At 40.3% G+C, this 144179-nt stretch overlaps 5 protein-coding genes and 1 long non-coding RNA gene across 19 annotated transcripts in view; 4 read left to right on the forward strand and 2 right to left on the reverse strand.

Annotated features, from left to right (window-relative positions):
* The first annotated feature begins 7768 nt into the window (after window positions 1-7768).
* On the forward strand, window positions 7769-10958 carry LOC135091226 (uncharacterized). Its single transcript, XM_063988671.1, has 3 exons — window positions 7769-8938; window positions 10263-10496; window positions 10692-10958. Exons 1-3 carry the CDS (start codon window positions 8471-8473, stop codon window positions 10956-10958), a joined length of 969 nt encoding a protein of 322 aa, XP_063844741.1. The 5' UTR covers window positions 7769-8470.
* Window positions 10959-11893: 935 nt separating this feature from the next.
* On the forward strand, window positions 11894-18235 carry LOC135091494 (uncharacterized). Of its 2 annotated transcripts, XR_010262528.1 has the most exons (6): window positions 11904-11918; window positions 13275-13310; window positions 13417-13445; window positions 15172-15295; window positions 15856-16258; window positions 18221-18235. It is a non-coding gene; the product is annotated as an uncharacterized LOC135091494 (long non-coding RNA). The 2 variants fall into 2 exon arrangements; XR_010262529.1 differs by lacking the exon at window positions 13275-13310 and having other exon boundaries at window positions 11894-11918.
* A 10759-nt stretch (window positions 18236-28994) lies between these two features.
* On the reverse strand, window positions 28995-40093 carry LOC135091495 (uncharacterized). Of its 4 annotated transcripts, none has more exons than XR_010262531.1 (6): window positions 38870-40093; window positions 38542-38689; window positions 36721-36833; window positions 34886-34972; window positions 30065-31207; window positions 28995-29755 (listed from the first exon to the last, which is right to left on the reverse strand). XR_010262531.1 is itself a non-coding variant. In XM_063989179.1 (5 exons), exons 1-2 carry the CDS (start codon window positions 38813-38815, stop codon window positions 36781-36783), a joined length of 327 nt encoding a protein of 108 aa, XP_063845249.1. In that variant the 5' UTR covers window positions 38816-38858; the 3' UTR covers window positions 28995-30231; window positions 30933-31207; window positions 34886-34972; window positions 36721-36780. The 4 variants fall into 4 exon arrangements, 2 of the variants coding, with proteins under 2 accessions (XP_063845249.1, XP_063845248.1); XR_010262530.1 differs by having other exon boundaries at window positions 28995-30236; window positions 30933-31207; window positions 38870-40025; XM_063989179.1 differs by lacking the exon at window positions 38870-40093 and having other exon boundaries at window positions 28995-30231; window positions 30933-31207; window positions 38542-38858.
* A 3577-nt stretch (window positions 40094-43670) lies between these two features.
* Window positions 43671-83271, forward strand: LOC135091496 (enhancer of mRNA-decapping protein 3-like). Of its 7 annotated transcripts, none has more exons than XM_063989182.1 (7): window positions 43671-43793; window positions 49545-49757; window positions 51778-52149; window positions 52417-52627; window positions 71324-71483; window positions 81198-81351; window positions 81680-83271. In XM_063989182.1, the coding sequence occupies exons 2-7, from the start codon at window positions 49594-49596 to the stop codon at window positions 82263-82265; spliced, it is 1647 nt and encodes a 548-aa protein (XP_063845252.1). In that variant the 5' UTR covers window positions 43671-43793; window positions 49545-49593; the 3' UTR covers window positions 82266-83271. The 7 variants fall into 7 exon arrangements, with proteins under 7 accessions (XP_063845252.1, XP_063845251.1, XP_063845257.1 ...); XM_063989181.1 differs by having other exon boundaries at window positions 43675-43829; XM_063989187.1 differs by having other exon boundaries at window positions 43685-43786; window positions 49548-49757.
* Window positions 83272-108340: 25069 nt separating this feature from the next.
* On the reverse strand, window positions 108341-138145 carry LOC135091499 (renin receptor-like). The gene is made up of 7 exons (XM_063989192.1): window positions 137857-138145; window positions 130140-130264; window positions 129326-129549; window positions 127048-127162; window positions 115459-115563; window positions 115012-115167; window positions 108341-109837 (listed from the first exon to the last, which is right to left on the reverse strand). Exons 1-7 carry the CDS (start codon window positions 137906-137908, stop codon window positions 109649-109651), a joined length of 966 nt encoding a protein of 321 aa, XP_063845262.1. The 5' UTR covers window positions 137909-138145; the 3' UTR covers window positions 108341-109648.
* A 513-nt stretch (window positions 138146-138658) lies between these two features.
* LOC135091497 (huntingtin-like) overlaps window positions 138659-144179 on the forward strand; it is a 164708-nt gene continuing 159187 nt past the window's right edge. For 3 of the 4 annotated variants that reach the window (XM_063989188.1, XM_063989190.1, XM_063989191.1), the window contains exons 1-3: window positions 138659-138826; window positions 143367-143583; window positions 143841-144036. In XM_063989188.1, coding sequence (XP_063845258.1) covers window positions 143387-143583; window positions 143841-144036 — 393 coding nt within the window. In that variant the 5' untranslated portion in view covers window positions 138659-138826; window positions 143367-143386. Of the gene's footprint in view, window positions 138827-138847; window positions 138980-143366; window positions 143584-143840; window positions 144037-144179 lie in introns of those variants that run through there. The other variant, XM_063989189.1, reaches the window with a different exon arrangement.

Genomic DNA, 144179 nt, shown 5'->3' on the forward strand with positions numbered 1-144179 from the left:
TTGCCTTTGTGCATCTTCCCTGGTTGTCGAGATTACAGTCTGACACCAGGACGTTAACCTTTCTTACTAGGCCATCATGATCAGGAGATACTTTATCCATTTAGGTGTGACATAATCTGGCACCTCATTATCCCATTCAACTGCATTCTTACATAATTCTTGTAAAATTTGCTTTCCAGTCAGTATGAGAGGTGACACTAGACCTAATGGATCATATATAGAGCTCACTGTTGACAGAATGCCTCTCCTGGTGAGTGGCTTGTCTTTCAGCTTTATTCTAAATTGAAATGTGTCAGATTCTATGCACCACTCAACTCCCAAAGTTCTTTCTATAGGCAGTGTGTCTTCATTCTTACTAAAATCCAAACTTTTAATTCCATCTGCTCTCTCATGAGGAGAAATTGCAGCTAAATACAGCTTTGTTGTTTGACAAGAACTTATGAAGGTTAAAACCTCCCTTGTAACATAATTCTTTGCTCTGCTGAATAAGAGTGACAGCTTCATCCATTGTAGCTACTGACATCAAACCATCATCAACATAAAAGTTGTTTCTTACAAACTTGGCTGCATCAGATCCACACCCGTAGTCATCTGCAGCTTTCTTAAGAGCAAAGTTGGCTACACTTGGAGATGAAGTAGCTCCAAACAGGTGAGCTGTCATCCTGTATTCAGCTATCTCATTATTAAGGTCACCATTTTCCCACCAAAGGAATCTTAACATGTCTCTGTGTTCTGGGTTGACCTTCACTTGATGGTACATTGCTTCTATATCACACACAAGTGCAATCCTTTCTTGCCTAAACCTACACAACACTCCAATAAGTTTGTTGGTAAGGTCTGGGCCTTGTAACAGGTGACTGTTTAGTGATTGGTTCCTGTAGTTTGCACTACAGTCAAATACAACTCTTAACTTCTTTGGCTTTCTCGGATGATAGACTCCATGATGTGGAATGTACCAGACCTTACCATCATTCCTAACTAAATCCTTTGTCGGTACAACCTCTGCATAACCCTTTGTAATCATATCATCCATGAACACTTTGTAATCACCTTTGTGTTGATTATCCTTCTCAAGTTTAGCTCTTAACTTCTTGAGTCTCTGCTCTGCTAATAGTTTGTTGTTTGGAAGCTTGACGTTATCATCTTTAAGAGGAAGGGGCAACTCATAATGGCCATCCTTCAGCTGATGTACTCCTTCTTTCATCTTACTCATAAACCTTTTATCTTCATATGATAATGGAGTGTCAGCTGACTTTCTATCACTGAAGTCAAGTTCAAACATATCTCTCACTTGAGAAGGATTAATCATCTCTTTGGTTTTAGTAGGAACCACTAAGAAATTAACCCTCTTTTCTTCATTGATTTCTACTTCTTGTGTCACTGTTCTGTAGACTACCACTGTATCCTCCAATGGACTTGAATGGGGTGAGATTTTACCAATGATCCCCCAACCTAGCTCTGTCCTACGAGCATAGGGATGCTTCTTGCTATCACCTGCTATTTGCTCTTCTGCCATAATGGCTTCTGCACAATCAAGACCAATGAGAAGTCCTATGTCAATGTTTGGGTCATATTTCATTAGTTTGTCAGAGATTGCCTTTAAGTGGGGCCAGTCACAAGCAGTCTCGGGCCTTGGTATCTGACTCCGTCCAGCTGAAATGTTTTCTGTTGAATATGCTGAAGGGATTGATATTTCCACTTCTTCAGTATAACCTCTTACTTTAAGTCCATGAATTTTGATAGAATCAGTGATTTGTTTTCCACTTATTGTGTGGATATTGAGTGACACTGATGGTCCACTAACTCCCAATTTATTCAGAGTGCTGTCCTTGATGAATGAAGCATCAGACTGCTCATCCAGCAGGGCATACACTAAAACTTTATTCTCTTCATTACTAACATGATGTAACCATATAGGAACTATCATGGTGTGCATGTCATGTGTCACTGATTCTGTAACTTTGACCTTATTTGCTACTACTGTGGGTTTATCATCTTTAGGCTGAGTTGCTTGTGCTGGCACCTTTTGGCTCTCAGTTCTTGTCATATCATCATTGTGAAGAGCTGTGGGATGGTATCTCTGACATACTTTACAAACTTTCCTTCTTCTACAATCCTTTCCTTTGTGACCCATTTTTAGACACCCTGTACATAACCATTTTTCTTTAGCAAATTTGTACCTAGTATTACCATCAAGTTTGGCAAATTCCTTGCAATCATCTAAATCATGATCCTTTGTACAGTAGTGACAGAATCGTCCTTTCCTTTCCTGGTCCTTGGGATACTGTTTGTTGGCTTGTACATTTACTTTACTTTGGAATGACCACATTGGTTTTTCCTCAATTGCTTTAGCCATGAAAGTTCTACTCCCTCTATTCTTTGTCATGATGTTTGATTCCCTTGGTTTCCAATTGGTTGCCCTTGTGTGAGTTTTGATCCAGTCATTTACTTCCCTACTTACTGAATTCTAGGAAAGAAATGGATTGCTTGCTCCTTTTGCTTCTTTCTGGACAAATTCACATAACATTTCAAAGGGTGGGTGGTGCTCTTCATTGCTACTAGAAGTGTTGTTATTACTGTTAGTATCAAGATATATCATCGCTTGCTTTCTCCAGTCATGAACAATATGTTCAGGGAGTTTTGCTAGCACCTTTCTCTGCTCTCTAGGGTCATTCAGAAATGACAAATAAGAAGTGTGTTTCATTGCAGCTAAACAGCACTTCAAAAAATCTGAGAATGCTGCTAATGCTGGACCATTATGCGGAGAGATTGGTAGCCAATTCATTAACTTTTTTGTGTAAGCATCAGCTATGATGCTTTTGTTTCCAAATCTATCACTAAGAATTTTCTTTGCTTGCACATAGTCAGCATCAGAGTTAAAGTGCATTAACATTTTAATGGCATCCTTTGCCTCACCAGTTGTATACCTGTCTAAGTAGGCAAGTCTCTCTTTACCAATAGAAATTTTAGACTCTACATAAGTTTCAAAGTTTTTCAACCAACTTGGAAATTCCATGGGTTCTCCATCAAAAGTGTTAGGCTCTATTGGAGGGAGGCTCCACTTGGGATCAGGTATGTTGATTGCAAAGGTTCCCCCAGGATGGGAAAAGGATTGATGATTCTGTCTCACATTATTCACATTATTAGGCATGTTGACATTATGAGTGTGTCTACGAGAGCTTGGTACAAGACTTTGAGCTGTAGGGTTGAGATTTATTACCTGAGGTTCACTAAATATTTGTCCATGTACTTCATTTGTCATCAATTCATTATCTCTATTGCAAGAAGAAGGTTTCTGTGGGTCATGGAATGTAACATATTTGTGAGGCATGGCATTGTCACTTTGTTGATTTGCAACTGCTTGTGCTTTCATTTCATTTTGTGAAATCATTACCTGGAAGCATTTTTACTTCTTCTTCAACTAAGCCAAGAGCATTAAGTTCTGCACTAGCAACTGCTAAATCTCTCTCTTTCTTTTTCTTTGCAAACATTGCCTGGTCTCTTGCTAACATAACTTCTGCATCTGCTTTTGTCTTAGCTAACATAACTTCTGCCTCTGCTTTTGTCTTAGCTAACCTAACTTCTGCCTCTTCTAAATTATCATGATATTCCATTTCCTTTCTAAGTCTGGCTACCTTTGCTGCTGCTTCTTGCTTTCTTTGTGCTGATGAATGTGATGAAGTAGATGAGACTCTAGAATGTCTAGACCGTTTGCTAGAACAAATTGATCCTCTGTCATTCTTTAACTCCTTTCTTTTACATTCTATACTTTCTAATATTTCATGATGAACTTGTTGATTGTGTTCCAGCTATTCATTTAGCTCCTCTGACTTTTCTGGCTCTAGTTCCACCAGTTTTGTGTATTCCACATAATACTGATGAAATGCCTCTATTACTTCATTTGACATGGGCTCTAATTCAAAGGGGCTAATTACAATTTTTAATCCTTTCTTAATTTTGCTGGTAACACTGCTCCATTTACGCTTACAGGACTCTGCTCTTCCTTTGGTTACACTGACTTGATATTCTCTTCCTTTGTCGGTCAGCACTCGCTCCCTGACACTAACTTCTTCAATACAAGTTTGATCCCTGTCCACTTGCTCACCCTCACCTTCCCTAAGGCCATCTACGGCATTAATTTTCCCAGTATCAGACATACTCGTATCTAACAACTTAATTGTGTCAATACTGAGACACTGAAAGAGCAATTAAAATTACCACTCTTAATACTAGCTAATTGTGGGTAATTTTCACTTAGGCTACTCAATTCAGTGCACATACATACTATTATACTTTCTTGCCTGTGACCATGGATTCTACAAAATGGTGGCGAGGCACAGTGGGTAGAAGGGAGTGGTTGTCGTCAAGGGTAGAGCTGACCCCGGGGCCTCAGAGGTCAACCTATAGGCTTACGTCAGCGTCCCCTCGTCCTGTGACTCACTCTTGCTACGGTTTCACATGGAGCCAATTTCTTGCTTGTAGGTCGAGTTCTTACTGTAGCCGCACCGGGTGGGCATCAATTGGCTCTCAGGTGATCTGTTTTACTGATCACACCCATCACCGTAGGGTCGAGGAAAGGCAGTTCTCCCTGACACGTTTATTGATGAGGTAGTCATGACCGTAAGAACTGCGAACAAGTTCTCGGTCTCAATTTCTTACAAAATAACATTATACACGGATATTAAACACTTTCAACATATTACAATATTCATTAACAATACATGCAATTGACTTGGCACTATGACAATCAGTTTTTACTACAAAATTAAAGTATTTACCTCGGTCACCATCCTGCCCGTCTTTGAGCGCGACTTGGCCGTGAGTGATGCCCGCAGGCGACTAGCAGGTTAACCCCACACTACCAACAAGTGAGCATCGGCTTCGGTGCTTAATATAGCATTGAATACTGATACTTACACATATTACACGTTTTCATGCAAATAGAAAACTATTGAACATTTCACTTATAAATGCCGAGGAATAATGACATGAGGTACATACGCTTTACATACAGTAACAATAATAGAGGGGATAAAGAGCTGAAAGAAAGTAGGTTAGAAGATGACGAGCAGACCGCCATTGCTGCGTGCTCTGACGCCGAAATCTCGCGCCCAGGGTTATATAGAACATAAGAAATAAGGGAAGCTGCAAGAAGCGACCAGGCTTACATGTGGCAGTCCCTGTATGAAATATACCTACCTATTTTCATCTATTATCCCCATCCATAAACTTGTCTAATCTTCTCTTAAAGCTCTCTAGTGTCCTAGCACTAACAACATGATTACTGAGTCCGTTCTACTCATCAACCACTCTATTTGATAACCAATTTTTTTTCAGTTATGGCATATTTCCTCTTAATTTACAATATTTTGTGATTGGGATTTTTCATGTGACTGGCCCAGCCGAAACCGGGAATATGGTTATTCTACAGTTGCCTCGTAAACCATAGGATATTACTCCGCGCCCTTAGGCAAGCCAGCTCCCTCACGCCCCCAAGGCAGAAGCCCTGAACCACCTCCTACCTCTGAAACATAAACATGGCATCGTCGTCTACACAGACGGTTCCGTCAACCCCGACACTGGAGCTGCGGGCGCTGCCCTAGTATGCAGGGACACCACTATACAGTGGAGACTGACAGACTGACACACTGCGCCCTAATCGTTACCGACTCCAACAGTGTGGCAAGTAAGGGTTCATCAAAGGAATCAAAGTCCATCCCAAAGACAACATAAACTTAATCACCATTATACATCACCATCCAAAAAAAAAACTCTAAGACCAAAGAACAAACAACACGCTAAAGTGGACTCCTGGGCACACTGCCATAAAAGGTAACGATCAAGCAGACACAGCAGCAAAAGCAGCCGGCTCACGTCCAATCGTAGACCTCGAAGTCAATCCAAGCCTGAAGGAGGTTAAAAAGCGTATAACCACACAAATCAGACTACTCGGGAGGCAAGACATCACTGATGCAGTAAATGAAGGCTCGCCCTCGGCCACCTGGTACCTAAAAGGCACAGGATTCAGGCCGTTAGACCTCCCTCCGAAAACCCACCCACAACTAAGAACCCATCTGCATCGACTAACGCTGCCTAACAGAAATAAAAAGCAGCCAAGACCCTGTATTCTGCAACAACTGCAAGACATCAACTCCGTTCCCGCTCCTGCACTGCATCCTTGAGTGTCCCGCGACAGAGTCAATAAGGGATAGGAGGAGCAAATACCCCCAAGTAATGAGAACTCTGCTCAGAAAACTGCAGCAGAAACAATACCTGGAGTATCCCTCCAGACACTACTCCACCTCGTAGCAACTACACCACCCCCAAGATAACTCTCTGTGATCAAAAGTAATCTCTGAGGGCTCTAAATAACCCAGCTAGCTAGACTAACAAAAATCAAACAACAATAATCCACGCCCTTCTTTATCTCCATTTCAACATTTAATTCAACAACTTGTAGCTTACAATTTCATTTAATTTCCTTGTTCTAAAGTTTTACTGATTGCAAAGGTATATACAAAATTTTATTTCCATAACCAAGAAAAAGTAAATTTTTATATTCATGATCGTTCCTTTAAGCCATAAAAAATTATTTCACAGGATTATTATTATTTTGGATGGTGATATCTTATTTTTTTTCTTTCCTGTTTGTAATTTTGTCCCATGACATGTGCAGTCATCTCATTCATCTCCCTCTCGCACTATGTCCGTTACTCTTGAGTAGAAGCTTATCAAATTTGTTATGCAAGATCTTCCTTCCCTGAAGCCAGATTGTCTCTCTGTTATCACATTGTTGTCTTCCAGGTATTTCACCCATCTGTTCTTGATGATTTTTTCACAAATCTTTGCTACCACACTTGTCAGCGATACTGGTCTATAGTTTAATGGGTCTTCTTTTCTTCCAGCCTTGTGAATTGAGGTAATATCCCTCAGTTTCTAATTTTTAGGTACTCTTCCTTCCAACAAGGTGGTGTTGATTATATCGTGTATCACTGGCTAGAGCCGTCTTCTTCAGCTCCCACAAGGGCTTAGAATGTTAGCTACTCGGAACTCTGCCCACTTGGCCACTGAAGAACAGACCAGTGGAGTTGTTTGGCGTGCTGCCCAAGGAAAAAGTGTGGTACAGTTCATTGACAATGTGTCCCTTACAGAGACCGCAGCAGCCTTAGCTACTCTCTCCTTGAAGTTTATGTTATTTAGAAGTGAATTGCTGGTCTTCCAGGCCCTGTGATATTGTCAGTTGAATAAAAGTAATCGTAAAGGGCCGATTATTTTTTTTTTTTTTCTGATCAAAGGAAAGAGACAGGGAGACATATTGGTTATTCTTGTTTAATGGTTGTTAAATTTAAAGAGGCATATAGTAATATGCCGTAGCCTGGTTAAGACATTCCAGGTCAAAATGATTCCTGATGTTAGTCAATATGACTAGTAAAACTCGCTGCATGATATTGTACATACGGCAGTTATGAAATGAAATATCAAAGCGACTCTTTGCTGGTATTTTCACACTATTTCCGCATTTTGGGGTGCGTTCATCCCTTAGATATCCCTATTTATTATCCTAGTCTGTCTAGACAGACTTCAAATATTATAATATAGCGAAATATGATCTATTATTAGCGATTATGGAGCAAGCGGATACTGTGATGTAGGTAGCACGTCTAGCAGCTGTTCAGGTCACAAGTCATTCACAGGGGCGAGAGCAAGGTCCCTTGCCCCGCTGTTCAGATTAAGCCATGCTCAGGGAACGTTCTATCCCGTGTATCGCTTCTTCAGACTTGTCCTACTTCATCACCTGTGCAGATACAAACCACTCTGTAGCGTGAATTGATTGTATCAGTCATGACCTCACACTGCATTATGGCATTATACCAGAACACAATGATGTGTTGGAAATCGTGGCCCAAGACAGGAAGGCCATTCAGACACCTTTACCTGACCTGTCAGAATACCGCACACCGCTGGAATGCTTGCCTGTTCCACGCTCATTGTAAGCAAATGTTTATATTCACTTAATTTGAAACAATTTACGCTACACAGTTTTAATAATGGTTTTCACTCATGACTGACTTGTTTGCAGATAATTCTGTATGTTCGAGATTTTATTGAAAACAATACATGCACATCGGCATGTTTTCACCTAACGTGTTTGCATCGCTGCCCGCGAGTGGCTGTCTTTTCGCTACAGCCCGCTGTCCACCCACAAATACTGCAAGCCCTTAAGGCAGGTCCACACGCTACGTTTTGCACAACCTTTTGTCTGCACAGTTCAAGACGTTGCAGATAAAACATTGTGTGTAGACGGAAAAACTGCGCATTTTTGACTCCAGCGCAAGACTGTACAGTTGCAGCGATAACTGAGCTAGGAGAGCATAGATATCCGTGAACTGTGCGGACAAGTCGGAACGTATAGACGGTAGCGCCGTCTTTCGTTTCATTTTGTGCCTCAGTTTTAATTCAACAGGCGACAATGGCTGACCTTAGGCAATGTTCTCGGGAGTTCCTCACAGAATTTATTGCATTATACGAAAGTTTCTCATACATTTGGCGTGTCAAATCAAAGGATTATAGTGACCGGGATAAAAAGGGGAAGGCTTATGAAAGCTTAGTGGAAAAATTCAAAGAAATTGATAAAAATGCCAACAGAGAAAAGGTGGTAAAAAAAATAAATTCTTTGAGAAGTGTTTACCGCAAAGAAGTGGCTAAAGTTAATGATTCGATTCGATCTGGCGCTGGAGAAGAGGAAATCTACAAGCCATCTCTTTGGTATTTCGACTTGTTACATTTCCTAAATGATCAGGAAACCCTAAGGCACTCTAGAAATACCATGGATGAAATTGAAAAGTCTGAAGTGGACGAACCACCAGAACAGGTAAGAAAAAAATATTTCATTTATATGATCAATTTATTAGGTAATTCATGTAAATACACCATTAACCATTGAAATTTATAAATGTATCTTGCCAAGTAACAGCCCCCTCATTGTTAAAGTAATCTTTGAATTGGTCTCTCACAACGATAGCATTGCTCAAAATCTGTCCTCTTAATCCACACTGTAGGTCGTGTACTAATTCTGGGTCACATCTTTCTCCTAATTCGACAGTACCTTCAGAAATATTTTCCCGATCCATACTTTCATGAGGGGTGTAGATTTGGGGGCTTCTTCTGCGCAAAAAGTTGTGTAAGGCGCAGCACGTCAGAACTACAGTATCCACATTGTCCATCTTCAAATTAATACTTGTGTGGAAAATACGAAATCGCGAAGCCAATATTCCGAACGTGTTTTCAATGACACGCCTCGCCCTAGATAGGCGGTAATTAAAAATTCCTCGTTCCCTTGTTAATGTATCTCGTCAATATGGTTCAAGAAGTTCTCGACGCATAGCAAAGGCTTCATCACCTACAAAAACATATCGTAAAACTGTGTTTGAATTTTCAATGGACCGGGGCTTAGGAATTCTTAACTCGTTCTCAGTTAGTTTTTCATAAAATTTAGTGTTATTTATTACTCCTCCATCAGAGATCCTGCCATTTGTGCCTGTATCACAATACAAAAATTCGCAATTGGCATTTGTTATTGCCATAAGTACAACACTGTGGGTTTTCTTATAATTAAAAAAGTATGATCCACTTCCTTTAGGTGGCACAATCCTAATATGTTTCCCATCAATGCTTCCCAAGCAATGAGGGAACTGCCACATTCTTTCAAACTGAGCTGCAACTTCCAGCCACTCCTCTTCAGTCTTGGGAAACTGAAAAGAAATGAAATTATTTAAAAGCAAAGAAAATATTGTTTTTATTGCAGCTATGTATCTTAAATTTTACACTTGTATGGACAACATAATTGTAAAAGACTACTGTACATGAAATTTATTTTATTTGATACATAGAAAAAGTTATTCGTAAAAATTAGAAATGTCGAGCTCATAATTAAAGAGATTATAACTATTTCGATTTTGGCATTAGAGTAATACGGTTATCGACATAGGAATCAACAGACATTGCTATACAATTGGTAAATTACATTTTTGAATTTCGATATAGTTGTTGAGTTATTCAGCGATTTTTGTGTAAAAATCTAAAACTTCGACCAAGTTAAAAAATCAGTTAAAACTCAAAAACTAAATCGAAATTGATAAACGTAATCTCTATCTTTTGTAGACCAATGTTTTTTTATTTATTTTTCTCAACTTTATTTGCAAAAAAACATTTACTAATTTCACGTCTATTATTGTAATAATGAAATTATTTATTATTTCCAGGTGGAAGAGGATGTTCATGAAGATGCTACTGACAGTGGACGGAGTGAAGCAACTGCTACTCCTATATCCGAAGAGTCAACTGTCCATAGTAGTAAGATATTGTCACGTAATTCTTCAAGATCTAACTCTTCAGCTCGTAAGAGAAAGGGAGTTCCAAATGAGGATGACACAACTGAAGTTATGAGGTTGGTAGGAAGGAAACTGGAGTCGCTACAGGCAGATGATGCTTTTACGGTATTTGGAAAGCATGTGGCAAATAAACTCCAAGGCGTCACTAGTTCCCAAAACGCAGCCGCTCAAAAACTAATTTCCGACGTGTTATTCGAAGCAGAGTTGGGCGCACTTACGAGAAACTTTAAAATTGTTGATATCACAAGCCAGCGACAAGATAATTTTGGATTCGTGAATGAAAGGAACTGGTGTCAACAGAATATGCCCCAACAATTTAGAATGCCACATACTCTTCCATCAACAGTTGCACAGTACCACTCCATCTCGCAGCAGCCGCAGCCTGTAGCACATAACTACGTCCCTGAACAACATTTGCACACTCAAGGGTATGCAACAACTGGGCAAATTACGCCAGTTTCAAGCATCAGCCCACAGGAAGGTGGACAAGATCGACAAACAGACACCCATCAAGACATGACCCACTCTTCCCTTGCAAACTACGTGTCAACATTTAAACCAATCTGAACTACTTGCAAGTAATTGTAATTCTATTTGGCCTATCTTTTGTGCAACTCTTATATTTACTTTTCAGGTTCATGTAAATTTTTTTTTTTTTTTTTTTCTAGACAATAGCATTATAACTTACCTTCAAATATTCATTCCTCAGCACCTTGAAGATAGCTTCACATGTTTCGGGAATTATTTTACTTAATGCTTGTTTGGAGATGATTGTTGTGAATTCAAGGTCTTTGTAACTTCTGCCAGTTGCCAAAAATCTTAACGTTGGTGTTAGCCTTTCATGTGGTGAGATTGCTGTTCTCATACACGTATTTTCTTTAATGATATGGGGTGTCACTAGTTCCAATAAATAAGTATATGTTTCTATGTCCATTCGCAAGTAATTGCGCCAATCATTAGGCTCATCACGTAGTTCACGCAGTAATTTAATATGGGAGAAATTGTGCCTTTTCAAAAGCCACTTTCGCGACCACTTTGAACGCCGGGTACTTCTGAGACGTTCCAATCTTTTTTTTTTTTTTTCACAACACAACACGTCAAAATTGACAAAAGGAGTACCTCCTCCATGACGATGTTAAAACTGAGCGAAACTGGTGCAAACATCATGGTACCATGTAGACGCAATAAAACTGTAAGGTTTTCATTCCGTCTTAAGACTGCGCAGACAAAAGGTTGTGCAAAACGTAGCGTGTGGACCTGCCTTTAGATAAAGCGTTTTCAGTAGTGGTCCAGCATTGCATACAGTGTTTGATGTTCTACTGAACACGATTCACAACCCCGCTGCCAGACGACAGGCACCACCACCCTTGGGAAAAACTGTCGTGTACATCACTCAGTTGACTTAGGTAGTAATTCCGTAAGATGCAGGAAGAAGTATCAATAGACTCTTCCATCACTTAAGGTTCTCGGTCTGTTTTCTTGGCAAGAGGAGCTTTTCAGGAGAGCAGCAGACAGAGCAGAGGAGAGGTATGTGAGGTGTGAGGCGGCAGCATGTGCTCGTGTTCGCATGTATAAGTTTTTAGCCAACAATAATTTTCTCCCTGCTTTAGCTTCATGTCAACTATGATATTGAAAAATATATTTATTTGTTCACCTGCACATGATTATGTTAAGAGATGATGCAAGAAACGCACTAACACACACAAAAAAATAAATAAATAAATAAATAAATAAATAAATAGAAAATAGCATTGCTCCAGGATTAAAGTCGCAACCACGAAATAGAGTCGGACAAAACGCCTAAACACTGTATGCTGTACCGACGGACCACTACTGAAAATGCTTATCCGAAGCTCCCAGGAGACCTGCCTGCGCGAAAGGAATGCGTCAAAAAATGCGTTTCCGAGGCGCTTGCGAATAACTGAAGAAGACGTCTAGGTTGTGGGCTGCACTCCTTTAGAATCCAGTTCGACATACCATCAGGTCCCATTGCTTTCCTTACACCCAGCTCTTCCAACATATTTTTTATTTCTTCTCTTGATGTTTCTACCTCTTTCAGACCAGTCCCATTTTCTATCGCTATCCTTTCTTCCCTAAAATAATTTTCCTTGGTAAACACTGAGTGGAAGTGTGTGTGTGGGGGGGTACACAATCTGTAAAATTACTAAAATTCTTAAATAATTCATAAAAAAAAAAAATATATATATATATATATATATATATATATATATATATATATATATATATATATATATATATATATATATATATATATATATATATATATAGATAGATAGATAGATAGATAGATAGATAGATAGATAGATAGATAGATTGATAGATAGATAGATAGATAGATAGATAGATAGATAGATAGATATTAAATGTTTAAGCTCCCCTTAAAATTACCAAGTTGTCTTTGATCAGACTTACGGTTTGAGAAACAAGCGATGTGAGCCGTTGCCTTTAACATTAATTATTATTTTACTTATGGTTGTGTTCACATAGTTTACCTTAGTACCTTAAAATTTTATTATATATATATATATATATATATATATATATATATATATATATATATATATATATATATATATATATATATATATATATATATATATATATATATATATATATATATATATATATATATATATATATATATATAATTTTTCTCAATAGATAAAGCATTTACTTAGTGGATTAAAATAAATTCGGCTACAGGCTAAATATTTTTGGCATAACAATTATATGTATAATTACTAATATAACAAAAAAAAAATTAATTAAGCAATAAAAATAACGGATATTAGTATTTTGTACTATAAAGTTTATGTTTCTCCCCAAAAATTATTTATATATAGTTATAGTATTTGCCGCCAGAGCACCCGACCATCCTTCCTCGCGTCTGCTCTTGAGGTAAGCGGAGGTTCGGTGCATCTCCTGCTTATATTCGACTTTATCTGCCACATCCTGATGTGAACCCTCTTCTTAGACCACTAATTCAATTCCTTGATTGTTACAGATTACATCTCCGGCAGGATGCGTGCTAAGGTAAGAAGCATTAATGTGTAAGGAGTAGAAATAAGGAGCATTGTCTTTGCCATGGCATATCGGCAAGGGTGAAGTAGTAAGGGCGTGTTATGCTGGGCTCTTGTGGTTCTGTGGTAGAAATGCAGGCCAGGGAGCAGGAGTGATTGGAAATTATTTTGTGACTAAATATAGGTGTTAGATGTGTTCCACGAGGTGTGTGTGTGTGTTTGTGTGAAGGTTAATCGTAGGAAGTTAGTGGTATTGTCTAAATGTATGCAGTTACCACAAGGCGAAGTATTCCTTTATTGACTTCTTGGTACTCTAATGAGATGTTGGGTGACTGCAAATGATGTAATTGGTCAGGTGGTGGCGAGTTAGTAGGGTAGATCTTAAGTATTCTTACTGATTTATAGAAAGTGGTTATAGGTGAGTGTAGGTACAGTTGCATTATACGGAAACTCCCACGTGTAGGCCTGGCTTGGTGTGGCTTGCCTTATTACGATGCACGTGGTCAAGGTGGTGCAGTGTTGGTGGCTCTCTCTCTCTCTCTCTCTCTCTCTCTCTCTCTCTCTCTCTCTCTCTCTCTCTCTCTCTCTCTCTCTCTCTCTCTCTCTCTCTCTCTCTATATATATATATATATATATATATATATATATATATATATATATATATATATATATATATATATATATATATTAGAATTATTACATATTCTTGCAGCTTCCCTTATTTTCTTGTTCTCTCTGGTTATCCTCCAACCTATGTGCTTTCCATTAACTTGTCAAACTTCTGTACATTGCTTACTGATATTGCTATTCAATAAGCAGCAGCAGTGTATCACCCAATGGCCACGTGTGTAGTAAGCATGAATTGGTAAGGATTAGTGTTAAATGATGAGGGTCAAGAGGCCTACATGTGGCATTCCTGTAAAGTGCACATGTTTGGATCCCTATTGCATGTCTGTGGTTCATGTAGATTTATGTTGTAATGGAACTGTGTATCTTGTTTCCACAAAGCAGAACACGATGGGGATGTTGCCAAAATGATTATGGGCAAACTAACGTATCTTCTCGTCCCTCACAACATAATTACTTGTTTGCATTGCTCACTGAGATTCGTGTGGTGCTTGGCAAACTATTAACATGGTTTTTTTTTTAAGTCTGGATTTGAAATACTCCAAATAGTAATATTCAACACCAGTGGCATGTTGGTTAGAACCATTAAAATCCAGGCATCCATACAAATGCACTTGATCACCTCTTACCTGACTGTTCACATGTGCTCAGTGAACTTGAACTCCCTTGGAAATACTGTTAGGTGAAGGGATTCATGTCATTCTGAGGATCATGTGTCCTCTGGTATTTTCTGGTTTGGTTGCTTTTCAGTACTTTGTCATGTGTTTTCTTTGGATCAATTTTTTATGTAATGCCTTAACAGGATGTGGAAACAGCCAAAGCTGGGTTGGCTGTGAGATGCCTTATGGTCTAGTTGGTTAAGGTTTGTCCTCCAGGGATCAATCCCTGGTCACATCTTCCTCTTGTGTATAAAGAGAATAATTCTTCATTGTCTCTTCACTACAAACTACTTCTTTAACTTAGAGGAATAATCCAGCTATGAAGTGCTAAGGGAATACTTAATGTACACCTGGATGTGTCTTTCAGCCTTAATTTTCTTTCTTGTAATATGCAGATGTTAAGTGCTTTGTTTTGTATGGTGTTTTAAAGTTAACATTTGTCTTTCCTTGCAGTGGAGGAAGAAGCGCATGCGAAGGCTCAAGCGAAAGCGCAGGAAGATGAGGGCAAGGTCGAAGTAGGCTGTGTGCCCCCCATCCTCCCATCATCCCCCTTCAGGCAACATGTGATAAGTGACAGGTGTGTGTCAACCCTGCCTCTTGTGTAGCTCTGGGCTTGATAATTGCTCTCACTCACAGTATATACAGTAAACCCCCAGTTTATCACTACAGTTTTCACCAGTTTCTCTCTCTCTCTCTCTCTCTCTCTCTCTCTCTCTCTCTCTCTCTCTCTCTCTCTCTCTCTCTCTCTCTCTCTCTCTCTCTCTCTCTCTCTCTCTCTCTCTCTCTCTCTCTCTCTCTCTCTCTCTCACACACACACACACACACACACACACACACACACACACACACACACACACACACAGTCAATATATTGCAGATTTTAGTACTTCGTGGTACCTATGGGACATAACCCCGCGATGAACTGGGGGTTTTACTACGTGTACATATATATATATATATATATATATATATATATATATATATATATATATATATATTATACACACTATATCTTATTTCTTTTGTATTAAAGCAAATTGATAAAAATTACATGCGTTGCATTGATTTTCTTGGTTTTGAAGGTTAATGGTAGTAAATAGTCTTTGATTACTAATAATTGTCCTTTTCTTCCAACAGGTGCCTGCCTTCCAGTGTCTGTCACCACTCCATGCTGCCATTATAATTTTCATCAATAAATCTTAAGAAGGGGTTCAAGTATTTTATTTCAACACTGAGAGGTTGTAGAAGTATATACTGAATGAAAGACTGGGCACAGGAGAGCCATCTTCAATATGTGGATATATGTATATGGAGAGGGAACCAGAAGCTGGGGGTGTATAGAGATGAGAACACATCAAATGGTAAAAGATATGATTACAAGATTGCAAATATGGTAAGAAAAATGGAGAAACTTGCACCAAGCAGGAAATGAGTAGATGAAATAATGTACTATAGTAGAATGGAGAAAAATCCTTTGGTTTGCCCTTTTAAGTCAACAACATGAGCTACACCACCAGATGTCAGGAAGGCTGCTACACAGGTAAGTATGAATTTGAAGATTTATTTCATAATGAGAGCCGAGTGAAGCACAAGTGAGGCTACAACTATATATATATATATATATATATATAAGACTAGGCTGTATATTTACCTAGTTTTATTGTACAAGGTCCAAGCTAAATCTCATTTGTCCTGTCTCCATATCTTTAGGTATCCAATTTCTCTCTAAATTTGCTTACACTATAAACAGCTGTAGCACTAAGCTATTCCAGAGGTTAGTGCTTCACTGCAGGAAACTATTTCTTAGTGTCTTTTAATCCTACATTTTCCAGCTTCCACAGTTGGCTCATGTGTGGAATCTTGCCTTTTTTTTCCTTTTTTTTTTCCAGATGTACAGCATCCACCTCTTTCTTGCACCACATCTATCACTTATAAAAGAACAAATTTCTTAACACATGATCTTGTCTAAATCCAAATTATTTATCTGTAGTTACCTCATTTTCTTCCAAATACTGTACCTATTTGTATTTTATAATTCACAGTTTACCCAACTGTGGAAGCTGGAAAATGTAGGATTAAAAGACACTAAGAAATAGTTTCCTGCAGTGAAGCACTAACCTCTGGATGTTGGCTGTTCCTGTTCCACACAGGTGTCACTTTCACAGTCAACAGGCATATGAACACTCTCTCTCTCTCTCTCTCTCTCTCTCTCTCTCTCTCTCTCTCTCTTGTATTACGACTATGTGTTTATTAATGACTTGATTTGATGATGGAACAAGAACACTATATCTTCTGGTACACTTGGCAACACATATAGGCAGTGTGACGCTGCCACCCCAAGTGTCCTTAACATGTGAATACTCCAGGCCACACCCTGCTGGCCATTAGGTCAGATCACTCCAGGGCTGAGGTAGCAACAGCACAAAGAAGTACAGCCAACATCCCATATACCAAGTTAGTCTGGTTCCACTATAGTTAATGATACTGGCCTGTAGTTTAGTGGCTCCATTTTGTCACCTTTATAGATAGGCATTATATTGGCTTTTTTATATTCTTTAGGCATCCTTCTTTCTTTCAATGAACTATTTACCACGTTCCAAATTGGCTTCACCTGTTGGTCTCTACATTTTTTCTGGTCTCATTGCTCTTCTAACATCTAAGTCACTCAACAGCTTGTAGATTTCATACTTTTCCACCTTAATTTCATGTAACTCATTATTTGACACTCCACCTGTAGGTGCTACAAAATCTGCTTCCTTACATATATCAACTTAAAACTCTCATTCATTATTTCACTCATATCATCTTCATATGTCCTTCTGCCTCTTTTTAACTTAACAGTACTATTTCAATGGTTCATTTATGTTTATGTATCTATAGAAAAGCTTAGTTTCCTCTTTACATTTGTTCACTATCCTTTTCAAATTTTACTTCGGCAAAATCACCTATCTGCTGGGCGGACATTTAAATTTTACTTCCTTCTTCCCTTCTTATCCTAAGATATTAATTTCTTGCTTTTTTATATTCTCTATTATCTTCATTCCACTGCTTCTTCACCTTCTTTCATGCCTTGTCCTTGCCCTTTTTGGCCTTTGCACATCTGGCATTATACAAACTATGCCTGCTCATTTTCTTTTTGTACAATTGGTACAAATTTAAACACCCCTTCATTGTACATCTAATAATGCTTCATATTTTGCCTGTACATCCTTGTCTTTCAACAGTTTATCCCACTTTATATTCCATATATTTTTTTTTTTTTTTTAATTCTTTAAAATTTGCCTTTGCATAGTTTAGTCTGCCATTTCTGTATTCTTTTCAATTTGGTTAGGAAGGGTATCAGCTTAGGATAATGATTGGCAAAATTACAAAACCACAGTTCTCCATTAGGAGGCACTGTCCCAGCCCTGATGCATCATGCTAATTAAAATGCAAAAGAGTGGAGGATGGAAATGCAAGAGAATAATTTCTAATCTTTAAAAGTTATTTTTCCTTTCCATAGGTCCAAGAGGAAGCTGCATGACAGAGTAGCACAGGCACTGCTGTCAGCCATGGGAAGAGCAATCCTGGCAATGCCTCTGTGAGTCAACCAAACATGATGCCACCTCCCATATCTCCTTAGCAACAAGTGCATCCACAGATGCCCCCTAATGCCCTCTCACCAATGGGTACTATGGGACCTCAGGTTTCACAAATGAGCCCTATGGGAAAGCCCAATACTGTGATGCAATAGCAACAGCAACGGAACAGAATTTTATCAGGCATGGAGCAATTATGGAACAGGTATTCTCTTTTATGTAATCATGGTAATAAAAGAGAAACAGTTATAGATTATTCTGATGGGGGAAGAGTGAGCATAAAGATTGTAAGAAAATTGATAACATGATACTGAGAGTTCTAAAGGAAAATAATTCTGGAAGATCACCAGAGTTAGATGAGACTACATCAAAATGGTTTTGAAAATGAGGGAATTTTGTTACAAAGTGTTTGATAAGGTTAGGTTATTTACTCAATTTACTTGGTAGAATTTAGAGGATCTTCCTCATAGCTGTGGTGGTCCACTGCTACTTCCAGCCCTAAAGTCTTCTTTCCGGAGATCAATCTGGTCTGGTACGGAGTTAGAGGCTGCCCTGCAGTGTGCTGTGTACCCAGGTAAAAGAGGCTCCTCTCATAGTCTCTTTAAAAATTTATCTAGATATGTCTTGAACTTAATGTCTCTAACACTTTTGTATGAAAAACTGGAGGCTAAAAGAGTCTTGATTCTTTCTGGGGCAGATGTAGGTAGTGATTTTCTCTTATACCTGCGACCATTTCTGCTGTTTTGTCTCTTGCAGTGAGGAAGTAGTTGGGCCAGGTACATTTTTCTCTAGTATCTTCCATATATATATATAGCCCAATATCTCTTTCATCTCCTCTGCTGTGAGTATAAACCTAGTTTTTCCAAGCACTTCCAGTAATTGAGGCTTTGCATACCTGTGATTTGCCTGGTGAAGTACCTTTGCACAGACTTCAGTTCCTGTATGTCTTCCTTTTTGAGTGATGAACAGAGTTGACTACAGTAGTCAAGTATTGGCTATATGAGGGCTTCCACATTGTTAACATTAGTACTTGTTCTCTGGACCTGAAGGTTCTAAGGACCCAGCTAGTCATTTACTTGGCTTTATTTGTGGTTGTATAGATGTGGTGTTTGTAGGTGGCATCTTTATTGAGATGGATTCCCTGACCACAGGACTTGATGGTATAGTTTTGTCTCCCCGTGTGTGGAGTTTTCAGGTTGGAGTCGGAGCCACATTGCAGTATCTCAGATTAATCCTCATTGAACTGTATGTTGTTGACTTCAGCCCACTGAGATTTTGTTGAGGTTGGTCTGCAGTTCTTGGATGTCAGCTTCATTGTTATTCATCAGGACCAGGAAAAGCAGTGGACCCAGTACTGAGACCTGTGGAACACCACTGATAGCTACTGACTTCTCTGATTTGTGGCCGTCAACAACTACCATCTGTGTTCTTGCTATAAGAAAGCTGTGAAGCCATATTCCAAGCTTCCCCATGATTTCCAAGGCTTTGAGCTTGTGTGTAAGGTATGCTAAGATGAACTCAATCAAAAGCCTTAGCAAAATCCTAGTACACAATACCAACATTTCCACACCTGGCAAGCCCTAGGAGCAACCAATCATAGTGGTTTAGTAAGTTGAACAGACATGATCTCCCTTTATGAAATTCATGCTGAGAATTGCTTATGAGTTGATGTTTTTTTTAGATATGCAATGATGTTATTCCTCAGTATCTTTTATAAAAATCTTGATGATATAGGAAGTCAGAGCTACCAGTCTGTAGTTTTTTAGCCTGCTACCCAGGTCTTATACCCAGGGATCATCTCAAAATTTTCCAGAGAGGAAATGCCAGAGCCTCTTTGCATTTTGTAAGAAGGAGGGCAGGCACACCATCTGGGCTAGTGGCTGAGTTTACTCTGAGTTCGCCTATTGCTTTCAGTATGTCAGCTGTGGTGAATTGCACATCATTGTCATTTTGGTCCTTGTGGTTGTGTACTGCAGAGTTCTTGGGAATTATGCACAATTCTTGCATTACTTGGTTGTGAAAAAACTTTTGTATATTGCTGTGATAAGATATTGCAGGTTTCCTGGGAACTTGTTGACATTTCCCCATTTTCTGCTTGAAGTAGTCCAACTTTGGTTTTTGCTTTTAAAAATTTCTTATAAAAACTGAAAAATACTTGGGATTAATTTTAATGTTTCTCATTGCTTGAATCTCATCTTTGTTTCTCTGTTTTCATGAGATTTTTTTTTTATTTATCTCCATAGCAGCAACTTTATCATAAAGTGCATGCTTGCGGTGTTCATTTGCTGCTTTTCTTTAGGGCTTTTCTTTGAGGGGAGCTCGTCATCTCATCAGTATTCTCCTGTCTTTTGGCATGTTGTTTTTTCGGGATGCTGGTAATTTTCTTTCTGGTATGTTATTTTTGCATACCCTTTGGATAACTGTGAGGAAACTATCAAACATATTGTTCAGGTCGCTGTCTTGAAGAAGTGTTTCCCAGTATATGTTGCTCAAGCTTGAGTTTACATCACCCAGTTTATGTTGCAACTGAAGAAATCATACCTGGAGAATGGGTTTCTCCAGGTATTATGACCATTTTGGTTAGGGACCCTGGTTTTCTGTAATTAGTGGTGATCACTATGAGATTGTTATCAGAGAAGACTTTTCTCATTTATAAAGCTAGTCATAGCATCTTTGTTATTTACAAAGAACATGTCTAGGATATTGTTTCCCCTTGCTGTTAAATGCAAGAGTTGCTCTGCTTGTAATTTATCAGTATGCAGAGCCCCTGCTAGAATGCCTTTTGGCCATTTGATGAATGAAAAATTGAAGTCACTACAGAAGACTACAGTATATCTGGAGTGGGGGCTAGCAGGATCTCATGCAATTGATTGAGTGCCTCCATTGCACTTCCAAAGTTTTCTGGGGAGCAATCTGGTGACCAGTGGCAGTTTATTACCACAATGTTTATTTTTTGTACATACTCGTATAGTGCCTGAAGTTTCACTTACCCATTTGAGTAGTGACTGTGTTTGGGGTAATGTTATCTATTAGTGATACGATAGCCCCATCATGACTTCTGTTTATCCTGTCTGTTGTGTATAGTGTGTAATTTTCTAGTTTTATTTCTTCATTTCTTACATTTTTTGGATAAATGGGTCTCTGTGAAGGCAATAACCATGAGATCTTTGACCTTGGCTAATTCTCCAAGAAATGGATCTTTGCTTTGGTTTGTTTTGGGGTAGAGTCCCTGGATGTTGCCCACCAAGAGTTCTACCACTGATTTCCCCTGACCATGGGCCGGGCCCAAATTGGGTTCATGGATGCTGGTGCTGTAGCTGGCCATGCTGTGAGCCACTGTTGGTTCACTGGCTTGGTTAGGTTTTGTGGAGTGATTCCCTGAGCCTCTACTACTTTGGTCAAATTGGACATAACTGATTTCATTTTGAGGAACATCTCTAAAAAATTGCTGGTTTCCCCATGTGATGCACTATGGTCTGACCATTTTATCCTGAGCATTTGGGCACTGTCCTTTCCAGGGATTTCCCAGCCTCCAGCTCTGCCAAACTTATACCAACAAACACCTCATGTCAGGTACTTACTATTGCAAAATTAAATGGAATTGTAGTATTACACTGTAACCCTCTAAAAAGCTAAGTCAATGTAGTATATGTATATATTTTCAGTGATAACAACATTGTTTTCAAATACCACAATATTTGACAGCATTTCCTCCTGGCGTTGTCATGTCTCTTTGAGCAACTCACTCAGGTCACACTGTCAGAGTGACCATGTCAATCTATCAGTCACTTCCTCTTCTACCACATGCAAAGACTAAGGGAGAGAAAGAGAGAGAGAGAGAGAGACTCAGATTTTTTTCTCTAATTCTAGTAACTTATAAACAAGTATAGATCTATTTGAAGGAAATGAATTTTTGTAAATTCTATATGCAGAGAAAGAGAGAGAGAGGGGAGGTGTGTAGGGAGCAAGGTTATCACTGACGCTTAAGCTCTAATCCGATAATTTGCTTAACACAAAGTTTGGCAGTGCTGCAGGCCAAGAAATCCACAGAAAAGACAATGCCTAAACACTCAGGATAAAATGGTCAGACCATAGTTTGGTTGTGAGAGACTGTTGCAGTGGTGTGGGTCTTAGATGTGTTTCAGTCAATTTGTGCATCATTTGTTTCAGCTTGGTGATGCTTTGTCCCTCTGATATGAGTGAATTTACAATATTTATTGAGACATTCATGCTTTTGCAGTGAATTGAGACAATCTGGAGTGGTAATTTGGGTAGCCCTTTCGCTTTTTGGAGCCACGATCATATCTTGAACCATGATTGACAAACTTTTGTCATGGCTTAGGGTGATTGTACTTACAGCCTTTGCCACTGATCAAATGTTTGCATATCTTTTTCTTGTAGAATCAGCAGACCTGGATGTAGTCTGTGCTTGCTCTTGCAGAGATTAGGCTAGCATTGGCTTGTTCACTGGGTGCACACCTGGACTCAAACTGATCAGCAACTTGACTTGATGGGGAGTTCTTAGGGGGCATCATCTTCAGTGTTGTTTCTTGATGTTGGTGTTTCTACTGAATTTATGTCTAGTACAGCTGTAACATCTTCATGGTTGTGCTGGGATGCCTGATGTTTATCTGTCTGCTTTGATTCTGATGAACTCCATCTAGAGATTGTCTGTTCTTCAATTGCCTTTTGTGCTTCCTTTGCTACATTTTCCCAGTCTTCATTTAGGTACTTGGATACATAGCACTTCTCACAGGTATATTTTCTGGTGGTTTTCAGAAGACACATTTGGTTGTACAAAGGCAATTTTGAATAGTAATTGTGGATCCATTCTCAACACTCACTGCACTGAATGGAGTGTCATCATCCATGCTACATGCAGCACATGTGTTTGCCTGCAGTGTGTGAATCATTGTTTACATTGGAAGACATCTTGTTGGTTGTCTCCCTTCTTCATGATGATGATCAGCTTGTTCCTTTAGAACTAAGTATTGCACCAAATTGTGAGCTCTATAATATCAAAAAGATTTTGGAGTGAGATTTAGTAGTTAGAAAAGCAAAGTAATGATAGTAAATAGATTAGAGGATGAGAGAAATTCAGTATGGAGGCCGGAAGAGGATGAGTTGCAACAGACAGATGAATACAAGTATATCTCTTTTAGAGATTTTGGTGAAAGTTTTGCTGTTGCCTTGGACATATCAAAAGCTTTTGATAGAGTCTGGCATAAAGCTTTGATTTCCAAACTACCCTCCTACAGCTTCTATCCTTCTCTCTGTAACTTCATCTCAAGTTTCCTTTCTTACCGTTCTATTGCTGTCACTGTTCTTCTCCTAAATCTATTAACAGTGGTGTTCCTCAGGGTTCTGTCACCCACTCTCTTCTTATTATTCATTAATGATCTTCTAAACCAAACTTCTTGTCCTGTCCACTCCTACATTGATGATACCACCCTGCACTTTTCCATGTCTTTTCATAGACATCCAACCCTTCAGGAGGTAAACATTTCACGCAGGTAAGCCACAGAACGCCTGACTTCTGATCTTTCTAAAATTTCTGATTGAGGCAGAGCAAACTTGGTATTGTTCAATGCCTCAAAAACTCAATTCCTCCATCTATCAACTCAACACAACCTTCCAGACAACTATCCCCTCTCCTTCAATGACACTCAACTATCCCCCTCTTCTATACTGAACATCCTCAGTCTGTCCTTTACTTATAATCTGAACTGGAAACTTCACATCTCATCTCTAGCTAAAACAGCTTCTATGAAGTTAGGCATTCCGAGACGTCTCCGCCAGTTTTTCTCACCCCCCCAGCTGCTAACTCTGTACAAGGGCCTTATATGTCCATGTATGGAGTATGCTTCACATGTCTGGGGATGTTCCACTCATACTGCTCTTCTAGACAGGGTGGAATCAAAAGCTTTTCATCTCATCAACTCCTCTCCTCTAACTGACTGTCTTCAGCCTCTCTCTCACCGCCGCGATGTTGCATCTCTAGCTGTCTTCTACCGCTATTTTCATGCTAACTGCTCTTCTGATCTTGCTAGCTGCATGCCTCCCCTCCTCTCGCAGCCTCACTGCACAAGACCTTCTTTCTGTCACCCCTATTCTGTCCACCTCTCCCTTTTTCTGGTAAACTCTGGAACTCCCTGCTTGCTTCTGTATTTCCACCTTCCTATGACTTGAATTCCTTCAAGAGGTAGGTTTCAAGACACTTATCCATCAATTTTTGACTACTGCTTTGACCCTTTTATGGGACTGGCATTTCAGTGGACTATTTTTTTTTATTGGATTTTTGTTGCCCTTAGCCAGTGTCCCTCCTACATAAAAAAAAAAAAAAGCAAATATGACGTGCTGCAGGAAGTTTAGAAGAGCGTAGCTTTCCAGAGCATTATGTATGGTATGGATGTGATTGTGTGGAATGAGAATGAATTAGAGAAATTAGAAGTAGGACATAGTAGAGTAGCAAGAATGGCACTGAATGCACCAAGGTAAGAAGCAATAGAGGCTTTGAGAGGAAATATGGGATGGAGTACTTTTAGAGCGTGATATGTAAAGGCAACCCTGAGATACAGTTAGATTACACTGATTGGATGATGGAAGGGTAGTGAGAAAGGTGTTTCTCTAGAATGTTAGAAATAGCAGGTGAGGAGGAAGTGTGTTGGAAATTAGTTGGGTTTTCCAGTGGTTTGAGGGGAGGCATGCTGAGAGTGACTAGAATGTAATTGTTAGAAATGGGGAAGGTTTAGAATGGAATGTAAGAAAGTGGAAGAATGAGATAGACATAGTAGTGAAATGTGTTGGACAAGTGAATGGAAGAATAAGATGGAACAAAAGAGTACTTTGGAGTAGAATAGAGAGAAAGAGGTGCCAATGAATGAAAAGTGGTATGAGGGAAGCCTGGCTGGTGATCTCTTTTGAACAAGGGCACAGTGTTTGGATGTAAATACAAGGAGTTACAGATGGTCTGAACCCCACAGCAAAGTGTACCTGATGTGCGACATGGGAGAGGATGAGACAGTGGAGCATGTGATGCTGGAGTGTGTAAAGTATGCCAGAGACAGGGATGAGATAATGCAAGTAGTGCTGAGGGAACTGAGGGATGTCAGAGTGAAGACAGGAAGGGAATGGATGGAACTATTTCAGGCAGGAGATGAACTTCAATTTCAACATGGCTGCTATCTTGACCAGTGGATTAAGTGCTAATACTGTTATTGAAAATTTTACTGCAAAATTACATCCGAGACAATTCAGCAGTAGAGTTTGTATCCTTACAACTTCTTACTGCAATCTTTGCTGTCTTGAGTGCCACTGGCCTTCTAAGTATGTATCTGAAGTAAAACTTACCAATAACAGCTCCTGTATTCTATTGCAACTAATCTTACCAATAGCAGCTCCTCCTGTATTCTATTCCTGCACCTCTCCAGGAATAGCAAGATTTGGGGCCTGGTGGGAAAGCACTGTTTTTGGGTGGGGAACACTAATATAGTAAAAATTTTGGAAACCCTAAAAATTTAAGGAAAATAAAACAATTTTAAAAAATATATAATAAAAATAATAATTATTATTATTATTATTATTATTATTATTATTATTATTATTATTATAATAATAATTATGTGATTATTAGTCTTTTTTTTTCAGCTCCTACCCCATACAGTATTACAGACCTGGTGAGAAAGCAGGGTTTTTGGGTGGAGAAAGTTAAAATAGAGCCAAATACCGCCTCTTACTACCAAAAAATAAATAGGGAGCTGCACTATTTCATATTAACCTAGGTTAATATTTACAATAACTCCTTACTTTGCCGTTGAACACTGCCATGATGTTCTAATATATTTACTGTAGTGTATATCTGTAAAAGTTATAGACAGCGGCCTCCTATCAGAGTTGAAAACAGGTGCCTCCCAGATGCTAAGTCCACAAATTGTGTGCACATGTCTCCTTTCACACACTGACTCCTGGAACACTTTATATGCACCTCAGATAGTTTAGGAGTTATTATAAATTTTTACCAGCCCTGCTTTTCCCAGCAGGCCCCCAACATTGTAGGGCTAGGAGCCAAAAGAATAAGAAATAAAACCATCTTAATATTTACCAGAACTAAAAAAGTCAACAAACGGAATATCCACCTCCCCACATTAACCTAACATAACAATACCTAACCTAATCTAGCCAGGGGGGCTTCAACCCCTGAACCCCCTTTCAAGACTCTAACCTAACCTAATCTATCATAAACTAGCCAGGGGGGACATTGCCCCCACAGGACACCCACCTCAAGAACTCTAACCTAAACTTAACTAGCTGGAGGTGAGGTGTTTGTCCCCACTGAAACCCCCTCAAGGACACTAACCTAACCTAATCATACATCTTAATAGGAAGTGAAAGGTCCAAGGTGTGATTGGCTGACCTCCTCTTCCTCATCTGCACAGGGTACTGACCACTGATTATTCAGCACTCAATTGATTCCAACACACTGTGTGATCTTCAGAAATGTACACCCAAGTTATCTTGCTTATGGAACAGCACAATAAAATCCTGCTACTTTAATTTACATTCACAGCACTCGGCTACTTTTGTGACACTGGGTACTATAGTGGTTGGCTGGCTGACTACTGCAGCTGCCACATATATACCTGGTGATTGGCTGAAAATAATTGTTGTATTGGCCAGGCAGGAGTACTGTACTTGGCAGCATGTTAGAAGCACCTCTACATAAGACACATCCCTATTTTAGAAAGATGTTTTGTGGAAAAAAAATTTATTATGTTTCATCATAAAGTTATGGAAAAAAATTGTAATGTGTGTATGTGTGTGTGTAATATGGGCACTGGCCAAGGGCAACAAAATTTTTTATTAAATAGTAAGGCCCACATAATACCAGTTCCCATAGAGATGTCAGATAAAATAATAATAATAATAAAAAAAAAAAAAAACCTCCCTCTTGAAAGAGTCAAGTCATAGGAAGAGGAAATACAGAAACAGGCAGGGAGTTCCAAAGTGTATCAGAGAAAGGCATGAATGATTGAGAATACTGGTGAACGCTTGCATTAGAGAGGTGGACAGAATAAGGATGAAAGTTTCCAGTTTAGATTATAAGTAAAGGGCAGATTGAGGCTGTTCATTGTAGAAGAGAGAGACATTTGAGTGTCATTGAAGAAGAGGGGATAAATATCTAGAAGGTTGTGTTGAGTTGACAAATGGAGGAATGGAGTTTTTGAGGCACTGAACATTATTAAATTTGCACTCTACCCCAATCAGAAATTTTAGAAACCTTAGATGAGCTGTTTACTTTTTTCAGATCCACGAAGCAGGTTGCTACTTAACATTCTGCGATTGGGCAAATGACAAACTCCTGCTCTCATAGCAACCGTGTTGCAAACTCCAAGAAATGGTATCCACAGAGAATTGCGGCAGTTGGCAGGTGGAGGTTGCTAATCCACCTAAACGTGCTCATTGGCTGCTGGGTGATATGTCACTGACTTGATGCCACACACAAAGCAGCCAATCACAAGGAGGCTTTGTGTTATCACTGAGAAAGTCATATGGCATTGTTTACAAATTCTGATACAGTGTCATGCATCCACAGCCACTACTCACCACACTCAACTATCCTCATAATGCCTTCATCATGGCTAGTGAACCCCCTCAGAAAACGAGGAAACAATGATTCACCAGCACCAAGACCTTAACCTTGGTGGAGGAGGTGTAGAGTTGGGGTGCAGTGGACAGCAAAACTTGCACCACAAAAGAGAGTCACATGACACTGTTTACTAACTTTGATATAGCGACCCCTTCTGCCCCTGGTGTAGGGCTGTTCCTCTGAGACCATGGACTACTTCCTGCTCCACTGCCAGCATTTCCACTCTCACCGCACTGCACTTTGCTACCCACTCTCTGCCCTGCTGAGCATCACCTGCCCAAACTCAGGCATCTTTCCTTCATGGCAACTGGCTACCCTCCGCCTCTTCTGTGCCTTCCTAGGAAGACCAGGCAGCAGCATAATATATAATGGTTGAAGCTCCAAAGAAAACTAGGTCACACTTCACCAATAGAGAAAGGCAGGCTGAGTTGATCCTAGGACAGCTTGATAACAGGATCACCGCTGAAAAGAAAAAACAAGGCCTGGGAGGAGGTGACTATGGCTGTTATGTTGTCAGCAAAGTTGGAAGAACAGCAGATGAGATCTGGAGAAAATTTAAGGACCTCTGGACCCATGTCAAGAGCAAGGCTAATGCAGAAGTGTCACACTGCAGGCACTGGTGAGATAATCAGTTATGCCTATTACATTTTCGTTAGCATAGTTGCAGTGCAGTTGACACAGAAGAGGGATAGAGAGTTATATGGATGGAATTACTGTGATATTACCAAAAATAGTGTGATGTCCTGCTGCAAGTGAGTGAAATCATAGTTTATGGTTCCAGCAGACACAGTAGGTGATTCTTTTACTCTTTCAGCAGTCTCAATCTGGCTTTTCTTACCCTTCTCACCAGATACAGTTTGTCATTTCATAGTAATTTGAATCCCACATAACCAACTACAAATTAATTATAATAATGACAGCAATTGTTAAATGTCTATCTGTACATATTTTTTTAGGGAAGCAAGGTTATTTTAGCTATTTTAGGTTTGTCTGTTTAGGTTATATTATTCTGGTTTTGTTAGATTACTTTGGTTAAGTTACATTACATTAGATTAGCATACTAATTTAATGTAGGCCAAAAATAACAAATAACAAATAGTTTCATGTGGAAAAGATAAACAGATGAAAGTAAAAATTTACCCACACTAGCATATTTGCTTAATATTTTGTCTTGACCTAATTGCATATGGAATTTAGTTAACTAATGTTTTGGGCATTGCTGGACATTGTTTTGAGTAATATGAACAAATTCCTCTGTATAACTTTCTGTTACATACTGGGAGAAAAAAATTGTTTCTTTCTGCTCAGCCTTTGGAACCCAAACTGCTGGAATAAATTTATTTCTTGAATATTGGTTTTGCTTTGTTGAGGAAGGAGGGTTAGGTTATGGTTAGGACAGTTAGGTTAGGTGATTGTTAACAGTACTTAAAACCCCTGTAGTTATATAAAAGAAGTTTGCTCTTGTGTACATGTTGTATTTCAATGTTGATGCTGTTACAAAATTTACTCATATAGTCAACAAACATAACCAAGAACCAGCTAAGCAATGCATTATAAATAGGAGTATGTACATTACCTCTGGTGGTCAGGTCTGAGACACTGACCACTGCAATGCTAAATAACATCAATATGTTCTAATACATTCATGTTTTACACAAAGTTGATTTAGCTTTACATGTGAGCTTCTAAGTGGCTGATAATTGAAACATTCATATCCATACAGGTGGGGGACCTCCAGATTAGACAACAAACACTGCTGTGGAGTTGGTTGTTCTGCAGATGTTGTCTCCCACAGATTTGCAGGACTGCCATTCTTTGACAGTGAGAACACCACATTGCATAAGTAAACTACCAAAGGTCAAATTACATTTTGTAAATTACTGCCATTTTTAACTTTAAGTGCAATACTGTAATGTAACAATAATTATGTCACAGTATCATCTTCCATGGGGCTAGCAGCATCATATCCAAAACTCATCTTCCTGAACATAAATATCAGCACAGTTGCACATCAACTCAGCAAAACTATGTGATAGACATAGACATGACTAGGTTGACTGCTAATTGAAAGAAAAATTAGTCAATAAAAACATCACTCACAGAATACCAGCTTATTCTCTACCTGCAGTAATGTAAGCACTTTGTTTTTGTTTTTTCCAGAAGTGTCAGGGCCTCTGGAAGGACCACCGCCTTCCACCAGCAGTGGTGTTGGAGCCATCCAACCCTCTTCTGCTTGTGTTGCTGGGTCTGCAGGGGCCTCTGGATTTGGCAAAGCTGTATTGCAGTCATCTGCACTGGATAAGAACATCACTGTTTAAATCATTCATGTTACAGATGACAACATTCATTGGTGAATAACATGTTAACATGTATTCAGTTTTGTCCTCCAGTACAATGAACACTGATTATTCATTTATCATATGTGCCATACTTTTCAACTTTCTTTATTACAGTCAAGTAATATCGTAATGAAATGCCTTGTATTTGTGCAGTACATTAGCAGACAATTTATTTGACCCTCATTTGCACATTGTTACTTCAGCATACCAAATCCAGGTGCAGCTCCACAGGTGCCCTCAGCTCCACAACCAGTGGCAGCTCTGCAACCACTTCCAGCTCCCTAGCCAGCTGCTGCATCCCAGCCAGTTGCTGCATCCCACCCAGCTGCTGCAGCCCACCTAGCTCTTGCACCCAAGCCAGCTGCTGCACCCCAGCCACAGTTGCTGCACCTCACATAGCTGTTGCACCCCAGCCAGCTGCTACACCTTACATAGCTGCTGCACCCAAGCCAAGTACAAGATGCACAATTCCTGCCAGTAAGTCTGTTCTTGCTACTTTGACCTATTTTTTTGAGGAATACATCTCTCAGGCATTTAAAATGCTGATTTCATAAGTATGTCATACCACCACCCTAGGTATAGCAGAAAGGTCCAAGGAGCAAATGAGGTAAAAGGACACAGCAAGAGAGCATGACATGTAACTTAACATACCATTTATTTTGTAACTTGTGGTATAAAGTCATGTTTTCTTCTAAACTGTATTTCAGGTGGCCACTCAAAGTTGGAAGTTCTGTCTCAAGCGCTGGAAAACCAGCAGCAGATTCATCTGAGCATGGACGAGCTGGTGATGGTGGAGCAGGAGCAGGGGATGGCTATACAAGACATGTCCCAGGCACTTCAACCGATGGCACCTTCAAGTCAGCAGATGGTTTGGGTTCAAACAATCTCTTGATGTACAGAGGAACATTCTGCATTCATTGCAGCAGCTGGTAACACTTGTTGATCAGTTTAATAATACTAACACCAGCTAGCAATAATTTATATGATTCAAATGTTTACCTTTCATAAGTTTACCCTTATTAAGTTATGATAATTTATATTAAGTTATAAGACTAAGTTATGAAATTAAGTTATATTAAGTTATATTTCTTTTCTGTAGCTTTAAGTTGTAGCAATTCTATCATTTACCTAGAGTAGCTTGTTAATATTAGTACAATATAATACCAAAGCATTTTTTCACTGTGATATCTACACTGCCTTTGTGTTACTTAAAGTACAAAAAGATTAGAGTGTTTTGTGGTGACCTGGTGGGTATTTCTATAAATATGTAGTCAAAAATTGAAGGATAAGTTTCTTGAAACCTCCCTCTTGAAGGAATGCAAGTCATAGGAAGGTGGAAATACAGAAGCAGGCAGGGAGTTCCAGGGTTTACCAGAGAAAGAGATGAATGATTGAGAATACTGGTTAACTCTTGCGTTAGAGAGGTGGACAGAATAGGGATGAGAGAAAGAAGAAAGTCTTGTGCAGCGAGGCCGCGGGAGGAGGGGAGGCATGCAGTTAGCAAAATCAGAAGAGCAGTTAGCATGAAAATAGCGGTAGAAGACAGCTAGAGATGCAACATTGTGGCGATGAGAGAGAGGCTGAAGACAGTCAGTTAGAGGAGAGGAGTTGATGAGACAAAGAGCTTTTGATTCCACCCTGTCTAGAAGAGCAGTATGAGTGGAACCCCCCCCCCAGACATGTGAAGCATACTCCATACATGGACGGATAAGGCCCTTGTACAGAGTTAGCAGCTGGGGGGTGAGAAAAACTGGCGGAGACATCTCAGAAGATCTAACTTCATAGAAGCTGTTTTAGCTAGAGTTGAGATGTGAAGTTTCCAGTTCAGATTATAAGTAAAGGGCAGACTGAGGATGTTCAGTGTAGAAGAGGGGGATAGTTGAGTGTCATTGAAGAAGAGGGGATAGTTGTCTGGAAGGTTGCGTCGAGTTGATAGATGGAGGTATCAAGTTTTTGAGGCACTGAACAATACCAAGTTTGCTCTGCCCCAATCAGAAATTTTAGAAAGATCAGAAGTCAAGCGTTCTGTGGCTTCCCTGCGTGAAATGTTTACTTCCTGAAGGGTTGGACGTCTGAAAAGACTTGGAAAAGTGCAGGGTGGTATCATCAGCGTAGGAGTGGATAGGACAAGAAGTTTGGTTTAGAAGATCATTAATGAATAATAAGAAGAGAGTGGGTGACAGAACAGAACCCTGAGGAACACCACTGTTAATAGATTTAGGAGAAGAACAGTGACTGTCTACCACAGCAGCAATAGAACAGTCAGAAAGGAAACTTGAGATGAAGTTACAGAGAAAAAGATAGAAGCCATAGGAGGGTAGTTTGGAAATCAAAGCTTTGTGCCAGACTCTATCAAAAGCTTTTGATATGTCCAAGGCAACAGCAAAAGTTTCATCAAAATCTCTAAAAGAGGATGACCAAGACTCAGTAAGGAAAGCCAGAAGATCACTAGTAGAGCGGCCTTGATGGAACCCATACTGGCGATCAGATAGAAGGTTGTGAAGTGACAGATATTTAAGAATCTTCCTGTTGAGGATATATTCAAAAACTTTAGATAGGCAGGAAATTAAATCAATAGGACAGTAGTTTGAGAGATTAGAACGGTCACCCTTTTTAGGAACAAGCTGAATGTAGGCAAACTTCCAGCAAGAAGGAAAGGTAGATGTTGACAGACAGCTGAAAGAGTTTGACTAGGCAAGGTGCAAGCACGGAGGCACAATTTCAGAGAACAACACGAGGGACCCCATCAGGTCCATAAGCCTTCCGTGGGTTTAGGCCAGTGAGGGCAAGGAAAACATCATTGCGAAGAATTTTAATAGGTAGCATGAAGTAGTCAGAGGGTGGAGGAGAGGGAGGAACAAGCCCAGAATTGTCCAAGGTAGAGTTTTTAGCAAACGCTTGAGTGAAGAGTTCAGCTTTAGAGAATCAAAGTTATTGGAGATATTTTTGGCTAGATGCCAGAAGTCACAAGGGGAGTTAGATCTTGAAAGGTTTTGACACTTTCTGTTAATGAAGGAGTTTTTGGCTACTTGGAGAACAGACTTGGCATGGTTCAGGGCAGAAATATAAAGTGTATGAGATTCTGGTGATGGAAGGCTTAAGTACCTTTTGTGGGCCACTTCTCTATCATTTATAGCACGAGAACAAGCTGTGTTAAACCAAGGTTTGGAAGGTTTAGGTTGAGAAAAAGAGTGAGGAATGTATGCCTCCATGCCAGAAATTATCACCTCTGTTATGCGCTCAGCACACAAAAACGGGTCTCTGACACGGAAGCAGTAGTCATTCCAAGGAAAATCAGCAAAATACCTCCTCAGGTCCCCCCAACTAGCAGAGGCAAAACGCCAGAGGCACCTTCGCTTAGGGGGATCCTGAGGAGGGATTGAAGCAATAGGACAAGATACAGAGATGAGATTGTGATCAGAGGAGCCCAATGGAGAAGAAAGGGTGACAGCATAAGCAGAAGGATTAGAGGTCAGGAAAAGATCAAGAACGCTGGGCGTATCTCCAAGACAGTCAGGAATACGAGTAGGGTGTTGCACCAATTGCTCTAGGTTGTGGAGGATAGCACAGTTGAAGGCAAGTTCACCAGGATGGTCAGTGAAGGGAGAGGAAAGCCAAAGCTGGTGGTGAACATTGAAGTCTCCAAGAATGGAGACCTCTGCAAAAGGGAAGAGAGAATGTGCTCCACTTTGGAAGTTAAGTAGTCAAAGAATTTCTTATAGTCAGACGAGTTAGGTGAGAGGTATACAGCACAGATAAATTTAGTTTGAGAGTGACTCTGTAGTCGTAGCCAGATAGTGGAAAACTCGGAAGATTCAAGAGCATGGGCACAAGAGCAGGTTAAATCGTTGCACACATAAACGCAACATCCAGCTTTAGATTGAAAATCAGGATAGAGAAAGTAGGAGGGAACAGAATAGGGGCTACTGTCAGTTGCCTCAGACACCTGAATTTCAGTGAGGAAAAGAAGATGAGGTTTAGAAGAGGAGAGGTGGTGTTCTACAGATTGAAAATTAGATCTTAGACTACAAATGTTGCAGAAGTTAATGAAGAAAAAAGTTGAGGGGAGTGTCAAGACACTTAGGGTCGTTATCAGAAGAGCAATTCGACCTGGAGACATTTATGGTCCCCTCCCTAGATGGGGACTCCGAGGCTGGTGTAGGAGTCACCATAATAATTTTGAAATTTTTGAGTGAAGGGTGTGTGTGTTATTAGGTGCTCATAGTTTTGTGTGCATCAGTGGTGGGATTGCTCAAGGGCACCATGAGATGGGGCTCAAGGGGATACCGACTATCACCTGCAATATTGTGATCCCAATTCAGAATTTTTATGATTTAGTCATGCAGTATGCCTGCTTTTCACCCATGAAAAGGTAATGTGCTAAAGTTTTCTTCTGATGGAAATATCAATATCACTATCAATAGTTAACATAATAATGTGAAGAAAAACAATATTATAATCAACAGGAATGCATACATGAGGAGATAAGTGTTAATTTGTAGTCACTGAGGTGATGGGTGATCTGGCAGTGAATGGTATCATTATATATAATATATGGCTCACAGATATTTATGCAGTTATGCACTTTGAATGTAGATACTCACCAACAAGCAGGAAATCACCAGATTCCCCTCTCTCAAACTGCTGCTTCAGATTATAGTTGCTCCACACAAAAGCATCATGTGTAGCACCTAGAAGGGAATACATGAATAGTCACACATACACAGTAAAGTATATACCAAATAAGTTTGGCACAGAGTCAGTCTATAAAGGAAAAGGAGATGCCTTGGAATGCGGAAAATATAGAGGAATCAGACTACTGGAAAACAGAATGAAACTGTTCGAAAAGGTATTGGAGGAGAGGCTGAGGAAACTGATAAAAGTGGATGATTGACAGTTTGGGTTTTGCCCAGGAAGATCGACAATAGATGCAATTTTTATAATGAGGCAAATACAGGAGAGTTCAGTGAAAGGAAGAAGAAGCTATTCCATGTCTTTGCTGATTTAGAGAAGGCATTTGACAGAGTGCCAAGGAGAGCGATCGAGTGAATACTAAGGAGACAAAAAGTGCCCAAAAGGCTCGTGACTGCAGTGCAGTCATGTCTCTGTATGTGGAATCAAGATCAAGGGTGAAAACATTGGCAGGAACATCAAGGGACTTTGACATAAGAGTGGGAGTACACCAAGGATCAGCTCTTCTTCCACTACTCTTTATCACAGTAATGGAGGAGGCTACTAAACTGGTAAGAGGAGATGGTCCGTGGGAGCTACTCTATACCAATGATTTGGTATTGACAGCAGAATCAAGGAAAGAAGTGACTGACATGTTTAATAGGTGGAAGGAGGGGATGGAGCAGAGGAGACTGAATATAAACATGGAGAAGACAAAACTAATGGTGACCGGAAATGAAGCCAGAGAAAGAATTCAGTTAGGAAAATGGCCATGTGGATGTTGTGGAAGAGGAGTGGGAGCAAACTCAGTGTTGTGTACTAGGTGTAATAAATGGTGTCATCAATGATGCTCAGTTCTGAGGAATCTCAGAAGGGCGCAGAACTTTGTATGTCCAAGATGTGTGCGGGAGGAGGGTGGTAGTGGCGGTGATGACGAGGATGTCGGGTTCGAGGTGAATGGAGATGTGTTGGAGGAGGTACAACAGCTCTGCTACTTGGGAGATACGTTGGACTGTGAAGCGGGTGTAGCGAGGGCAGTATGGGTGAGAGTAGCAGCTGCATGGGGAAGATGGCGAGAAATTGCCAGTTTATTGGTGAACTGCAGCATAACACCGAGAATCAGGGGAAAGGTATATGGAGCTTGTGTCAGATCTGCTCTTCTGTATGGAGCAGAAACATGGCCACTGACAAACAGACTGACAGATATTCTATGTAGCTGTGACCGCAGGCTGCTGAGATACATGACAGGAGTGAGGTGGCAAGACAGGAGTCTAGCAGCGAGGTGGCAGAGATGTGTGGAGTTGAAGAGCTTTCTGTTGAGCTGAGGAAGACTGAGATGATTCGGACATGTGAAAATGGAAGAGGGAGGGGTGTTGAGCGAGGAAGGAGGTGGGGTTTGGAGGCCGACGGCCGGTGGGAAGGCCAAAGAAAAAGTGGAGGAAGTGTGTGACGGAGGATTTGAATTTGTTGGGAATAGAAGAACATATGGCACAAGATCGCCAGTTGTGGAAAGCAGTCATCGCCCGTCCAACCCCACCCTAATGGGAAAATGCGGACGTTAAACGAAAATGATGATGATGATGACAAGAGTCAATCACCATTTTATAGGAATATATCATACCTTGCATGTGTCAACTGTTAATTTATAACTAATGTCAAGGCTTATCACATTATGTTTTCTTATACAATACCAGTAACCATGTGCAGTCACATGAAAATCAATGAAGTACATGGCTGGGTAAACATGTGATGCAATAATACTATATACCTGGGAATTTGGAGCAGTAGCTGAGGATCACTCCATTTGCATCACAAACAAGTTGGATGTTCAGGGGGTAGAGGACCTCGTCCACACCTGGGCCTTGATGGCAATGTGGGTGCCTGTGCACACAAAGTATTAGATGATCATGTTACACAGTAGCTACATACATGCATCATATATATATATATATATATATATATATATATATATATATATATATATATATATATATATATATATATATATATATATATATATATATATATATATATATATATATATATATATATATATATATATGAGGCGTCGTGTGCAGTAGTATACCCAAACGCCACCCTTCCGGAAATCGAGATAATGGTATCACAGAGTTCCATTGTTGAGAGACATCGCTCAGAAAATAAGGTTGTAAGTCCATAATAATGGTTTAGATTTTGGACCTTTTTGGCCAAAGGGCTGCTTTAGCCTATGTATTGGTGCAGCAGTATACTCATCCACCAGTTCCGGAGAGAACCGCGTGCATGACTGTACTCTTGCTCTCGTCCCCAGCCTGTGTGAAGCGAGCCCGCCTCATTTCTCTGCTTTCTTTTGTATAACACACGTACCTATCAATCACTCTGTATCATGTGAAACTTTATTATTCTTATCATTATTTGTTGGGATTTGCATTTTCTCTGGCAAGGGACATTATTAAATGACAAATAATGGAATTTTTTCAGGTATTTTCTGAACTATTTTCTTTAATTTCTAAATCATATTTTTGTTGTTATATTTTCTGTGACAAAGGACTCGTGTTAAAATGTGCAAACAATGGGCTTTAAAAGGGTATAAGAGTTATTATCTTAGCTGTAATAGTTTTGGAGAAAATCTTTTATATTCTGAAAACTTTAGAGCTGTTTCCTGGAAATTTTAAGAAATGGCGCTTGGGTATACTACAGCAGGCGACGCTTCATATATATATATATATATATATATATATATATATATATATATATATATATATATATATATATATATATATATATATATATATATATCATCCCTCTTGGATTCACATTTGGTTACTAACCACACCTAACCTACCATAAACTAAGCTGGGGGCTGCCCCTCCCTCATCACTCCTTATTAATCATACACTCACATATTTAGACTCTAGGAACTAATCTTGACATGTTCCCAACACTGGATTACAACTTTATAAACCATGGCATGCAGTAAGTTGACTTTAATACCTTTTATCCTTGAAAGTCAGCCACATTTAAATGTTATTCACCACATTGAACAACAGTTTATTCACCTACAAAAGTTATTTATGAGATATTGGGCACCTTAAAGTCTCAAAAATAAATAAAAAAGTAATTGTCTGGAGTCCTCTCCTGGCCTTATTACATATCTATTCTCTTCCATTCTTTCACATATGCCTCTTGATAAACATATAGTATAGGATGAGGGGAGAAGTGACCCCATAGTATAGGATGAGGGGAGAAGTGCCCCCATCCTTCAGGGGTATTCTAGAGGTAATGCTAAGCTTATATTAGTGTCCTTAAAGGTGGGTCTAGCCCCCGTGGTTGCGTTTGATTAGTTAATGTTTCATATAAAAATGTACGGTGACTAACCTAACTTAACCTCTGGTGACCTTCGCCCACTCCCCTGGAGCCCCTGGAGGGCAGGGGGACTTCTTTCTTAGCTTGAAGTTGTTTTATGTGTATTTAAAGGTATATGCGAAGAATGTAAGAGAATAGACCAGTAATAAGGGCAAGGAAAGGACTCCTTGACAGTTACCAAAAGTCAGCCCCTGTGCTGAAGCATGCAACACCATTATCATCTTACCTGCAGTGTCTCCAATGAAGTTTTGGAAGGACTCACTGGCAAACAACCTCAGGGCCAGCAAAACCTGGGTGCGGGTTGGTAATGCCTGGCTACGCCTTGTCCTCCTCTCAAGCTGAGGTTGCATCTCCTCAAACAAGAGGATTAGCTCCTGCCGAGGGAAGCGATATTTGAGCATGAGCTCATTATCACTCAATGCCAAAGGGTCAAGGGGATCCTGAAAGTCCCTTTCTTGCCTCAAGGCATAAACATGGAAGTATGCAAAGGTAATTTCCATTATATACAGGAGGAGCGGCGAAAACAACACTTAATCAACAGTAGTACTACTTACTACTTGTTAGGAGGCAGAATGGGGAGTGCACACACATGGGACAAATTTGCCCCCTCGTTTTCCAGCTTTATTTTTTGTGTTCCATGCAAGATTTCACTTTGTGCATCACAAAATCATGTTTTCTTGGTAGTAAAGCTTGTAAATAATTATAAAAAAAAGTTACTTTGTGCACATAGATATTTATATGAGTTTTCGCCAAGGTGATGTTAACACCTCAGGAAGTGGTGTTAGTTAACAACCTTGCTGCCACGGCAACAACAACCTCCTACACGTTCACGGATACCATTTGGCGGCCGGAGGCTCCTATTTATCGCTGATCGCAGTTTGTTAAGTAGCAACCTGCTTCGTGAATCTGGGCCCTTGCCTGTGGGCCGGTAAAATAGTCTGGCAACCTCACCCTAACACTAACCTAACCCTAACACTATGGTGTTACGACCATAGTGAATAGGGTGCAGGAGTCACAAGGGACCCTGTACACCCATCTGTGAGCCCTGCATTGAGTCCACATAAGAGGTGGCTCAGTGAAGCTACACGAGGTGTAGCAGCTTGGTGAAGGGGCTGGGAACTGTGGTCGTAACAGCAGATTCAAGTGACCGGTTAATTTCAAGTGACGAAGTGCGTGCACAGCCTCATTTTTACTGCCAGATGTACGACACATTCACTCCCAGCCACGGCAACAAACAAACGTCTTCAGGCGACGCCATTCAACAGCAGCAGTAGAAGGCATGCCATGCCCATGTAGGTTAGGTAATGTTAGGTTGGATTAGATATTGCTACACATCATTTAAGTTGGGTTAGGTAATGCTAGATTAGATTAGTGTCTTATTATCTTAAAATCCGAAGCATTTGTAGTACTGTATGGTTTGATAAGCTAAATAATCCATACCTAATATTTGTATTCCAATAAAAAAAAGTAAAAAAGAACTCATATATTAAAGAGAAATTGTATGGTGTGGCATAATTCTTAATACATCTCACCCAATGCCTATACATTTTTCCGAGAATAAATTGAGTATCATTAAGAAGGGGTCCAGGGAGGTCTGTGCGTTGTTGGTGGCTGGGAGCAAATAAGCCATACCTCTGGCAGTGAAAATATGGCTGCGCACATGCTTGGTCACTTGAAACTAGCTAGTCACTACGACACTGGGGTAGATGTAAAGGTTTCGAAGCTCCCAGGAGACCTGTGTGAAAGGTACGCGTCGGAAAATGCCTGTTTCTGAGGCACTTACGAAGAACTGAAGAAGATGCCTTTGATTCAAGTGTGAATTTTTCTTCACTTGTTGTCATTGCTTGCTGCATGTGTGTGTGCGCAGTACAAAAAGAAGTCCCTTAAACCATACTATAGATTGAATGACGTGAATATGTAGCTGCACATTCAGGAGACTCAAGTAGCTCAAAACAATGCCGACAAAGTCGTAATACTCGGCAGGGATTTTTTTTTTTTTTTTTTTTATGTAGGACACTGGCCAAGGGCAACATTAATCCAAAAAAAAAAAAAAAAGCACAGTGAAAAGCCAGTCCCAGAAAAGGGTCCAAAGCTGTAGTCAGAAAGTGAATTAAGGATAAGTGTCTTGAAACCTCCCTCTTGAAGGAATTCAAGTCATAGGAAAATGGAAAAACAGAAGCAGGCAGGGAGTTCCAGAGTTTGCCAGAAAAAGGGATGAATGATTGAGGATACTGGTTAACTCTTGCATTAGAGAGGTGGACAGAACAGGGGTGAAAGAAACAAGAAAGTCTTGTGCAGCGAGGCCGCGATTGGAGGCATGCAGTTTGCAAGATCAGAAGAGCAGTTAGCATGAAAATAGCGGTAAAAGACAGCTAGAGATGCAACATTGTGGCGATGAGAGAGAGGCTGAAGACAGTCAGTTATAGGAGAGGAGTTGATAAGATAAAAAGTTTTTGATTCCACCCTGTCTAGAAGAGCGGTATGAGTGGAACCCCCTCCCAGACATACGGACATACGGACAAGGGCCTTATCCGTCCATACATGGACGGATAAGGCCCTTGTATAGAGTTAGCAGCTGGGGGGGGGAGAGAAAAACTGGCGGAGATGTCTCAGAACACCTAACTTCATAGAAGCTGTTTTAACTAGAGATGAGATGTGAAGTTTCTAGTTCAGATTATAAGTAAAGGACAGACCGAGGATGTTCAGTGTAGAAGAGGGGGACAGTTGAGTGTCACTGAAGAAGAGGGGATAGTTATCTGGAAGGTTGTGTCGAGTTGATAGATAGAGGAACTGAGTTTTTGAGGCACTGAACAGTACTAAGTTTGTTCTGCCCCAATCAGAAATTTTAGAAAGATCAGAAGTCAGGCGTTCTATGGCTTCCCTGCATAAAATGTTTACTTCCTGAAGTGTTGGACGTCTATGACAAGACGTGGAAAAGTGCGGGGTGGTATCATTGATGAATAATAAGAAGAGAGTGGGTGACAGGACAGAACCCTGAGGAACACCACTGTTAATAGATTTAGGAGAAGAATAGTAACCGTCTACCACAGCAGTAATAGAACGGTCAGAAAGGAAACTTGAGATAAAGTTACAGAGAGAAGGATAGAAGCCGTAGGAGGGTAGTTCGGAAATCAAAGCTTTGTGCCAGACTCTATCAGAAGCTTTTGATATGTCGAAGGTAACAGCAAAAGTTTCACCAAAATCTCTAAAAGAGGATGACTAAGACTCAGTAAGAAAAGCCAGAAGATCACCAGTAGAGCAGTCTTGACGGAACCCATACTGGCGATCAGATAGAAGGTTGTGAAGTGATAGATGTTGAGGATAGATTCAAAAACTTTAGATAAGCAGAAAATTAAAGCAATAGGACAGTAGTTTAAGGGATTAGGACGGTCTCCCTTTTTAGGAACAGGCTGAATGTAGGCAAATTTCCAGCCAGAAGGAAAGGTAGATGTTGACAGAGTTGAAAGAGTTTGACTAAGCAAGGCGCAAGCACGGAGGTACGGTTTCAGAGAACATTAGGAAAGACCCCATCAGGTCCATAAACCTTCTGAGGGTTTAGGCCAGCGAGAGCATGGAAAACATCATTGCGAAGAATTTTAATAGCTAGCATGAAGTAGTCAGAGGGTGGAGGAGAGGGAGGAACAAGCCCTGAATGGTCCAAGGTAGAGTTTTTAGCAAACGTTTGAGCAAAGAGTTCAGCTTTAGAGATAGATGTGAAATAAAAAGGTTGAAATAAAAGAGGGAAAGAAGAAGAATCAAAGTTATTGGAAATATTTTTAGCTAGATGCCAGAAGTCACGAGGAAGTTAGATCTTGAAAGATTTTGACACTATTAATGAAGGAGTTTTTGGCTAGTTAGAGAACAGGTTTGGCATGGTTCTGGGCAGAAATATAAAGTGCATGAGATTCTGGTGATGGAAGGCTTAAGTACCTTTTGTGGGCCACCTCTCTATCACGTATAGCACGAGAACAAGCTGTGTTAAACCAAGGTTTGTAAGGTTTAGTTCAAGAAAAAGAGTGAGGAATGTACACCTCCATGCCAGACACTATCACCTCTGTTATGCGCTCAGTACACAAAGACGGATCTCTGACACGGAAGCAGTAGTCGTTCCAAGGAAAATCAGCAAAATTCTTCCTCAGGTCCTCCCAAGTAGCAGAGACAAAATGCCAGAGGCACCTTCGCTTAGGGGGATCCTGAGGAGGGATTAGAGCAATATGATAAAACACAGGTATGAGATTGTGATCAGAGGAGCCCAACGGAGAAGAGACGGTGACAGCATAAGTAGAAGGATTAGAGGTCAGCAAAAGGTCAAGAATGTTGACGGTCAGGAATATGAATAGGGTGTTGCACCAATTGCTCCAGGTCGTGGAGGATAGCAGAGTTGAAGGCTAGCTCACCAGGATGGTCAGTGAAGGGAGAGAAAAGCCAAAGCTTGTGGTGAACATTGAAGTCTCCAAGAATGGAGATCCCTGCAAAAGGGAAGAGGGTCAGAATGTGCTCCACTTTGGAAGTTAAGTAGTCAAAGAATTCCTTATAGTCAGAGGAGTTAGCTGAGAGGTATACAGTACAGATAAATTTAGTTTGAGAGTGACTCTGTAGTCGTAGCCAGATGGTGGAAAACTCGAAAGATTCAAGAGCGTGGGCACGAGAGCAGGTTAAGTCGTTGCGCACATAAACGCAACATCCAGCTTTAGATTGAAAATGAGGATAGAGAACGTAGGAGGGAACAGAATAGGGGCTACTGTCAGTTGCCTCAGACACCCGAATTTCAGTGAGGAAAAGAAGATGAGGTTTAGAAGAGGAGAGGTGGTGTTCTACAGATTGAAAATTAGATCTTAGACCGCGAATGTTGCAGAAGTTGATGAAGAAAAAAGTTGAGGGGAGCGTCAAGACACTTGGGGTCGTTATCAGAAGAGCAGTCCGACCTGGGGACATTTGTAGCCCCCTCCCCAAATGGGGACTCCGAGGCTGGTGTAGGAGTCGCCATAGTAATTTTGATTTTTTTAGTGAAGTGTGTGTGTGTGTGTGTGTGTGTGTGTGTGTGTGTGTGTGTGTGTGTGTTATTAGGTGCTTGTAGTTTTGTGTGGAGGAAGAGAGTTGTCTTTAGAAGGCAGGCTGTGATTGCCCTCTTGTGTTGTGAGACACAAAGGGAAACGTTCAGTGAGGTCACAGGTGGGTTTAACAAGTTCACAGCATCCCCTGATCCAGTGGTTTAGACCTCACTGGTAATTATTTTTTTCAGCAGGTGCCTACTGCCTTGTAGGAAAAGGTCATCAAAGAGTCTTTCTCCCCTGTGCTGTAAAGATTCGAGCAAAGTATTTAGAGATGTAGAGATGTTCAAAATACATCACGTGATGCCGTCACATCTCAAAACTTGCAAGGCAGGATCAGGATCAAGTTCAGTGTTGACCAGAAAATAAACAAAAGTGGCGTAGTGTTGCCCTAGATACTGCTAAGTGTGACGGTGCACGGTGAGCTGTGAGTAAAGAGTTGGTGGTAGCTGGAATGAAGCAGGTAGGGCAGGACACGGAGGAGAATAGATAAAGATATGAATGGTGAGTCGAGAGGGTGAAGTTGGCTTTCCTGGGCGCGCTGGTCCGATTGGCGGGGCGCTGACCTGTTGCCTCGCTAGTGTGCTGAGTGAGGGACGGGGATAAGGCTCAGGGGAATGAGAGACAAATCTGATGAGGCTATAAAGAAACATGAAGAGGTGAGAGAGATAGAGAAGGAAGATAATGATAGGCACATATTGAGGACCAGGGCCGGAAGAGGGAGTCAGTTTGGTAAAAAAAAAATAAATAAATAAATGAAAAATAAATAAATAAATGGTCACTTTTCAGTTTCACCCAACCAACGATTTTCTGATGTGGCTTATGTGTTTCTGGTGAGATATATAGTGTATTGATTGATGGTCTACATCACTTCCGTTGCAGATGCTTAGTTTTCAAGTAATGAATTTATCAACTTATGCCTACATCTCTTCCCCAACAATCTTGGGGGACCTGTGGGAAATTGGGGTTTTTGGGTGGGACATCATTAAATTGAACAATGCACATTACAAAATAGGTCGAAAATCAACAAAATCACATAAAAATATATGAAAATGCATAAATTACACCTTTGACGGCAGTAGCAGCGGTGGCTGGGGTGAGCATTGCTGTTATTGTTGAGCAGCGTTGCCAACGATTTGCTCCATTTCTTGCTTTATCCGCTGCATTTAGCGAAGGCCCGCCCAAGGGTTACTAATCCTAAATTAGTGCGATACATTTAGAAATAAGTAGCTGTAGCAGTAGCGTCACTACAATTTGACTGAAGTAGTGATAGTGGTAGTATTGTATTGCAAAAAATTAAAAGTTGTGATTAGTAGCATAATATTGGAAAAGGGGTATCAACTTGACTTGGAGTTGAAGTTTGGAATATTGGGAACGAAATACTTTAACAACTACTCATTTAGAGCTTGACACATGTTTCGTTGGGGAAGAGATGTAGGCATAAATTGGTAAATTCATTACTTGAAAACTACGCATTTGTGATGGAAGTGATGTAGACCATCAATCAATACACTACACATCTCACCAGAAACACATATGCCGCATCAGAAAATTGTTGGTTGGGTGAAACTGAAAATTGACGAAATAAATAAATAAATAAATAAAAATAATAATAATAAACTGATCTTACCAGTATTATTCGGTAAACAGCACAAAAAAATAGTGAATTTCAAGGAAGCCTATCTGTATCTATTGGTACTATAAAGTTACTTTAGTTACTTTGGTTGATTTTGCCTGTTATTGCCACAGCTGAGGTGGACCTCAACCGATTCCAGGTGCTTCCCCATCCCCTGCTTTCTGGGTGACTTCAGGCAGGGTGTTGTGGTGGCAGCTTGGGTAGCCTGGTATGGGTGGTTCATCCGATAGCTTGCTGTGCCACCTGTCCAGTCTATACGTGAAGGAGTCTACTGATACTCCTGTTAGGGCCCTCAAGCTTCGTGGCAAGCAGTTAAAGAGTCTGGTTCCATTGTGTGTGAAGGAGTTGTGAGTTAGTGTCTTGACTCTTTGGTGTTGCCTTGAGTGCCCTTCATATAGCACAACCTTCTTCCCAGATGAACATTCACCTGGACACCTACAATGGCCACTATTCCCTCCAGGATCTTCCATACATAAATTTCTATGTATCTTTCTCTTCTTTGTTGGGAGTATATATGGAGGTATTTCAGTCTCTCCCAATAGTTTAGGTGCTGTAACCCCTGTATTTTGTATTCTTTGTGGGCCTTTTAGTGTAGCTATGTCTTGTATCTTATGTGGAGACCATAGCTGACTAGTAATCCACTCTTGGCAGTACTAGCATTCTTCAGTGTTAACATGGGTTTTCTTTCTCTGGTTCTGAAGGTCCTTAGCACCCAGTTGCTGATTTTTCTTGTCTTTTGTGATGTTTGTTGAGTGTGATGGGTGAAGGTAGCATCACAGCTCATATAGATGCCCAGGTCTTATACATGGTCTTTTTCTTGTATAAGTTGGCTGTTGTACTTAATTGGATGTTTTGATTTTTCCTTAACCCCATATCTTATTAGTTCAAATTAGTTGCTATTTAGTTCCATTTTGTTTTCAGTGGCCCATTCTATTATTTTGTTTAGTTCTCCTTAAAGAGTAGCAGTATCCTTGGCTGTCTTGATCTTCATCTGCATCCTTGTTTCATCTGCAAATGAGGTGGCTGTGTCATGTTATAGTTTGGAGTCAGTATCACCAACATGTAAAATAAACAACAGTGGGCCAAGAACTGACCCCTGTGGCACCCTGCTCTGGACTCTGCTTTCTTCAGATAGCTCTCCATGGACAAACACTCTCTGTGTTCTTGTCAGGAAGTTATGAATCCATCTTCCCAGAGCTCCAGTGATGCCATGCAGTTTGTGCAGGAGAATGCCATGATCCATGTCAAATGCCTAGGCAAAGTCCAGGTATATGATATCAGCATCATCACTTGGATGTTTTTCAAGAATTCATAGTGTTGCAGGAGTTGGGAAAGGCAAGATTGCCCAGTCCTGAAGTCATGCTGCCCTGCATTGAGAATTCTGTTGTTTTCTAGGTAGACTCTTATTTTGTTCCTTATGACTTTTTTGCATATCTTGATAAAGTGTGATGTCAGCATGACAGGTCTGTACCGGGTTGCCAGTCCTCTACTGCCACCTTTATGGACTGGTTTTATTGTCCCGCTCTTTAGGGGTGTTGGTATTTCACTGGTGGCTAGTGATGTAGCCCAAAGATGCTGGATAGGTTTGGCTAGTTCTTGGCTGCAGTTCCTAAGTAATTGTGGGTGGAAACCATCTGGTCCAGGTGCTGCATCAAGTGCTATTTCTTGGATTGCCTCAACTATCTCTTGTTCAGATATCTGTATTTCGGCTAGTTGTTTGTCCATATTGTGAGCATCAGCAAAAAAGTGAAATGGATCAATTATTTGAATGTCTGGTCTTGGTGTACTGTACACATTCTCATATTGTTCTTTGAGTATGTTGGCCATTTCCTTTGGGTTGTTGGTCAGTTCTCCATTTGAGTTCAGGGCTCACTGCTGCCCTTGTTTTTAGTTTCTTGTTGGCAGAGAAGAAAATAATATTTGGGGTTGCCTTTTATAATTTCTATTGCATGTTTTTCCTCTTGCCTTTGTTCATCTAAGGATGCCTTAAATGCCTTTTTCAATCCCCTCAATCTTTTCTTTTAGTTTTCTTTGTCCAGGTGCATGGTTCGTTTGGCTCATAATGTGGTGCAGGTTGGCACATTTCCTCATGAGAATTTTCTGTCACATGGAATGTATCTCCTTCTTTGATTTGTGTTCTTTTTGGGTATGTGTTTGTTGCAAATTTCCACTGTTGTTTTGGTAATAGTTGTTAGTATTTCTTCAGTATTTATTCCTTTCAACAAATGTACCCAGTTTGTGTTATTCAGTTCTCTTCTTATCAACTCCCAGTTAATATTTCTACTATAAAAGTTGAATCCTACCAGTGAGTCTTGAGCCACTGCTTGTTTCTCAGTTGTGGGCATATGTGTTAATTCATATAGTTTTATGGCCTGACATGATAGTGTCCTGGACTTGGTAGGAATGTATCATGCTGTAGCTGTTTGATATCATGAGATCCAGGATGTTGTTTCCTTGTAGGTTCCTTGATATGCTGCATGAGGTGGTGTTCATTAATGAGTCTTATTAACTCTGCTCCCTGCTGTCTTTCTTCTTGTGTTCTTCCATTGATTTTCAACTTTTGCCAGTTTATACTAGGCAGATTAAAGTCTCCCATGAAAATTATTTCTGTGTTGGAATTTTGAAGGGTTGTAAGCACCTGTTCTATTTTCTTCAGCACTTCCCCAAACTGTTCTTTGTTGGTGTTTGGTGGCCAGTACACTGTGACAAGGATGAAATTCAATTTCTTTATGTTTGGTACCAAGAGCTCTGTTGTGCTGTTGTAGAAATTCTCTAATTTTCTGCTATTGCTGCTACATCATCTCTCAAGTAGACTGTTACACCACCATGTGTTCTATTAGACCTGTCTGCTCTATATATTGTGTAATTATTTATATTTACTTCATTACTTAAGTGAGTTTCAGTCAGTGCTAGGAAAAGTAAGTTCTCTTGCTGTGCTATTTCTTCCAACATTGGAACTTTTGTTTGATTTGTCTTTGGGTACAGCCCTCTGATGTTGGTGTAATAGAATGTGGCTAGTGGAGTATGCACATGCAACCTCAGTCCCTTTCCTTCAGTCTCACTAGTCTTTCTGCTAGGCAGTCCATTGTTTTGTGAGAGTTCTTCTCTATGTTGAGCATTTTCTGGATGAGAGACTCTGAAAAAGAAGAGTGGTCTACTTTCCTGGGGGTGTTGTAGCATGTTCTGGCTGCTCATCTCTGATGTGCCAGTACTCTTGGGAAGGTATCTTTAAGTTTCTTTCCTGTTCAGTATAGTGTTGTAGTGGTGGTGTGTTGGTCCTTGACTGCAGTGATTCTCATGTAGGGTGATGATTGCTATCACCTTTTGTGTGCCTATTGCCCTTTAGGTGTGGGAACCTAGTTTTTATTTAAGCATTTCCTGTTTCTAAGAGAGTACCAACATATAGTTGGGTGGTAGTCCTTGCATTTCCTATCTTGTGTGCATCCCAGTCTCTCATCCATACCTTGTTTAATTTTCTTAGGGCATGGCTTAGGGTGGCTGTAGGTACAACCATTCCTCCTCAATCTATACTTGCAGAATTGTCTTCTGCAGAATTTACAGACTCAAGGGATTTTATTTAATTTATTGTGTTGGCTATTTCTCCACCATTAGCAGTATTATTTTGAGCAATGTTACCTGTGGTACTGCATAGTGTTGATGGTACATTCCGCCAGCTGTTACTGTTTGGTACTTGTTCTTGGTTTGCCTTCCGTGTCTGGTTATGAACAGCCTGCTGTGCCTGCCCCAGACTGTTATGTTGGACTTTGTGGGATGTGTTGTTAACTAAACAACAAGTCCTCCACAACTTCTTGCTCCGACTGGGAGGAATTCACATCCTCAGGGGTATTTCCAAGTCGTGGTATAAGAGGCTCCTTTCACGTAGTGGTAGTATCACTTTCTGGTATCTTGGTTTTTTTTATCTTGTTTTTTTTTCTTTATGGACTGATTTTCTTTCTTCAGCCTTCCTTTTTTCTATTTCAGTAGCCAGGTTGTTATAATTGGGATAGTTTGCATGAGTGCATACTTGGCATGTATATTTTATACTAGAATGAGTCAGTGTGATAAGGAAGTAGGTTACTATACCACTACATTCATAGTGGGTCCACATTTTACAGTCACTACAACTTATGCCAATGTTGCAGTAGATTTGGCACTCTGCATTTACATCCTGATGGTCAGCTATTTTGTGCAGCTTCCATGACTCTCTTGACCTCTGACCTTATTTCACTGTATTTAAATTTGTTTTTTCCTTTTTTCACTCTATTTCTTACTGTCTGATGAGTCTCTATACATTCATGTACCCTTGCTTACAATATATGGGATGGTATGCACATATATTCCTTGGTATTTGCAATATATGTGGGACAGTTAACACACACACACACACACACACACACACACACACACACACACACACACACACACACACACACACACACACACACAGACAACAGTTGGAGTATGTGAACAACAAAAATGACCTAGTACACTGTGACAACATTATGTAATAGTAGTGTGACATAACTTATTCCACCTTTCCAGCAGGCCTGTACTTGTACTCACATCCCAGGCCACCAGGTAGAGGCAAGAGATGACGGAGGAGTATGTGGGATGCCAAGTGTCAGTGGAGGTGGGGGGAGGCTTGGGGTTTTACCAGGGCAAGGTTGTGGCCATCAACACTGAGAGACAGACCTTAACCCTCACCCAAGTCATTCACAATGGTCGTCCGGCACCACTCTCCGAGGTCACCATTAAGTGGGTACCCGACTGCTACTACTGTTACTACTGTTACTTCACTGTTTCAGCTTTCAAGGCTTTTATACTGTCTCATCTTGCAGTAATGTACATTTTATTGTATGTCATAGGGGACAGTCATAAAGTATGCAATAAATAATATCAATATCATAATGTCCCAAGTGTGATGTATATGTTACTATTCCAAGCCTTCAGGAAGCTCATGCTGAGAAGCCACAGAACACCTGACTTCTGATCTCCCTAAAATTTCTTATTTGGGCAGAGCAAACTTAGTATTGTTCAATGCCTCAAAAACTTAATTCCTCCATCTATCAACTCGACACAACCTTCCTGAAAACTATCCCTTCTTCTTCAATGACACTCAGCTGTCCCCATCTTCTACCCTGAACATCCTCAGTCTGTCCTTTACTTATAATCTAAACTGGAAACTTCACATCTTATCTCTAACTAAAACATCTTCTATGAAGTTAGGCATTCTGAATTGTCTCCACAAGTTTTTCACACCCCCCTCCCAGCTGCTAACTCTATACAGGGGACTTATCCTTCCATGTATGGAGTATGCTTCACATGTATGATGGGGGGGGGGGTTTCCACTTATACCACTATTTTAGACAGGGTGGAATCAAAACCTTTTTGCCTTATCAACTTCTCTCCTCTAACTGACCATCTTCAGCCTTTTTCTCATCACTGCAATGTTGCTATCTTCTACCACTATTTTCACGTTAATTGTTTTTCTGATCTTGCTCACTGCATGCCTCCCTTCCTCCCATGGCCTTATTGCACAAGACTTTCTTCTTTCTCTCACCCCTATTCTGTCCATCTCTCTAATGTAAGGGTTAATCAGTATTCTCAATCATTCATCCCTTTTTCTGGTAAACTCTGGAACTCCTTGCCTGTTTCTGTATTTCTTCCTTCCTATGACTTGAACTCTTTAAATAGAAATTTTTCAAGTCACTTATCCTTCAGTTCTTTATGATACTCTTGACATTTCTTTTGGGACTGGCACCTCAGTGTGATTTTTTTTTTTTTTCTTCTTGGCCAGTGACCTTCTTATAATATAAAAAATATATTATTGTTGTTGTTCATATTTTCCTATTTTCATAATTATTATTTTTTATAAGTTATTCTTGTTCTTGTTATCATTAGTATTGTTGTTATTATTATTATTGTTATTATTATTATTATTATTATTATTATTATTATTATTATTATTATTATTATTATTATTATCATCAGTATCATTACAGCTGACCATCTGTTTAACAGACAAAAGGGAATCAGCAACAATCCATTAATGGAAAATGTCTGTTGCTAGAAAACCATACCCCATATTCAGTACCACCATGTAAAGTACCACTCCTACCTTAGGCTAAACGTATCACGCATATTAAAGGTACAGTATTCAGGACACTATATATATATATATATATATATATATATATATATATATATATATATATATATATATATATATATATATATATATATATATATATATATATATATATAATAAATTAATACAGAACAGTATAAACACACTGTAAATGTTTTGTTTACTTTCTCTAATATGTACTGGGTGTATACAGGACTATGTACATGACTTGGATGTAGGTTAGGCTACTCTGAGACCTGCTTGGTTGGAAACTGCTGCCACCTACCAAACAAATTTTGAAATACCGGAGTTTGTCCATTTGTTTGGATCATTGTCTGGATAACGTACAGTGTCAGTTAAATCTAAAATCTGTTAAACTGAGGTTCATTAAATGAAGAGTTGACTGTATTATTATTATTATTGTTATTATTATTATTATTATTATTATTATTATTATTATTATTATTATTATTATTATTATTATTATCATTATTATTATTAGTAGTAGTAGTAGTATCATTTATATTATTATCATCATCATCCAGATGACATTTTTTTTGCATCTTTGCCATGATTAACCTTGCATATATGTAGAACAAATGCACACATTGACACTAGTAACCTGATCCTAACTGCCACATTTCTCAGTGCTGGTGATGTGAGGGACCTCAAGATACTGTCCCGCAGTGCTGACACCACACTCAAGAACACCACCAGCAGACCCCTACAGCCTGAAGCCCCATCACAGAAACCAACTTCAGCCCCTCAGCCATACACTTCACAGCCTAACACTACCCAGACTTTTCCACCAGATCACTACAAACAGCCACCTCAGCAGTATCAGTCACAGCAGCCACCACAACAACAAAGCACTCAGAGAACTGCTAAGATCCTGCCAGTGGGGCATGGAACTGTTGTGGGTGGGGCTGGTACTGGGGCAGAAGGAGGGCAAATCAGAAGGAAGCCCAGAGCATCAGTTGGTGAAACACTTGCTCATGGATCACACCAGCCCTTCCCCAGGTGAGTATAGCAACACCTAGTGAAGATTGGGTCTTGGTTACCTCAGTGATGTGCTGTGAGGTGTGCTTTATTATTTATTTATTTAATTTAATGTGTGTTTCTTATAAGTATTCCTTAGCTCTTTTACTGCTGTGGTCATCCTTTGTTAAAATTCAGAGCACTAAAGAATTGTTTTTATGGACACATAAAAACAGAAAATATTTCAATACAATTCCTTCCCACTTAAACATGCCCCTCTCCTCTCTCACTGCCATCTTGCACTTCCAGGGATGGAACTGGGGAGTGGCAGCAGATGGGACAGGGCCAGCCACCTCCTACAGACTACAGCTCTCCCCGCCGCAGTGACCCTGCCAGGACACCAAACAAGAAGGAGCGGCAGCGGCGTGCACGCAATGAGGCAACATTTGGCACCCCCATTGATGATATGCTGACCACTGAGTTTGACTTTGAGAGCAACCTGGCACTCTTTGACAAGCAGGTGAGATGAGGCTTTGGCAGAGGGCTGTTTTGCCTTATATTTAATACAAAGAGTGTTTCCCTACTTGGCTGTTTGTCATGCTAGCGGCAGGAACATTTTAATTAAGGTTAGCTTTATGCTAATAGGCATGAGGGAAAATTCAATTAAAGCACTGTTAACAAGTTTATTTATAGTTACAATTGGAGAATTCACCTGTTACAGCAATTAAATAACATGGTGTTTCTGAGTGTTATTTAGTGAGGCACTCTGTGTCTTGGGTTACTGGTGAGATGTCAGGAATATGTCACTGTGTGCTCTGTGTCTCTGGTTACTAGAGAGACATTAGGAATAGGTCACTGTGTCTCTGCATTTGAGAGTACTGGAGAGATGTCAAGAATATGTTAGTGTGTCTTTTTATCAATTAAACAGCACTTAGTTTTTAGTTTGTTCAGAGTTTTGTGCACACCCTCATGCAACGCTAGGTTCAACAAAAGATACGCCAACAGTCTCAATGTGGCCCTCCACCGCACACTAGGGCTCATTTGAAGAAGCTACTCTGCCTTGGGAGGTGCTGCCAGCTAACATACAGTGGACATAAACATAACATCCATATTTGCATCAGCACCATGTGATCAGGATGGTGCCTGCTTTCATACAAAATGGCAATATTTCATTAGGCAAACAACAAGGAAACATCCTAGATAAAATGAACAAAGGACAACTTTTGTGGTGTTCAACAAAGAGTCTGCTCCTTTTTTTTTTTTTTTTTTTTATGTAGGAGGGACACTGACCAAGGACAACAAAAATCCGATAAAAAAAAAAATGCCCACTGAAATGCCAGTCCCATAAAAAGGGTCCAAAGTGATGGTAAAAATTTGAAGGATAAGTGTCTTGAAACCTCCCTCTTGAAGGAATTCAAGTCATAGGAAGGTGAAAATACAGAAGCAAGCAGGGAGTTCCAGAGTTTACCAGAGAAAGGGATGAATGATTGAGAATACTGGTTAACTCTTGCATTAGAGAGGTGGACAGAATAGGGGTGAGAGAAAGAAGAAAGTCTTGTGCAGCAAGGCCATGGGAGGAGGGGAGGCATGCAGTTAGCATGAAAATAGCAGTAGAAGACAGCTAGAGATGCAACATTGCAGCGATGAGAGAGAGGCTGAAGACAGTCAGTTAGAGGAGAGGAGTTGATGAGACAAAAAGCTTTTGATTTCACCATGTCTAGAAGAGCAGTATGAATGGAACCCCGCCAGATATGTGAAGCTTACTCCATACATGGACGGATAAGGCCCTTGTACTGAGTTAGCAGCTGGGGGGGTGAGAAAAACTGGCGGAGACATCTCAGAACGCCTAACTTCATAGAAGCTGTTTTAGCTAGAGATGAGATGTGAAGTTTCCTGTTCAGATTATAAGTAAAGGACAGATTGAGGATGTTCAGTGTAGAAGAGGGGGACAGTTGAGTGTCATTGAAGAAGAGGGGATAGTTGTCTGGAAGGTGGTGTCGAGTTGATAGATGAAGGAATTGGGTTTTTGAGGCATTGAACAATACCAGGTTTGCTCTGCCCCAATCAGAAATTTTAGAAAGATCAAAAGTCAAGCGTTCTGTGGCTTCCCTGCGTGAAATGTTTACATCCTGAAGGGTTGGACGTCTATGAAAAGATGTGGAAAAGTGCAGGGTGGTATCATCAGTGTAGGAGTGGATAGGACAAGAAGTTTGGTTTAGAAGATCATTAATGAATAATAAGAAGAGAGTGGGTGACAGAACAAAACCCTGAGGAACACCACTGTTAATAGATTTAGGAGAAGAACAGTGACCGTCTACCACAGCAGCAATAGAACGGTCAGGAAGGAAACTTGAGATGAAGTTACAGAGAGAAGGATAGAAGCCGTAGGAGGGTAGTTTGGAAATCAAAGATTTGTGCCAGACTCTATCAAAAGCTTTTGATATGTCCAAGGTAACAGCAAAAGTTTCACCAAAATCTCTAAAAGAGGATGACTCAGAAAGGAAAGCCAGAAGATCACCAGTAGAGCGGCCTTGACGGAACCCATACTGATGATCAGATAGAAGGTTGTGAAGTGATAGATGCTTAAGAATCTTCCTGTTGAGGATAGATTAAAAAACTTTAGATAGGCAGGAAATTAAAGCAATAGGACGGTAGTTTGAGGGATTAGAACGGTCACCCTTTTTAGGAACAGGCTGAATGTAGGCAAACTTCCAGCAAGAAGGAAAGGTAGATGTTGACAGACAGAGCTGAAAGAGTTTGACTAGGCAAGGTGCAAGCACGGAGGCACAGTTTCGGAGAACAATAGGAGGACCCCATCAGGTCCATAAGCCTTCCAAGGGTTTAGGCCAGCAAGGGCATGGAAAACATCATTGCGAAGAATTTCAATAGATAGCATGAAGTAGTCAGAGGGTGGAGGAGAGGGAGGAACAAGCCCAGAATCGTCCAAGGTAGAGTTTTTAGCAAAGGTTTGAGCGAAGAGTTCAGCTTTAGAAATAGATGTGATAGCAGTGGTGCCATCTGGTTGAAATAGAGGAGGGAAAGAAGAAGCAAAGTTATTGGAGATATTTTTGGCTAGATGCCAGAAATCACGAGGGGAGTTAGATCTTGAAAGGTTTTGACATTTTCTGTTAATGAAGGAGTTTTTGGCTAGTTGGAGAACAGACTTGGCATGGTTCCGGGCAGAAATATAAAGTGCTACTTATCTATACCTACCTATGGTTATAAGAGTGAGCTTCTGCAAAATGAGAGAGAGAGAGAGAGAGAGAGAGAGAGAGAGAGAGAGAGAGAGAGAGAGAGAGAGAGAGAGAGAGAGAGATGAGAGAAAAGGAGGGGAAAAGAGAAAAGATAAATGATAAAAAGATAAAACATGGGAAAAGAAAAAAATGGGGGAAAGAAGAAGAGAGATAGAGGTGAATATTACACAGGGAGGTCACGTTTTATGAGGATCTGATATACAAAAAACTGATGATATGAGATGAGTAAATTATGGACTATTTTCTTTATACAAGCTCAAAAATCCGATGATACAAGCTTCAGTTTGAGGCAAGTAAAATTACAAAGTTTAAAATGTGCACTATTCTGCATCCTCTCGCTAACACACTGGGATGCATGGCGATGTACAACGATTCAGATGCATAGGGACGAGTTTGTGAGCACTGTCAGAGAACCATGTACCCTTCTCCAGTCCCCTACCTACCATCCACTTTCCCACCAGTCCTCTTTTAAACTGAACTTGGTGTCTCTCAAACACCCACTTATATGGCCTTACTGCTCATTATTATACTCATTCTCTATTATCATTTTGTTAGCAAGTATATTTACAATATAGTACAAGTACAGTGTACAGTGCTTTATGTGACTGATTGGTGCCTGGATGTGTTACAGTGTTACTGCTAGCATGTTCTGCCATTCAGTGTCTTTGGTGTGGTGCTGTATGTGTGACTGAGCAGGTGGTCTATAGATTGTGTTGTGCATGTTTTGTATGTTTAATAAATGTTAAATCATGTTCTTTGTATGCTGTTTTCTTTGTCAGGCAGTTTTATTGGCAGTTCAGCAATATAGACACATTTGTTGCTTATGGTATCGTGTATTTTACTTTAGGTATCGTGTGTTTTAGCTTGGAAGCTTACCTTTGACAAGGATCATTGAACCTAAGCCATTTTTTGCCATTAGTTACGTGTTTGTTATATGAGAATTCACTATATGAGCAATTGAAATAGAATGATGAAGATTCAGTATTGTGGTTATAAAATTTTATGAAGGAATACAGCCATGTCTATTGTTCATCACCATCATGAGTTTGTTCAACATCTACATTTTCCCTTACAGGGTTGGACAGGTTATGAGTCTGTCTCTTCCCTTATGTTCATCCTTCTCATGTCTTCTCCCTATAAAATTTCCAGGTGTTCTTTTGTCTTCAAACTAGTTTTCTTCTAACTACAAAATCCTTTATACCATTCTATTTTCTGTCACCACAAACATAACACTATCTCCCATTTCTTGCCCAGCTGGCTCCCTAGTTGATGAAGCAGCTCTCTTACCTATTTTTTTTAATAAATGCCGTACCTATCATCTTTTTTTATGGCAATTCTCATTGGCTAGAGCTGCCTTTGATGTGTATCTTGAGCCTGCCTTCATCCTCTCCCTCTCCTTGTCTGTTTTCCCACCCCTCTCCCTATCCCGATGGTTCTCATACCTCCTCTCTCTCTCTCTCTCTCTCTCTCTCTCTCTCTCTCTCTCTCCTCTCTCTCTCTCTCTCTCTCTCTCTCTCTCTCTCTCTCTCTCTCTCTCATCTCTCTCTCTCTCTCTCTCTCTCTCTCTCTCTCTCTCTCTCTCTCTCTCTCTCTCTCTCTCTCTCTCTCTCTCTCTCTCTCTCTCTCTCTCTCTCTCTCTCTCTCTCTCTCTGTGTGTGTGTGTGTGTGTGTGTGTGTGTGTGTGTGTGTGTGTGTACACACACACACAGACACACACACACACACACACACACACACACACACACACACACACACACACACACACACACACACACACACACACACACACACACATATATATATATATATATATTAATATATATATATATATATATATATATATATATATATATATATATATATATATATATATATATATATATGTATATAAGGTAATCAGGGATGCACCAGACTTCTTCATTTATTGCAATATTTCACCTTCACATCACAGAATGAATCATCAGACTAAAAAGAATGATAAAAATAAGCAAAAAGACAAATCATGAAATATCACATTACAATAGGGACAAAAAAAAAAAAACTAACCTAAAGGAGGACAGGCAGGCAAGCAAAAAAAAAAAAAAACTATCAGCAGTAGCTTAAAATGATAAAGAGAAAAAAATACCAAGCAGAATAAAGGTATGAAATTATGAACAAACCTTGTGTGTTCTCACCACACCACATGTGAGAACACACAAGGTTTGTTCATAGTTTCATGCCTTTATTCTGCTTGATATTTTTTTTTTCCTCTTTGTCATTTCAAGCTACTGCCAGTAGGTTACTTTGTCAGATTTTTTTTTTTTTTTTTTTTTTTTTCTTTTTTTTTTTTTTTTTTTTTTTTGCTTGCTTGCCTGTCCCCCTTTTGGTTACTGTTTTGTTTTTTGCCCCTATTGTAATGAGATATTTTATGCTTATTTTTATCATTCTTTTTAGTTTGATTATGCCTTGTGTGAAGATGAGACATTGCAATAAATGAGTACTACGGACTAAAAGGGGGGAACATCAGTCTGATGAAGCTGATTGTCCATAGGTAATGACACAGTGAATCCATAGTTTTTCATGGGGTTATGTTCCAAAGGCACCCATGAAGTGCTAAAATCCACATTACATTGACACTACCCCAAAAATGCCTATTTATTTTCTCTATTAATAAGAAAAATCAGTACAGGTACTCACTATTGATGGATGAGATGAATGAAGATGATGAAGTAGTTGTGCAGCAAGATATAATGGACATATAGAGAGAGAGAGAGAGAGAGAGAGAGAGAGAGAGAGAGAGAGAGAGGAGAGAGAGAGAGAGAGAGAGATGGGATTGTGGCTGTACGACAGCCAATGGGTGACCTTGACAGTGGCGTAGCACTCTCTCTCTCTCTCTCTCTCTCTCTCTCTCTCTCTCTCTCTCTCTCTCTCTCTCTCTCTCTCTCTCCTCTCTCTCTCTCTCTCTCTCTCTCTCTCTCTCTAAGTTAAACACACACACCACACACACACACACACACACACACACACACACACACACACACACACACACACACACACAGAGAGAGAGAGAGAGAGAGAGAGAAAGCACATTGCTTCAGGGTCACTCACTGGATGTCTTTTCCTACTTTTCCTCCTGACAGCTTGGTTATTGAAAATTATGATAATTCAAACACAACATAAAGAGGACAAAAATTATGGAACAAGGAGCTACACATGTTGCTATACTGATGTAAACAAACTGACTGCCTGCAACAAGCGGTCTGTTCTCGAAGCAGTGGCTTATGTCCAGTGTTACCACAACTCCATCCATAGCATTCAGGACTTTCAAATTGAGTTGGCTGCTCCAGATTTTGTCCACTGCTTTTGAAATCCATTAAAGCGAGGTGTGAGTGTATATACACAGAGGGCGTCTGAGTTACAAGGTAATGAGTTACAAATGTTCAGAGATACAAGCAGTCTACTCGCAGAATGAAATTGTGCTCTCAATATTGTTCCCTTTGCTAACCAAAAGTTCAAATTTAGCACTCTGTGCCATATTTGCCTAGTATGTTGTTTCGCCACTACCCACACAGTGCAGCAGCACAGTGAAGGACTGCTCATCGCCCCAGAACACAGGCCCTGTAGCAGTTTATTTTGAGACACTAGTTTAAAATTTAAATTTAATTTCAAGAACTAAAAATACTGTACCACAGTGAGTCTGGCTTGAGATTCCATGATGTACAGACCACCAGTCACCCTCCAAGAGGCAGAGAGACAGGAGGGTTGTGCTACATGGTATAGAAAGCTTGTTCATTGCATTAAGTCCACGAATAAGCAAACATACCTGTCATACTTTCAGCTAGCCATCTTAATAAATTATATGAATAAAGGCATGTATAACCCAAGAAGGAGAGAGGGAAAAAGGAAAAAAATGTGCGTGAGAGAGAGAGAGAGAGAGAGAGAGAGAGAGAGAGAGAGAGAGAGAGAGAGAGAGAGACTGGAGGGAACTAAAACAATGAGAGAGAGAGAGAGAGAGAGAGAGAGAGAGAGAGAGAGAGAGAGAGAGAGAGAGAGAGAGAGAGAAAGAGAGGTATCCCATTTTAACCCAGGTTGTACACCTGGCATATTTGAATCTTGCATTTCGCAGAAGCCTCAAGCCTGTCACTACTTAATAGTATCACATCACCCATAAGGCAAGGTGCTCTCTCTCTCTCTCTCGTTCTCTCTCTCTCTCTCTCTCTCTCTCTCTCTCTCTCTCTCTCTCTCTCTCTCTCTCTCCCTCTCCCTCTCCCTCTCCCTCCCTCCCTCCCTCTCTTTCAGATAAATTTCAGATAACACACACACACACACGTAGGGAGAGAGAGGGAGAGTTATGGTTGTGTGTGTCTCAGCTAGTGACCTTGACGATGGCTGATGATGTAACACTTTCCTTCTCGGATAAGTTAACAGAGAGAGAGAGAGAGAGAGAGAGAGATATGTCATTGGCTATTGTCTAGGTCACTCACTGGCTGTCCCACAGCAAAATTCAGCTCTCAAACATGCAGTTGACTGTGCATCAGCCAACTCTTCCACATTTTAAGACCTAGGATGTTTGTAAAATAAAGCAAGTATTTGATAATTTTGAAATGTGCTGTAATTTGCAAACAGTTTCATAAAAATGAAATGAGTGTTTAATACCCTTAAATGGGTCATTATATTAGGAATTTGGTAAACAGAGGTTCATTATATGAATAGTTTACTGTATTTAAAAATTTAATAAAAAAATTGTGATGTTTTTTTTTGGGGGGGAGGGCTGGAATGGATTAATGGCATTTCAGTTAATTTCAGTGGGGAAAATTAATTTGACATATGAGTAAGTTGAGTTAGAGCTCTGACATGAAATGAATTAAACTTGTAAGTCAAGGCCACATTATATATATATATATATATATATATATATATATATATATATATATATATATATATATATATATATATATATATATATATATATATATATATATATATATACATGAATACACAGTATATACATACAGAGAGAAAGAGAGAAGTAGGAAGACAGACACACACCAAAACTAGAGACAGAGAGCCAGTAAAGAGTAGGGAGGGGGATATTTAGAAGGCTCTTCATTAATAATTCTTACTGGAGTAGTCCTGGCAGTAGGTCCCAACCATAATGGTTAGGATTATCCCCCCTGGGTAGCTGTCTGAGGTAATAACCTATCTCAGCGACTCCACTCAGTACATTCTGTGTCCTGACATCTCATGTCTTGTTGACAGTGTAGGAGCAGTTGGTTAACCATTCTGGATTTATCTGTTGCTGTCTACTTGTGTCTTGAGTGTCGTGTGTTGTTAAATGCTACTAGCCCCCAGGGTTCACAGCTATGAGTGTCTGAGGGCTAGAGGACTTTATGATATTTTGCCAGATTACAAATGTCTACTCTCTCCTCAGGCTCCACCAGTGACACCAGGGGGTGCATGCCTGTTCTCTGGCAAGATGGTGTATGATATCCTGTTGGGCGTGGGTGGCCAGTTTGTGGGCAGTAGTCCATGGGGGAATTATACTCTCATTCTGCATGTTGTCTGTACTGTCTGGGCTCCCTTGCACATGGCTCACGTGGTGCTCATTATACTCCCTTCCCTGTTGGCGGGTGAAACAGGGTGACAACCTTATTGAGGCTTGATAGCTGTTGGTGACCAACAGGTGCCTGGATTCGTTTCATTTGTGCCTTGCACTAGGCTACAGAGAAGGTAGCCAAGGAATAAGCTGACCTGAGCTAGTGGCAGCTGTGAGAGAGGCTGAATCTGATCATAACAATATATACATATATATATATATATATATATATATATATATATATATATATATATATATATATATATATATATATATATATATATATATATATATATATATATATGAACCTGTGAACCCAACTTGTGCCCCACTACCAGTGATGCCACAACATTCCCACCATTGTCTTCCTGCCTTATTTTGTGATCATTCTACCCTGAAAATACCTCCTAAGCAAGTGCAAATGGTAGGAAGAAGAAAAAGTGTGATAGCCATTGAAAAAGAAAGAAAGTATTGCAAAATATGAGTGGTCTTGATCTTGATCTTAATGCTACAGGTGATTTGGGATTACTCTTGAGGCAGGAGTTGTAAGAGTTGTAGTCAAAGAGAGAGAGAGAAAGTGTATGTATCATAACTTTGACGTTATTTTTTATGACCTTTATGTTTCAATTATCTCATATTACTACCATTCTATATCCATTTGGTTGCAATGTAAATGAGAGAAATTTTTTTAATTTTTAGCCCTGGAACAGATTAATTAATTTCCTATTGATTTCATTGGGGAATGAAGATCCAGCTTACACCAAAATTGGGTAGTGCCTTGGGTCATGGAACAGATTAAGGACATAACCTGAGATACCACTATATATATATATATATATATATATATATATATATATATATATATATATATATATATATATATATATATATATATATATATATATATATGTGTGTGTGTGTGTGGGTGTGTGTGTGTGTGTGTGTGTAATAATAATAATAATAATAATAATAATAATAAACGGTTTATTCTTTAGGCAGTCAACAAACTGAAAATGTACATTGGGGGTGGGGAAATACTTGACATTAATCCTAAAGGTAAGTCAAATCTAGAAGAGACTATTGATTGATGGCTCGCACCATGGTGGGAATCGCACTGAGTCTGTACCGGTCCGTACGTGGCGCCTTTAGGGGCGTTATCTTATTGTGGTGTCTGGTGGCACGGGTAGGGCGAGGCGCGTCAGGCGGCAGCATGTTTCTGAGACGTGGATGATTCAGAAGTCCCCTTCCAAACTTCTCCAGAGCCTCACTGTACTTGGTGGATAGTCTGGACAGCTTCAGGGTGTTCAGGGATTCTTCATAGGTGGTGTATGCAGGGCCAAGGATGACCCTGCACGCCCTTTTCTGCACACTCTCCAACTGTAGCTGTTGAGTTTGTGTGAGGGAGGTGGACCACGCTGGGGAGGCGTACATGAGTGTGTGTGTGTGTGTGTGTGTTTATATACAGTAAAATCCCTCTTATTCGGCATCAACGGGACCTCCGACATGCCGGATACCAGAAGTTGCCGGATACTTGAATAGAAGTGAAATTATGTCCACAATCACCACCCTACACTCACACATCTTACCATAACAAAGATCAGCTGATCTTAATCAGCAGCTGATCTGATCAGCTGCTTAAGTGTAAGCACAGCACGCTTCCTCTTTTCTACAACTTTAGGCATGATGAAGGTGTCAGGCGATAAACGGTGCACACGCGGGACTGAGTCACCGAGTAAACACAGTGCAGTGGACCGCGAGTGGCACGAAGCAGTGCGCTCTGGTGGCGAGGGGACAAAGTATGCCTCGCGCGGGAATTTTAATCAATTTTATGAGTACACATTGATTTTTTTATTGATTTTAAGGCTCGGGGAAAAATGTGCCAGATACTTGAAGCTGCCGGATACTCGAATGCCGGATGAGAGGGATTTTACTGTATATATATATATATATATATATATATATATATATATATATATATATATATATATATATATATATATATATATATATATATATATAATTACTCCCAGTGAGGTCTAAAGGACTGTTCAGGGAGTGCTGTGAACTTATCATTAAACCCAGCTGTGACCTCACTGAACGTTTCCCTTTGTGTCTCACAACAGAAGGGGGCAGTCACAGCCTGCCCTCTAAAGACAACTCTCTTCCTCCACACAAAACTACCTAATAACACACACACCCTACACTCAAAAATTTTAAAATCATTATGGCGACTCCAACACCAGCCTCGGAGTCCCCATCTGGGGAGGGGACCATAAATGTCCCCAGGTCAGGCTGTCTTTCAGTCGACGACCCTAAGTGTCTTCACACCCCCCCTCAACTTTTTCTTCATTAACTTCTGCAACATTCGCGGTCTGAGATCTAATTTTCAATCTGTAGAACACCACTCATTTTCAATCCAAAGCTGGATGCTGTGTTTATGTGCGCAATGACTTAACGTGCTCTCGTGCCCACGCTCTTGAATCTTCCGAGTTTTCCACCATCTGGCTACGACTACAGAGTCACTCTCAAACTAAATTTATCTGTGCTGTATACCTCTCAGCTAACTCCTCTGACTATAAGAAATTCTTTGACTACTTATCTTCCAAAGTGGAGCACATTCTGAGCCTCTTCCCTTTTGCAGAGATCTCCATTCTTGGAGACTTCAATGTTCACCACAAGCTTTGGCTTTCCTCTCCCTTCACTAACCATCCTGGTGAACTAGCCTATAACTTTGCTATCCTCCACAACCTAGAGCAATTGGTGCAACCCTACTTATATTCCTGACCGTCTTGGAGATATGCTCAACATTCTTGACGTTTTCCTGACCTCTAATCCTTCTGCTTATGTTGTCACCCCTTCTTCTCCATGGGACTCCTCCGATCACAATCTCATATCTGTATCTTGTCCTATCGCTCCAATCCCTCCTCAGGATCCCCCTAAGCGAAGGTGCCTCTGGCGTTTTGCCTCTGCTAGTTGGGGAGACCTGAGGAGGTATTTTGCTGATTTTCCTTGGAAGGGCTACTGCTTCCGTGTCAGGGACCCGTCTTTGTGTGCTGAGCGCATAACAGAGGTGATAGTGTCTGGCATGGAGGTGTACATTCCTCACTCTTTTTCTCATCCTAAACCTTCTAAACCTTGGTTTAACTCAGCTTGTTCTCGTGCTATACATGATAGAGAGGTGGCCCACAAAAGGTACTTAAGGTTTCCATCACCAGAATCTCATGCACTTTATATTTCTGCCCTAAACCATGCCAGGTCTATTCTCCAACCAGCCAAAAACTCCTTCATTAATAAAAAGTGTCAAAACCTTTCAAGATCTAACTCCCCTTGTGACTTCTGGCATCTAGCCAAAAATATCTCCAATATCTTTGCTTCTTCTTTCCCTCCTCTGTTTCAACCAGATGGCACCACTGCTATCACATCTATTTCTAAAGCTGAACTCTTCACTCAAACCTTTTCTAACAACTCTACCTTGGACGATTCTGGGCTTGTTCCTCCCTCTCCTCCACTCTCTGACTGCTTCATGCCACCTATTAATTCTTCGCAATGATGTTTTCCATGCCCTCGCTGGCCTAAACCCTGGAAGGCTTATGGACCTGATGGGGTCCCTCCTATTGTTCTCTGAAACTCTGCCTCCGTGCTTGCACCTTGGCTAGTCAAACTCTTTCAGCTCTGTCAACATCTACCTTTCCTTCTTGCTGGAAGTTTGCCTACATTCAACCTGTTCCTAAAAAGGGTGACCGTTCTAATCCCTCAAACTACGGTCCTATTGCTTTAATTTCCTGCCTATCTAAAGTTTTTGAATCCATCCTCAACAGGAAGATTCTTAAACATGTATCACTTAAACATTTATCACTTCACAACCTTCTATCTGATCGCCAGTATGGGTTCTGTCAAGGCCGCTCTACTGGTGATCTTCTGGCTTTCCTTACTGACTCTTGGTCATCCTCTTTTAGAGATTTTGGTGAAACTTTTGCTGTTGCCATGGACATATCAAAAGCTTTTGATAGCGTCTGGCACAAAGCTTTGATTTCCAAACTACCCTCCTACGGCTTCTATCCTTCTCTCTGTAACTTCATCTCAAGTTTCCTTTCTGACCGTTCTATTGCTGCCGTGGTAGACGGTCACTGCTCTTCTCCTAATTCTATTAACAGTGGTGTTCCTCAGGGTTCTGTCCTGTCATCCACTCTCTTCTTATTTTTCATTAATGATCTAAACCAGACTTCTTGTCCTATCCACTCCTACACTGATGATACCACCCTGCACTTTTCCATGTCTTTTCATAGACATCCAACCCTTCAGGAGGTAAACATTTCATGCAGGGAAGCCACAGAACACTTGACTTCTGATCTTTCTAAAATTTCTGATTGGGGTAGAGCAAACTTGGTATTGTTCAATGCCTCCATCTATCAACTCGACACAGTCTTCCAGACAACTATCCCCTCTTCTTCAATGACACTCAACTGTCCCTCTCTTCTACACTGAACATCCTCAGTCTGCCTTTACTTATGATCTGAACGGGAAACTTCACATCTCATCTCTAGTTAAAACAGCTTCTATGAAGTTAGGTGTTCTGAGACGTCTCCGCCAGTTTTTCTCACCCCCCAGCTGCTAAGGGAGCGTGTGAAGGTAGGTTGCCACACGCGCACTTTTTGGGCACGACGTGGCACGAGGTGAGTGCGCGCCACACCGCGAGTAGAAACAGTACAGAAACAGAGACGTCGGGTACATTGCGCGCAAGGGTGTGGCGATGTGGCACGAGGTGAGCCCGATCTGGGCACAAGGTGTTGCGAGACGTGACACGAGGTGATCACGACGTGGGCACGAGGTCATCGCGACGTGCACACGAGGTGTGGCCCAACCCGACGACCCGTTTTGAGGGGTCGCACAGGCATTTTAATTAATTACGAGGTTGTTGCCGATGTACTGTCACGATATGTCACGGGGTGTTGTGAGGATGCGTCCAATATTTGCAGCGCCTCTCAAGCGGTATATAAAGGGTGGGGAATGATGATCAAGTCACTCAAAGCTAGACTGGCAAGCAGGGAAGATGGAGGAAGAAAACTACAGACAAGAGGCTCAAGTACTGATGGCAGGAATCCTGATGGTGGCTGCTGCATTGCTGCTGCGAAGAAGACGTCTACAGCAACCTCCCGTGCCATCCCAGCCACGAGCAAGAAGACCCAGAACAATATGGTGCCGTGAATGGCTTACGAGACGATCGATGCATGGCGATTTTCACCACCTGCTGCAGGAGCTCAACCGAGAAGACACCAAGGGCTACAAGAACTTCCTCTGCATCAAACCTGAACTTTTCGGAGAGATGGTGGACCGGCTTACTCCAATCCTCGCCAAAAAAGCCACCAGAATGAGAGAGCCCCTGTCAGTGGGGTTGAAGTTGGCTGTCACCCTCCGATTCCTGGCATCCGGCGATTCATTTACGAGTCTGCAATACAGCTTCAGGGTCTCCAAAACCGCCATCTGTAGATTCGTATCTAAAGTCTGCCAGGCCATAATTGACATATACAAACCTGAGGTGCTCAAGTGCCCAAGAACTCCAGAAGAATGGAATCAAGTTGCCGAAGGATTCTCAAAGAGGTGGAACTATCACAAGTGTGGAGGTGGTCTGGATGGCAAGCATGTTCGAGTGAAGAAGCCCTGGCATGCAGGATCACTGTTCTTCAATTACAAGAAGTTCCACAGCATTGTCCTCATGGCCGTCGCAGATGTAAACTACAAGTTCCTGTACGTCGACGTAGGTGCTGAAGGAAGTGCTGGTGATGGAGGAACTTGGTTCAAGTGCACCCTTCACGATGCCATCGCACAGAAACGAGTGGGATTTCCAGAGCACAGCTTCCTGCCGAGTGACGACACGCCAATCCCATTCCACATTGTTGCTGATGATGCCTTCGCCCTCAAGACCTGGCTTATGAAACCTTACTCACATCAATCCCAGGTATACGAAGAAAAAATCTTCAGCTACAGGTTGTCTCGCGCCCGTCGTGTGGTGGAAAATGCTTTCGGTCTCCTGCAGTCACGATTTAGAGTCTTCGGCACTACCATGCTACAACGACCTGCAGTTGTCAAAATTGTCATCATGTGTGGGTGTGTGATGCACAACCTGATATTGGACCGCTACTCAAATTTTCATCCCCAAGAAGTCGACTGCGAAGATGGTGACCATAACGTGATTGATGGATCGTGGAGGAACATACCAAATCTGATGCAACGCCTCCAAACTCGACGGGGAACAAATCCAACGAGAGAAGCAAAGGCCGTCCGAGACTACCTGGCTTTGTACTATGCATCAGAAGCAGGCGCAGTTCCCTGGCAAGAAAGGATGGTATATCCAAGAGGACGACCAGCAGACGAACAAAGGATGGAGCAATAATTAAATAAATAAATAATATATATATATATATATATATATATATATATATATATATATATATATATATATATATATATATATATATATATATATAAGCTGTGTTAATAAATGTTATCTGTGTATTTGATAATAAAGAAACCAATTAAGCTTCCTTGACTTTGAATTATACCCCAAAATATAAACTATATACATTATAGGAATATCATATTTGGGTGGGAGGGAATGGGAAAGGAAATTAGAGTAAAATAGAATATATGTTAAAAAAAATTTTAAATATGAATTTAATGTTTACAAAAATTATTAACTTATTAAGTAATAGGCAAATCTGGATAATTAAACACCTTCATTTATTAATTACATAAGACTTTGGTCTAAAATTGTTAAGATCGTCTGGTTATAAGATTAAAATTTTAGCAAAGAATTTTTCATATTTACGACATTGAAATAAAATCTATACTTGATGGATATATCAAAGCTATAAAATGTTCATATATATATATATATATATATATATATATATATATATATATATATATATATATATATATATATATATATATATATATATATATTATGGGGACAGTACCTTTTCCATGTGTGATTCTCTGATTTAATTTTCCAAGTGTTTTACCTTTTACCAGTTATTATTTCAATACCTTATTTATATATTCAGTTATTATTTTCCAAGTTCTTTATTACCAACTCTTCATTATTCCCTTTTATCTGTTATCATTTCAAATCCTCAATTTTCAATCCATTTCTTAACTTCCCAAGTTTTAGTATATTTTTTTTCTCTTTTACCATTTATGTCCCAATTATTTATATTCAGTTTGTAGTTTATAATTTTTTTTTACTGGTAAAAGGAAACATTAAAAAAGTGTTTTTAATGTCTCCTTTTACCAGTTATTATTTTATATCCATACTTATATTATAAATGAAAAGGGAAAAATATAGTTGTTTTTTTCATATTTATTTCATACATTTTAACATATTTTTATATGCAATACATTTTTATTTTGTTTACATTTACTCGTCGCTATCCTCCACCTCGTAGCCCTTCGGCGTCTCGATCATGGGGGACATTATGGCCTTTTTCGCCGGCGATTTCGTCTTCTGGCCCTGGAGTTTGGTGGTCGTACTTGTGTGCTGCAGGGTCTTGACGGGGGACGGTGAACAGCCGAGTATAGATTCCCACTGTATTGGGGTGGGCACCTGCTGCTGCTGTGGCTGCTGAGGGAACTGTTGCTGTTCTGATTGTTGAGGCTGGTATTGTTGTTGAGGCTGTTGGTACTGTTGTTGTTGAGGCTGTTGGTACTGTTGTTGTTGGTATTGGGGCTGCGAGTAATGTGGCTGCTGGTACTGCGGCTGATGATAGACTGGAGGAGGAGGAGGAGGAGGAGCAGGAGCAAGAGTAGGCGGTGCAGGAGGCTGCCACAGGTGCGATGGGCTCGCAACTCCTAGTGGCATGGGCACAGAATCCAGCAACCTCCTCGGGTCTTTAATAGCACTCCTGGCCATCACTGGTTCCTCCATGAGGCTGATCATGTACGCGATCTTGGAGAAGAGTACTCCATGATGCATGGGGAAAACCTTCTTCAGGCGAGTGTACATAAATTCAACAAACTGCCGGATGTCAGCGTCAGGTCCCTCGACTGGTGGTTTTCGTGTAGCTAGCAGCTGTGCACTCTGGAGTAGTTCTTGGATGGCACTGCTCTCCTGGGTAGATTTGGTGGATCGTGGGCTGGATAGTTCCTCCTCCTGCCGTTCCTTCTTCCTCTTCCTCCTGGCAATTGAGTGGGCCGATAGGACAGACTCATGGCTGGAGGAATCTTGATCGTCACCTTGTCTGCCGAAGTCATCACTAGGGTGCGTACTTTCGTGGGCGATGTGACCTGCCAGGAAGGCCCAAACCTCGACGATCTTCTGCTCCCTCTGCGTCCTCGGCCTGGCTGCTGATCCACTCTTGCTCTCCCTCTTCTCGATTTTCCCAAAATCTGTTCTCTTCTTGTCCACCACCTTCTTCACCTGCTGGTGAGAACAGTCCAAGAAAGTTTGGGCCAGGTCCTTCCAGAGGCTCTCCTTCCACGCCGGATTCAGCCACTTCTCGTTCCGCTTATCGTAGAGCTCTGGATGCAACTGGACGTAGTTTGCTATCTCCCTCAGTTGGTCGTCGTTGAAGGGGTAGTCCTGAACGTCTTTCTTGGATGGCCGAGTGCGTTTCCTGGAGAGCCCAGCAACAGGTTGTACCTTCACCACTTCCACATCAGGAACGTCAGTGTCGTCAGGAACCTCAGGAGGAACATCACCAGTTTCTTCCTCCTGCAGACTCGGGGAAGACTCCTGCTGTGGTGCTTGCTGCTTGCCTTTCTTGGGCATCTTGGAAAGGTTGGCTGGAGATGGGAGGGTTCTTCTTCTGTCTGTGTTTGCGAGATAAGTGACCATGTGGCCCACGGGTGCTGTTTATATACCCCTTGGATCAGGTCACGTGAGAGGCAATTATACAGCTCGCCACCACCTCGCGCTAACTTCGTGCCCACCTCGCACTAACCTCGTACCACCCCGCACCACACCTCGTGACACCTCGCGCCCAGGTAGCACGAGCTCGCACCACTGCGCGCCAGGCGCGACGTCATGCCAATAGGCGCGAGGTGTCTCGAACAGGGTACGAGGTGTCATGAGGTGATGGCACAAGGTGGGGCCGACGTCGCCACTTCGTACCACGTCGGGAAAAAAAATGAAACTGTTTTAATTTTAACGCGACGTCGTGCCACCTGCCTCGACTTCCCCGACTTGGTGGCAAGAGGTCTGCACGAGCTGCCACGCTGTTGGGCACGAGTTGGCGCGAATTGGGTGCACACTCACCTCGTGCCACGTCGTGCCCAAAAAGTGCGCGTGTGGCAACCCGCCTTAACTCTGTACAAGGGCCTTATCCGTCCATGTATGGAGTATGCTTCACATGTCTGGGGGGGTTCCACTCATACTGCTCTTCTAGACAAGGTGGAATCAAAAGCTTTTTGTCTCATCAACTCCTCTCCTCTAACTGACTGTCTTCAGCCTCTCTCTCACTGCCACCATGTTGCATCTCTAGCTGTCTTCTACTGCTATTTTCATTCTAACTGCTCTTCTGATCTTGCTAACTGCATGCCTCCCCTCCTCCTGTGGCCTCGCTGCACAAGACTTTCTTCTTTCTCTCACCCCTATTCTGTCCACCTCTCTAACGCAAGAGTTAACCAGTATTCTCAGTCATTCATCCCTTTCTCTGGTAAACTCTGGAACTCCCTCCCTGCTTCTGTATTTCCACCTTCCTATGACTTGAATTCCTTCAAGAGGGAGGTTTCAAGACACTTATTCATCAATTTTTGACTACTGCTTTGACCCTTTTATGGGACTGGCATTTCAGTGGGCATTCTTTTTTTATTGGATTTTTGTTGCCCTTGGCCAGTGTCCTTCCTACATAAAAAAAAAAAATAAAAAAAAAAAATATATATATATATATATATATATATATATATATATATATATATATATATATATATATATATATATATATATATATATATATATATATATATATATATATATATATATATATATATATATATATATATATATATATATATATATATATATATATATATATATATATATATATATATATATATATTCAAACACACACACACACACACACACACACATATATAGTCTCTCTTTCAGTTATTTATGCTTGAGAAAAAGAAAGAGAGAGAGAGAGAGGAGGGTCGGGTTACAGAAGGAGATAGGGAGGGGGATATGAGGTGTAGTTTAATTTACATGTCACAACTTCTGTTCGGTGATATTCACCTACTAAAATCTGTTGAGTTGATGTGTCACTTTAGCTAAAAGTAGGGAGCCATTTGTACATATCCCAATCACACCATCTCACTACCACTACAATACCCAGCTCATACCACTATTCTGTTGCTACATGTCCCATCATGTCTCTTCACATTCCTCCAGGCTGTGTATGAGGAGATCCAGAACCATAAGCCGGATGTAGTGAGGCAGACAGTGCGGGAAAACTACCGCTATGATGAGAATGTATTGCCCTCCAAGCCTCTGCCGGAACGCAAGATTATTGTGCCCACATCTGGTGCTGCCGAAGTCATCTATGCTAATGGTGTGTACGTGTGTTTGTGTGTGAGAAAGAAAAGGAAAGGGAGAAAGAAATATTACATGAAATTGGATACTAAGTCTTTAAGTCGTATAGGGCATATAACAAAGGTGATGTAAGCAAAATTCTCAGGATCAGTAATCAGGATAAAACAAGAAACAATGGATTCAAGTTTGAAAAAGTTGGATTTAGAAAAAGAGAGTGGTAGATGAATGGAATGGATTCAGTAATCAGGTTGTTAGCACTGAGTTATTACAGAACTTTAAAAGAAGATAGAGAAATTTATGGATGGAGATGATTAGTAGGAATAAGTAGGTATGCTTCATACAGGGACTGCCACATGTAGGCCTGATGGCTTCTTGCAGCTTCCCTTATTTTCTTATGCTCTTATTGTTCTTGTTACTCTACATAGAGGTTATCTGTTGAACTAAGATTTCCTGTAATGTACTGGTCAGCTCACTTCACAGCTAATATGTCCCAGGTTCAGTCCCCGCGTAAGGTGAGACACTTACCTGTGTTATCTAGCTTTTCATAGGTGCTGGGTATCTATTAGGTGTTGTGTTATTGTTTTCTGCTACAGCACTTGTCTGTGGTGCCTTACTGTGAAGAGGCTGACTTTTAAGATCATGGTTCCTGTTGCATGGGCCACCTACAACGTTCATTAATTTTGACATATTTAACACATATCCTGTGGGTGGTAGCAACCCCACATTGGGATGCATTTGAAGCTGTATATCCTCCATTTGCCAGCAGCCACTAGCCAGAAAGGAGGTAGATGGTATGCTTATGGCTTGTAGAGCATAACAGAGTTAATGGAAAGCCTGACCTATATGAGGTCAGGTCATATTAAAAACATATAATGGTGCCTTGTCTTACAGGTGCACCAACTTATGAGTTTTCCGAGTTGCTTTGCGTTGCAAGCCAAAATCCAAGTTACAAGCAAGTTTCAAATATGCAGGCACTAGTTGGTATAGCATTTGCCCAGCATCCTGCACCTCACTCATTCACTTCACATGGTTACTTCACCATGGAAGTATCTCTGTTGTGTTGTGCTCACATTCTGTGCTCTTTGTTCAGTTATTTTGCCAAATTTTTTTTTCTAACCATGGGTTCTAAGAAGGTAAGTGCAAAGGACAGTGCTGAGAAGAAAAAGCAGATGATGTCAATTGAATATTGAATTAAAGCATGAAATCATAGAAAAAACATGAGTGAAGTGTGCATGTAGTCAACTTGGTGAGGCAATGTGAGCATAGTACTTCTACAATATGTACCATACTGAAGCAGGAGTTAACAAAGACTATAATGCCAGCCAAGAGTGTTGGAATAATTTCTAAGCCATCCATGAAAAGATGGAAAAGCTGCTGTTGGTGTGATTGACAGAGAAGCAGCTTGCAGTAGATACCATGACAGAGGGTATCATCTGTGAGAAGGCACGAGCCATTTATGCTGATTTGCTGCAGCAGACCCCAGGCACTTTAACAGATGAAGCATTGGAAGAGTCATTTAAAGCCAGTTATGGCTAGTTCTACAATTTTAGAAGGACCAGCATTCACTCCATCATCAGGCATGATGAGGCAATGAGCTCAGATGTGAAGGCAACTGAGGATTACCTCAAAACTTTTGTTGAAATGATAGCAGCTGAAGGATACATCTCCCAGCAAGTCTTTAACAAGACAGGGCTCTTCTGGAAGAAGATACCAAAGAGGACTTACATAACAGCAGAGATGATGTCAGGCCACAAACCCATGAAGGATAGGTTAACCCTTGCACTGTGCACCAATGCAAGTGGTGACCATAAGATCAAGCTGCGTCTTGTATATCATTCAGAAAATCCCAGAGTCTTTAAGTTGCATAAGATTCTACAAGAAAAACTTTAGGTTATGTGGAAAGCAAATCTGAAGACATGAGTCACCAGGCAGTTCTTTGTGGAGTAGATAAACTTGGTCTTTGGTCCTGCTGTTAAGAAGTATCTCCGGGAAAGTAACCTACCTTTGTAAGCCCTTCTCATCCTTAACAGTACACCCACTCACCCACCAAACCTTGAAGACAACATCCTCAAAGAGTTCAAGTTTATAAAGGTTGTCTACCTTCTACCCAACAACACCCTTATCCTGCAGCTTGTGGACCAGCAGGTTATTTCTAATTTCAAGAAGCTCTTCACCAAGCACTTCTGCCATTGCTTTGAGATGACAAGAGACCACAAACCTCACCTTTCAAGAATTTTAGAAGAACCACTATAACATCGTAATATACCTCAAAATTATTGATATGGCCTGGTAGGGTGTCACAAAGAGAACCTTGACCTCTTTGTGGAACAAGCTGTGGCCTGAGGTTGTGCCCAAAAGGGACTTCAAAGGATTTGAACCTGAAGTGGTAGTGGTGGAGATTTTGTCCATCAGAAAGCCCATGGCCCTGGAAGTGGATGAAGGAGATGTGAACAAGCTCATTGAGGAACACTCTGAGGAACTGACGATGGAGGAGTTAAAGGAACTACAGATGCAGCAGCATATGGAGGCTTCACAGGAAGTTGGTACAGTGGAGGAGCCAGAGGCAGATGAGGTTATCTCTACAAGTGAGGCAGAGAAAATGTTGGGGATGTGGGAGAGACTTTCAGAGTTTATTGAAAGGAAACACCCAGAAAAGTTGCAACTGGTTGTGCATTGACAGTATATAATGACACTTGCATAACTCATTTATAAGATATTCTGAAAAGGAGGATGAAACAAACCTCCTTGGATCCCCTGCAGATGAAAGTGAGAAATGCATGGGAAAAAGGGGAAAAATCAATGGAGATTAAGTTAAATAAAAGTAAAGTGAAAAAAATTTAAAAAAAAATTTTGTTTTTAAGTTCAGCAATAAAGTGTACTATTAAGAGTGTAGTAAGTAAGTTAAGCGATTAAGTGATAGAGTTTATGACAAATGAAAGCAACTGTTACATACCCAGCTGTCCTAACAACCCAAAACAAACCCAAGCTGATAAGCAAGCAGACCTCACAATGCCACAACTCCTCCTCCACCGCCCTTCCTTGGTTATAACCAGGCATGCAAACATTCACACACTGATAATGATAGAAAGAAGCCCTATGGATACTGAATATATTGTCACACAAAATAAGTCACATACAGAAGTTTACAGCCATAGGTCTCACCATGATAAATGCACAGCTGGGCCAGCTACCCATCACATGCAGCCTCTCACCTGACTGCCCTGCCACTGCACATATACAGGTTCACATCCATCATACACTTTACACAGATTTACGTATCCAAAACACAGTCCCACTGCCTATTACCTGGACCAGACATACAAGTACACATTCCCTAAACACCAGCCCTTATACACACTACTCTACAAGAGGAAGGAGTGGTAAGACAACACTACCTATCCTGTGTGACAGACATCAGGGCACTACCTGGCCACCCACGGCTGGATGCTCTCACTACCTCCCCAACCAATAGCTGGATGCCACACAGAGCTGGGTCATATTAGAAAACGGGGAGCTGTTTATGGGTAACTGAATAGTTTTGTTCTGCATAGATAACAAGATTGCTATACAACTAGCTAGATCAATCATGTACCTGTGACACCTCCCTCATAAAAGAAGCTTTATGGCTGAAATAAAACAGAAATAATCCTTAAAGAAGTGAGTGATTTTGAGACATGATCTTTAATTACATGCACAAAAAAGTTTTACCCCAAAAGACAATAAAAATTTACATTGTAATCCTGGATGCATGTATCGAATTGGACATGCACAAAAAAAATAATAATAAATAAATAAGGAAAACAGACTAGGCAATATGAATATATAACATGTGAAATAGCTTACTCCCCTGGCAGTTAAACATATAAGAGTGCATCAGCAAGCACCCCCTAATGTGTTTAATTCCTAAGTTATATGCTTGGAATAGCCTTTGGTTCTTATGCTGCATTCGTTCCAAGAAAGTTAGGGAGTTATGGTCAGTATAAATTATCACTGGATAACCAACATTTGCTACATACACTGAAAACCTTTCTAGAGCCCATACCAAACCTAAAGCTTCCTTTTCAATGGTGGCATAGTTTTTTGATAAGTGTTAAACTTTGAAAATAACAAATAGGTTTTAACACATTTTCATCTTCCCGAAGCAGAACAGCCCTGGCTCCAGTGTCACTGGCATCCATGTGGATAATGAACTCTTTTTGGAGATTTGGTGCATGTAGGACTGGAAAGCTGGTCAACTTCTGTAAACTTTCAAAGGCCACTCAAACTTCTGTTTTGAGCTTAATAATAGTCAAGCTTGTTGCTTCAGGTTGAGGAAACAGAGCTTCCAGGTGGGTAAGGTGTTCTGCCCAGGACTTTGATGTGACAACAGTATCATCCAAGTAACAGTGGACTCTCTCCAGGCCTTGTAGTAACAGTTCTATTAGTCGCTGCATGGCAAGCACATGCTGTAGACCGAATGGGAGCCTTTTGTGGGAGAATAGGCCATCTGGGGTGATAAAACTTGATATGGGCTGAGTGCACTTCATCAGTGCAATTTAATGATAACCAGACTGAATCCACTTTGGAGAGAAAATTTGCTTGTCCCACATCATCAATGACGTCCTCAATTTTTTTTTTTTTTTTTTTTTTATGTAGGAGGGACACTGGCCAAGGGCAACAAAAATCCAACAAAAAAAAAAAAAAAAAAAAATACCCACTGAGATGCCAGTCCCATAAAAGGGTCAAAGCAGTAGTCAAAAATTGATGAATAAGTGTCTTCAAACCTCCCTCTTGAAGGAATTCAAGTCATAGGAAGGTGGAAATACAGAAGCAGGCAGGGAGTTCCAGAGTTTACCAGAGAAAAGGACGAATGATTGAGAATACTGGTTAACTTTTGCGTTAGAGAGGTGGACAGAATAGGGGTGAGAGAAAGAAGAAAGTCTTGTGCAGCGAGGCCGTGGGAGGAGGGGAGGCATGCAGTTAGCAAGATCAGAAGACCAGTTAGCATGAAAATAGCGGTAGAAGGCAGCTAGAGATGCAACATTGCGGCAGTGAGAGAGAGAGGCTGAAGACAGTCAGTTAGAGGAGAGGAGTTGATGAGACGAAAAGCTTTTAATTCCACCCTGTCTAGAAGAGCAGTATGAGTGGAACCCCCACAGACATGTGAAGCATACTCCATACATGGATGGATAAGGCCTTTGTACAGAGTCAGCAGCTGGGGGTTCAGAAAAACTGGCGGAGACGTCTCAGAACGCCTAACTTCATAGAAGCTGTTTTAGCTAGAGATGAGATGTGAAGTTTCCAGTTCAGATTACAGGTAGTCGCCGACTTACAACGACATTAGGTTCTGACAGAGCCGTTGTAAGACGATCTTGTCATAACTCGAACAGTATTATTTTTAATTTATTTATAGGTTTGAATCAAATACATAATTGGTTATTACATTTGATTTATTTGCAAAACATAAAAATACAAAATACATTACAAGATTACGAATCATTTTACACTTTCGGACAAAACTAATTTTAATATTTAATTAATAGAAATTATTGTCTGCTGGTGGTTGGCTGGGGATCGTTGGGGTAATCGCTGGGAGTACTGGTAGATGGAGAAGATGTTTTTTTTTCATAAACATGTTGAGTTTTGTTTGAATGGTTCGTTTTTTTTTTTCTCTTCACAAATTTCCCAGTATGGATGAAAAGCATCTAGAACCATGCGTTCAATTCTTGAAAATTTTTCAATATTTGTATCCATTCCTTCAAAATGAGCAAAAAGTTTATTCAACTGCGATAAACCTTCTGCTAAGCCTTTAGTAGTGAACATTCTTTGTGGTTCCTCTTCCTTCTTTTCTGCTGCTGCTTCTTTCTTCTGCTACTTTTTCTTCTTCCAACTCAATCAGATCTTCATTTCTTAGTTCTTCAGATTCTTTGTCTAGCAATTCCTCAATTTCTTCCATTTCACATTCTAACGACAGATCTTTAGCTAGTTTCACAATTTTGTCACGAATCATTTCTAGTTCATTCTCATTATCAAATCCATCAGAAGTACTCACATAGATATACGCGACAGTAACGACACAAACACACTGAAGCTGCAGACTAGCAGATAGGTAATCTCTCAAAAGAACGCGCTGCCAGCAGCGGGAAAAATTATCGTATGCACGCTCGACATATCTTAGCCAAATAGCTATCATACAAAAATTAAATATTATCATATTGTCATCGTCGTAAAGTTGGTCTGTCATAAGTCGCATATGTCGTAAGTCGGCAACTACCTGTATAAGTATAGGACAGACCAAGGATGTTCAGTGTAGAAAAGGGTGACAGTTGAGTGTCATTGAAGAAGAGGGGATAGTTGTCTGGAAGGTTGTGTCAAGTTGATAGATGGAGGAATTGAGTTTTTGAGGCATTGAACAATACCAAGTTTGCTCTATCCCAATCAGAAATTTTTGAAAGATCAGAAGTCAAGCATTCTGTGGCTTCCCTGTGTGAAATGTTTACTTCCTGAAGGGTTGGACGTCTATGAAAAGACGTGGAAAAGTGCAGGGTGGTATCATCAGCGTAGGAGTGGATAGGACAAGAAGTCTGGTTTAGAAGATCATTGATGAATAATAAGAAGAGAGTGGGTGACAGGACAGAACCCGGAGGAACACCACTGTTAATAGATTTAGGAGAAGAGCAATGACCTTCTACCACAGCAGCAATAGAATGGTCAGAAAGGAAACTTGAGATGAAGTTACAGACAGAAGGATAGAAGCCGTAGGAGAGTAGTTTGGAAATCAAAGCTTTGTGCCAGACTCTGTCAAAAGCTTTTGATATGTCCAAGGCAACAGCAAAAGTTTCACCAAAATCTCTAAAAGAGGATGACCCAAGACTCAGTAAGGAAAACCAGAAGATCACCAGTAAAGCGGTCTTGACAGAACCCATACTGGCAATCAGATAGAAGGTTGTGAAGTGATAGATGTTTAAGAATCTTCCTGTTGAGGATAGATTCAAAAACTTTAGATAGGCAGGAAATTAAAGCAATAGGACAGTAGTTTGAGGGATTAGAACGGTCACCCTTTCTAGGAACAGGCTGAATGTAGGCAAACTTCCAGCAAGGAGGAAAGGTAGAAGTTGACAAACAGAGCTGAAAGAGTTTGACTAGGCAAGGTGCAAGCAAGGAGGCACATTTTTGGAGAACAAAAGGAGGGACCCCATCAGGTCCATAAGTCTTCCGAGGGTTTAGGCCAGCAAGGGCATGGAAAACATCATTGCGAAGAATTTTAATAGGTAGCATGAAGTAGTCAGAGGGTGGAGGAGAGGGAGAAACAAGCCCAGAATCGTCTAAGGTAGAGTTTTTAGCAAAGGTTTGAGCAAAGAGTTTAGCTTTAGAAATAGATGTGATAGCAGTGGTGCTATCTGGTTGAAATAAAGGAGGGAAAGAAGAAGAAGCAAAGTTATTAGAGATATTTTTGGCTAGATGCCAGAAGTCACGAGGGGAGTTAGATCTTGAAAGGTTTTGACACTTTCTGTTAATGAAGGAGTTTTTGGCTAGTTGGAGAACAGACTTGGCATGGTTCAGGGCAGAAATATAAAGTGCATGAGATTCTGGTGATGGAAGGCTTATGTATCTTTTGTGGGCCACCTCTCTATCATGTATAGCACAAGAACAAGCTGTGTTAACCAAGGTTTAAAAGGTTTAGGTCGAGAAAAAGAGTGAGGAATGTACGCCTCCATGCCAGACACTACCACCTTTGTTATGCGCTCAGCACACAAAGACGGGTCTCTGACACGGAAGCAGTAGTCATTCCAAGGAAAATTAGCAAAATACCTCCTCAGGTCCCCCCAACTAGCAGAAGCAAAACGCCAGAGGCACCTTTGCTTAGGGGGATCTTGAGGAGGGATTGGAGTGATAGGACAAGATACAGATGTGAGATTGTGATCAGAGGAGCCCAACGGAGAAGAAAGGGTGACAGCATAAGCAGAAGGATTAGAGGTCAGGAAAAGGTCAAGAATGCTGGGCGTATCTCCAAGATGGTCAGGAATACGAGTAGGGTGTTGCACCAATTGCCCTATGTCATGGAGGATAGCAAAGTCGTAGGCTAGTTCACCAGGATGGTCAGTGAAGGGAGAGGAAAGCCAAAGCTGGTGGTGAACATTGAAGTCTCCAAGAATGGAGATCTCTGCAAAAGGGAAGAGAGAATGTGCTCCACTTTGGAAGTTAAGTAGTCAAAGAATTTCTTATAGTCAGAGAAGTTAGGTGAGAGGTATACAGCACAGATAAATTTAGTTTGAGAGTGACTCTGTAGTCGTAGCCAGATGGTGTAAAACTCGGAAGATTCAAGAGCGTGGGCACAAGAGCAGGTTAAGTCATTGCACACATAAATGCAACATCCAGCTTTAGATTGAAAATGAGGATAAAGTAGGAGAGAACAGAATAGGGGCTACTGTCAGTTGCCTCAGACATCTGAATTTCAGTGAGGAAAAGAAGATGAGGTTTAGAAGAGGAGAGGTGGTGTTCTACAGATTGAAAATTAGATCTTAGACCACAAATGTTGCAGAAGTTAATGAAGAAAAAAGTTGAGGGGAGTGTCAAGACACTTAGGGTTGTCGACAGAAAGGCAGGAATAGATGAAGAGAATGGAGCAATCTGTTTGCAAGAAAAAATTCTCACATATGCTCAAAACAGCAGATGAAGAAAATAGAATGAATAGAAAAAGATGTCAGCCATACTGTCAAATGATCTCATTGGATGAGGAATGGAAAATTGCAGCAAAATGAGCTAAGAAAATGTCAATCTTTTTTTGTAGCTATGAAGATAATCCATTCATGTGCTTGTATTGCTTCAGTTTGAAGCATCATAGCTAATACATAAAGGGAATGCAATGAACTCACAATATTATGTTGTGCATTTATTAATCTTGTGTTCAAAATCATGAATGTTATATTTACTTTATGTTGGTATGTATGCAGGTTGAGTAAATTTTTCTCAAGGATCTTTTTTTATTATTTCTGCTAAGTGAAAATAAATTATTAATTCTGTGTTCAAAATCATATATTTATTTTGTGCATTTATACAAGTTGAGTAAATTTTTTCTCAAATGACCTTTCTTTTCTGCACAGTGAAACTATATTACTTTTCTTTTGTGTCAATGAATTACACCTTAAGATCAAGTAAATTATAAGGGAAAAATCAAGGAAAATGCATTTCTAGCACTACCAAAAAATATACATATTTGAAGGTAATTTGTCATGCCTGATTGCAGTATTATTTCAAAGTAATTTAGCTATGCATTAATGATGAAAAAAAACAATAAAGTTTTTGTAAATTATCATTCTTCAGTGCCTTATCCCTAACAAAAAGAATGTCTGATACACAAACATATAAATAGGTGCATCAGTATTGAATAATCAGAATGATAGTAATTGGCATTAAAAGGGCCACCGGTGGGTTGGGCTGCAACAGAGGAGTCAACCACCTGATCCAGTGGTGGGTCAGGTCACAACACGTATGTTAATATTTTTTCCTCTGTTACTGACATTACCCTCACCCTTTAAGCACTTTGACTTTGAACTATTGTTACTAAACTAAATTGCAGGAAAGCAGGAAAGAATAGAGAGAGAGATAGAGAGAGAGAGAGAGATTGTACTAAGCCTCCTCCTTCCCCATAGAATGGCACTAATCACTTCTTCCTCTTCCTCACCCTAATAGCATTCTCTTCCTCCCTTCTTTCATCCCAGACAAGGACATTAAACACTCCTTCATCCTCCAGACAATGGCCTGTTGGTGCCCTCTGTGACCAGCGACCTCCGTGCAGCCCTGCTTTCAACAGCCAATCAGCACGGCTTAACCAACTCACGGCAGCTGGAGATGATAGGCCGCGCTGCCACTGAGGTCATCATGTCCATCAGTGGCTGTAGTCACAGGTGGGTGGAATTGTGATAGTAATGATAACAGTAATGAGAGATTTTTCTCTATTCACCTTAAACTCATGAATGAATATTTTTTTATCACTTCTTTGAGATTGTGGATGTTTACCTAATTATGAAAAGTGAGATTACATTTCTGGAGTCCTTTCTTCATAAATACTTCAAGTTCATAAATACCCTTTGAATGTCTTTGCGTACTAAGATAAAATACAATTCACCAGAATTTTCACCAATGCATTGTGCAATTAGTATTGCTGTAATAGCAGCAGCAGCTTTGTGTTGAGGCATTTAGGTGCTAGTATTGACTGTTAGTGCTTCAATTCAGACTGGACCCTGGAAACAGCCAACAGCCACCAGTAGTGGTGGTCCTGTGTGGCAGCCACCTGCAGGGGGCAGCTGGAGTGAATACAGCACGTCAGCTGGAGTGTCAGGGGGTGCGTACCCTGGTGGTGACCCCGCCAGCCTCTTCCTCCACCCCCATCCCACTGCTACTGACTCATGAGCTGCAACTCTATGGCCTGACAGGTGGCCGCACAGTGGCTGACACCCGTGCCCTGCCCTCCACTCTTGATCTCATTGTGGACGCCAGGTTGGACCATGCTGGGCGGGCAGGGGAGGGTGGGGGTGGCCTGGCCTGGCTGGCCTCCACAGCAGCCTGGGCTTCAGCTTCCCGTGCCCCCGTGCTGGCCCTTGACCCTCCCAGTGACCTGGCTGCCCTGTCCTCCAGCCCCCCACCCCTGCCGGCCCGTGTCCTGCTGTGTGTAGCCCTGCCACTGGCTTACACCCCAGCCCGGGGCAAAGTGTACCTGCTCAGCCTGCCCCTTCCTTTACACACATTTGCTGCTGTGGGCATCAAATATGTGTCTCCCTTCGGTGCCAAGCTGGTCATTCCACTGCATCCATGTGAATAGACCTGACTCAACAGACTGCTCCCATCCACCGGTGACTCCATTACGGCCATGCCAGTACAACATTATCCACAACATCCCCATGCCCTCACAGCTTCCTCTAGCTGTGTGTGTGCATGTGTGCGTGTGTGTGGTCATGCCCAGTTCCAAACACTTACACAGGAAAATACTCAGACTGGTGTGTGTGTGTGTGTGTGTGTGTGTGTGTGTGTGTGTGTGTGTGTGTGTGTGTGTGTATGTGTGTGTGAGAGAGAGAGAGAGAGAGAGAGAGAGAGAGAGAGAGAGTTTAGGATTATAATACTTGACTTGAAAAAAAATCTTTGCATGGGAGAAAGGATAGTAAATTTACCAAGACTTTGGCAAACAAAGCTATTTATTTTTATACATATATAAAATTGCATACTTCATTTTTACACATTACCTTTGCAATCTATTTTTCTATCTAACCTAATCCACCTGCCATGTACAACCTCCTGACTTACTATGAAAAATTATAATGTTCTAATTTTCTACAGTAATGACTTGTATAATAGTGGAGAATGTTACTGAATCACAAAAATGTTTGATGGAATAATGTCTGCATAGTAAAGCAAACATCATTCTGTAAAAATACCAAAGTAAACACTAAAGTTGCATGGGATAGGAGGGTGACAGTGATATGTGGAGATGTTAGTGGGTGGTTGCATACATACAAAAACACACACACACACACACACACACACACACACACACACACACACACACACACACACACACACACACACACACAAAATGTTTTGTAGATATGTCATTGCATTTTTATAGAACTTTAGTGATAGGAAGTATTTTATAGTGACTTATATAAGAGGATGAGAGAGAGAGAGAGAGAGAGAGAGAGAGAGAGAGAGAGAGAGAGAGAGAGAGAGAGAGAGAGAATACTGATAAAATAATGACAGTGAAAGACCATCAAATAAGTATTATACATTTTCTGTTTTCTTTTAGAAGTACATAAATAAATTGTATTATTTTTTGGGGACACTTTCCTTCACCAGAATCTTACACTTCACACAAACATTGGATGGGTTCACTGTTCAAGATGGTAATCTTTCTAGTGTTACCTTCAAGTCTTATCCAGATACAAGTCTTCTCTAACCATTGATCTTGAGATGTTTTGCAAGACAGTCTTAATGCTTGGGAATGAATGCCATAAAATTTATTATTAATATAGAGAATTATACTTTGTTGTCTCATAGGGACTATTTTCAAAAGCTGCAGAAATAATTGGTAAGGTTCTCATGGGTAATTTTGCCATTGATGATTCAGAATCCATTTTAAAGTATTACTAGAATCATGAAGACGCCCTTAAAAACCCCAGTAACTTACACTAGAGACTGTTGCTAGAATCATGAAAACACCCTTGAAAGCCCAATACCTTCCACTGGAGATTGCTGAATTATTACTAGAATCATGAAGGCCCTTGATAATCTGACTAGTTTATTAAGATTACTGTTAGCTTAGAAAATTGGTAAATAGTGAAGATTATTGGTTCTTACTTATAGGAAATTATCAAGTGAGGTATAACTATTTAATTCAAATATTCAGATACTTATTAATCTGTTATAGTTATTTTGTTTGTATTTATTAACTTATTTATTTTTACATATCTATTCTTATTTACTCATTTATCAATTGTATTTCTCTTATTTGTCTATTCATTTACTTGTTTTATTCATTTTATTGATCTTTATTTTTATTTATTTATCTGTTGAGCTGTATTTACATGAGAAGCCCATACAAGATCTGGGAGGAATACATTTTTTCATCTTATTAAAAACCATGGCAACTTCCACTGAAGCCTATTGAAAGTGGCTGGGATAAGACATGTGTACACTGAAAAGTTTGGGAATGCAGTCTATATTCAGTCAATTCATTGATCTTGTTACTGCTGTGTAATTTACCTGGGGAAGTCCTTTAGGAATTTATTAATCTCATTCATTTACGATTTGATATGGACAATAAAGTTTCAAGTGGTGTCTTATATGGATCAACCTTATGGAATCTTTTGGCTCATAACTTGAAATGCCTTGATTAGCATCTTACAAGAATTGTTTCCAAAGTTTATTATGATGATTAGTTCACTTCTCACACCTCTGTTCGCAACTGATGATGATGAATCTCTGCTAAATTATCTCTACAGTCATGAAAATGCCCTTGAAAGTCCCAGTAACTTCCAATGTAAGCTGTTACATTTTCATTAGAATGACAAAAACACCCTTGAAAACCCCAATAACTTCCATTAGAGCCTATTAAACTATCACTTGAATCACAAAAAAAGAAGAAAAAATTAAAGCCCAAATGTTTTCCACTGATCTATAAAACTATCATTAGAATCATGAAAACACACTGAAAAAACCCAATAACTTTCACTGGAGTCTGTTAAAATATATCACTTGAATCACACACACACACACACACACACACACACACACACACACACACAAATATTTCTAGATATGTGTAAACTCAACATAATAGATCCCATAGTGTTAGTGTATTGTAAGGTATGGGGACGTATCTGAAATTGGGTGTGTATCATAAAAATGTGTATGGTTCTGCAAAAGATGTGTACACTTGTTTTATGGAGAAATTCAGTTCCCAGGACCAACCTCTGCAGTATAACAAGATATGTCACTCTTTAGTATCTTGCTGGCATCAGATCTTAAAAATTTCTCAACGGATGTGGCCAGGTACACTTTCAAATTATCTATAGAGTGAAATTGCTCTTAAGCCTAAAAGCAACAAGCCTGATGCAAGTACACACAAGGACAAGCCCTGGAGTACTCCATGTACGTATCATTTTGATCCCACCGTTTGAAGAGCCCTGCAGTTTTCTTCTATACTAGAAGGCTCTAATCCAACTTAACAATGGGTCATCAATGCCTATTAGGGACAACTTCAGCAATAACACTCCATGATTGACTATACTGAATGCTTTACTATATTCAAAGTAAAGGATGTCCACTGGTGAGCCAGAATCTGCATTCTGATTGACTTAATCATAAGCCAGCAGAAGTTGGTCAGTCACTGATAAGCCTACATGGAGGCTGAATTTGATGTGGTACATGACAGCAAGGCATTGGAATGAAAATTGTTTTTTAATTGAGAGATAATAGCTATTTCAAGTGTTTTTTTTAAAGACTGAAGTTAAGGTAATGGGTGAGTAGTTAGTTGGCTCTGAGTGTATCCTGCCCTTGAACAGAGGTAGAAAATTTGCAGACTTCCATTTATCATGCACCTTCATTGATTGTATTTCTCCAAGACATAAGGTATAGGGGATAGCATAAAACCAATGCATACTTCTTAAAAATGATAGATGGCCATCAGGACCACAGCTGAAAGAGGGTTTCATTCTATTAAGAGAATCAAAGATCTCATTTATTGCTGTCTTTTTAAATTCATAACATGATGCAGAACTGATTCAGCAAAGGATCTAGCAGTTCATCATCGACAAACACTGCGGAAAAGTACATTAGCCATAGGTGCACAGTCAGTAGTATAGCAAATGCTGTCCACTATGAGTGACCAACTGAGGGGTGATCAACTCTTTTTTTTTTTTTTTTTTTTATTGATCTTTATCTTGAGGGATATCAACCCTCACCAGCCAAGCCTCTAACCAGTCCCAAAGAGAATTGTCCAAAAGAATATCCAAAATTATGAGAATTATGAGAACTCTCTTGAAACCTTGAAAGCATTTGTCACAAGGAGTAAGAATTCATAATTAGGTGAGTTCCAGAGATATCAAAGACTGAGAATACTAGTTAACTCTTTTGTGGGAAACACTGAGGCCAACACAGCAACAAATGAGGCCCACTCCCACCCCTCTCTTATAGACCTTCTCAGACCAGACTGACCTACTGACCAACCTACAGAAAGACTAACTCACACTTGGAAAGACACCTGACAGATACCCTACAGTACACAACACACAGACACATCAGACAGACCCAAAAGACATGACTGAAGAAATGGACTGGGGAAAGCTGAGAAGAGCAAATGATGTGCAAGATAAGTATGACATTTTTATGGAACTATATAAGACAGGAGTGAATAAATATGTCCAACTATACAAACCTAAAGAAAAGGAAAACAAGTGTGGTTTAATGCAAGATGTGCAGGAGCAAAGAAAAAGGGAGATGGAGCATGGATAAAAATTAAAAGAAATTGAAACCAAAAAAGATAAAGAAGACTTTAAGATAGCAAGAAATGAATGTGTGAAAATAAGAAGAGAGGAAGAGAAAGGATATGAAAAGGACATAGTTGAAAAATGCAAGGGCAAGCCTAAACTGTTCTACAGATTCATAAATGGAAAAATTAAACTAAGAGAAAAAAACTAGAAAGGCTGAAGAATGGAAATGAAACATATGAAAACCCAAAATGCATGAGTGAATTACTAAACAAAAAGTTTCAAGAAACAGAATTTAAAGAACTACAAGATGAGAAGACAAAAAAGCAAATATGGGAAATTACAGTAATCAAAGAAGTTTATAAAATGAGAGAGGAACTTGAAGAGAGAAAAGTAACAGCACAAGATGGAGTATCAGGTTTAATTTTAAAAGAGTGCAGGAAACAGTTAATTGAACCAGTATATGACATAATAAAGTACTCATTATTAACTGGAAGACTGCCCAAGGAATGGAAGAGAGCAGACATAGTGCCAATTTATAAAAGTGGAAAGAAAGAACCATTAAACTATAGACCAGTATCAATGACTAGTATAGTATGTAAGATCTGTGAAAATTGATAAAGAAGCAGAGGACAAAGTTTCTCAAAAAACATTTAATATCAGAAAAAAAGTATGGCTTTAGACAAAAACAATCATGCATAGCAAAGTTGATGAGTTTCTATTCGAGTGACTGATATAACATAAGAGAGAGAGATGGATGGATAGACTGTGCATTTAGAACTAAAAAAAAAAAGCTTTTGACAAAGTTCCCCACAACAGGCTACTATGGAAGCTAGAAAATGTAGGAGGATTAAATGGAAAAATAATAAACTGGATAGAAAACTACTTAAAGGGAAGAAAATGAGAACAGTAGTAAAAAATGTAAAATCAAAATGGAGAAAAGTAGATAGTGGAGTACCACAAGGATCAGTGCTGGCACCAATACTTTTCCTGATCTACATAAATGATATGCCTGAAGTGAAGGAGTAAAGAGTTACATGAATTTATTTGCAGACAATGCAAAATTACAAAGACATAAGAAACAACAAAGACTATGAAATTCTACAAGAGGATTTGAATAAAATCTGGGTCTGGAGTCAGAAATGGGAGATGGAATTTAATGTGAAAAAATGTCATGTAATGGAAATGGGAAAAAAGTTAAGAAACCAAAATGGACATGTAAAATGGGAAATGAAGAAATAATAAAAGTACAAGAAAAGAAAGCTCTGTGAGTGATAATACAGGATAATCAACAGTCAGAGAAGCATGTAGAAAAGATACACACAGATACATATAAAATGGTGAGAAATATTGGAACAGCATTCCACTACATGGATAAAGATATGATGAGAAAGATAATTACCACTATGTTTAGACCAGAGCTGGAATATGCTGAATCAGTGTGGTCTCCCCACAAGAAGAAACAAAAAAAAACTAGAAAGGATACAAAGGATGGCAATGAAGATGGTTCCAGAACTGGAAGAATTAACATATGAAGACAGGTCAAAGGAAATGAATCTGCCAACATTGGAACAAAGAAGAGATAGGGGAGATTCAATACTGATATATAAATTGTGGAATGGAGTGGAAAAAATTGATAATGAGAAACTATTCAGAGAAGAAGGAAATAACAATTTCATACAAGGACACAGCATAAAACTAAGAAAAGGAAGATGCTTAAGTAACATAGAAATATAGTTTCCCACAGAGAAATACAGAAGTTTGGAACAGGCTAAGTGAGGATGTAGTATCAGCAACAAGTGTGTATAACTTTAAGGAAAAGCTGGACAGGTGTAGATGTGGAGACAGGATAGGTAATTTACAGGGCCTGAGCCCTGTAAATTACAACTACATAATTATACACCACTGCTGGGCCCACTCCACCAGCCATGTCCTAGACACTGCAGTCACCAGACTCAGGACAGGACACAGCTGCTTCACTGCCCACATGCACAGGCTGGGCCTGACAAACACCCCCTACTGCCCTTGCTGCCCCACACAGCCAGACACTCCAAAACACCAGCTGCTACACTGCCCTCACCATCACTCTCACCACACTGCTCTCCACTCACTGGCATCACTCCACATCCACATCCACATTTGGGAGTAATGATTCAGGACACACTATCACCTGAAAGACACATAAACAGGATATTCAGCTCTACATACAGCTTATTAAAAAACATTAATGTGGCATTTGACTATTTAGATAAAGAAATGAAGAAAATTATAACAAGCATGTCCTAAATTGGAATAGGCAGCAGTAGTTTGGGCTCCACATAGAAAAAAAGATATACAGAAACTGAAAAGAATACAGAGGATAGCCACAAAGATGGTACCAGAATTGAAAAACTTAAGCTATGAAGAAAGACTTGAAGAGATGGGATTACCAACACTACAAGAGAGAAGAGGAAGAGGAGACCTGATAACAATGTACAAATTAGTAAACAATACTGAAACAATAGACAGAAACGACTTGGTACCACAGATGGAGGAAGAAGAGAGACGGATGAGGGGGCATGGGAAGAAAATAAAGAAGAGTGGATGTTCAAGCAACATCAAGAAATGTAGCTTCCTGTATAGAACTACTGAAATCTGGAATGATATGAAGAAAGAGATGATTGTGGCAAACAGTGTACACATGTTTAAAGAGAAACTGGATAAATATGGTTATGGAGACAGGACAAAATGAGCTTTGGCTTATGCCCTGTACAATACAACTAGGTAAATACAGGCCATCACCAGCAGACCTCCTGGGTGGTTCCCAAGACCCAAGCCTGGCCTTCAGAAAACTGGACAGCTCACCAAAATCTAACCAGATAACCTGTCTGCTACCAGCACCTTTGGGGCACTATAGGCTTTGGCACCACAACCTGCAATACCCACAAATCCCCAACAAAAACAAGAACAAGTTAACTCTTGTGTTAGGGAGGTGGACAGAATAGGGATGAAAACAAAAACCTTTGTGCAGCAAGACCATGGGATGGGGCAGAGAAGGGAGGCATGCAGTTTGCAAGATCAAAAGGACAGTTAACATGAAAGTAGCAATGGAAGATGCAAGAGATGCAACATTGCAATGGAGAGAGAGGGAAGCTGAAGACAGTTAAGACATATCAATATAGTAGCAGTCTGGTTCACACAAATTGTGATGTCACAGCAGGTGGATAAACACTTTAAACACTTTCTCATAGCCTTGGATTTAAGATACATGCATGGATTTCTTTACTGGTTGATGGGCCAGTCTTTATGGTAAGCAAAGTTTTTCAGGCAAAAATATATGGGCATATATGTAAACATGTATTAATAATTCTAGATTTGAGACTCCACTTAAGAAATATCTATATACTAATTAAACTTATATGCTTATATAAAATAAGGGAAATATGGATAAAGAGATAAGGAGATGACTATGACAATACATGGAGTAAGATGGAATAAATGTGGGTACACTTATATAAAGTTAATAAGGTAAGTGAGATAAGGTGTTGAATATGAATAACATGGGGTAAGGTGGAATAAATGGAGATACACATTATGAATAAGATGGCAAGGTGTGAAGTAATAAGATAGGGTTGATGATAATGGTGTTGCAAATAGGTATATAATAAGACACTGAATGAAGATAAGGTGGGAACAGAATGTTGAAGGAAAAACATTGGCTATTACACATCCAGAAGATGACTCTTAAGTTTACTTTTAAATTCACGAAGTGAGTGGACTTTCTTAATATATAAAGGCAGGGAATTCTATATTAGAGAGCCTAAGTACCTACATAGTTGAATGTCAGAAGAGATTTAGGCAGTGAGTTGGTGTATATAGGCACTCTCTGTGTCGTGTGGTGTAGTCATGAGATGGAAGAGAGACATTGATTAAGTTTTTGTACATGTAGGTTGAAATAGGAAGTGTTGTTATGTTTTCAAGCTTCAGCATGTTCATGTTTTTTAAGTGGAGTGATGTGTTCAAGATGCGAGCTGTTTGTGATATTGAATTATGTTTATGCATTTTAAGTGTGTGGCATGAGTGGTACTCCAGATTGGATTACAATATTGTAGATGTGGAAATATGTGTACAAGGTAAAGTGTTTTTAGAACATCACAAGGCATAAAATCTCTTATTTTACATAGCATGGTAGTGCATCTTAAAAGTCTTTGGGAGATGTTACTTGTATGGAATTTAAAAGTTAGATGTTTGCCAAAGATGACTCCTAGAAACTTTTATTTGTTAGTTCTGTTTTTTTTTTTTTTTTTATGTAGGAAGGATACTGGCCAAGGGGAACAAAAATCTAATAAAAAAAAGCCCACTGAAATGCCAGTTCCACAAAAGGGTCAAAGCAGTGGTCAAAAATTGATGGATAAGTGTCTTGAAACCTCCCTCTTGAAGGAATTCAAGTCATAGGAAGGTGGAAATACAGAAGCAGGCAGGGAGTTCCAGAGTTTACCAGAGAAAGGGATGAATGATTGAGAATACTGGTTAACTCTTGCGTTAGAGAGGTGGACAGAATAGGGGTGAGAGAAAGAAGAAAGTCTTGTGCAGCGAGGCCGCGGAAGGAGGGGAGGCATGCAGTTAGCAAGATCAGAAGAGCAGTTAGCATGAAAATAGCGGTAGAAGACAGCTAGATATGCAACATTGCGGCGGTGAGAGAGAGGCTGAAGACAGTCAGATAGAGGAGAGGAGTTGATGAGACGAAAAGCTTTTGATTCCACCCTGTCTAGAAGAGCAGTATGAGTGGAACCCCCCCAGACATGTGAAGCATACTCCATACATGGACGGATAAGGCCCTTGTACAGAGTTAGCAGCTGGGAGGGTGAGAAAAACTGGCGGAGACGTCTCAGAACACCTAACTTCATAGAAGCTGTTTTAGCTAGAGATGAGATGTAAAGTTTCCAATTCAGATTATAAGTAAAGGACAGACCGAGGATGTTCAGTGTAGAAGAGGGGGACAGTTGAGTGTCACTGAAGAAGAGGGGATAGTTTTCTGGAAGGTTGTGTCGAGTTGATAGATGGAGGAATTGAGTTTTTGAGGCATTGAACAATACCAAGTTTGTTCTGCCCATCAGAAATTTTAGAAAGATCAGAAGTCAGGTGTTCTGTGGCTTCCCTGCGTGATATGTTTACCTCCTGAAGGGTTGGATGTCTATGAAAAGACGTGGAAAAGTGCAGGGTGGTATCATCAGCGTAGGAGTGGATAGGACAAGAAGTTTGGTTTAGAAGATCATTAATGAATAGGTAATAAGAAGAGAGTGGGTGACAGGACAGAACCCTGAAGAACACCACTGTTAATAGATTTAGGAGAAGAACAGTGACCGTCTACCACAGCAGCAATAGAACGGTCAGAAAGGAAACTTGAGATGAAGTTACAGAGAGAAGGATAGAAACCGTAGGAGGGTAGTTTGGAAATCAAAGCTTTGTGCCAGACTCTATCAAAGGCTTTTGATATGTCCAAGGCAACAGCAAAAGTTTCACCAGAATCTCTAAAAGAGGATGACCAAGACTCAGTAAGGAAAGCCAGAAGATCACCAGTAGAGCGGCCTTGACGGAACCCATACTGGTGATCAGATAGAAGGTTGTGAAGTGATAGATGTTTAAGAATCTTCCTGTTGAGGATAGATTCAAAAACTTTAGATAGGCAGGAAATTAAAGCAATAGGACAGTAGTTTGAGGGATTAGAACGGTCACCCTTTTTAGGAACAGGTTGAATGTAGGCAAACTTCCAGCAATAGAGTAGAGCAAACAGTAAACAGTAGAGCGGCCTTGACGGAACCCATACTGGTGATCAGATAGAAGGTTGTGAAGTGATAGATGTTTAAGAATCTTCCTGTTGAGGATAGATTCAAAAACTTTAGATAGGCAGGAAATTAAAGCAATAGGACAGTAGTTTGAGGGATTAGAACGGTCACCCTTTTTAGGAACAGGTTGAATGTAGGCAAACTTCCAGCAAGAAGGAAAGGTAGATGTTGACAGACAGAGCTGAAAGAGTTTGACTAGGCAAGGTGCAAGCACGGAGGCACAGTTTCGGAGAACAATAGGAGGGATCCCATCAGGTCCATAAGCCTTCCGAGGGTTTAGGCCAGCGAGGGCATGGAAAACATCATTGCAAAGAATTTTAATACGTGGCACGAAGTAGTCAGAGGGTGGAGGAGAGAGAGGAACAAGCCCAGAATCATCCAAGGTAGAGTTTTTAGAAAAGGTTTGAGCAAAGAGTTTAGCTTTAGAAATAGATGTGATAGCAGTGGTGCCATCTGGTTGAAATAGAGAAGGGAAAGAAGAAGAAGCAAAGTTATTGGAGATATTTTTGGCTAGATGCCAGAAGTAACGAGGGGAGTTAGATCTTAAAAGGTTTTGACATTTTCTGTTAATGAAGGAGTTTTTGGCTAGTTGGAGAACAGACTTGGCATGGTTCCAGGCAGAAATATAAAGTGCATGAGATTCTGGTGATGGAAGGCTTAAGTACCTTTTGTGGGCCACCTCTCTATCATGTATAGCATGAGAACAAGCTGTGTTAAACCAAGGTTTAGAAGGTTTAGGATGAGAAAAAGAGTGAGGAATGTATGCCTCCATGCCAGACACTATCACCTCTGTTATGCGCTCAGCACACAAAGACGGGTCTCTGACACGGAAGCAGTAGTCATTCCAAGGAAAATCAGCAAAATACCTCCTCAGGTCCCCCCAACTAGCAAAGGCAAAACGCCAGAGGGGGTGAGGGGGGTGTCAAGAAACTTAGGGTCGTCGACAGAAAGGCAGTCCGACCTGGGGACATTAATGGTCCCCTCCCCAGATGGGGACTCCGAGGCTGGTGTAGGAGTCACCATGATGATTTTAAAATTTTTGAGTGAAGGGTGTGTGTGTTATTAGGTGCTTGTAGTTTTGTGTGGAGGAAGAGGGTTGTCTTTAGAAAGCAGGCTGTGACTGCCCCCTTGTGTTGTGAGACACAAAGGGAAACGTTCAGTGAAGTCACAGCTGGGTTTAATGATAAGTTCACAGCACCCCCTGAACAGTGCTTTAGACCTCAGTTTATTATTATTATTATTATTTTTTTTTTTTTTAAGTTTGGTGGAATATCATCAGTTCTGTTAGAGAGTAACATGAAGTGAGTTTTATTGCTATAGATTGTGAGTCTATTGCTCAAACGCCAGTTGGAGGTCTTCATTGATTGAATGGAATAGGTTATCATTACTAGAGCCTGTAAAATAGTCACATCATCAGCAAAGAGAATAAAATTTGCTTGAAAGAATACTTTGACAATGTCATTGATATAGATAAAGAATAGTGTGGGCCCTGAGACACTTCCTTGCATGACATCAGTAGATATGTTTCTTTGTGTGGACTTATACCCATCATGGACTGAGCACTGGGTTCTATCAATTAAATAGGCTTTGAACCAGGAATATATATTGACTTGAATGCTGTTATAATGCAATTTTTGTAGAAGTGTACTGTGGTTCACAGTATCAAAGGCTTTGGAGAAGTAAACAAAGATTGATAATACTGATAATTTGTCATCAAGAGATGAATAAAGATGTGGAGAAAATTTATTTAGAACACAAGTGTTGAAACCTTTTCTGAATTCATACTGATAATCACTTAAGATCTTACTTTTATCCAGATATGACACAAGTTTATTTTCATTGGGGTTTCAAATATCTTAGAGAAGATAGGATAGAAATGGTGTGATAGTTATTCAAGTCATTCTTGGGATTAGATTTATGGATTGGAGTGATATTTATTTACATTTTTTTTAGGGTTGATGTGCATTTTCCAGTAGTAATGGATTTTTTGAAATGTAAAGCAATGAGGTTGGCAATATGTGCTGAATTACGTTTTAATAGTGATGACATTGACATTTGATTTCTCATTTTATAGAGATTTAATACATTTGTGAGGTCAGCAGCAGTAATTGGTGAGACAAATAGAATTTGGATAATTGCCTTGATAAGTAGTCAGTAGCACTTCTATCAACCAATGGTAGAGTAGTGTTCAGTTTGGATGCCACTTCACTGAAGTGTTTGTTGAGGGCTTCTGTAATTTGCTGAGGATTATTGTGTTTTATTATTGTGATTTAGGTTAGAAATTAATGTTCTGGACATACATCTGTCTGAAAGTTCATTGATAATCTGCCAAATTTTTATTTATCTTTTTTTTTTTTTTTTTGTTATTATTTATGAAATTGTTGAAGATATTCATATTGTTGTGCATGACCGTTTATCGGGCTTCAGGCGCCTTCAGGTACACACCAAGGCAGCAGCCCAAGGGGGTCAGCGCACACAACAGGAATCCACCACTGTTGTGGTCAGGCCCGTTTGGCTGGTGGGGGCAAGGCACGTACACGCGGCACCTATCTGGACTCAACAGACTACTGAGAGGGGGGAAAGGGCGGTAATTCTTAGGAAATACACCTCCACACATATCTTATTAATCTTTTCCCCTCTCCCCCAACAAGCTTGGGGGCACGTGGGGAATCGGGTTTTTTTTTTTTTTTTTTTTGGGGGGGGGACATAAAAGACCGATAAATGGACTTTGAAAATCTAGGGAAATTTCCCTAGAATAAAAAAATTTGGGGTAAAATTTAAGTTTTAACCAATACACCACAATAATTATATACCTAACCTAACCTAACCTAACTGAGGGGGCTGCGCCCCCCTGGAGCCCCCCCTAAGGTTACTAATCTAACCTATGCTTTTAACCTAACCTATGCTTTTAACCTAACCTAACCTGGGGGGCTGCGCCCCCCTGGACCCCCCCATAGACTTAGGAGCATGCGCAAAAGCACCCTGCGTGTAAACCAACGCACGAACGCACACAGTGTAACTTCAGCACGGACAGGTAAGCAGGACAGATCTTGGGAATACTGGAGAAACTTTAACATTGTATTGTAACCTTAATATCAATGAGCGATCAGTAAAACCTTTACAGACATGTAGCTATACTACTTACACTTCCTAAAAGCACACCTTATTGAAAATAATCTTGGGTGCGTTGTTCCTAAGATTTTCCGAAAGGGCAACAAAACACAGGCTCTTTATCTTTAGCACTCTTGTATTTAATGCCCACACAGAACAGTACCACAGGGCACAAGGCACACTACCACACTACACCATGTCAGGGTCGCACCACCGGCCCTCACTCTGCAGCACACTATCGGCACAGGTGTTGCGTAGACTGGAAACGAGGGCTCTCTCTCTTCAAGGAATGGGTGGTTTCTTATCTCTCTTCAAGGGACGGGCGCTTTCTTCTCGGTCTAGCGTCGCAGTGTGGCATAGCAAGGAACGGACATTTCTCCTCTGGTCAGGCGTACTTTTCTCTGTCCTCAGTGTCCTGGAGTTTGGGGGGGATAGAAAGATGGGTGAAAAGGAAGAATATTACGTACAAGTAATATTAGGAGGAGGAGGCAGTAGACACCTGCCGAAACGATAATTACTCCCAGTGAGGTCTAAAGCACTGTTCAGGGGGTGCTGTGAACTTATCATTAAACCCAGCTGTGACCTCACTGAACGTTTCCCTTTGTGTCTCACAACACAAGGGGGCAGTCACAGCCTGCCCTCTAAAGACAACTCTCTTCCTCCACACAAAACTACAAGCACCTAATAACACACACACCCTTCACTCAAAAATTTTAAAATCATGGCGACTCCTACACCAGCCTCGGAGTCCCCATCTGGGGAGTGGACCATAAATGTCCCCAGGTCGGACTGCCTTTCCGTCGACGACCCTAAGTGTCTTGACACCCCCCTCAACTTTTTCTTCATTAACTTCTGCAACATTAGCGGTCTAAGATCTAATTTTCAATCTGTAGAACACCACCTCTCCTCTTCTAAACCTCATCTTCTTTTCCTCACTGAAACTCAGGTGTCTGAGGCAACAGACAGTAGCCCCTTTTCTGTTCTCTCCTACTTTCTCTATCCTCATTTTCGATCCAAAGCTGGATGCTGCGTTTATGTGCGCAATGACTTAACCTGCTCTCGTGCCCACGCTCTTGAATCTTCCGAGTTTTCCACCATCTGGCTATGACTACAGAGTCATTCTCATACTAAATTTATCTGTGATGTATACCTCTCTCCTAACTCCTCTGACTATAAGAAATTCTTTGACTACTTAACTTCCAAAGTGGAGCACATTCTGACCCTCTTCCCTTTTGCAGAGATCTCCATTCTTGGAGACTTCAATGTTCACCACCAGCTTTGGCTTTCCTCTCCCTTCACTGACCATCCTGGTGAACTAGCCTACAACTTTGCTATCCTCCATGACCTAGAGCAATTGGTGCAACACCCTATTCGTATTCCTGACCGTCTTGGAGATACGCCCAACATTCTTGACCTTTTCCTGACCTCTAATCCTTCTGCTTATGCTGTCACCCTTTCTTCTCCATTGGGCTCCTCCGATCACAATCTCATAACTTTATCTTGTCCTATCACTCCAATCCCTCCTCAGGATCCCCCTAAGCGAAGGTGCCTCTGGCGTTTTGCCTCTGCTGGTTGGGGGGACCTGAGGAGGTATTTTGCTGATTTTCCTTGGAATGACTACTGCTTCCGTGTCAGAGACCCGTCTTTGTGTGCTGAGCGCATAACAGAGGTGATAGTGTCTGGCATGGAGGCGTACATTCCTCACTCTTTTTCTCGTCCTAAACCTTCTAAACCTTCGTTTAACACAGCTTGTTCTCGTGCTATACATGATAGAGAGGTGGCCCACAAAAGGTACTTAAGCCTTCCATCACCAGAATCTCATGCACTTTATATTTCTGCCCGGAACCATGCCAAGTCTGTTCTCCAACTAGCCAAAAACTCCTTCATTAACAGAAAATGTCAAAACCTTTCAAGATCTAACTCCCCTCGTGATTTCTAGCATCTAGCCAAAAATATCTCCAATAACTTTGCTTCTTCTTCTTTCCCTCCTCTACTTCAACCAGATGGCACCACTGCTATCACATCTATTTCTAAAGCTGAACTCTTTGCTCAAACCTTTTCTAAAAACTCTACCTTGGACGATTCTGGGCTTGTTCCTCCCTCTCCTCCACCCTCTGACTACTTCATGCCACGTATTAAAATTCTTCGCAATGATGTCTTCCATGCCCTCGCTGGCCTAAACCCTCGGAAGGCTTATGGACCTGATGGGGTCCCTCCTATTGTTCTCTGAAACTGTGCCTCCGTGCTTGCACCTTGCCTAGTCAAACTCTTTCAGCTCTGTCTGTCAACATCTACCTTTCCTTCTTTCTGGAAGTTTGCCTATGGATAGGACAAGAAGTTTGGTTTAGAAGATCATTAATGAATAATAAGAAGAGAGTGGGTGACAGGACAGAACCCTGAGGAACACCACTGTTAATAGATTTAGGAGAAGAACAGTGACCGTCTACCACAGCAGCAATAGAACGGTCAGAAAGGAAACTTGAGATGAAGTTACAGAGAGAAGGATAGAAACCGTAGGAGGGTAGTTTGGAAATCAAAGCTTTGTGCCAGACTCTATCAAAAGCTTTTGATATGTCCAAGGCAACAGCAAAAGTTTCACCAAAGTCTCTAAAAGAGGATGACCAAGACTCAGTAAGGAAAGCCAGAAGATCACCAGTAGAGCGGCCTTGACGGAACCCATACTGGCGATCAGATAGAAGGTTGTGAAGTGATAGATGTTTAAGAATCTTCCTGTTGAGGATAGATTCAAAAACTTTAGATAAGCAGGAAATTAAAGCAATAGGATGGTAGTTTGAGGGATTAGAGCGGTCACCCTTTTTAGGAACAGGTTGAATGTAGGCAAACTTCCAGAAAGAAGGAAAGGTAGATGTTGACAGACAGAGCTGAAAGAGTTTGACTAGGCAAGGTGCAAGCACGGAGGCACAGTTTCAGAGAACAATAGGAGGGACCCCATCAGGTCCATAAGCCTTCCGAGGGTTTAGGCCAGCGAGGGCATGGAAGACATCATTACGAAGAATTTTAATACGTGGCATGAAGTAGTCAGAGGGTGGAGGAGAGGGAGGAACAAGCCCAGAATCGTACAAGGTAGAGTTTTTAGCAAAGGTTTGAGCAAAGAGTTCAGCTTTAGAAATAGATGTGATAGCAGTGGTGCCATCTGGTTGAAGTAGAGGAGGGAAAGAAGAAGAAGCAAAGTTATTGGAGATATTTTTGGCTAGATGCCAGAAATCACGAGGGGAGTTAGATCTTGAAAGGTTTTGACATTTTCTGTTAATGAAGGAGTTTTTGGCTAGTTGGAGAACAGACTTGGCATGGTTCCGGGCAGAAATATAAAGTGCATGAGATTCTGGTGAAGGAAGGCTTAAGTACCTTTTTTGGGCCACCTCTCTATCATGTATAGCACGAGAACAAGCTGTGTTAAACCAAGGTTTAGAAGGTTTAGGACGAGAAAAAGAGTGAGGAATGTACGCCTCCATGCCAGACACTATCACCTCTGTTATGAGCTCAGCACACAAAGACGGGTCTCTGACACGGAAGCAGTAGTCATTCCAAGGAAAATCAGCAAAATACCTCCTCAGGTCCCCCCAACTAGCAGAGGCAAAACGCCAGAGGCACCTTCGCTTAGGGGGATCCTGAGGAGGGATTGGAGTGATAGGACAAGATAAAGATATGAGATTGTGATCGGAGGAGCCCAACGGAGAAGAAAGGGTGACAGCATAAGCAGAAGGATTAGAGGTCAGGAAGAGGTCAAGAATGTTGGGCGTATCTCCAAGACGGTCAGGAATACGAGTAGGGTGTTGCACCAATTGCTCTAGGTCATGGAGGATAGCAAAGTTGTAGGCTAGTTCACCAGGATGGTCAGTGAAGGGAGAGGAAAGCCAAAGCTGGTGGTGAACATTGAAGCCTCCAAGAATGGAGATCTCTGCAAAAGGGAAGAGGGTCAGAATGTGCTCCACTTTGGAAGTTAAGTAGTCAAAGAATTTCTTATAGTCAGAGGAGTTAGGAGAGAGGTATACAGCACAGATAAATTTAGTATGAGAATGACTCTGTAGTCGTAGCCAGATGGTGGAAAACTCGGAAGATTCAAGAGCGTGGGCACGAGAGCAGGTTAAGTCATTGCACACATAAACGCAGCATCCAGCTTTGGATCGAAAATGAGGATAGAGAAAGTAGGAAGGAACAGAAAAGGGGCTACTGTCAGTTGCCTCAGACACCTGAGTTTCAGTGAGGAAAAGAAGATGAGGTTTAGAAGAGGAGAGGTGGTGTTCTACAGATTGAAAATTAGATCTTAGACCGCGAATGTTGCAGAAGTTAATGAAGAAAAAGTTGAGGGGGGTGTCAAGACACTTAGGGTCGTCGACGGAAAGGCAGTCCGACCTGGGGACATTTATGGTCCCCTCCCCAGATGGGGACTCCGAGGCTGGTGTAGGAGTCGCCATGATTTTAAAATTTTTGGAGTGAAGGGTGTGTGTGTTATTAGGTGCTTGTAGTTTTGTGTGGAGGAAGAGAGTTGTCTTTAGAGGGCAGGCTGTGACTACCCCCTTGTGTTGTGAGACACAAAGGGAAACGTTCAGTGAGGTCACAGCTGGGTTTAATGATAAGTTCACAGCACCCCCTGAACAGTGCTTTAGACCTCACTGGGAGTAATTATCGTTTCGGCAGGTGTCTACTGCCTCCTCCAATATGTGAGGGCATATATATATATATATATATATATATATATATATATATATATATATATATATATATATATATATATATATATATATATATATATGCCCTCACATATGCACACACCCATATACATATACATATAATAAATTTTTATTGTGTATGGTTCCAGTATTTGCTCCATGCAAGTGGCACAGGCAATGACCCAGGCTCTCTGCTGCACCATTGGGTGTGACGCATGGTCACAACCCCTTAAATCCCTTGCTGCCGTAAACTACCAGACCTAGTGGGCCCACGACCAACAACTCAGGGTGAGGTGCAGCCGTCCACCGCCCCCACAGCTGGAGGACTGCAGTTCCTACTAGGGACAAAACTCAACAACAGAGAGTGTTAAAGATAACTGGAGAAGTGTTCATAAGTGATTCGAGGAACATCCTCTCACTCCCTGTCGACTCACGGCGCAGGTCGGTGGCAGACAGGAGCCCGACCCATCTACCGTGTGGAACAAGAATGATGGTAGATGGCAGAAACACAACTATTAAGGACGGTCCCTACATACACGATTGCCATCTTGTGCTTTTTTGGTCCACAAATATCCAGCTATTGTTTAGTTATTCAGTGGTCTGTATAGAGTGGGGGAGGTTTTGATCCATTTAGTCTTTGAAAGGATTTTTTGAACCAGTAATGTTCATGGTTGTTTTCTATTATGCTGACATATATTGGATAGTTGATAGTTGTTATTAATTTTATCATTGAATTCTACCCTCAGTGGTAGATGTTTATATTAATAGGTTGGAGATTTGCTTCTCTGTGTAGTTCGCTGGTTGTGTGGGTGTAAGGAAGGGTATTTTTCGTTGTAAGCAAATCTAAGCGCACTGTTTTGAATTTTCTGTAGTGTCATAGCGGAGTGATAACACATTAAGGAGGTATGCTGGATATGTGAGGATGGGAATTATATATGCTTTAATAAGGTGAAGCTATATCTTTTCAGGTAATACTGTGAATCTTCTTAGTATGGAAAGCGCTTGTATGGCTTTATTTTTGATATGTGCTGCGTGTCAAAGTAATCTTGCTTTGTTTATCTTTGGTCCAAGAATTGTGCCTTTCTTTGAATATGGGGTATAAGTTTGATTGATAATTATGGGTTCTGCCGTTTTTGTTGCAAGAGGAATGATCTTGAATTTGTTGGTATTTGTTTTGATTTTCCAAGAATTTTCATATGAATAGATTCTGGCGATGTCAGTTTGCACTCTTCTGGCCAAGATTTTTTTTTTTTTTTTTTTTTTAGATTTGCTTGGGTGTGTTATAATTTGGGTTATGTCATCTGCATAGATAATGTTTGTGGAACCTGTTGGAGCTACTGGCAGGTCTGATGTGTATAGTGAATAGTAGGTGGGAGACCGGGAGCTCCCCGAGGGAACCCTGCTTCTTATTGGGAAAGGAGGGCCAATGTAATTGTTAATGAATATGGAGGCAATTCTTTTGTCAAGAAATGTACACAGAGTTTTGGTGAAGGTAGGCGGTAGTTGTAAATTAATAATTTTGAATTTCATCCCATTATGCCAAACCTTATCAAAAGCTTTTGAGACATCTCTAAGTACTATGTACCATTGTTTCTTTTCAGAGTGTCTGTGCAATGTTTTCCATTCTGATGGTTGATGCTGTTCTGGTGCCCCTGGTTTGACGAAATCCATGCTGGCTGACGAAATCCATGTTGGCTGTTAGGTAGGGCATTGTGTGTTTCCAGGAAGTTTCTGAGTCTTGAGTTGATTATTTTATCAAATATTTTACCCAGGACTTCTAAAATAGATATTGGTATATAATCCAATGGGTTTGTGCCTTTTGTACCAGGTTTAGGGATTAGTATGACTTTTATGACTGTTACTGCCAACAGGCGGCGAAGGTTGATTCAGATCCACACAATGACACGAATCATTTATTGTATCTGATTGAATCCGGTTGGATCCGCTTGAATTCGGTCAAAACCTGAAGACATACATTAATGATCATAGACAATATTCTATATGAATAACACGTGTAATACAGGTATGATTCTGCACGTTACTTATAGGATAATGTATTCTTACACAGACAGTTGTTACACTTACGTGTTTGGGTCCTGGGATAATCGTTAAGTAACGTGCACGACCTTTCTGACAGGTGCTTCATATATACTTGTCTCTGCACCGACACACATCTTCCCTGCACAAGTGTCCTCAGCAAAGTGTCCCTATCGTCCTCAGTTACTGCCTGGGTTCCTACCCTGTCCATCGTTATTCATTAGTGACAGCAATAAGGCAGGCCTCATCTTAGCCTCATGTCATAACAAGCATCCTTCATCTCCTTACATCAACACTACCTCAACACCGACCGTACAAGAAATTCGCTGACTTAGGCCTCGTCTTGGTCTTTGCCCTGACCTCCAGATCCTTTCCTTCCTCATTGACAAACTCGCTTGCACAACAACAACTTCTTTCACCCACTTGGCAGTAACAGTGACCTTAAACTTGTTTGGGAAATATCCGAGAGAAAATGTAAGGTTGTAGGTGTAAGTTAATAATTTGATGACTTCATTTGGTAGTTTAGCCAGTATCAGTTTGGATATTAGACTGATGCCTGGTGCATTATTTTTGATTTTTTTTTTTTATGACTTTTTCTACATAATTTGCTGAGATTGCTCTGGTTATGAAATTGTTGTGGTTTAATCTCATTATGTCAGTGGTGGTGAAAGATTTAGTTAGGTCTTCGTTCATATTTATAAAGTTATTGACTCATGTCGTTTCACTCATTAAATAGTCTATTTTCCTCTCCGTTCATTTAAAAAATGTTACTGAAAACAGGTTCCTTTTCTTCTGGTGAGTAAAGTTTATTATTATTGTAAGTTATGTATGGTGATGTCTCTTTGCTTCCTTTAAGTTGTTTGATGATTTTCCAGAATTCATTGGATGTGTTGTATTTCTCAGCTATGTATAATACTTTCTTTTCCCAGTTTTTAGATTGCAGCTTTTGGCATTCCTTGACAGTGCCCTTTTCAGTGCTTTGTAGGCTATATATTTGCTGTATGTCCAACCAAATGGATTTGCTTGAGATTTTAAATTATTGATAAAGGCAAGAATGCTGTGTTTGAGGAATGTTTTTCTCCATTACTTTTGAAATTACTTTGTACCATGTATCTATTGCATTATCTGTTTGTGTAGTTGTTGGCATCCATGGGAGGAGTTGCTTGGGCTATGTTGTGTTGTATTTCTGTTTTGAAGGATTCCCAGTTGGCCTGTTTGTAGTCTAGTCTTGGAGAAACTTGAGTTGTGATGGCTCTGCTTGAAACTGTAAAAATTATAGGAATATGGTCCAAGGCTGTTTCTGGTCGTGGTTCACTGATGACGTTATGGTACGTGTGTTTGTTTGCTAAGATTACATCTGGAGTGGAGTTGGCGCTAGATGAATAATAGGTGGGAAATGTAGGTCTTAGATGCTGCAGGAGGTTGCAGTTGATCATGATTTTTATTGCTGTCTGACTGTATTATTGTAATTGTTACTGAGGCAGGTGTGTTTGGCGTTAAGGTCTCCAGTAATGCATGTTGGGTTGTTGTTTGTTGCTAGTGTGTGAAAGTCGGGGAAGGATAAGTATGGTCTTCTAGGAGGAAGGTATGTGGTGGCAATTGTGATGGGTCCTGTGTGTGTTTCCAGAGTGAGAGAGAGTACATCGGTAATATAGTTGTTAATTTTGTGTTTTATGTTTTTAATTAAAATGGCTGAGCCATTATGCAATTCACCTGAAGAGTTTATCTGATAGGAGATGTACCCAAATTATTAAATTTTTTCGTTGTTATTTAGTCCATGACTATTTAGAAGAATTATATCAGGGTTGACAGCCCTGTATGTGTTGTAAAGTGTAATTTTGTGGGGCTTAATGTATGCGACATTGTGTTGTAATACAATAATAGTGTCCATGTTGGGTAGGGTACTAGGTGTTTGTAGGTATAGGCAATTTTTTTTTTTTTTTTTTTTGTTTATCAGTTAGTTAAGGGCTTACTTGGAGGCGAGACAGTGTCTGTGTTTGTGTGTTTTGCTCGGTGGTGGAGTTTTGTCACAATTAAGCCCATTCCTTATTTTGTTGAATCTGTAATCATCTATGATGCACCAGCAGTTGTCAAAATTTATTTCATTGTTTATAATGCTCTGATACAATTCTTCCTCTGTGTATGAGTTGTTTGTGTATGTCCATTTAAAGCAAACATTCTCCAAGCCCTCTCTTAACTTTCTCAAAATAAATATTTCGTTTTTGGGCCGCCCTGTGCTGCTTTTTGTAATAATTTGCAGTCCTACATTTTGTCCACTTTATTTGGCATTTCTTCTCCATCACTTATTTCATGGTTGGTAGTTTCTTGCAAGCTGTTAATTTTGTGCTTACTCTTTTACTGGGGAGCTTTTGTAGTAGTTGGTAAGGTGCTTGTGTGTTGTTGTGGTTTGAGGTGAGGTTCTGGATGGTTCTTTATATTCTTGTGAGGATTCGGTTTCCACTTGAGAGGTTAGGTTGAGAATATCCTTGGATGGTGCACTTTCTGGGATTACTATTGCTAGCAAGTTATTGGCTTTGAACAATTTCTGTAGTTCTTCGTTGAAAGTACCAGGCTTTACTATGTTGAGGTAATGTGCATGGGTCATACAAGAGTGTATTTTATGTTGGCATCTCTGTCTATTAGGTTGAGTGCTGGCTGGTTCTGATTAGGCGATGCTTTAGTTGCTTGGCTGTACGAGTACATTCCTGGAACAGCTTGTTTTTCCTTTCTCTTCAGCTCCACTATTTTCTTCCTCAAAGGGCATTAATTGCCAAGGGTGCAGTGATCACTCTTGCAGTTGATGCATTTTTTGCTTGATGATTTACAGTTTCTCCAAGTGAGCAAATCATGAAGTTTTTCGGTTTGATGCATTGGTTGGTGTAATGGTCATCTAATTAGTAGCACTTCATACGAGTTGTTATTTGTATAAAAATTTCCTCTTAAGATTCAGTGTCCTGGGAACAGCCACAACCTGTTATATAGCATTGGCCCCTCTGTGATGGGTCAGCGCCCTGGTGCTCTTTGGGCCAATCACAATGTTTCCTGCCTCAAGTCTCATTCTGACTCCCAGTTCACTCCTTACTGAATTCAGTGCTGCCAACGCTCATCTTCAATACTCTTGACAGTTGTACTAACATCATCCCCCCCCCAACTTGTCACAACAATATAGTAATTAGTTTTAGCTGACATTTGTCAATTGATTTTGATGTTGTGAGTATGTATTGTGGTCAATGTAATGTATACATTTTGAAGAGTTTACTTTTATATTTGATAGAGTTTAGTATACCAGGTGTTAAGCATGGATTAATAGGTCTTTTGTCTGGCACAAATTTAATTACTTTGGGAAAATATTTATTGTATAAGTTATAGAGTGTTTTAATAAAATTATCAAAAGTTTTGTCTGTGTCATTAGAGGTGAGGATATCATTCCAGTCAATCATAGCAAGGCTTAAGGTAAACAAGTTATGCTTAAGTCTGTCAAAGGTTCTATAGCTTAATTTACACACACACACACACACACACACACACACACACACACACACACACACACACACACACACACACACACACACACACACACACATATATATATATATATATATATATATATATATATATATATATATATATATATATATATATATATATATATATATATATATATATATGGAGGTGTACATTCTTCACTCCTTTTCTTAACTTGAATCTTGCAAATCTTGGTTTAACACAGCCTGTTCTCATGCTATACATGAAAGAGAGGTGGCTCACAAAAGGTACTTAAGAATTTCATGCACTTTATATTTCTGCCTGGAACCATGCCAAGTCTGTTCTCCAGCAAGCCAAAAACTCTTTCATTAATAGAAAGTGTCAAAATCTTTCAAGATCTAACTCCCCTCGTGAATTCTGGCACCTAGCCAAAAATATCTCAAATAACTTTGCTTCTTCTTTCCCTCTTTTATTTCAACCAGATTGCACCACTGCTGTCACATCTGTCTCTAAAGCTGAACTCTTTGCTCAAATCTTTGCTAAAAACTCTACCTTGGATGATTCTGGGCTTGTTCCTCCCTCTCCTCCACCCTCTGACTACTTCATGCTACCTGTTAAAATTATTTGCAATGATGTTTTCATTGCCCTTGCTGGCCTAAACCCTTGGAAGGCTTATGGACCTAATGGGGTCCCTTCTATTGTTCTCTGAAACTGTGCCTCCATGTTTGCACCCTGCCTAGTCAAACTCTTTCAGGTCTGTCTGTCAACATCTACCTTTCCTTCTTGCTGGAAGTTTGCCTACATTCAGCCTGTTCCTAAGAAGGGTAACTGTTCTAATCCCTCAAACTACCATCCTATTGCTTTAATTTCCTGCCCTTCTGAAGTTTTAAAATCTATCCTCAACAGGAAGATTCTTAAACATCTATCACTTCACAACCTTCTATCTGATTGCCGGTATGGGTTGTCAAGGCCACTCTACTGGTGATCTTCTGGCTTTCCTTACCGAGTCTTGGTCATCCTCTTTTAGAGATTTTGGTGAATTTTGCTGTTGCCTTGGACATATCATAAGCTTTTGATAGAGTCTGACACAAAGCTTTGATTTTCAAACCAGTGGCGGCTCGTGACTGTTACTGATGGGGGGGGGGGGCTGTCTCACATTCAGACAAAATAAAATCTTAAATGCTTTTATTGTTATTGTTTAACATACCATTGATTGATAGATTATAACGATAGATAGATAATTATTTAATGCTTTAGGTCTTATCCTAACAGTAAATGCTTGACTTCCTTAGTGCTGGCTTAGGCTATTTGAGAAGGAAGTCCATTCTCCTGTTCCTGTTTTGTGCAAACAGATCAATAACTTTTTCATTTAAACCTGGCATATTATTCATAGAAATCTTCTCTATTGAAATCATGGCAAGCGCAAGTTCTTTCAATGCAGAAACCGTCTTTGCTTCTTGCGCCATTTTGCAAAATACTGCTAGGCCTACCTGGGAAAAGAAAAAAAAAAAATTATACGATGTTTCTGTGATTTTACATCATCTTTGATAATCAAGATTGAGCACAAGCCATCACTGATCAATAATATTTTAAAATCATCCCTGACAAATTGAAAAACACGACCGACGCAAGAACACTCACCTAACCACAACAACGGCCGAGACAAGACTGCGCTGGAAGCAGTCCACACTCGCCATTCCGCCCAGGAAGCCTCCCCCCATTTCTCCCCGCTTTCGTATCATTAAATAGTAAATAATTTCCGTACTTCCTCATTGTTTTGCAGTATTTTTTTTCATATAAACATATGAGAATTGGTGTTTTCATGTGAATGATAGTCAAACATAAATAAATTAACATTATTTTCGTGAATCCTAGAAATCCACTGGGGGGGGGGCGGGGGGCTGCAGTCTCGCAGTTCCTATTGACGAGCCGCCACTGTTTCAAACTACCCTCCTATGGCTTCTATCCTACTCTGTCACTGCATTTCAAATTTCCTTTCTCACCATTGTATTGCTGCTGTGGTAGAAGTTCACTGTTCTTCTAAATCTATTAACAGTGGTGTTCCTCAAGGTTCTGTCATGTCACCCACTCTTATTCATCAATGACCTAAACCAAACTTCTTGTCCTATCCACTCCTACGCTGATGATACCACCCTGCACTTTCCCACCTCTTGATAGACGTCCAACCCTTCAGGAAGTAAGGCTTTATCCATCCATGTATGGAGTATGCTTCGCATGTCGGGGGGGTTCCACTCATACTGCTCTTTTAGACAGGGTGGAATCAAAAGCTCTTCATCTCATCAGCTCCTCTCTGATTGACTGTCTTCATTCTCTTTCTCATCACCGCAGTGTTGCATCTTTTGCTATCTTCTACCACTATTTTCATGCTAACTGCTCTTCTGATCTTGCTAACTGCATGCCACCCCTCCTGCAGCCTTGCTGCACAAGACTTTCTTCTTTCTCTCACCCCTATTCTGTCCACCTCTTTAATGCAAGAGTTAACCAGTATTCTCAATCATTCATCCCTTTCTCTGGTAAACTCTGGAACTTCCTGCCTGCTTCTGTATTTCTACCTCCCTATGACTCGAACTCCTTCAAGAAGGGGGTCTCAAGACATCTTTCAATTTTTTATTACCACTTCAGACCCTTTTCTGGGACTGGCACCTCAGTGGGCTTTTTTTTTTTTTTATTGGATTTTTGTTGTCCTTGGCTGGTGCCCCCCAACACCCTTCCCCCCCAAAAAAAGGAAGAAAACAAATTTACATGAACCACAATTTTCCATATATTCACATACATATATACAATTATTTCAATAACATTATACATCTATCAGCCCCTTAAATACTAAATGCTTGAGTGCAGGCAGTTCCTGCATTATATCAAGTTGTTCAACAAATGTATGTTTGGTATACAAGGCATACCTGTTCCATTCAATACACTTATGGATACTGGATGAAAGAATGTTATACTGGCAAAATGTGATAGGATGATATAATAAAATCCTGAAATTGTTGTTAAGATCATTCCATGTCAAATGTTTGTGTCATTTTGCTTCTCTTTAATTTATGTATTATTATTATTATTATTATTATTATTATTATTATTGTCACAGGTGTGTGCCCTAATGAATAACTTAGAGCAGCTACCACTGAACTGATTGCCTTTAAAGCATGTATATTTTACATATTACAGTAGCTTATTATGGTGTGCTCGGTTAACTATGTATTAATATGAGTAATTGTAATGAAGACCTATAGAAGGTAACTAATCCAGATTTTCTGACTTTAGAATAAAGATCTATGTAGAAGGTAAGTAATTCAGATTTCTGAACTTAAGGAAGTGGATTAAGAAGTTTAAACTGAATCTAATAATTAAACTGAATTTATATTAAAATGGATTTTTGTTCTCTGTTTGGGGGATTGATTTTATATCATAAACATGCCTAGATCTGGATTTTTTTTCTTTTCTTCTTTTTCCTAACAAACTCTCAACCTACATGCCATACTGACTTGCAATGGAACAAATATCTATGCAGATTGAGTATCTATGAACTGTACTAAATGAAAGATGTAAAATATCCAGCTGAGAGCACAAGTATGGAATGTTGTAGTGACGGAAGTTGTTGCAAAATATAAAATCACAACAGATATTTACTTGCATTCTCAATTTTACTTGAAAGTTTGATCTTCAGCAACAATCTCATCTACAGTTATGCAAACACATAATAAGACTTCATGAACAGCACTGCTCTGATAAATCTTTGCAGTCCTTATCAAATACTTTTAATAATATCCAACAATTTTCATCATGAAACAAAAAAAAAGAGGGTACTAAATATGCTATCATATAAATCTGGTTACTATATACACATCAACCTCAAAACTGTCACAATAACTTCCTTTATACATCTTGTACAAGACATCCACACCACAAAAAACTTAAGTAAAATAAAATAAATAAGAACTAATTTCCCTCAAATTTAAGATACAAATTATATGATTTCCCTAATACACAAACTATCTAATTTACTGTTTGTGCTCAAAATAATCATACACACATATTCTTTTAACACAATTAATTGTCTTTCTTCATGCGCATGGTGGTCATGCGATAGATGATGGAATCACGGCCAGGATCCATGTTCCACATGGACATAGAGATGGCCAGGATGGCCAGGACCAGGACAATACTCAGCCACAGGATGATGTTGAAGATGGCTGGGTAGTCAGAAGAATAACTCTTGTTCACATTGGGGTCATCAGTCTGAAAAGGGTAAAAAAATGAACAGACACTATACATCAATAGGTAGGTTTGCCCTCAAATCATGCTTTAACACACAGGGTACTCAAAACCCTAATGTGGGGATGGGCTACCGCAAGCTGTAGAGAAGTCCTTAATGTGTGGGGAGGGAGAGGGCTGCCACCACCTGCAGTGATGCCAATTTAGCGACTGATCTGTGCTTGCTGGCTTGGCAATTGTGCAATTCTCTCTTTTGACCTGCTATAGTGATATCACCCCTGCTTACACCATTAAAAAAAATATTGTTTATCATTTGTGTCGGCAGAAGTTTGATCTTCCTGGTGTGGAAACAATTATCATTATTATTTCTTTCTCCACAATATCTACAAGCTCCTTGAAGTTGCTACTTCTCATGTGAAAATGTAAAATGTTTGTACACCAGTGATAATGATTTGGATACCATTTTATGCCAGAGTTAAAATTATAAGACCTGAAGAAATAATACATATTAGTTGTTCATGCACAGGTCAGGCACAGTCAACTTTTAGAAGAGTTACACCTTAATAAGGTAATTATGTTGTCAGAAATACAGACAAAATTTATCATGTAACATAATCTACAGCCTGAAGCCAAGATGACATATGCACACTCTGAATCGTAGTTCTTCACTTTTGTAAGATCAACCACCCTCAAGTTCAGTACTACTGTGTGGGTCATAATGAGTAAGAATTAGTAGTAATATTTCTGATCATATAACCGTTCTTAGGACTAATTCTTGAGACAACCATAGTAGTGCTATAATTATTTCCTTCTTTTGCAATGCTGTCTGGTACACACTCAAAGCTATCACACAATTTACATTATGTGGCATACTGTCAACATGGTTAATGAGTTCACTGTAATTTTTGCAATAATCCATATACATAATACCCTGAGGCATGAGAATGACACCAACAATGAGCCCACCTTAACACAGGCAATCAGTGTTTACCAGCACAAAGTGAAAGTCAGATTACAGACACCATCCTGACAACCTTTCCCTCTTTATTGCAATGTTGCATCTCTTGCTATCTTCTACCACCCTGACAGCCTTTCTCTTGCAATGTTGCATATCTTGCTATCTTCTACTGCCCTGACAGCCTTTCTCTCTCTTCATTGCAATGTTACATCTCTTGCTATCTTCTACCATTATTTTCACACTGCTCTTCTGATCTTGCTAACTGCATGTCTTCCTTCCTCTGAGGCCTTCCTGCACAAGACTCTACTTTCACTCTTATTCTGTCCACCTCCCTAATGCAAAATTCAACCAATATTCTCAACTTTTCCTCCCTTTTATTAATAAACTCAAGAGGTCCCTGCCAGCTTCTATTTTTCCTCCCTCCAATAACTTGAACTCTTTCAAAAGGGAGGTTTCAAGACACTTGTCTTCCAATCTGGATTATCCTTTATTACCATTCTTTAGGAACTGGCACCTCAGTGGGCCATTTTTATTTATTTTTTTTATTTTGTTGCCCAAAGTGCCATCCAAAAACCTAGAAGTGTGAGGAATGAAGATCATTACCATAAATTTAATATTATTCATCATATTGCTAAAAGAATATGGGTATTTCTCCTAAGTATTAAACTATTTTAGTTTGAAGAAACAATTATTCAAATAAGTAGCACATTTGAAAGTAATGAAATAAAACTAATGAACACAAATACTCCATCCTTGCTCTGAACCAATAGTGATTGGCAGTTATTACGCAGTGTTTTGTTGTGCCTGTGTTCAGTGGGAAATACCATAAGGGAAGCATAATGTGTCATCATAAGGTGGGTAGGGCATATTTTGCCAGCTTTCACCATGGCAACTGTAGTACCTGCTATGCATGATTTCACTAAATAGTTTTTTTTTTTATGTAGGAGGGACACTGGCCAAGGGCAACAAAAATCCAATAAATAAAAAAAAAAAAAAAAAAAAAGCCCACTGAAATGCCAGTCCCATAAAAGGGTCAAGGCAGTAGTCAAAAATTGATGGATAAGTGTCTTGAAACCTCCCTCTTGAAGGAATTCAAGTCATAGTAAGGTGGAAATACAGAAGCAGGCAGGGAGTTCCAGAGTTTACCAGAGAAAGGGATGAATGATTGAGAATACTGGTTAACTCTTGCGTTAGAGAGGTGGACAGAATAGGGGTGAGAGAAAGAAGATAGTCTTGTGCAGCAAGGCTGTGGGAAAAGGAGAGGCATGCAGTTAGCAAGATCAGAAGAGCAGTTAGCATGAAAATAGCAGTAGAAGACAGCTAGAGATGCAACATTGCGGCAGTGAGAGAAAGGCTGAAGACAGTCAGTTAGAGGAGAGGAGTTGATGAGACGAAAAGCTTTTGATTCCATCCTGTCTAGAAGAGCAGTATGAGTGGAGCCCCTCCAGACATGTGAAGCATACTCCATACATGGACAGATAAGGCCCTTGTACAGAGTTAGCAGCTGGGGGGGGGTGGGGTTTGACAAAAACTGGCGGAGACGTCTCAGAACGCCTAACTTCATAGAAGCTGTTCTAGCTAGAGATGAGATGTGAAGTTTCCAGTCCAGATTATAAGTAAAGGAAAGACCGAGGATGTTCAGTGTAGAAGGGGGGGACAGTTGAGTGTCATTGAAGAAGAGGGGATAGTTGTCTGGAAGGTTGTGTCGAGTTGACAGATGGAGGAATTGAGTTTTTGAGGCATTGAACAATACCAAGTTTACTCTGCCCCAATCAGAAATATTAGAGAGATCAGAAGTCAAGTGTTCTGTGGCTTCCCTGCGTGAAATGTTTACTTCCTGAAGGGTTGGACGTCTATGAAAAGATGTGGAAAAGTGCAGTGTTGTATCATCAGTGTAAGAGTGGATAGGACAAGAAGTTAGGTTTAGAAGATCATTCATGAATAATAGGAAGAGAGTGGGTGACAGGACAGAACCCTGAGGAACACCACTGTTAATAGATTTAGAAGAACAGTGACTGTCTACCACAGCAGCAATAGAACGGTCAGAAAGGAAACTTGAGATGAAGTTACAGAGAGAAGGATAGAAGCTGTAGGAGGGTAGTTTGGAAATCAAAGCTTTGTGCCAGACTCTATTAAAAACTTTTGATATGTCCAAGGCAACAGCAAAAGATTCACCAAAATCTCTAAAAGAGGATGACCAAGACTCAGTAAGGAAAGCCAGAAGATCATCAATAGAGCAGCCTTGACGGAACCCATACTGGCGATCAGATAGAAGGTTGTGAAGTGATAGATGTTTAAGAATTTCTGTTGAGGATAGATTCAAAAACTTTACATAGGCAGGAAATCAAAGCAATAGGATGGTAGTTTGAGGGATTAGAACGGTCACCCTTTTTAGGAACAGGCTGAATGTAGGCAAACCTCCAGCAAGAAGGAAAGGTACATGTTGACAGACAGAGCTTAAAGAGTTTGACTAGGCAAGGTGCAAGCACGGAGGCACAGTTTTGAAGAACAATAGGAGGGACCCCATCAGGTCCATAAGCCTTCCAAGGGTTTAGGCCAGTGACGGCATGGAAAACATCATTGCGAAGAATTTTAATAGGTGGCATGAAGTAGTCAGAGGATGGAGGAGAGGGAGGAACAAGCCCAGAATCGTCCAAGGCAGAGTTTTTAGCAAAGGTTTGAGCGAAGAGTTCAGCTTTAGAAATAGATGTGATAGCAGTGGTGCCATCTGGTTAAAATAAAGGAGGGAAGGAAGAAGAAGCAAAGTTATTGGAGATATTTCTGGCTAGATGCCAGAAGTCATGAGGGGAGTTAGATCTTGAAAAGTTTTGATACTTTCTGTTAATGAAGGAGTTTTTGGCTAGTTGGAGAACAGACTTGGCATGGTTCCGGGCAGAAATATATAGTGCATGAGATTCTGGTGATGGAAGGCTTAAGTACCTTTTGTGGGCCACCTCTCTATCATGTACAGCACAAGAACAAGCTGTGTTAAACCAAGGTTTGGAAGGTTTAGGTCGAGAAAAAGAGTGAGGAATGTATGCCTCCATGCCAGACACTATCACCTCTGTTATGCGCTCAGCACACAAAGACGGGTCTCTGACACGGAAGCAGTAGTCATTCCAAGGAAAATCAGCAAAATACCTCCTCAAGTCCCCCCAACTAGCAGAGGCAAAACGCCAGAGGGATCCTGAGGAGGGATTGGAGTGATAGGACAAGATACAGATATGAGATTGTGATCAGAGGAGCCCAATAGGAAAGAAAGGGTGACAGCATAAGCAGAAGGATTAGAGGTCAGGAAAAGGTCAAGAATGTTGGGTGTATCTCCAAGACGGTCAGGAATATGAGTAGGGTGTTGCACCAATTGCTCTAGCTTGTGGAGGATAGCAAAGTTGAAGGCTAGTTCACCAGGATGGTCAGTGAAGGGAGAGGAAAGCCAAAGCTGGTGGTGAACACTGAAGTCTCCAAGAATAGAGATCCTTGCAAAATGGAAGAGGGTCAGAATGTGCTCCACTTTGGAAGTTAAGTAGACAAAGAATTCCTTATTGTCAGAGGAGTTAGGCAAGAGGTATACAGCACAGATAAATTTAGTTTGAGAGTGTTTCTATTATCACCATATGAAGGATATTCTTAACCAATGACCAAGGCTTCAGTATCTATGTCTTGAAAACTTGTCAGTGGCCTTATTAAGCTTCATACTCTGATGTAATGGCAAGACTTTACCATACCAAATGGTTTCTTTTTAATTGGAACAAACACTTCAAAGCATCAAGGAGAGTTTTCCAGTGCTCTCCATCTTTAATTTATGTGCCATTACCCTAGAAAGTTGAAAGATCATACAGTAACAATCTGGTACATTAGTGCAATCTTGACATTCATCCTAACATCTTAAGGCCTTACATCTCTCTTGGCAACTTATCAAAGTAGGATAGATCATCCTGCAAAGTCTACTTTTTAGTCATCATTTAGTTCATCTGTTGGTTTCAGTGAAAGATGGATCACAGGGATAGTAGTTTTCTGGTAACAATGCAGTTATTACAGTAGTGAAGTGGCTCACTCTGACAAAATGGGGATACACAGTTTTGATCAGTGAGGAAGAAGCATAGCAAATAGAAACAAGTTTTTGAAAAGTGATAAAGTGAATTAACTGAAATGCACTATACTAAGTTTACTTCTCCATCTGTAGTAAAATTAGATCATTACAACTCATTAGAGTTCTTTTTCCTGCCTCAGCAGAGCTTACCTCAGCAACCTGCAGTATGGAGCGGGCACGTCTAGAAAGCTGCTTGGCCTCCTCCACTGTGGCGCTCATCACCACAACACGGTCACTGTATACTTCACGCATCAGTTCTGTCACTTTGGACAGCTGAGCACGCAGCACACTGCTTGCCTCTTCAACCTGCAAAAAATGCCCACACCATTACCTCTCTGGGTTTGGGAACAGGTCCCTTCTCAGTGATACTATTTGGAGAGAAATGTGGATGAGAAATATGTTAAAAGATTTGCTATAGAAGAGGTGTTTTATTTTAGGTTAATTTAAAGAGTCTTTGTAAAATTCTGGTAGTTTTAACTTCATATGAAACAAATTAAACTAGTAATATCAGTAACTAATGCATTATATAATAAGTGAGAAAACCTAATACCAATTTTCTTCTATCAATCCTAAAATGTGTGTACGTGTAAGGCTTACCTGGGGAGAGTCAGCTCCATACTTTCTCACCAGCTGCTCCATGCCACTAACTTCCAGGAAGATGACATCCTGCCCACCATGTGGGATGGTCGTGATCTCTTCAGCCTGAGAGCACAGGAATAAAATATTAGCAGGATAGATGAACAAACTTAGTGCAATGTTAAAGACTACTGACACTGCACTCTGATGTATAGTCTGCCATATTATAACTATCAAATTTATCATTATTATTTTCAAAGGCTGCATGCAAATTTCTATATGTTGATCCTCTTCACCAAATAGTAGCACATGATCTTCCCTCTCTCACTAACACCTTGCTTTGTTCAGGAATGTTCCTGAATGGGGTGGCTATGATGGGAAAGCCTTCACTTCTTATCCAATCAATCCCTCCTTGTTTAAGTGTTTTGTCTCTACCAGCATCCCTTTCACATCTGTTCTCCTTTGCCTTATCCTTCTAACTTCTAAGTGACCCTCCTCTCCTATCATGTAAGACCTGCAATTTTATCTATAGCACACTTTTTGTTACAGACTTCTAGTTCCTCATTCTCTCAGTACAGCTATACCATCTCTATAGGTATGTGTCTTTTCACTCATTCCACCATTTCACACTTAACTCCATCAATTAACAAGATATTTTATGCAAACAAAAGTAATTTTCCTAAAAATAACAATGCTAAATTATATAAAAGAGAAATTGGCGAAACAGAATAGATGATAATGGGTATGTGTATATCCTTGCAAACTCAACAACATGTACACCACAATCATGCCACACACTAGGTATTTTTCAGTAACAAGCTTCCAATTTTTGCTGTTTGTTTGTTTTGTTATTCAAAATGAGCAACAAATGGCAGGATTTAAGCCACTGGAAGAAATGGATAACAGTTTGGCTAGTGGTGCTCAAACAAGCTCCCATTTGTGTTTTTACTGTATTAATAAAATTGAGCATCAGTATATATATATATATATATATATATATATATATATATATATATATATATATATATATATATATATATATATATATATATATATATATATATATATATATATATATATATATATATATATATATATAATTGAGTATCAGTAGTATCATTAATATCAGATCTGAAAGTAATTTGTATCTAGTTAATTATTGCTATATAATTTTGGTGGCATTATGAAATGAGTCTTTAGTGTTTCCTTATACCATTACAGTTGACTCATATTCTGTAAGAACATTTGTGCATTTTCACTTGGGCACTTGGAGCCGACATCATGGAACTATCAACTAAACAGGAAATACTTTTATGTAATAAAGTTATTTGGTGTTCAGAATCAATTCACAGATTGCTGGAGTGTGTAAGGATTTCCATTTCTGTGAGAGACATGCTGACAAAACATACCCTGTGTGAAAGGACATGCAAGTTTGTTTTCAAAACAGGCCACAGACCAAGTAACAGAAATGACTAATACCTTCCTGAAAAATGCCTAGTGTGCAGAAGCCTCTGGTAATTATGTTCTTTCTCTTATTAGCATCATCCTTAGCAACCAATTTCTCAGGCAATACCATGGCTTATGTAAATAAAGTGAACTTTACCTTTTACCTTTTACTCATAACCCAAATCACTTGTAACCAGAGACAATCATAACTTGAGATATCACTTTAATTCCATGAAAAAGCAGTATATAGAACAAGAAGCAGTTTAAACATTTTCAGTTCTGTGACATCATGTATTATCGAGATTATTTTGTCATTTTTCTTTTAGCACATTTGTAATCTGTAATCATTCTTCAGCCTAATGATCAAGAAACGAAGTATATAAAAAAAATAAGAGAGATATAGGCAACTTGCAGAGAGGCCAGTGTCTGTGGTAAGTAGGAAACAGACTGAATTATAGACTAATCAGTGAAGAGCTTAAGAGATACTATCCAGTCAGCGACAAGGTTACAAGAGCAGATCAGGTTCCAATTGCAAGCTAGAAATGATTAAAGTATAGACACTATACTTTCCCTACTGTCTTCTCTTTCATTAAACTAGGGAGATAGTGGAATAGGAGATAGATAGGCTAAAAAAGTTCAAGACACCAGGACCAGATGAAATATATCCCAGAGTACTTAAGGAATACAAAGAGATGAGCCGTTAGTTTCTGTCTTTAAGAAATCACTGGAGTCGGGTGAGATACCAGTAATGTGGAGGCAGGTTAATGTAGTACCCATCTTTAAGAAAGGAGATAAAACTTTAGTGTCTAACTATAGACCTATCAGCTTAACTTGAGTTTTAGGTAAAATATTAGTCAATAATAGCGAGGAACATTAGGGAACACTTAGACAAACATAACTTGATAAATCAGTCAAAGCATGGCTTCACAAAGGGGAAGTCTTGCCTGACAAACTTGTTAAGTTTTTACAGTAAAGTGTACGAGGCAGTAGATAATGGTGATAGTTATGATATCTTATATCTTGACTTTAGTAGAGCATTTGACAAGGTATCCCATCAAAGGCTCCTGAGAAAGGTTAGGGCACACGGGATAGATGGGAAGCTGTTAGGCTGGATAGGGTCATGGCTTAGTGGCAGGCGACAAAGAGATGTAATAAACGGCTCGAAATCTGAGTGGGGTCATGTAATTAGTGGGGTGCCACAGGGATCAGTATTAGGGCCATTGTTATTTCTAATATATATCAATGACTTGGATAGTGGAATTAGTAGTGATGTTAGTTGGTTGGTGGGTGGCACCCATCATCCATTGCCAAATGTCTGTTGTTTTCTTTAAAGGACAGACAAGAGGTAACTACCTAAAATAGCTTGTAGTATATCTGCAAGCTATTTTCACGCCGGGTAGGGGACAGTTCTATCTGGATGAGGAATGCAGCAACCTCACTCTCCCCTAGCTGCTTCTTGCTTTTCCTCCTGCTTATTACCTTCCATCTTTGAGGGTGGATTCAGACTCCCAGCCATAGCTGTGCACCCGGTCTTCCAGGGAGTTCCCACCCTCCCTTCCCTGATGGGTGACACATCAGGTCTTTCTCTTTCTCTTGCTTGTGACCTTTTGATCTTCTGTTTTACTCCTATCCTCTTTCTGTTTTCCTCTCTCTGCAATCTCAAGTCGTGCAGGCAGGATGAGGGGATGTATGGTGGCAGCAGTTTTATTTGCCATCCCTACTGTCGGGGTCCGCTTGATTATGGCGAACTTGCGGTTCCAGAACATAATTGCCTTACCTGGTGTGGCGGCACCTCCAGGCTCGACCTCGTAGTTCCACTATTTTAACTTTCAGTTTTATGGGTTTTCATTTTATTCATCCTCTGACTGCCTTACTGATTTTATTGACCCTGGCGTTCTCATTGACCATGTTAGTTTTCTTATCTCTTGACCCCTATTCACATCTTTTGCTGCTCCGCTGTGGAGATGTTGAATTAAATCCAGGCCCTGTTAGATCACGTCGTCATACATGTAGGGTCTTGTACTCCAACATCAGAGGTCTCTTTGCCAACCTTAAGGACGTTTCTGTTGTCAGCCAATGTCATGACGTGATCATCTGCGCAGAGACTCTCGTTTCTGACTACCGACATGACTCCGAACTCATGATTCCCGGGTTCAGCAAGCCGCTTTTCATTCGTCGCAGTGTAGCTAAAAGGAGACGTGGCATGTCGGTTCACATTCGCGAAGGCTTCTCAGCTCATCGGAAAACGAAATACGAGTGTACCTGTCATGAAACTGTCGTCATTCGTGTATGTGCGCAGCTCCAGAATTTTTACATCCTTGGCTCTTACCGAAACCCTGACAGTGACGATACTATCTTTGACTGCTTGTTAATGGCAATGGCAATGATTCAAGATGAGGACCGAAAGGCAGCCTTTGTTTTTGCTGGTGATTATAATGCCCATCACCGTGAATGGCTTGAATCAGTTTCTCCAACTGACTCCCAAGGTCGTGCTGCTCTTGATTTTGCGAATGTCTCTGGATGTTCTCAGTTAGTTGTGGGTCCAACACATCTGGCTGGCAATCGGCTTGATCTTGTCTTTACCGACGTACCAGAGACAGTCAAGGTAACCACTATGGCACCTCTTGGCACATCAGATCACTCTGCGATTAGTATTCAACTTAACTTGAGACAAAATATTCCTGCATACACAGTCACCAAAGAGGTCTTCTTGAAGGGGCGCGTTAATTGGAGCTCTGTCAGAGAAGACGTTTCTCGTATTCGTCTAGGACCGATCTTGAGCAACCCTGATCCTGTCTCAGCATTGAATGAGGAACTGAAGCGTATTATCTCTCGGAGGGTTCCTGTAAAGAAAGTTTGTTTGCGCTCCAACGACAAGGCCTGGTTCAACATTGATTGTCGTACTGCTAGAGACACTAAGCAAGCGGCTTATCGCAGGTGGTCACACTTAAGGACACGTGAAACTTGGGATGCGTACACTGTTGCCAGAGCTTCCTGTGCGGCAGTCTACAGGACTGCTGAGAGCGAATATTTTACCTCTGCTAAAGAAAAACTATCCACTGCATCTGACCCGCACAAGTGGTGGTCCACGCTGAAGTCAGTTGTCTTTGGTTTGCGACCATCTCTCCCTGCTCTGCTTTCTGATACTGGACAGCTGATCACAAGTCCAAAAGGCAAAGCTGATCTGCTGATGAAACACTTTGACTCCAAGCTCTGTCGAGCTCCAGCCCCCACCAGCGAGTTGCCTCCCGCCATGCCAGTCTTGACAAAACTGGCTTTTAGGTCTAAGGAAGTCATGAGACTACTTTTAGCACTCGACTCCCATGGCGGCACGGATCCGCTTGGGATGTTTCCTATGTTTCTGAAGGAAACAGCTGCAGTTCTTGCTCCCAAACTGAGTGCAGTCTTTAGACGCCTAATCCTGACCGGTAGTTTCCCCATGTGCTGGAGAAATGCGAACATCACAGCGATCCCTAAAGGCTCTCCATCATCTGATGCCAGCAACTATAGACCAATCTCTATCACGCCGTTACTTTCTAAGATCTTTGAACATGTTATTTCTGATCGTCTCTCTCGTTACCTTGAACACTCTCATTTGATACCAGCTAATCAGTTTGCTTATCGGAAGAACCTAGGGACTACGGATGCGCTACTCACTATCTCTCATAAGATTCAGTAAGCTCTTGACTGTGGGCATGAAGCCAGGGTAGTCCAACTTGATTTCTCTGCAGCTTTTGACCGAGTCAACCATGCCGGTCTTCTCAGGAAGCTGCAATCTTTTGGTGTTGGTGGCCCGGTACTGTCCATCTTGACTCAATTTTTGACCCACCGCACCCACCGTGTGTGCGTTGATAGTTGCTACAGTGACTGGTACAGCGTCCACTCAGGTGTTCCCCAGGGTAGCGTACTGGGACCTCTGCTGTTCAATGTCTACACTTCCGATCTACTACAAATCACTAGCAATCCTATTTACGGATATGCAGATGATGTGACACTTGTTGCTACTGTTGAGTCACCGAATTCACGTCTTGATGTTAGTACATCCCTGAATGAGGATCTCAGACGTATATCTGACTGGTGTCGCACCTGGAACATGAAACTGAATGCATCAAAATCAAAATGCTTGTGCATTTCACGCTCTCGCACGTTAAATCCCCTTCACGGCCCTCTGCTTGTTGATGGCGCGCCTCTAACAGTATGTGATGAGCTTGATATTTTGGGTGTCAGATTCGACTCAAAACTGTCTTTTGAATGGCACATCAGGCGTCTTGTCAGTTCTGCCTCGCAAAAGCTTGGCGTTGTGAGGAAGGCTTACCGGATTTTTGGTGACCAGTCTATCTCTGCCAGCTGCTTCCGGTGTTTTATTCTTCCACTGCTGGAGTATTGTGCTCCTGTGTGGTCTTCCGCAGCTGTGTCCCACCTCCGTCTCATTGACAGAGTTGTCTCCTCCGCTAGGTTCCTCTGTGGTGGCGAAGCAGCTTGGGATCTTGGTCACCGACGCAATGTCAGCAGTGTCTGCATGCTATATAAGATCCATGCCAACCAGCTTCACCCGCTGAATGCCTCCATCCCAAATGCATTTGTGCCCACCAGAAACACTCGACTTGCGTCAAATTCACATGTGCGCTGCTTACAGCAGGTTAGGTGTCACACCAGTCAGTTTCAGCGAAGCTTTGTTCCTTGTGCTGTAAGACTTTGGAACATGCTTGACGAGGGCACATGCACTGCGAGTGATGTGCAAAAATTCAAGTCTGCTTCGAACAAAATCTTGAAGAGTCTAGTCAATTAAACTCTGGTTGCTTTTGCAGCTATACCTGTGATAAATTATGTAACTATACCTGTGATTTTATACCATCAAGTTTTAAGTAGTTATACTACATTTACTCGTGTTGTCTGACATATATTAAATAAGTCAGAATTGTTGATTTTTTTTGTTGAATTTTTTTGTGAGTTTTAATAATTCTCAGTTCGTTGAGGCGTTCTTTATAATTGTTTAACCTATTTTCTCCTCCTGCTCTGATTTCATCCTACTATTGTGCTAATTGCTTTTCCTTTCTTCTTTCTACGGTCAAGGTGGGTGGGGGTTGTCATCTGGCAACTTATAGCGCTTGCGCTCGTCCCACTCTGCCTTCTCCGTTATGTTTAATAATAAAAATAAAAAAATAGTAAATTTGCGGATGACACAAAGATAGGTAGATTAATTAGGTCAGAATCGGATGCCATCGCTTTGCAGGCAGATTTAGATAGAATGAATGAATGGACGGATAGATGGCAAATGCAATTTAATATCAATAAATGCAAATTACTTAGCGTAGGTAGAGGAAACCCACACAGTAGGTACACATTAAACAACCAAACTGTTTTTTTTTTTTTTTTATGTAGGAAGGATGCTGGCCAAGGGCAACAAAAATCTAATAAAAAAAAATGCCCACTGAAATGCCAGTCCCATAAAGGGGTCAAAGCAGTGGTCAAAAATTGTTGGATAAGTGTTTTGAAACCTCCCTCTTGAAGGAATTCAAGTCATAGGAAGGTGGAAATACAGAAGCAGGCAGGGAGTTCCAGAGTTTACCAGAGAAAGGGATGAATGAGAATACAGGTTAACTCTTGCGTTAGAGAGGTGGACAAAATAGGGGTGAGAGAAAGAAGAAAGTCTTGTGCAGCGACGCCGTGGAAGAAGGGGAGGCATGCAGTTAGCAAGATCAAAAGAGCAGTTAGCATGAAAATAGCAGTACAAGACAGCTAGATATGCAACATTGCAGCGGTGAGAGAGAGGCTGAAGACAGTCAGTTAGAGGAGAGGAGTTGATGAGACGAAAAGCTTTTGATTCCACCCTGTCTAGAAGAGCGGTATGAGTGGAACCCCCCCAGGACATGTGAAGCATACTCCATACATGGACGGATAAGGCCCTTGTACAGAGTTAGCAGCTGGGGGGGTGAGAAAAACTGGCGGAGACGTCTCAGAACACCTAACTTCATAGAAGCTGTTTTAGCTAGAGATGAGATGTGAAGTTTCAGTTCAGATTATAAGTAAAGGACAGACCGAGGATGTTCAGTGTAGAAGAGGGGGACAGCTGAGTGTCATTGAAGAAGAGGGGATAGTTGTCTGGAAGGTTGTGTCAAGTTGATAGATGGAGGAATTGAGTTTTTGAGGCATTGAACAATAGCAAGTTTGCTCTGCCCCAATCAGAAATTTTAGAAAGATCAGAAGTCAGGCGTTCTGTGGCTTCCCTGCGTGATATGTTTACCTCCTGAAGGGTTGGACGTCTATGAAAAGATGTGGAAAAGTGCAGGGTGGTATCATCAGCGTAGGAGTGGATAGGACAAGAAGTTTGGTTTAGAAGATCATTAATGAATAATAAGAAGAGAGTGGGTGACAGGACAGAACGCTGAAGAACACCACTGTTAATAGATTTAGGAGAAGAACAGTGACCGTCTACCACAGCAGCAATAGAACGGTCAGAAAGGAAACTTGAGATGAAGTTACAGAGAGAAGGATAGACACCGTAAGAGGGTAGTTTCGAAATCAAAGCTTTGTGCCAGACTCTATCAAAGGCTTTTGATATGTCCAAGGCAACAGCAAAAGTTTCACCAAAATCTCTAAAAGAGGATGACCAAGACTCAGTAAGGAAAGCCAGAAGATCACCAGTAGAGCGGCCTTGACGGAACCCATACTGGCGATCAGATAGAAGGTTGTGAAGTGATAGATATTTAAGAATCTTCCTGTTGAGGATAGATTCAAAAACTTTAGATAGGCAGGAAATTAAAGAAATAGGACGGTAGTTTGAGGGATTAGAGCGGTCACCCTTTTTAGGAACAGGTTGAATGTAGGCAAACTTCCAGAAAGAAGGAAAGGTAGATGTTGACAGACAGAGCTGAAAGAGTTTGACTAGGCAAGGTGCAAGCACGGAGGCACAGTTTCAGAGAACAATAGGAGGGACCCCATCAGGTCCATAAGCCTTCCGAGGGTTTAGGCCAGCGAGGGCATGGAAAACATCATTGCGAAGAATTTTAATAGGTGGCATGAAGTAGTCAGAAGGTGGAGGAGAGGGAGGAACAAGCCCAGAATCGTCCAAGGTAGAGTTTTTAGCAAAGGTTTGAGCAAAGAGTTCAGCTTTAGAAATAGATGTGATAGCAGTGGTGCCATCTGGTTGAAGTAGAGGAGGGAAAGAAGAAGAAGAAGCAAAGTTATAGGAGATATTTTTGGCTAGATGCCAGAAATCACGAGGGGAGTTAGATCTTGAAAGGTTTTGACATTTTCTGTTAATGAAGGAGTTTTTGGCTAGTTGGAGAACAGACTTGGCATGGTTCCGGGCAGAAATATAAAGTGCATGAGATTCTGGTGATGGAAGGCTTAAGTACCTTTGGTGGGCCACCTCTATTATCATGTATAGCACGCGAACAAGCTGTGTTAAACCAAGGTTTAGGACGAGAAAAAGAGTGAGGAATGTACGCCTCCATGCCAGACATTATCACCTCTGTTATGCGCTCAGCACACAAAGACAGGTCTCTGACACGGAAGCAGTAGTCATTCCAAGGAAAATCAGCAAAATACCTCCTCAGGTCCCCCAAACTAGCAGAGGCAAAACGCCAGAGGCACCTTCGCTTAGGGGGATCCTGAGGAGGGATTGGAGTGATAGGACAAGATAAAGATATGAGATTGTGATCGGAGGAGCCCAACAGAGAAGAAAGGGTGACAGCATAAGCAGAAGGATTAGAGGTCAGGAAAAGGTCAAGAATGTTGGGCATATCTCCAAGACGGTCAGGAATATGAGTAGGGTGTTGCACCAATTGCTCTAGGTCATGGAGGATAGCAAAGTTGTAGGCTAGTTCACCAGGACGGTCAGTGAAGGGAGAGGAAAGCCAAAGCTGGTGGTGAACATTGAAGTCTCTCCAAGAATGGAGATCTCTGCAAAAGGGAAGAGGGTCAGAATGTGCTCCACTTTGGAAGTTAAGTGGTCAAAGAATTTCTTATAGTCAGAGGAGTTAGGAGAGAGGTATACAGCACAGATAAATTTAGTATGAGAGTGACTTTGTAGTCATAGCCAGATGGTGGAAAACTCAGAAGATTCAAGAGCGTGGGCACGAGAGCAGGTTAAGTCATTGCGCACATAAACGCAGCATCCAGCTTTGGATCGAAAATGAGGATAGAGAAAGTAGGAGGGAACAGAAAAGGGGCTACTGTCAGTTGCCTCAGACACCTGAGTTTCAGTGAGGAAAAGAAGATGAGGTTTAGAAGAGGAGAGGTGGTGTTCTACAGATTGAAAATTAGATCTTAGACCGCGAATGTTGCAGAAGTTAATGATGAAGTTGAGGGGGGTGTCAAGACACTTAGGGTCGTCGACAGAAAGGCAGTCCGACCTGGGGACATTTATGGTCCCCTCCCCAGATGGGGACTCCGAGGCTGGTGTAGGAGTCGCCATGATTTTAAAATTTTTGAGTGAAGGGTGTGTGTGTTATTAGGTGCTTGTAGTTTTGTGTGGAGGAAGAGAGTTGTCTTTAGAGGGCAGGCTGTGACTGCCCCCTTGTGTTGTGAAACACAAAGGGAAACGTTCAGTGAGGTCACAGCTGGGTTTAATGATAAGTTCACAGCACCCCCTGAACAGTGCTTTAGACCTCACTGGGAGTAATTATCTGGTAGGTACTGGGTACGAGAAAGATTTAGGAGTTATAGTTAGCTCTGAACTCCGTCTAGGAAAACAATGCATAGAAGCCAGAAACAGGGCAAATAGGGTACTAGGATTCATTTTTAGGAGTGTTAAAAGTAGAAGGCCGGAAGTAATATTAAAGTTATACTTGGCACTGGTCAGACCTCATCTAGACTACGCTCTGCAGTTCTGGTCTCACATTATAGGAAAGATATAGGTCTATTAGAATCAGTACAGAGGAGAATGACTAAAAGGATACTCCCTGTATCAAGATTGAAGTTGTTAAATTTACATTCTTTAGAAAGATGTAGGTTAAGAGGGGACCTGATAGAAGTCTTTAAGTGGTATAAGGGTTATAACAAGGGGGATGTAAGCAAAATTCTTAGGATCAGCAACCAGGATAGAACAAGAAATAACGGGTTCAAGCTTGAAAAATTTAGGTTTAGGAAGGGGATAGGAAAGAATTGGTTCTCAAACAGAGTGGTAGATGAGTGGAACAGACTCAGTAGTCATGCTGTTAGTGCTAGGACACTAGAGAGCTTTAAGAGAAGATTAGACAGGTTTATGGATGGGGATAATAGATGGAAATAGGTAGGTATATTTCATACAGGGACTGCCACGTGTAAGCCCGGTTGCTTCTTGCAGCTTCCCTTATTTCTTATGTTCTTATGTTCTAAATGATCAAATGATTTTCCACACACCTTTCACCTCCTCTATGGTACCTACAAGGACTTCATCCTCTCTTCATATTTATACTCCTTCACTTCCTTCTCTCATCTTTCTTCCAAAATAACTTCCTGGCTGCATACTCTCTATCAGTATCCTAAGGCCTGGATCACTGAGGTCCTTCTAGACCATTTTGAGTTTTCTTTGATCAACTATAGTTATATCCCTAGCTCTCTACATTGATTCACACTACCATCCTGTCAACATATCTAAACCATATAAGTCTAACTAGCATACAGTTTTACCCTACTCACACACAAAAGTATTCCTTGGATCTATGAGTCTCTGAAGTATCAGTAAAGCAGTTACTTGAACTTACTCCATCCACTTCTATTTCTTGTCACTATACTAGCACTTATACCACATCCTGCACAAATTACATTTCCCAAATTAACAAAATTCCTTGATAAATTCATCAAAGACAAATCTGTTCTCACCTCTGACCTCTTCTTCTGCACACTGATAACTGAAAGATTTCATTATTCTGCAACTTGCTTCTAATCCCACTACATCAGATTTTGTGACAAAGCACCCACATGTACTATATAAAATATAATTAAGACCCACACTCCTGCAGATTCCATAAGGTCATGTACATTCAGTTATTACAGTGACACCACCCTCAGTTGTATTTCAGATTCTCTACCTAAATGATGATCAAAGCCATAGATAGAAACAGACACTCAAGAACCATAATAGTGACACAACCATAGGAATGTGATGAAAAAAAGCCAAGTCCATCAGCAAATATTTGTGAGTCAATATAAGTAATGCAAAATCCTATTTCTACTCACTGTACGTGCTGTGGTCACCAAGGCAGCCATCTCCCGCAGGAAAGAAGCATCAGGCTCCTGTGAGTAATCCAACACCTGTGTTTTGGGTATGGTGTGGATCCAACTGTCATTTGGCCTGTGGTAACATAAAAGTATTGGTACACACTAACACATATTCATACTGGCCCTCAATGTATCCCACATAATTGTGTTTTTGTCTAATTAGAAAGCAATGCTATCAGCTCATGCTCTGTTAAAAAAAAATAACAGGGGGTCATATTAGTATGTGAGAAACCAATAGTTTTCATATTAACAGTGCTTCATATTAACACTACCCTCTGGTCTTCATCTCTTCTCTTATCCTTGTTGTCTGTCTATTCCCTTTCTCTTGAGACAAGCTGCTGCAAGTAAACAAGTGTAGCAGGTGTGGGTGCTACATGATGCATATGGCTGCTGGGGTGAGAGTGAGGCTGCCTCACTCTTGGTTTCTCACCCCTGCAGCCACACATGTCATGTAGCATCAGCTTTGTTTACCAACAGCACCTTGGTTCAAGAGAAAGGGAATGGACTGATAACAAGAATAAGGGATAGAAACCAGAGGAGAAAAGGGGATAAATAACGAAGACCATATACAGAAAATGATGGTTGGATTATTGGTGAGCTCCTTTTTGATGACAATAACTCTGAAGCAACAAAATAAATACCATACAGTTTTTGGAAGAAAAGAGTGAAAATAAAAGGAACAATATAAAGAAAATTAAGTGATATTTGAGAAAAACAAGATAGCAGATCAGACTGCAAAAAGAAACTAACCAAGATTACACCAATGAGATGGTGTTGCAAAAGGTAAGTTTCCTGACCATCAACCAGAACCAGGACCAGTAGCACTTCTCAGTGTCATGTCATAACCTATGCAGTGGTGTCACAGCTGTATTGTCTGCAGCTTACATCAGCCATTTTGGGTTCCACCTCCCCCAGTACATGTTTATGTTCACACTCAGTCTTTTGCACTCCAAGAGAAAATGAAAGGAAGTTCATCCCCCGTGCTTTGAGAGATCATACCAGAGCATTAGACAGTGCAGCTAAGCTCTGGTATACTGAAAAAAAAAACAGGGATTTTGAAGGCACAGACCCTTACTTAATATGGAAGCATCAGTTGGCATCCCTTACTTTGGAAATGTTGGTTTGAACCCAGCATTAAACTTAATACCACTTTTGTTTTACTGGCTTTGACACATCTTGCACGACTGAATAATGATCAGTGTGAGTGTGAGGAGTGCAGAGACCAGTGTGAACACAGCTAGTAATGACAGGCATGTACTTGCAATGTTGTCTTCTTACAGTCAAGACACTGAGACTTTGGTGATGCATTGGGTTTGAGGATGGAAAAAACCCAAATTACATTGCCAAGATTTTCTGGCAGCAAGTTTTGCTGTACAAGCTACATGTGATACCTGCAACATAAGTAGCACACACCTGCTGTGACATACAGGTTACGTATGTTGCTGAGAGGTTACATGTGGTAAGTCGGTCTCAGAGTAAGATCTAACCTACCGACTCTTGCTTATTATTTCAAGAGTGTAGTCTCCAATAACTAACAAACCTGACACTAATAACTCCAAGTGAATTAAAAGACCGTCATATTCCATGTAAACTAAATGTTCCTACCTTTGTCGTGATGAACTTGGTACCAAGAGTTTGTGTCACCATCAGCAATAAAATACTTGTCAGCCTCCAAGCTCTTGTATGCCTTGAGGGACTGCTCAAAAAACAACTGGCTTTTACTATTTGCCAGGTAGTTGAAGATGATGTGTTAGGCAATGCTGGAAGGTTGAGGTGGGCAGCAAAAGGAAGGATACTGACAGGTGCTTCCATATCAGGTAAGGGTCCATGCCTCCAAACACCCTAATTTTTTCAGTATACCAGAATTTAGCTGCACTGTCTAATGCTCTGGAATAATCACTCAAAGCATGGAAGATGAACTACCTTTCATTTTCTCTTATAGAGCAAAGGACTGAGTGTGAATATAAACATCTACCAGGGAAGATGGACGCCAAAGTCGCAGATACAAGCTGCAGACAACGCAGCTGTGACGTCACTGCAATTCCTCTATAGGTCATGCTTGATTTGGTTTAGTCAACATGGTGCCAACTTACAAATATTTTGCAGAAATTGCCTTATTAGATAATATTTTTATTCAATATTTTGTTGCCAATTTATATGAAATTCCAATTTATAGAATGCTGAGTTATGGAAGTTTTCCTTCTGTCCACAAAACCTGCAAGGGAAAAGTACTCACGAGGTGTCAACAGTGAGATGCTTAAAGAGGGTATGTCGCTGGGCCCGGGAGCCATAAACATTCTTTATGTGGTTAAACACTTCGTCAATAGAAACATCTTCTTTGAGGCCATAGGTGGTACCCTCTTGACGCACACTGGCACCCCCACTGTGCACCTCCACCAGTACAGCTGCGGTGGGGCTGGAGAACGGTGAGGTGATGGTGAGTCCTGGCCACAGTGAAGTCTGCCATACAAAATCGTAGATGGTGAGTTCCTAGATGTTGTAACTAAAAGATACACTAAAGCCTAAATTACAGCATAGTATGATGGGATAAAACATTATTTTGAAGTAGGCTAATTTAAGAACACAATGAGAAAATCTATTAGCATAAAGACTGGCATGGCACCAAACATGCTGCATAAACCCACATTCAATGTATGCTCTTTCTTGAGGCCAGGAAAATGCTATGGTTAATGACCATTAAGGAAAATCAACTATCTGCCATACCATGAGATCAAACAGTTATTTTGCTCACATTAAACACACAGGGAAAAATGATTTGACAATAGCTGACTTTATCTGACAGGTTAACCCAACAATAAACCAATTATTACAAAACATACTGCACTCAAACTACAAACTTCAAGTACAGTAAATTCTATCTATATAATACTGAAGTGCACTATATTATACCTACACACTATTTACCATCTGAATGTCTCCTATTCCCTCCCATATCTCTCTCTCCTATAGGAGTAAATAATAAAGAGTGTCATTCACTGTTGGGCAAGGAAACCCCTGCTGCTCCAACCAAGGCCATGGTGTGGACTCACCTGTACAGGAGTGTAGCCAAGGGATGCTGCCAACACATCATCAAGGTCGCTGGTTCTGAGGGCATCAGCATGCCCAAACCGCAGGGTGCTTGGGGAATGGCTAACAGTCAGCTCCCCGCCATACACTGCAACACACATTCATGGGATCACTACATGCTATTATTACTCTCTCTCTCTCTCTCTCTCTCTAGTAGGAATTAAACATATCTTTGCTTTGGCAAGTTTTACATTGTGATAATGATCAAAAGACTGTACAAGGCTCTACTTTTTTCTCACTTATATTCTGTCCACTTCCCTAATGCAAGAGTTAGCCAGTATTCACAGTCTTTCATTACTTTTACTAGTAAAGTGGAATTCCTTGCCTGCTTCTGTATTTTCTCCTGCCTAAGACTCTTTCAAGGATGTTTCATCACACTTGTCTTCATAATATTGGATATTCTTTTGGACTGTCTTCTTTAAGGACTGGTACCTTCAGTGGGCCCTTTATTTATTTATTTATTTTTATTTATTTTTTTTTTTGTTGCCCTTGACCAGATGCCTCACATAAAAAAGAAACAAAGAAGCTGTTTTGGGGTTTCAAGGAAATTTTCTGAGCATGATCCTGATAATATATATATTGAAACATTAATATCAATTCCAGTAAACAAGAATTACTTTTTTGTGCAAGAAAGCCACTGGCCAAGGGCAACAAAAAATTGCATTAAAAAAAGGTCTACTTAGAAACCCAGCTATTGTCCAGTGTGGTAGGTTTTTGCAACAACTCTCATTTTTTTTTCCCCCTTTCTGGCATGGAGACATACATTCCACATATTTTCTGTAATCCAATTTATCAATGATTAAAATGTGATTACTGTGATTATTTTTTTTGTAATTTCCATGAAGCACTTTGCTCTCAAGTCCAAGTATGTTTTGAAAGCTTAGCACCATCTCATGTTTTTACTTGCTTTTCTCCCATGATATATGAGTATCAGTCAAATGCACACAAAGCCTATGTGTGTTTCAGCAGACTTGAAATGCAGTACTTGTAAAAATTATTGCCGCCAGGCTGGTGTGGGAATGCACAGCCGCGGGTCACATATGAAACACACTGTATGTAATTACTGTAATGTGTGGATCAACTGTGGAACTATCATTGTGTGTGTGTGTGTTGTAGTACTATATCACCCAACATGTTTGTACATGCATGTGTTGCTGGCTATGTAAGGCAAACAACACATTTGTACATGCACATGCTGCTGGCTTATTCAAGGCAGGCAGCAGGTAGAGTCACCACTCCACTCCATTCCTCCTCAACAAGTACATCTTTAGATCATCATGGGGAAACCAATACTAGACCATTTTCATGGCAGCTCCAAGACAGATCCTACTACTCAAATGAAAGTGAAATGCAAGCACTGTGCCAAGGTTGTAGTGGTAACATTCGATGGACTTCAAACTTCCATACTCACATGAAGGTAAGGTGTCTTGTAATTGTATCATATTGTCACCTTCATAAACAAACTACCTAATTCATTTTATCAACTGTTTGGGACACTGAAAAATGACTCTTTTCTTATTTTTCACAATAATTCAGAGTTTATCAATTTATAACTTCATAATTGGACAAAAACTTTCATATGCTTTTTTTCACATGGAAAGTGCTATTTGTCAAAAGAAAATGGGAGTAAACTGACTTAGGTAAATTTGTTTATAATGTTTACATAAGACTTAAGCATAATGCTAAAGCACAGTACATTAAAAATTACAAAATAAAATACATAGACCATATGATAAAGAAATTCATAAGGAAATTCAGATCTTCTAAAACAGAGACTCAAGGAAAGTAAGTGAAAACGTAGTTAAATTCTTCTCAAAACATTATTTCCTTGAATCTTTTCATAACTAAGATTTAGTCATTACTCGTAAGGCAAGGTGTCAAAAAACTATGGCAGTCAACTCGCATAATTGGCTTCACAGATTTAGGCAGAAGAATTTTGGTGAATTTTAGACCATTTAAACCAGTGGTTCTTAACCTGGGGGGCGTGCCTCCCTAGGGAGGTGACAGTAATTCCCAGGGGGAGGACATAAGAAAGAATTTTCTAATTATACTGATTAAGCTGGTGGCACATTGAGAAAAAATTTCCCTAACTGATGCTGGTTTTTTGCTAATTTTGAGATCTGTTCTGAAAACAAACTGGTTTTACCTTCACACAGCAGGATACCCAACAGCTGTCCATATAATTTGTTTTTTATGACTATGACACTGTAGATATATTGGTAGCAGTAATATTGTGAATATTGTTCATTCAAGGCTTTGCTAATTTCAGTCTTCCACCAAACTGGTGTGGCTGACTAGTAGGAATGTTGGCTATCTTTGGTGGCTTATGTCCTGCTGATGCGTGTCTTGAGCTCTCAGTTATTTGCTATATATGCAGTGTTACCAGGGAAGCGAGAGCGAAATCTCTCTCTCTCTCTCTCTCTCTCTCTCTCTCTCTCTCTCTCTCTCTCTCTCTGTGAATTGAGAGAGAGAGAGAGAGAGAGAGAGAGAGAGAGAGAGAGAGAGAGAGAGAGAGAGAGAGAGAGAGAGAGAGAGAGAGAGAGAGAGAGAGAGAGAGAGAGAGAGAGAGAGAGAGAGAGAGAGAGAGAGAGAGAGAGAGAGAGAGAGAGAGAGAGAGAGAGAGAGAGAGAGAGAGAGAGAGAGAGAGAGAGAGAGAGAGAGAGAGAGAGAGAGAGAGAGAGAGAGAGAGAGAGAGAGAGAGAGAGAGAGAGAGAGAGAGAGAGAGAGAGAGAGAGAGAGAGAGAGAGAGAGTGCAAACCTTGATTTATGCCTTGTTAATCAGCTGATTTGATGCAGATGAGACCCCAGGTGGGTTATTATAACCCTCCTATGTTAGGTTTAGTTATGTTAGGTTAGGTTTAGTTATAGGCTGGGTTAGGTTAGATTTTATCCAAATTATCACAGAAAAACAATGAGAGCATTTTTGAAAATATTACATGATTAGTTTAGGAGCTATAACCAGAGAGAGAGAGAGAGAGAGAGAGAGAGAGAGAGAGAGAGAGAGAGAGAGAGAGAGAGAGAGAGAGAGAGAGAGAGAGAGAGAGAGAGAGAGAGAGAGAGAGAGAGAGAGAGAGAGAATCTTAACGAGTCAGAAATCAAAGTTTGCGCTCTCAAGAGAGACTGTGAGACAGACAGAGATGTTTTGCTCATAACATTGAATATATAATGGCTAACTGGTAGTTCAAGATACGCGGGATGTAAATCACCAAAGATAGTCAGAATGCTTAATGAAATCATATAATTACGAATTTTACAAATAATGCATTTGAATATGTATTAGGAACAAAATTACAAATAAATCATGTTACATCTTAGTTTATCTGTATAGTAAAACACAAATAGAAGATATATTTGAATCCTCATGTGAGCAGCAACATGCTAGAACAAACTGTTATCCGTACTCCTCAACAACCAAAATCCCCCAACTTGCGACTCACTTTGAATAGTAAAACAGAAAAGGAGTAGCAAAAACAATCAACAGTTATTGAGATTGTCCTAGTGTGCCGCCAGCATTAATTTCTTAACCAGACTGTTGGTTCATAATGAAAAGTGTTTTCTTTCTTAATGCAATACAATATAAATGTGAAAAATAGCAATAGGAATAGCAATAGGAGGAGGCAATAGGTACCTGCCGAAACTAAAGTGCTGGATCAGGGAGTGCTGTCAACTTATAATTAAACCCAGCTGTGACCTCACTGAATGTTTCCCTTTGTGTCTCACAAGACAAAGGGGCAGTCACAGCCTACCCTCTAAAGACAACTCTCTTCCTCCACACAAAACTACAAGCACCTAATTAGAAACACCCTTCACTCAAAAATTCAAAATTACCATGGTGACTCCTACACCAGCCTCAGAGTCCCCATCTGGGGAGGGGACCACAAATGTTCCCAGGTCAGACTGCTCTTCTGATAACAACCCTAAGTGTCTTGAGACCCCTCTCAACTTTTTCTTCATTAACTTCTGCAATATTCACAGTCCTAGGTCTAATTTTCAATCTGTAGAACACCACCTCTCCTCTTCTAAACCTCATCTTCTTTTCCTCACTGAAACACTGAGGCAACCTTTTCTGAGTAGCACCTTTTCTGTTTCCTCCTACTTTCTCTATCCTCATTTTCAATCCAAAGCTGGATGTTGAGTTTATGTGTGCAACGACTTATCCTGCTCTCTTGCCCATGCTCTTGAATCTTCTGAGTTTTCCACTATCTGGCTACGACTACAGAGTCACTCTCAAACTAAATTTATCTGTACTGTATACCACTCACCTAACTCCTCTGACTATAAGAAATTATTTGACTACTTAACTTCCAAAGTGGAGCAAATTCTGACTCTCTTCCCTTTAGCAGAGATCTCCATTCTTGGAGATTTCAATGTTTACCACCAGCTTTGGCTTTCCTTTCCCTTCATTGACCATCCTGGTGAACTAACCTTCAATTATGCTATCCTCCATGACCTAAGGCAATTGGTGCAACACTCTACTTGTATTCCTGACCGTCTTGGAGATACACCCAGCATTCTTGACCTTTTCCTAACCTCTAAACCTTCTGCTTATATTGTCATCCTCTCTTCTCCATTGGGCTCTTTCAATCACAATCTCATATCTGTATCTTGTCCTATTGCTCCTATCCCTCCTTAGGATCCCCCTAAGCAGAGGCATCTCTGGTGTTTTGCCTCTGCTAGTTGAGTGGACATGAGGAGGTATTTTGCTGATTTTCCTTGAAATGACTACTACTTCTGTGTCAGAGACCTGTCTCTGTGTGCCAAGTGCATAACAGAGAGGATAGTGTCTGGCATGGAGGCATACATTCCTCTCTTTTTCTTGACCTAAACCTTCCAAACCTTGGTTTACCACAGCCTGTTCTCGTGTTATACATGATAGAGAGGTGGCCCACAAAAGGTACTTAAGCCTTCCATCACCAGAATCTCATGCACTTTATATTTCTTCCCAGAACCATGCCAAGCCTGTTCTTCAACTAGCCAAAAACTCCTTTATTAATAGAAAGTGTCAAAATCTTTCAAGATCTAACTCCCCTCATGACTTCTGGCATCTAGCCAAAAATATCTTTTAATATCATTTAAAAACTTTAATATTTGCTTGTAGCCTATGTACCAATCCTGTTTTGAGATGTAAACATGTACCTGGCATATGGCATCGGCAGTGACTGTGAGAGATTACAGGGATAATAAAGTTTGTTCTGAAGAATGTTAAAAGATAGGTGCAATTTTAATTGTATGAAAGAGTGTCTTACCTCAAGGAGTAACAGCATCACACTGTAAAGAATGCAGTGAAGCTTGCCCGTGTTACTGGGTTCAGCGCGTATCCAATCACGTGTTTGTTTTGGTACATGCAATGCATGGTGCATGGTCACTTAGACAAATTCTTCCTGACTGTTGTCATTCTATGTGAATTACCGGTAAGTATGACCTATTATATATTGTTACCTTGAAAGAAAGAGTTGTTTTGGGGTGTATACCAATCATCACTTTGTTTACATGTGCGAAGATGTCTTGGGTTTGATTTTAGAGCCTCTGTTGTCATAGACCAGTGGTTCTCAAACTACGGGTTGCGACCCAAAGTTGGGTTGCAAGATCAATTTTGATGGGTCGCAGGGACACAGGAACATTATCATGCTTTCAGTGTTTCAGTTACTTAATTGAATTATTCTTCTTTAACCACAAATTACTTTTGTTATGTATGTTCATCTTCCCCCCACCTCCCTCCTCCTGGGCCCCACATAATGGTGTCTCTGACTGCTGTACACAAGCTGTACACATTACAGTAAAATCCCTCTCATCCGGCATTCGAGTATCCGGCAGCTTCAAGTATCCGGCACATTTTTCCCCGAGCCTTAAAATCAATAAAAAATCAATGTGTACTCATAAAATCGATTAAAATTCCTGCGTGAGGCATACTTTGTTCCCTCGCCACCAGAGCGCACTGCTTCGCGCTGCCCATGGTCCACTGCACTGTGTTTACTCAGTGACTCAGTCCCGCGTGTGCACTGTTTATCGCCTGACGCCTTCATCATGCCTAAAGTTGTAGAAAAGAGGAAGCGTGTTGTGCTTACACTTAAGCAGCTGATCAGATCAGCTGCTGATTAAGATCAGCTGATCTTTGTTATGGTAAGATGCGTGAGTGTAGGGTGGTGATTGTGGACATAATTTCACTTCTATTCAAGTATCCAGCAATATTCAAGTATCCAGCATGTCGGCAGTCCCATTGATGCCGGATAAGAGGGATTGTACTGTATTTATTTATTTTTCCAAAATAAAGCGTATATATCATTGTACATTTTCTTTCTCTTTACTTTACTCTGGGTCGCGAAGGAATGAAATGTTCCAAATAGGGTCGCTCATGAAAAAGTTTGAGAACCACTGTCATAGACTTACCACCAAGCACTGCCTCAATGCTGAACCTTGGCCTCATAGGACGCAGGCTCATTTCCTGAGACTTTTTTTGGAGAAAAGGTGCATCTTATGAGCCATCAAATACAGTACCTTTCCTTTTTGCTGGAAATTTGACTACATTCAGCCTGTTCCTAAAAAGGGTGACCATCCTAATGCCTCAAACTACCATCTTATTGCTTTAATTTCATACCTGTCTAAAGTTTTTTAATGTATCCTCAACAGGAAGATTCTTAAACATCTATCACTTCACAACCTTCTATCTGATTGCCAGTATCAGTTCTGTCAAGGCCGCTCTACTGGTGATCTTCTGGCTTTCCTTATTGAGTCTTAGTCATCCTCTTTTAGAGATTTTGGTGAAACTTTTGCTGTTGCCTTCAACATATCAAAAGCTTCTGATAAGGTCTAGCACAAAAATTTGATTTACAAATGTAACAACTGTGTCAATCTGCTCAAATGAACGAGGAACGATCTCCACAGTCGTTAAAAAAATAAATAAATAAAAATAAATAAATAAAATAAATAATTCACCTGAGCACTCACCTGTAGCCCTGAGAGAGAAGATGTGAATGCCCTCTGTGGCTACTGCTAGACTCTCCCCAGGACACAAGTTGCCACAACAAATATACCCCTATTTTTGTTTCCACTCTCCCACAATGACCACCTGATTTTACTGCTTCATCTGCACTGCAAATAAGGGAGAGGCCATGGGTGTCTACGAGTCCACCGAAATGCTGCGCCTCATTACAGAGTACGATGTTATTTTTTCTGATATATTATTATTTGCTTTAATATGCTGCACAATTCCCACGAACATCGCTACATTTCATAGTTGAGGGGAGGAAAAAAAAAAAAAAGTAAAAAAAAAGATAAAATAATTACTGGAAGCAAATAATCGAAAAGGTGAAGAGGGTTAAATCAACAAATCGTAACAGAATCAATGAATTACATATGTAAAAAAAAATAAATAAATAAACAAATAAATAAAAAAAATGATCTGAATCAATCTTAACCTATATGATTTAACCTAAACTTAATCTAGCCCTCTGATGAAAACGCTAATACAATTTCAGTACTATCCAGAATGAGAGGGCCAGACTAACACATTCTAACAGAATCAGGGAATAAAGCATCGTTATTCAAAAAGTGTAGGAACATTAAGGAATGTACTCAAGAACCACACCAGATACTTTATCACACAATTGAGAGCACCAGACCATGAAGGCACACTTCAGGACCATTACTGTGCTATGGTAAGGGTTACAGCGGCAGCCTTACCTGCGGAGAAGACGAAGAAGAGCAGACATACACTCATCCTGCTTGGTGTCATCTTGTCTTCTGCTCAGCCTGGGATCAATAGAGCACCATAGAGAACGGCTGCCCTACTTCCCCTTTATTCTATCTTAAAAGTAATTGTTAGTACTTACTGTATCCAGTTTTGACTATATTATTTTGTTTTTGAGTTTTAAATTAAATGTCAGTTTAGGATGATATGTATAATGGCTTTAAAAAAGAGTATTTATATCGGCTTCCCATTCTCTCGCGTCATGTGACAGGAAGCATCACGTGCCTATCAAAATTAAGTCACAAGGAAAGCTGTCATGGGTCAGATTTTCGATTTGTTTAAACTTATAGACGGTTCAGATTACCTTGATAATTATTTAGACAACAAATCATATCAAATTATCTCCACTTAGCGACGAGAAAGTTATCTGAATGCAATCAAGGAAATGTGTTGCTTGTATTTTCATCGGTTTATGAGATCTTATAGGCAGTTCGTATTATCATTATTATGGCTCTCGAAATCAATACATAATAATTAACTCTGTTAACACATATGTATACTAAAAATACTGAGAGAAAGGAAGGCGGAGTCGCCCATATTGACAAGTAAAGGAAATCAAACAAACAATCTCCCTTTAGGGATTAACTTCTAGTGTAAACAAAACTATTTTTCCTAAAAGCACATCCAATTTTTAATAAAGTATAATCTTAATTATATGAATTTGTTTGAAAGTACTGTTTTTATTTGTCAAAATGGTGCTTTATAGTTAAATCTTAATACTCATTTAAGGTTAGTGACAGTCCCGGACGGGGGAGAGGACATGGCGGGCAGGCACAACACAACCTCTCGGGTCTAATTCAATACTAGCATATATTAGACACCATGGAGATACACGACCGCCACGCCTGCTAGCACGACCCAGCGCGTCTGGCTTACTGAAAACCATCTAGAGAGACGAGGGTGGTGAGTGCTAAACTTAGATATTTGACAAAGAACACGAGACGCCAGCTGCGGTCCACCGCCGCCTGCGCTGCCCTGAGGGTTTATGGAATGAAAATCGAATAAGTACACGCCACATCCCCTTGGCTAAGTATCGCTTTGAGATACACGCAGGAAGTAAGAATCTAGCAAAATAAGTTTATAGATAAATCGCTTGTATTTATGAGATGACGCCGTGAATCATGTTTCCTCTATTGGTGAAGAGTGAAACAGTTGTCTTGTGTCAGCAACAGAGTGAGAGCTGGCCACTCATATTCCAGCAGGTCTAGTACTACACCGCCAGCAAACGGAATCATGCCCACTGTGATCAAGAATGCCTTCAGTTATGACTTGAAAGGAAAGGAAAGTAATGCAGGCTTAGCATACCAGGCACGTCCACCTGCTTCTCTGCCAGACACACCACCACCAGTGATAAGTGGCTTTGAACGAATGACTGTTTGAATCCTTAGTTGAGTTTTATTCATTGATAATGCATGGGACCATAACATAGAATAATACTCAATTTAAGATGATTTACCAAAATCTTAAGTAGGGAAAAATGGAACTGTGATAAAAAAAAAATGTTGGTAAATGTTCATAATATCTTTGCCACTTGAATACTGTGGGAATGAAGCCATGGTCATGGTGTGGTGGGGTCTGGCACACATGCCTTCATCAAGGCTGATGGAGTACAAGGGTTAAACAAGAAACCAGTATTTGGTAAATCTTTACAATAGGACCAAACTGCATTTTAAGTTTAAAATCATGATATTCATTATTGCTATTTTACGTTATAGATGATTTTGAGCATAAAATATGTTGGAAATACTGGATTTTGTTACTTCTCCCTTCATTCCCCCTGTGATCTTGAAGACTCGTTGGAAAGCGGAGTTTATGGATGGGAAACACGAAAATAGTAATTTTAGGGTACTTGAATGGAGATGATAGCTTTAAAAGACAATCCATGAGTGTAAAAAAATTTTAAATTTAAAATTTATATAAAAGTCTATTGCAGATAATTCAAATGTTTTGAAAAAATCCATGGAATCTAGTGAAATAATTATAAAAATGCAGAATGCCACCTGTATCTCTTTCATTTGCATCCCCCCTCCCTGTTAGCATGAAGCTTGGGGACTAGGTGGGAATGCAGAGTTTTTGGGCTGGGTAAGCCAAACCGGCCATGTATGGCAGTCGAGGAAATTAGGAACAAAGCAGTCACCTCTGGGGAAAGTTTCTTAAAAAATTGAATATAATCTAGCTGTGGGGTTTATTCTTCTTCTGGACCCTTCCAACAGACACTAATGTGGCTTTATATAAGCCTCACTCATTCATCCTTCCTGGGTCTCCCATACCAGACAGTGACTTGACCAAATCTCACCAAATCTAACCTCGTCACCAAGGAGGCTTACTCCCTGGATTCCCATGGACTGTAATCTTTTGATTATAAATTTTTTTTTTTTTCACATTTATTGGACAAATCTTAATTTTCCCTGTGTATTTTTAATAAAATTCCAGCAGGCAAAAGTTACAATGTGCAAAGCAGCTTTTCATTGTGGATACAGGATAGCAACTGAGAGGTGCAGGTGTGTCATAAAATGGCTTGTGGACAAGTGACATGTATATGAAAAATCAGAATAGAATAGGTCCCATTATGACCAATCTGAAGTGTCTTCCATAGTAAGATGTCTCATTCAAAAGCTTAGACATACAGAAGTTATTGAACTTACAGAGAGAGAGAGAGAGAGAGAGAGAGAGAGAGAGAGAGAGAGATTCAGATGTCACCATAGCTGGGCATAATAAAAAAAAAAATCTTGATAACCAATAAATCGATAACAATAACCTTATCGGCAATAACCGATAATTGATAACTAGTGATACATTTATCGTCCGATAACCAATAAGTCAATAAATCCAAACTTCCGATACTAATGATAATGATATTGATATTTTGAATTAAAAAATTGAAGTCCAAATCTTTATTTTTATCTTTACCTTAGAAAACTTAGAAAAATCTTAGAAAACTTCAAATTCAATGTTTATCCTGCCTCTTCACTAATGGAAAGTACTGTTTTAGGTAAAATAACCATATTTGATTTTGAAAGTTTAAAGTTTCAACATGCTCATGTTCCTAAACTAAGATTATTGATAACACAGGAAGTAACTATCGGATAACCGATAACCCGATATCGTTACTGCGATAAAATATCACGCTAATTTATTTAGATAACACCCACCTATGGATGTCACCAACACATGAACTACTTACCAAGACACATACAAACATATTACAAAAAAGGTGTTCTTAGGCTCAGTCTGTGAGTAGGTCAGTTGTGGACTTGTTTTCTGAGAGATATGTTGAATTGCAGTGAATTAATGTGACTTCTATGAAGTTGGGCACCTACTTAAATTATTCTGAATATCAAGTAAGGTATGTAACCTGTCCACAGCCAGAAAATAAGGCAGATTGGTGAAGATCAGTGATTGTGCCATTTCAACAAGATGTCTAGAGATGTGATTGTATTGTACATTCATCATTAGATATCTTCCAGCTGATAATCATGTCTGTCTCTACAGAGTAAAGGTGTAAGGAAGCCAATCTCAAAACAAAGTTTAATTAACTGAAACTTTGTATATTTAAAAGTTCAAGTCTATTGATAAACAGAAGACATACACAATATAATTTGTATATTTTAAAATCAAGTCTACTAATAAACAGGAGACATACACAATATAATTTGTATTCCACATAAAAGAGTTAAATTCCAGAAGTGGTCTGAACTCCATACTGTGCAATCTGGTTCATTTGAGACATGAATTCAGCTCTGTCTCAGTGTTGATAAAACTAAGATGATAAGTTGCCCCCATAGCATGCATCAGTATTAATTGTTATTATTTTATATATTCATATGCTTTTAATATGTATTAGATCTGTTGAGTCAGCAAGGGGTTTTGAGAGAGAGAGACAGAGAGAGAGAGAGAGAGAGAGAGAGAGAGAGAGAGAGAGAGAGAGAGAGAGAGAGAGAGAGAGAGAGAGAGAGAGATGTTGCACTGTCAGTTTTCACACAAATATTTATTTATTTATTTTTTATTACGTAAGGTCACTGGCCAAGGGAAACAAAAGGAGGAAAAATAAAATCCCACTGAGGTGCCTGTCCCAAAAGAGATGTCAAGAGAATCATTGAAAATTTGAAGGATAAGTGTCTTTAAACCTCCCTCTTGAAAGACTTCAAATCATAAGAAGAAGGAAATACAGAAGCAGGCAGGAAGTTCAAGAGTTTACTAGAGAAAGGGATGAATGATTGAGAATACTGTTTAACACTTGCATTAAAGAGGTTGACATAATATGGGTGAGAGAAAAGAAAGTCTTGTGCAGCAATGCCATGGGAGGAGGGAAGACATGCAGCTAGCAAGATCAGAAGAGCAGTTAGCATGAAAATAATGGTAAGAGCTAGCAAGAGGTGCAACATTATGGTGATGAGTAAGAGGCTGAAGATGGTCAGTTAGAGGAGAGGAGTTGATAAGACAAAAAGCTTTTGATTCCACCCTGTCTAAAATAGTGGTATGAGTGAATCCCACCAAACATGTGAGCATACTCCATACATTGATGGATCAGGTCCCTTTACAGAGTTAGCAGTTGGGGGGATGAGAAAAACTGGTGGAGATGACTCAGAATGCCTAACTTCATAGAAGCTGTTTTAGCTAGCAATGAAGTGTAAAGTTTCCAGTTTAGATTATAAGTAAAAGACAGACCGAGGATGTTCAGTGTAGAAGAGGGAAACAGTTGAATATCATCGAAGAAGAGGGGATAGTTGTCTGGAAGGTTGTGTTGAGTTGAGAGATGGAGGAATTGAGTTTTTGAGGCATTGAACAATACAAAGTTTACTCTGCCCCAGTCAGAAATTTTTAGAGATCAGAAGTCAGGCATTCTGTGGCTTACCTACATGAACTGTTTGCTTCCTGAAGAGTTGGACATCTATGAAAAGAAATGGAAAAGTGCAGGGTGGTATCATCAGTGTAAGAGTGGATAGGACAAGAAGTTTGGTTTAGAAGATCATTGATGAATAATAGGAAGAGAGTAGGTGACAGGACAGAGCCCTGAGGAACACCACTGTCAATAGATTTAGGAGAAGAGCAGTGACATTCTACCACAGCAACAATTGAACTGTCAGAAAGGAAACAAGATGAAGTTACTGAGAGAAGGATAAAAGCCCTAGGAGGGTAGTTTGGAAATCAAAACTTTGTGCCAGACTCTATCAAAAGCTTTTGATATGTCCAAGGCAACAGCAAAAGTTTCACCAAAATCCTAAAAGAGGATGAACATGAATCAGTAAGGAAAGCCAGAAGATCACCAGTAGAGTGGCCTTGATGGAACTCATACCAGTGATCAGGTAGAAGGCTGTGAAGTGACAGATGTAAGAATCTTCCTGTTCATTAGGACAATGTACAATGTATACAGGAGAGCAAGTTGGTAAAAGATAGTTTTGAAATAATAATTCTCCTGTACAAGCTTATTTTTCATCATCAGAAGAGTCAACACAATCCAAGATGGCTGCCCTGGAAAAGCTAGTGCGAGCCTTTGAGGCCGTGAAGCTTTCTCAGGGTAATGGCAATCCTGGAGGTGCTCCCACCCCAACTGCTGCCTTTGGGGCTGGGGCGGGGGCAGAGCAGCGGCCACAGGAGCACAACCGCACCATGGCATCATTTGCAACCTCCCTCTCTCAGCAGGGCCAGGGGCTGCTCAGGTGAGTGTGTTAGGTCTGCCTTATTGTTTCTGAAAGAGTTCATCAGACCATCACTTTAGCACCTGTACAACCCAAATTTTCATGTTATATAAGTTTTTTGCCATTGCACAGAAGCCTTGATTTTCTCAAGCATTGTTTAATTGTAATTAATAGCATTATTTTCTTCACCTCTTCAACATAAACATCCACCTGCAAATATTGTTCTTCCATATCTCCTGCTACCTGAGAATTACACATATTATTCTTTTAAAAAATAGTAAAAAAGACCAGATCTTGAGCAGCAAAGAGAAGGCAGCCACCTGCTCTGTGATTGCTGATGCACTGGTTACTGCCAAACCCACTGAGATCCAGAAGCTGCTTTCTGTGGGAATTGAGACACTGCTGCTACTGACAGCCGACGCAGACCCTGATGTGCGGACCAGTGCCAACGAGTCCCTTAACCGGGTGATCAGGGTGAGGCTTGCCAGTGGCCTGACAGGGGATTGGTGCCTTGTAGTGGCATCCTGTATTTTGTTATAGAATGGAATATGATGCTGCATATAATATTTTGTTAGATCCAGTTGATGATTGTGTCAAGTGAGCTCAGTCCTTGCACA

Source organism: Scylla paramamosain, chromosome 37, assembly GCF_035594125.1.
Source record: "Scylla paramamosain isolate STU-SP2022 chromosome 37, ASM3559412v1, whole genome shotgun sequence".
Classification (NCBI taxonomy): domain Eukaryota; kingdom Metazoa; phylum Arthropoda; class Malacostraca; order Decapoda; family Portunidae; genus Scylla; species Scylla paramamosain.

Coding starts and splice junctions, on each gene's coding strand:
- LOC135091226 (XM_063988671.1), top strand. CDS start 8,471: ATGGCTGACCTTAGGCAATGTTCTCGGGAGTTCCTCACAGAATTTATT. Junction 8,939..10,262: donor CATGTAAATACACCATTAAC/CATTGAAATTTA, acceptor TATTATTTCCAG/GTGGAAGAGGATGTTCATGA. Junction 10,497..10,691: donor AGGCAGATGATGCTTTTACG/GTATTTGGAAAG, acceptor TGGTGTCAACAG/AATATGCCCCAACAATTTAG.
- LOC135091495 (XM_063989179.1), bottom strand. CDS start 38,815: ATGGAAATTACCTTTGCATACTTCCATGTTTATGCCTTGAGGCAAGAA. Junction 36,834..38,541: donor CTTCATTGGAGACACTGCAG/GTAAGATGATAA, acceptor TTGTGTGCACAG/GCACCCACATTGCCATCAAG.
- LOC135091496 (XM_063989182.1), top strand. CDS start 49,594: ATGACGGAGGAGTATGTGGGATGCCAAGTGTCAGTGGAGGTGGGGGGA. Junction 52,628..71,323: donor TGGCACTCTTTGACAAGCAG/GTGAGATGAGGC, acceptor ACATTCCTCCAG/GCTGTGTATGAGGAGATCCA. Junction 81,352..81,679: donor ATCAGTGGCTGTAGTCACAG/GTGGGTGGAATT, acceptor GCTTCAATTCAG/ACTGGACCCTGGAAACAGCC.
- LOC135091499 (XM_063989192.1), bottom strand. CDS start 137,908: ATGACACCAAGCAGGATGAGTGTATGTCTGCTCTTCTTCGTCTTCTCC. Junction 129,550..130,139: donor TTGGCTACACTCCTGTACAG/GTGAGTCCACAC, acceptor TTTGTATGGCAG/ACTTCACTGTGGCCAGGACT. Junction 109,838..115,011: donor CCATACTGCAGGTTGCTGAG/GTAAGCTCTGCT, acceptor TACCCTTTTCAG/ACTGATGACCCCAATGTGAA.